This window comes from Dromiciops gliroides, chromosome 4, assembly GCF_019393635.1.
Source record: "Dromiciops gliroides isolate mDroGli1 chromosome 4, mDroGli1.pri, whole genome shotgun sequence".
NCBI lineage: Eukaryota > Metazoa > Chordata > Mammalia > Microbiotheria > Microbiotheriidae > Dromiciops > Dromiciops gliroides.
In genome coordinates, this window is record NC_057864.1 from 195,899,109 (window position 1) to 196,042,004 (window position 142,896).

At 40.9% G+C, this 142,896-nt stretch overlaps 5 protein-coding genes across 9 annotated transcripts; 2 read left to right on the top strand and 3 right to left on the bottom strand.

Moving 5' to 3' along the window:
• Positions 1–466: 466 nt before the first annotated feature.
• CCDC47 (coiled-coil domain containing 47) lies at positions 467–45,052 on the bottom strand. The gene is made up of 13 exons (XM_044001129.1): positions 44,858–45,052; positions 20,868–21,133; positions 20,344–20,451; positions 19,537–19,711; positions 15,337–15,458; positions 15,028–15,093; positions 13,513–13,614; positions 13,052–13,162; positions 11,230–11,315; positions 9,283–9,341; positions 8,560–8,669; positions 8,179–8,346; positions 467–997 (listed from the first exon to the last, which is right to left on the bottom strand). The coding sequence occupies exons 2-13, from the start codon at positions 21,126–21,128 to the stop codon at positions 917–919; spliced, it is 1,449 nt and encodes a 482-aa protein (XP_043857064.1). The 5' UTR covers positions 21,129–21,133; positions 44,858–45,052; the 3' UTR covers positions 467–916.
• Positions 45,053–45,205: 153 nt separating this feature from the next.
• On the top strand, positions 45,206–90,973 carry DDX42 (DEAD-box helicase 42). Its single transcript, XM_044001124.1, has 18 exons — positions 45,206–45,838; positions 58,798–59,034; positions 60,938–61,088; positions 67,811–67,872; positions 69,774–69,810; positions 70,689–70,838; positions 73,007–73,111; positions 73,986–74,105; positions 75,648–75,824; positions 77,062–77,190; positions 79,878–79,977; positions 80,772–80,819; positions 81,382–81,479; positions 83,000–83,276; positions 84,014–84,240; positions 85,145–85,255; positions 87,953–88,054; positions 89,333–90,973. Exons 2-18 carry the CDS (start codon positions 58,814–58,816, stop codon positions 90,047–90,049), a joined length of 2,832 nt encoding a protein of 943 aa, XP_043857059.1. The 5' UTR covers positions 45,206–45,838; positions 58,798–58,813; the 3' UTR covers positions 90,050–90,973.
• Positions 90,974–91,063: 90 nt separating this feature from the next.
• Positions 91,064–98,278, bottom strand: FTSJ3 (FtsJ RNA 2'-O-methyltransferase 3). Its single transcript, XM_044001125.1, has 20 exons — positions 97,929–98,278; positions 97,732–97,837; positions 97,297–97,343; positions 97,119–97,198; positions 96,209–96,308; positions 95,937–96,131; positions 95,707–95,822; positions 95,483–95,587; positions 95,288–95,388; positions 95,000–95,080; positions 94,755–94,895; positions 94,162–94,297; positions 93,271–93,458; positions 92,979–93,099; positions 92,607–92,854; positions 92,422–92,510; positions 92,232–92,331; positions 91,953–92,136; positions 91,777–91,871; positions 91,064–91,507 (listed from the first exon to the last, which is right to left on the bottom strand). The coding sequence occupies exons 1-20, from the start codon at positions 97,993–97,995 to the stop codon at positions 91,312–91,314; spliced, it is 2,496 nt and encodes an 831-aa protein (XP_043857060.1). The 5' UTR covers positions 97,996–98,278; the 3' UTR covers positions 91,064–91,311.
• A 152-nt stretch (positions 98,279–98,430) lies between these two features.
• Positions 98,431–102,560, top strand: PSMC5 (proteasome 26S subunit, ATPase 5). 4 transcript variants are annotated; one of them, XM_044001131.1, is made up of 12 exons: positions 98,431–98,646; positions 99,072–99,143; positions 99,803–99,916; positions 100,475–100,572; positions 100,767–100,823; positions 100,910–101,140; positions 101,326–101,452; positions 101,566–101,756; positions 101,858–101,956; positions 102,050–102,160; positions 102,260–102,346; positions 102,456–102,560. In XM_044001131.1, the coding sequence occupies exons 1-12, from the start codon at positions 98,475–98,477 to the stop codon at positions 102,507–102,509; spliced, it is 1,413 nt and encodes a 470-aa protein (XP_043857066.1). In that variant the 5' UTR covers positions 98,431–98,474; the 3' UTR covers positions 102,510–102,560. The 4 variants fall into 4 exon arrangements, with proteins under 4 accessions (XP_043857066.1, XP_043857065.1, XP_043857067.1 ...); XM_044001130.1 differs by having other exon boundaries at positions 98,432–98,646; positions 99,069–99,143; XM_044001132.1 differs by having other exon boundaries at positions 98,505–98,646; positions 99,069–99,143; positions 99,847–99,916.
• A 69-nt stretch (positions 102,561–102,629) lies between these two features.
• On the bottom strand, positions 102,630–113,995 carry SMARCD2 (SWI/SNF related, matrix associated, actin dependent regulator of chromatin, subfamily d, member 2). 2 transcript variants are annotated; one of them, XM_044001126.1, is made up of 13 exons: positions 113,454–113,995; positions 106,945–107,129; positions 106,688–106,730; positions 106,251–106,373; positions 105,821–105,988; positions 105,334–105,429; positions 105,065–105,166; positions 104,811–104,972; positions 104,474–104,571; positions 104,181–104,316; positions 103,918–104,040; positions 103,679–103,780; positions 102,630–103,552 (listed from the first exon to the last, which is right to left on the bottom strand). In XM_044001126.1, the coding sequence occupies exons 1-13, from the start codon at positions 113,667–113,669 to the stop codon at positions 103,499–103,501; spliced, it is 1,608 nt and encodes a 535-aa protein (XP_043857061.1). In that variant the 5' UTR covers positions 113,670–113,995; the 3' UTR covers positions 102,630–103,498. The 2 variants fall into 2 exon arrangements, with proteins under 2 accessions (XP_043857061.1, XP_043857062.1); XM_044001127.1 differs by lacking the exon at positions 113,454–113,995 and adding an exon at positions 113,081–113,095.
• Between the last annotated feature and the right edge of the window lie 28,901 nt (positions 113,996–142,896).

The window sequence follows — 142,896 nt, forward strand, 5'->3', positions numbered from 1 at the left end:
AGAATGAAAATCAAGGGTGCATAGCCGCCTTCTAGAAGAGAGTCTCAGTAAACATTTGACAGGCAGCAGCAACCAAGAAAGAGAACATTTTAAGAATTCATTTCTTCACAGAATTTGAGAGTCTGGTGAACTACCCGAGGTGAAGCTGTTCATTTATCATATCTTGTTCAAGAAAAAAAAAAGTACACACAATCATTTCAAATACAGCGTTCACTTTGTGATGAGCTCGGGGCACCAGGTGTACTACCTATCCCTGATATTTCATCTACTAAGAATTTTTTATCATACAAGTATCCTAAAAATGTATCATATATAATAGCATGATATTCCATAATACTGTCATCAGCACCTCCCAACTACAAATCAGAAATTAAAGTACATTAATTCTGAGTTCCTGAAAATTCAAGATCATATTTGTAGTGCTCTAAATTGTACTCCTTAACAAGCTTAATGGAGACACAGAAAGTGACACCAAGCAATGTTTATTGTGCAATTTCAATAGTCATTTGGGAAATCCTGGTTTTAGAGTTCTTCTTTAGCCATTTCAATTGCCCACAAGCAACAAAGATTTTGCTTATAGACATCAAATATCTTCAAAACAAGAAGCACTAAAATGTGACTGGCACTGATGATTCATTTTACAATTTCAAATTAAAAAAATAAATCAGAGATTTGAGCTATCATTTCTTTTAAAAATAGTCAAAATAATTTGATTACCTGGAAAAACAAATTATTGAAACAGAGCCCTTCAAATTCATACACATACGTTGTGAAACTCTAAACAAATAAATAGTGCTGATGATACAGTGAAGATTTCCCAGGTGGTGAGTGTTTGAAGTTAAAGATGAAAAATGGACTTTTTTTTGTACCCTGTGAATTCAGAGCCCACAAGTGGAGTCAGCCAGTTCTTTTCACTTTACATGGATTTCACTTTGATTTGCTTCATTTTTAGTTGTTTCTTCTCTAGCTTCTTTTGCTCACGTCTCAAGGCAGCTTCCTATTAAGAGAGAATCCAAAATTAAGCAAAAGGTAAGCACTAACTTCCAAACCTGACCAATAAAAGTGCCTTACATTACTGTTCAAAATTTCCCCCATGTACCAGGAGCCTTAACATTTCCGTTGGAGCTATCAAATTTCAGACATAGCTATCTATTACTACTGTTGGTGAGTTGACACTAATTTGGATTAATGAAGCAAAAAGATATGCAAACTCATTTAGTATTTTTTTGGGTGGGGGGGAGGGTGGGGTTGAAAGAGAGGCAGTAGGGGCAGCTAGGTGGCAAAGTGGATAGAGCACCAGCCCTGGATTCAGGAGTACCTGAGTTCAAATCCAGCCTCAGACCCTTGACACTTATTAGCTGTGTGACCCTAGGTAAGTCACTTAACCCCAATTGCCTCACCAAAAAAACAAACAAACAGAAAGAGAGGCAGTGTGCCTTAGCATAACAGTGGTAGCAAACTCAAAGAGAAAGAAATATTCCTGCTGCTGGGCTATTTACTGAGGAAATGACAAATTAACATTATCTACACTGTATTGCATTTTTATTTATTTTGTTAAACATTTCTCAATTACATTTTAATCTGGTTCAAACTGTACTCTGGAGTTTTGTGGGCCTTGAGTTTGACGTTTTTGCCTCAGTGGAGACACAGCTGGCTTTGGAGCCAGGTAAACTTGGTGCCGTGTAAATCTAACCTCAGTGCTCCAGGCAACTCTCTGAGGACCATAAATTACAGAGAAGGCACAGGCCTGTATTACAGAAGGAAGTTCCTCATAACAATGAAATCAAGGATCTAGTCTCTATTGTTCCCCTACTTTTATTATGAACTTAACAAACATAAATATTTCTTCATACAAAGAAGAGAAAAGGAGGATTGTATTTGAGACAATGAATCTGTATTATATATTCTTGGGATTTTAAAAGTAAACATTAAACATGGTAATACTGAGGCAAACCCAGAGGTTGGAAACCCAGATGATAAGAAGAATGATGGTGCCTTTGACAGTAAAAGGTAAATTCAGAAGAGTGGTAGGTTTTGAGGGAAAGATAATGAATTATTTTGAAATGTCTAGAGGATATCCAATTTGGAATGGGCAGTAGGCATTTTGTGAGGAAGAGGGAGGGAGAGGGGGAGGGAGATGGGGAGAGAGAAGAGGAAGGAGGGAGAGAGGGAAAGAGACAGACAGAGATGAAGGAATACAGCTACAAATCATCTGCAAAGAGATGATAATTAAAATCACGGAAGCTGATGAGATCACCAAGTGAGAGAGTAAACTGAGAGAAATTGGCCCAGGACAGATCCTTTGAATACACAGTGAAAGAGTATGATGATATGGTAAAACTTCAGCAAAGAAGACTGTGAATAAGGTAGGAGAAAGAATACTATCATGACCTAGAGAAGAGGAATATACAGGAGAAAAGAGTGGTTAACAATGTCAAATGCTGCAGAGAAGTCAAGAAAGAGGAGGATCAATAAAACATTTCTAGATTTGGCAATTTTAAGAAACCACTGTTGGCCGGAGCCAAGATGGCAGAGGAAAGACATTAAGCTCACAGGGCTCCTGATACAATTGCCCCCAAAATAGCAATAAAAGAACCCTTGGGGCAGAAAAACACAAAAATACAGGCTGAGAGTTTTCTCCAGCTATAGATAGATTTCATGGGGCCGTGCTGGGCCACGAATAAAACCTAACACCGCAGTTGGCCGACACACTAGACACCTGCCAGAGGAATTTGCCCCAGTGTCTCTGAATCGGCTGCAGCACCGGCGTCTTCTGGAACCGAGCATGCAGTTGGACTGAATGGCTGGCCTGGGGGGGGGGTGGTAAGTGCAGGGGTACCAGTGGATTGGGGGGGAAGGATTCGACTGTCCCACCCCAGTGGAGAACCAGGAAGAAATCCTGAGCAGCAGGAGACCCATGTGGGGGAGGAGAGCAGGGAAGCAGTCTCATCAGAAGCTGAGAACCACACCACAGAAAGCTTTGCTGGTTGGTTTCTTAGTAAATAGGCCTGAGGTTATCTCCGGACCTGAGAACAGGCCAGGTGAGATTAAAGCCTGCCCCCCCCCCAACCCAAAACACCTGGGACCCTCTGAAGCTGAGAACGGGAAGTGAGGCCAGGCAGACCGAGAAGAAGCCCAATCATCCCCCAGGCCACGCTGTAGCTTGAACAGTGTGTCCTGGAAGCAGCGCCACACTTAAAGAAGGAGTTAAAAGCCAAGAAACAGTAAGCCAGGATGAGCAGGCAGAGAAAGCAGAAGACCATCGAAAACTTCTCTGGGGGTAAGGTAGACCACAATACAACCTCAGAAGAAGATAATAACAGGGTCAAAGCTTCAACATCCAAAGCTTCCAAGAAAAATATGAACTGGTCTCAGGCCATGGAAGCTCTCAAAAGGGACTTTGAAGAGAAAGTAGGAGAAATAGAAAGAAGATGTAGAGAAAAGGAGGAAAGAATGGAAAGGGAAATGAGAGCGATGAAGGAGAGTCATGAGAAAAAAGTCAACAGTTTGAAAAGCCAAATGGAAAAGGAGATTAAAAAACTGTCTGATGAAAATAACTGCCTAAGAATTAGGATTGAACAAATGGAAGCTAGTGACTATGAGAAACCAAGACACAGTAAAGCAAACCCAATTGAATGAAAAAATAGAGGGCAGTGTGAAATACCTTCTTGGAAAAACAGCTGACCTAGAAAATAAATCTAGGAGAGAGAATTTGAAAATCATTGGACTACCCGAAAACCATGACCAAAACAAAAGTTTAGACACCATCCTCCAAGAGATTGTGAGGAAAATTGCCCTGATATTCTAGAAGCAGAAAGAAGCTAAAATAGAAATTGAAAGAATCCACCGATCACCTCCTGAAAGAGATCCCAAAAGGAAAACTTCCAGGAATATTATAGCCAAATTCCAGAACTCCCAGGTCAAGGAGAAAATACTGCAAGCAGCTAGAAAAAAGGAATTCAAATACTGTGGAGCTCCAATAAGGATAAAGCAAGATCTAGCAGCTTCTACATTTTATTTTAAAGGACCGAAGGGCATGGAATATGATATTCCAGAGGGCAAAGGAACTGGGACTTCAGTCAAAAATCACATACCCAGCAAAACTGCGTATAATTTTTCAGAGGCAAAAATGGGATTTCAATGAGAAAGAGGTCTTTCAAGCATTTGTGATGAAAAGACCTGAACTGAATAGAAAATTTGACTTTCAAATACAAGATCCTGGAGAAGCATAAAAAGGTAAACAGGAAAAAGACTTCATGAGGGATATCAACTGTTTACATTTCTACATGGGAAGATAATACTTTGAAATCATAAGAACTATCTCAATAAGAAATTCAGGGGCAGCTGGGTGGTATAGTAGATGGAGCACCGGCCCTGGACTCAGGAGAACCTGAGTTCAGGTGTGACCTCAGACACTTGACAATAGCTGTGTGACCCTGGGCAAGTTGCTTGGCTCCGGCTGCCTCACCAAAAAACAAAACAAAACAAAATAAAACAAAATAAAAATTCTTCACAAGAAATTCACAGAAGACGCAGGTCTGAACTGAATATGAAGGGATGATATCTGTAAAGCATTTATGTTTTGTTCTTTGTAGGGCAGACGGGGAGGGGTGTCTTATGTCTGGGGCTGGATTTGAGCTTGGGGGGCCTCCTGGGTCCAGGGCTGGTGCTTTGTCCACTGTGCCACCTAGCTAATCCATGATGACATCATTAAAATAGGGTTGAGGTGTAGGAGGAATAAACTGGGGGAGGGAGAAGGGGAGAGATGGTCTGGGGAGAGGTATTTCACATGAAGGAAACAAGAAGAAAGCTTATGGAGGAGAGTAGAAGAGGGGGAAGGAGTTGGGGAGTGAGTGAACCTTAATATCATCAGAATTGGCTCAAAGAAGGACTACAATACATACTCAAGTAGGTATAGTGATATACTTTTGCCCTGGACAGGGAGGAAGAAAAGGGGGAAGAGGGGGGAGAAGGAAAGGAGGAAAGGGCAGATTGGGGGAAAGAGCAGTAAAAAGCAAAACACTTTCAAGGAAGATGAAGATGTTCTTCATTACTGTACCAGTATGACATATTGAATTGCTTGATCTCATAGGGAGGGTTGAGGAGGGAGGGAGGAAGAAAAATTTAGAACACAGAATTAGCTCAGGGACCCTGATCTCATTGGAGTGGGCTCATGGAGGGAATAGATTTCATACCCAATTGGGAGGAGCAATCTTATTAACTCTGCAGGAAAATAGGAGGGGAAGAGGACAAGGAAGGAAGGGTGAAAGAAGGGAGTGCAGAGTGAGGGAGAGGATAGTCAGAAGTAAGGCACCTCCGAGGAGGAATAGGTAAAAAGAAGATAGAGTAAATGTCATGGGAAGGGAGTGGGATGGAGGGAAATAGTTATGATGATTGATTATAATGGCAAAATGTATGGTACCTACTTTGCTGGGCTTTTGTGAAGAAGAATCTCTGTCAAGCTAAAGGTACTATATAGAGGTTGTGATGAATAGGATGCTATTGGAAAACCTGGAGAGACCTACATGAGCTGAAGGAGAGTGAAATATACTGTATACAAAATAACAGCTATAGTGGGGGATGATCTGCTGGGAAGCATGTGGTTGTTTTCAGCAAGGCAATCATCCAATGTAACCCTGAGGGACTTATGAAGATTGCAGCCCATCTGCGGAGAAAGAACTGATAGTATCTGAAAACAGATGGAAACACATTAAAAAAAATTTTTTTTCATTTCCTCTTTGACAATTCCTTAATCTGAAATTTTGGTATTTTTGACTGTTTTATCTTACAACTAGCTAATATGGGAATTTTTCCATGACTATTCACATATAACTTATTTTGAACTGATTGAGTTCTTGTGGGTGGGGGGTAGGAACGGAGGGGGAAGAGAAGCTGGAACACAAAGTTTTTTAAAAATTGATGTTAAATTTTGTTTTTACATATATTTTGGAAAATAAAATTCTATTCAGAATAAAAAAAAGATTAAAAAAAAAGAAATCATTTTAAATTTTGAAGATATACATTTCAGAAGAGTGATATGTATGGTCACAAGCCAGATAACAAAGAGTTAGAAAGGAAGACACATAGCGTTTTTTAGGAATTTGGCTGAGAAAAGGAGGAGCAATAAGAACAACATCTTGAGAGCATAATAGTATTAAGTGCAAGGATTTTTTAAAGATAGGGGAGACTTAGGTATGTTGCAGTAGAGAAGAAACCAGTAGACAGGGAAAGACTGATAAGAGACAGAGAGGTGACAACTTAGGAGGTAAATCCTCTGAAGAATCTGTCTTCCCTTTCCAAGACAAAGAAAAGCGTGACAATCAGTCAACATGATGACCAGAAGGAGAAACTCATTTAGTTTTTTCATAAAAAAAAAACAACTGAAAACTCAGGCAAAATTGTGGCATAGGAAAATAATGTAATGTTACTATATTAGAAGGAATGATGACTATGAAGAATTCAAAGAGAACTGTGAAGAACTGTATGAGCTGATGAAATGAGCACAATGATGTAAAGGAAAGCAACTCTGAAAATACCTGAAACCCTGATCACGGCAATGGCTAATTATGAGGTCTGAATAGATTGATGAGTCTTGCCAGAGTTGATGGACTCAATATGTGGAATGAGACATACCTTTTCAGATGTGGCCAGTGTGTTGATTTGTTTGACAATACTAATATATGTCCAAAACAAAACTCATTGCCTTTTTCTCTATGCCTCTCTCACTTTCCAAACATCACTATTAGGGTACCATCTTTTTAGTCACCCAAGTTTGAAATTTCAGTGTCATCCTCATCTTCTCAAGTTACATATCCTACATATCAAATCAGTTGCCAGATCTTTTTGATTCTATCTCCATAATAACTCTCGATTATGTTCCCTCTTCTCCACTCACACAGCTACTGCCACAGTTCAAGCCTCTGTCACCCTTTGCCTGGACTACTTCAAAAAATTCCTAGTTAGTGTCTTTGCACTTCTCCTTACTCCAAATCCACCCTTCACTTAGCTGCCAAATAATGTTCCTACTTCATAGGTCTGACTGTGTCATACCTTCTCCCCAAAAAGTCATTTAACACTGATGTCTCTCTATTAGCCTCAGGATCAAATATAAACAGCTCGTAAAGCTTTTCATAGCCTGGTCTCTTTCTGCCTTTTCAATCTTCTCACACATTATTCCCCCTGCACATAGCTTACTATCCAGCATACTGGCCCGCTTAATGTTCCACCACACATGATGTTCCATCTCCTGTCCTTATGCCTTTGCACTGGTTGGCCCTCCATGCACGAAATTTAGCTCCTCTTTACCTCTACCTCTTGGAATCTGGTTTCTTTCAATATTCTATTCAAGCACCACTTTCTGAATGAAGCCTTTCTGATGCCTCTAATAATAATAAGGGCCCTTCCAAAACTACCCTGTATGAACAGAATGTTGTATACATTCTGCACATATAGAGGTACATGTTATCTCTCCCATTATAATATAAGCCTCTTGAGTGCAGGCATTAGTTTTGTTTTTTCCTCTGCATTTCACAGTAGGGCTTGCTGATTGATCTGTTACAAGGGAGAGTCTTCTATTAGAAAGATATAAAACTTAGAGCGATAGAAAAACAAAGGGGTCAATTAAACAAAAAACGAAAACTAAAAAGTTAAAAAGGAAGAGGACATAAATAGCGAAGTTTTGTTATTATCTAATTAAATTAATGTACACTTAGAAACAAATTGTAACAGACATTCATCATTCATAGTTTCATACCCCCTTTTTGTTCTTTGTGTGTGTGTGTGTATATATATACATATATATATACATATATATATATATATACACACATATATATATATATAGAGAGAGAGAGAGAGAGAGAGAGAGAGAGAGGAATATTTAAATTTGTGGATGATTTTAAAATTCATTTAAAAATTTTATTTTATTTTTCTTCTATTTTTAGTGGCTATTTCTGTCTATGAGTTAGCTCAGACATGATCTCAGACCTAGAACTGTTTTGTTTTTTTCCAGGGGGAATGGGAATAGAGACAATGTCCCTAGGAGACATTTTCTGTACCTCTCAAGTGGTACAGAATAAAAGGTAGGATTGAGAGGGGAGGGGATGCACAAAGTATCCCCATTCCCAAGGCATGATCCCAGTGATTTGTCACCTCAGTGACAGAAAAAGTCACTGTCACCTCTAGTCTGCGTTGTTTCTCAGGATCTTCCTCATTCATAATCCGCTCCTTTTCAGCTCTCTTTTTCTCCTCCCGGCGGGTCTGTGCAGCTTCCTGCCTCTGCACATGTGTCAGCTTCAGGAAATTCTCTTCTACTCGGGCTCGGTTCTTATCAGCTTTTTGTCTGCCCTTTCCCCAAAACAAAGAAGAATTTTGATCAATAGTCCATTGCTCAGAAGCAAAATTCCCATTTAATTTGATTGAAAAAGGGTTCCCATGTCATTTGCATCCTTAAACCCCCTGTTCTCTATTCCTTTATCTATCTACTGATCTACTGAATCAGACATAAATGCTGGCATAACATGTACCCATTTGAAAGCAAGATTGTAAAGTGGCACTTACTTCTCGGTTAAGGCGGAACTTTTTGGCTTTATCAATAGAGTAAATCACCATGTTCATCAGGGGCAGCAAAGCCTCCATATCCTTTGGGGAAGTATTACCTAAGCCAGGTACTGGAAAACAAACCCATTTCCTATTAATCAATGACCCTAAATTTCCTTTCTTTTTATATCATTAAAGGAAATGCTTTCCACATTTTTCTTAGTTTACATCCATCCACCCCTTTAGCAGGTTAGCTATAAAATGGGAATGACAAAAGAAACTAAGATACAGCAAAGAACTACGATTCTTTTCTTGATTAAAGATCACATTGGGTTAGACAATGTTGCTTGAACTCTCATCTAAAAGAAGCACAAGGGGCAGCTAGGTGGTGCAGTGGATAAAGCACCGGCCCTGAGTTCAGATCCAGCCTCAAACGCTTGACACCTACTAGCTGTGTGACCCTGGGCAAGTCACTTAACCCTCATTGCCCCACAAAAATATATAAAATAAAATAAGCACAACACTCCCCCTTTAAGGAGGCAATTTTACAGACCAGCAGCTAAAGACATGAAGAGGGGGCAGCTAGGTGGCACGGTGGATAGAACACCAGCCCTGGAGTCAGGAAGACCTGAGTTCAAATCTGGACTCAGACACTTGACACTTACTAGCTGTGTGACCCTGGGCAAATGACAACCCCGATTGCCTCACCAAAAAAAAGACACGAAGAGGTGCCATCATTCTTACCATTAAATGTAAACAATAGTGTCCTTCTGGTGTCAGGCAGCTTTAAAGGCTGACCTTCCCTGTTACAAGAAAAACGAAAAGGCCGTTTGGACAGAGAATAAGAGACATTCTTCTCCATTCATGGAAAACATGCTCATGCTCTGTGCTGGTCACCACAAACAGATGAACATACACTTGAAAACAGATGGGGTGTGATGTCAGTCACCATAGTGCTTTGTTTAAAATATCCATTTCAAGAGTCTAAACTAATTAAACAATTAGGGAGGTTCCTGAATTGATTGCTGCTTATATAATTTCCCTACATAAGTTTACAAGTGGTCAGCTTATCCCCCAATTACCCAATGAGGAGAGTATTTTTGTATGTGTTACTAGGATACTCAATAAATATAAGCCATATTTTAGTAGGTTTTTTGTCTTTTTAAAAAATTATTTTTCACCTCCTACTATCTGTGGTAATCTTCTGGGTAAAAGCGGCTTAGTCCTGGATCAGGCTCAGGCTCAAAAGCAAAGCAACATACAACAAATTGTAGGGCTGAAGACCTTAATCCTGGAACTGCCACAATTTGCTTTATCTATTCTAAGACAATTCCTTTCTCTCTCTTTGCCTTTAGTTATCAAGAAAGAGAGCTAATGAGGCCCAGATAATACCTGCTAGGAATTATAACCAAGAAATTAAGTGATAACTTTATAGTCCCAATGCTGCCGTTAACCTGATGGGTTATTTCTGGTTGCCTTGTTTATAGCAATAACATAGAGGCTAAGTAATCATAAGATTCTCCTCAAATGGAAACAGAAAACAAAACAGATGGATAATTATCTAATGTGACAGTAAACTAAAACTCAGGGGCGGCTAGGTGGCGCAGTGAATAAAGCACCGGCCCTGGATTTAGGAGGACCTGAGTTCAAATCCGGACTCAGACACTTGACACTTACTAGCTGTGTGACTCTGGGCAAGTCACTTAACCCCCATTGCCCCGCAAAAAAACCCAAACCAAACCAAAACAAAAAAACCAAAAATACCCCCTAAAACTCAGATAGATTCCTGACTTTAGCAAATCCACAGTCCACAGTCCACAGGAGAAAAACCTACTTCTAGAAACTATAAGTCAGAAGAGAATATGGTAATGCTGCCCCAAGAAATACTTTCATGTAAAAATTTTTTTTTTCTGAGAACTGGGAATTTAAAAGACAAATCCAAGCCCCAAAGGCAACTCTGTATTTTGTGCTGGTTACATCAGAACAATTTCCAATTAAAGTCCTATGGACTGTTGTTGCTTTTAGAAAACATTTTATATTAGAAAGCATATAATTACATGCTATGTAGGAAGCCAGAAGAGGTTATAAATCACAAAGCATGCAGGCTTGTAATCAAAAAGTGTAGCACTGGGGCAACTAGGTGGCACAGTGGATAGAGCCCCCCGCCCTGGATTCAGGAGGACCTGAGTTCAAATCCGACTTCAGACACTTAACACTTACTAGCTGTGTGACCCTGGGCAAGTCACTTAACCCCAATTGCCTCACCAAAAAAAAAAAAAAAAAGTGTAGCACTTAGCACAGTGCTTGGCACATAGTAGGTGCCTAATAAATGCTTCTTGACTCAAAGTATACAGGTTGAAATCAAGATGTGAAATTAGGAGTACAAAAGAAAAAATAAGTTTAATAACTCATTTTCTTAGCAGCTGACAGTCATTCTGTCAGACTTTCATTTGCCACACCCCATGAGATAAATGAATGACAATGAGATACAGGCAAAACCAGGGTAGGTTCATTTGTTTGATTCACACAGGTAGCCAAACACCTCTCAGCATGTACTTAAGTTCTGTAGCCTGCCACCAGTTTCCCTTACCCATTTTGCAAGGGAAATTTGCAGGTGGCACCTTGTTGACTTTCAAAAAACATCAAGTTAGTCAAGTAGATTTGTTTGGGAATTTCATCTCTTATACATACTCTTGCATGACTTTTGGACCGGAGAACTGGTCTGAAAAATGGACTGATTCAATCTTGTCAGCGTAGTGTGTGAGAAAGTGTACCATCTGAAAAAAAGAAGGTATGCTTAATTCTAACGTGTTTGAAATTGGGGGGCTTGCACCTCAATTTTTCCTAAACACATAATTATGTCATCTAAAGCAGGTAAATTCCTATAAATGGAATCCTTTTGGGAATTTTGGAAATTGAAAAGGCAAAGGTTTTCCTTTCAGATGTTACGTTTTATAGACAGGATCCCTGATTATAAGTCTATGAGAAAAGGTTGCCTCTTTTGTAGCTATAACACAGAGGCTAAATCACTCCTAAGTTTCTTCTCAAATGGAAGGAGAAAATAGAATAGATTGACCTTAGTCACCTCTTGCTCTTCTATGTTGCTCTCTCTCATCTTTATCCATTGCCAAGGCCACCTGAACCTACCTCTGGAATGTTTCTCTCATGTCCCTCTTTTCCAGTCCCAATGTCACCATGACCTCTCACCTGAACTGCAATAACCTAGTAACTAATCTCTTTAGCCCATCCTCCATCCTACACAACAGTGTAACACAAGCAAGCTTCCTAGTGTACTGCTCTGAGCTCATCTGTCATCTTCTTGACAACTTTCAGTGGTTCTTGACTTCCCAGTGAATAAAGTAAAGCTTATCTGGGCATTCAAAGATCACCACAATGACTTCAATCTACCTTTGCAGTTTTATCTTAAAACCCTCTCCTTTCCATATTAAATGTTCCAAACAAATTGGATTACCTACCCATCATTCCTAATTCTCCTTCTGCCTTTTTGCCTTTGTTTATTTCAGTGCCCTGAATGGATACTCCCAAATCAAATGCCCGATCTTTGCCTTGTTGAAATTCCTTCCTTGATGAACCAAACTTCTGGGATTATCTCTTTCATTAAGCCTTCCCTGATTTTTCTGGTTGAAAGTCACCTCTTGCTCCTCAAATATCTCAAAACATTTTGTCTGGGTCCTTCCTCTGAATGTAACACATTATGCTTTGCACCAAGGTTATTTGAATACATATTTCTTAAACTTTAAGCTACTGGAAAGGCCAAGATAATGCCTTACTTCATCTTTGTATCCCAGTGCCTGACAAAGTGTCTTACATATAATAAATGTTTAATAAATCTTTGCTGAACTGATGTGGATTTCCTAGTGGTTCTAAGACACAGAGCCTGAGATAATGGGATTTGTTCTTATTCCTATATAACCAGTATCTAGGTATTTATTTCTATACCCTTTTCTCCACACCCTAACAAAAACTTAAAGAGACACAGACTAATCACTAAGGTGATTCCTGATAGGAGTAATAATGGTAGTACTGTATTTTTTCTCCTTAAAAAAAAAAATGCTTGGGGCAGGTAGGTGGTGCCGTGGATAGAGCACCAGCCCTGGAGTCAGGAGGACCTGAGTTCAAATCCAGCCTCACTTACTAGCTATGTGACCCTGGGCAAGTCGCTTAACCCCAATTACCTCACTTTAAAAAAAAAAAGGTTTAAATATCCTTTAAAATGGCCTGGAAAACAGCACCCCCCTCACCCCCAACCCCTGCCAAAGGCTGTTAGCTATCCTATGCAAACTTTGTGCTTAATTGGAGAAGAAGCTTATTAACAAAACAGAATGTTATTCAATCAATTTCCTAGAAATAATTCCTTCTTGTGTTTTCATTTTAGTATCTGTGTGTGGACAAGGTACAAATTAGTTGCAAAAGTTTAGAAAATTTATAGCTTTAATGGTAAGTACCCTGTAAATGCCAAGTCCTGCAGGGACCTTTCTTCTCCTGCATTTACCTTTGTATCCATCATTCCCTCTGTGACTTCTCCCATTTCTGACAAGATGGCCAGGGAGTCTGGAAGTCCATACTTTGTTCCAGACTTGGGCTTGTCACTACAAAATTCACACTGTTGAAAATAGGAAGAGAAATGTAGGATTTTAATATCCATGGGGAAAAAAAAACACCAATTACCTAATGGAATAATTCTAATATTAATTTAGAAATCTTATTACCTACCCCTTTTCCATCATCCCCCCTAAAAGTTCTAGAATTGACCTATATGTATTTTTCCTTTATCTATTAGAAAGTAACCACATTATATACCTAAGTATGCATATGACAGTGAAGATGTTTCATTCACTAACTTATTTCTAAGTGATTTTAAACATAGTTTAAGTAATTGCCAATTATCAAGGAAATGTAAAATTTTAAATGGAGAAAATAAAAAGGATTTTTTAAAAATCAAAATATACATACCAGGTCTTGCATCTCCTTCTGTAAACGTACCAAGGCTCTTCGTGTGCCAACAGCAAAAACATACGTATCCATATCTTCATCATTCATTGTTACTTTTATTTGCTGAAAATAGGTGTCATACTGGGTTTAAGAACAAGCAGTAAAATCCACTTATAGGTTTAAGATTTCCTAAGTGGGTTGTTAAACATAGCATCAATATTGTATTTTTGAGGGGAAAATAAAGCTAAATATGCAATTTTAGCATTTCTATTGAGAATTATAAATAACTTGATTCTTTATATAAAGTAATTTCAAAATGCATTTGTATTAGGTTATTTTGAAGGGGGGGAAGGAAAAGTAATGGATTGGAGTGGGAATGGTGGAATGGGGAGGAGGTAATGTTCAAATATCCAAATTTTATCATCATATGGAATTCCTGGGTGTGAAACTCCCTCCACTCATGCAGATTGGCAAACTATCTGTAATAAGGATTAACTCACAAGGAATTGCTTGTGGCACTGAGAGGTTAATCCATTTCCTTATGTTCTAAGTCAAATACAAGAATTGAATCCCAGAGCTTTGTAAACTCTAGGCCTGGCCCTTATAGCCATTACATCTCGTTACTTTTCATGCAGAGAAGTAGATAGAGACTTTAATATTGTGAAAAAGAGTTTCAATCTAACAACTAGTTCAAAATACTTAATTTGTATCATTCTTTGTTTTTGTTTTTTTGCAGGGCAATGAGTGTTAAGTGACTTGCCCAGGGTCGCACAGATAGTAAGTGTCAAGTGTCTGAAGCTGGATTTGAACAGAGGTACTCCTGATTTCAGGGCCAGTGCTTTATCTACTGCTCCACCTAGCCGCCCCAATTTGTATCATTCTTTTTTTTTTTTTTTGCAGGGCAATGAGGGTTAAGTGATTTGCCCAGGGTCACACAGTTAGTAAGTGTCAAGTATCTGAAGCCACATTTGAACTCAGGTACTCCTGAGTCCAGGGCTGGTGCTTTACAATTTGTATCATTCTTAAGGCACTTATCACATGCTGCACTGAGTTTTAGACATTTGTTTAAGTGTTATTTTTCTTAGTAAATTGTAAGCTCCTGGATACTTAGAAGTATATTTTTTACAATTTGCATGGAACATGGCTCCAGAAGAGTGCCTTGAACATAGTAATCATCCTAAGTGAACAATAAATATTTATTTAATGAATGATTATTCAGCAGTCTGCCTATGGAAATGCCATACTCTTAATCAAGAGAAAATCATAATTTGATAGCAGAATAACTATAATTGAGAGAAAACCACTTGCTATTAAGGTCTCTAAGTACACAGACTACAACATAAAACCATACGAATAAAAATATAATATTCCCAGATCTATTTGACTTACTTTGATAAATAGTTTCGAGAAACAAAAATAGTTCAGGAAAAATTCAGGTTTTCTGTCCACAAATAATAATCAATTTAGGAAGGTAGTGATATTTCAGACTGAGAACTCAAATTGTACATAGAAAAACTAACTGGAAGGTATACATACCACTTGATCACAGGTTGGCCTCATCATTCGAGCCAGGACATTCAAGAGATCTTGTCTTTTGAGAAACTGAGAAAACAAGTAGAATACATCAGGCTGGGAACCCTTAAAATAGTTGGTACTTCTCTGTAGTCCAAAGTTTCATTAAACACTCTCTACAAAATTATTTCTTTCAGGTAGCAAGTAGATAATGTCTTGACCATCTAGGTTACATATGAGTAGCAAGCACCATACTTTAGGGAATTAACAGCTCTCAGGGAAGAATGAAGGCAAGATCAAGAACTTCTATAGTTCCAAAGTTCTCCTACTGACCTTCAGCTGTATAAGCATGCCCTCACAGCATACTCGGCCTGAACACCAGAGGTTATAGATGTGCTCATTCTCCTGGTTTAATTTCCCTGTGCTTGTAGCTTCCTTGCTGGTTCCATCATCCCCTAAGAAAAAGAAAACTTGCTTAATGATATTCATTAAACGAAATGTTTAGGGTTGACTACCCTACCACTAAGGATACACTACATTAAGATTAAAATAATTGGCTTTTCTTTTCATAATTCTAACTTCCCTGGCTAAGGTTTACCATCTGCATACAAAAGAAGCAGACTATACTGAAAAATACCTGTTAATTATATTGTGCTTTATAGTTTTAAAAGCATTTTACATACATTATCTCACTGATCTTTACAATCCCAATGTTCTTGCTACTTCAATGGAATTATTTCTTCTTTCCCTTAGGAGCTTAGTGCCCATCAGTAAGAACAAAATAATCAAAAATAGATATTGACATTGAAAGCTTTTACCAAATAGCCTAAAATTTACCGAGGGAAGGATTTCACACTTCCGATCCATTCAGCTATCACAGTATTTCTCTAGCAAAAGGCAACATCAATGAAACTGTAATACAAACTTGGTTTTCTGAAATTTTATTTTAATTTAATAAACAAGTTTATTTTTTAAAAAGAATGAGAGACTTGCAGCATGTTAGTTTTTTTCATTCTTAAAGAATGTTATACTTAATAGAAAACCAAAAAAAAAGCAAAAACTGTTTCATTCTGCATTTTTGTTTTCTACTGTACACTTGAAAAAATAATTTTAGTGTTTTTATTAATATTTTGTTTTTACATCACCTACAATTCCCAATGTATACCCTGTCCCAGAGTACCATCCTTTATAAAAAAGGGAAAAAGTTCAGCAAAACCAACACAGCAAATATGATGTGTGGTTTTTTTTTTTTGGGTGAGGCAATCGGGGTTAAGTGACTTGCCCAGGGTCACACAGCTACTAAGTATCAAGTGTCTGAGGCTGGTTTTGAACTCAGGTCCTTCTGACTCCAGGGCTGGTGCTCTATTCACTGCACCACCTAGCTGTCCCTAAGATTTTTCTTCATATATATTTTTAGCTTCTTTTGAAAACATTTGATATTTTTTTTTTACATCACCTCACGTTTCTAATATACCTCTCCTTAATTCCAGAGAGCTATTCCCATTCCTTATAATACAGATTAAGAGGGAAAACAGTTCAGTAAAACTAGCCAACACACCAGTTAAGTATCACAGCATCTCTTGTGTTCCACTGCCACAGTCTCTGCAAAGAAGGAGAGAAATTCCTTCTCATTTCTCTTCTTTGAGGCCAAGCTTGGTCAATAAAATTTCACAGTATTCAGTTTCAATTGATGTTATTTTCATTTAAATTGCTGTAATCTTCATCTCTTATTAGTTTTTCTAGTTCTGCTTCTCTTTGCTTTAGCTCATATGAATCATTCCATGCCTCTCTATATTCAATGTTTCTTACAGCACAATAATATTCTATTCTATTCACGTACCAGAATTTGTTTACTCTTCCCTAAGTGATAGGCATTACTTTGTTTCCCAGCTCTTAGCTACTACAAATATTTTAGTGTATATAGGGCCTTTTCATTACTGATCTTGGAGTATGTGCCAAGCAGAGGAATCTCTGGGTCTAAGGGTATGGAAATTTTAGTCCCTTTATTCACATTATTCCAAAATGCTTTTTAGAACAGTTGGGACCAATTCACAGCTCTACCTATAGAGTGCTTTACTATATTCTAATCTCTCTGACATTAACAATTCTCCCTTTTGTCATTGCCAATTTGCTGTATATAATGTGAAACCTCAGAGTACTTTTGATTTGCATTTCTCTTATGATTGTTGATTTGGACCTTTTTTTATATGGTTATTGTGTAATTTATAATGACCACGTTTGGCCCCATTCCTTAGAATCACTTCCTTCTCTTCACTGTGTGAAGAACACTGCATGTACTATCGGACCAGGTTGATGTGCTGGCTAGTTTTGCTGAACTAGTCTTTAAGGTTTTTAAAAAATTATTTGTTGTAAGCAATGGCTCTCTGGGAAGGAATTGGAAATGAAGGTAGTGATGTAAAAACAAGGTATTTATAAAAATTTCCCCCTAAAGCTTACATAGTTGGTGGATATTGGATATCTGATATTACTCTAAACACAAAGGTCAAAAGACTTGTTTTGAGAAAGTATGTTTAAAATGGAAACATTTATATTTTGGCTATAGGAGAATAAAGGATTCTTTTGTTTATCAAATAAAAATGATACAAAATTTGCTACCATTTATAGCATTTTGTTTGTCTGAAACAGGGTTTTCTGGTATAGCTGTTATAAAAACAAAATTTTAATCCCAATTAGTGATTAAAAAAGAATATGAGTGGCGGTATTATCAATGGCACCAGGTTTTCAGAAACAAAGTTCAACCATCATATCAATCTTATGGTTATGTAACATGTTGTAAATATAAAAGCTCTAAAGAAGCTCCTTAAAAAATTAGTATCTTCATGTTTAAGGTTTGTGTGCTATAAAATCTTAAGGAATTAATTATTCTGTGACCAAGATGTAAGTTATGAAAATAATTTTCACCAATTGGAATACCACTATATAAAGTTTAGCTCTCCATTTCATCAATGGTATGCAGGCCTGGATTTGAGAGACAGCTTCACCTTTTATAAACTTTAACGAAGTATATAACATGAAAAATTACTATCATTATGGCCTGAGTAAAAACAGAAATTCAATTTTTATCATCCCTTTGATGATGATTTAGCATAGAAAATAGTTTTCTATTTATAAAGTTTAATATTCCAAATGTTTGAGGGAGGAGGGGCTGCTTTTATTTATTTAACCTTTAAATACATTAAAGAATAGAAAAACAACCAACATTTGTTAAGTACCTGTTATGTGCTATCCTAGGCATGAGAGATAGAAAAAGTGAAAATTAAAGAGTTCCTGCACTCTTACATTCTAATTTATATAACATGTATGTATGTCAATATATATACAAAAACATACAAGTTATCCCAAAAGTCTTGGTGTTGGTTTTAAGCTTAAATACACACACAAAGAATTTCCTCCAATAGAATGTAAACTCCGATCAGGGATTTTTTTCTTTTTTTCTTTTGTATTTGTCTTCCCAGTGCCTAGCATAATCCCTGGCATCACATAAGTACTTAATAAATGTTTGTTCACTAATTGAAATTTAGAAAAGGGGTAAGGTTTGGGGGAAACAAAATGAGTCCTATTTTGGGTATGTTGAGCATGAAGTGCCTTTGGGGCTTCCAGTTCTAAAGACAGCTGCTGATATGTGACTGGAGCTCAGCAAAGAACAGTGGGTTGGATGGATATATCAGTCTGGGATTCATCTGTATAGGTATGATCATTAAATTCATGAGAGTAGAGAGAAAGATGGGACAGGTCAGAGTCCAATGTTGGGGACACTCACAGTTAGAGAGGGTGATCTGGATGAAACTCCAGCAAATGAAAGCGGGGCTCAGGGAGGTAGGAGGATAACCAGGAGAAGAGAGAATCACAAAAACCCAGAGAGCAAAGAGTATCCAGAAGGAGGAAGCCAAAAATGCCCAAGGCTGCAAAGAGATCAAGAAGGATGAGCAGTAAAAAAAAAAAAAGCCATCTGATCTGGCAACTATCATTTGTAACTTGGAAAGAGCACCTTCAGTTGCTCAGTGAGACTGGAAGTCAGAGTGCAACGGATTAAAAATTGAGAGGTGATGGAATAGACTTAGGATAGACAGCTTTTTAAGGAGATCTACAGGGGAGAAGATACATAGGATGACAGCTTGAGGGGACAGTAAGATCAAATGTTTTTTTAAGGATGGGGGAAATATGGGTTGTGTTTGTGGACAGTAAAGAAGGGACTACTAGATAGGGAGAAATTGATGAGCATAATTCTAAGGACCTAAAGGACATAGGACATATGTATGTTTATTATAAAATACAAATAAAGAGAAATGATTCCTTTCCACAAAGAGCTCACAGTCCTGAAGATGAACCAAGTTAAACCTACAACACTGTCTCATGATTCCCTACTCCACAAATGTAGCAAGCCTTAGGCACTACTTTAGCCTCTTCCCTACTATTATTAGTAGAATTACTAATATTGTTATTTAGGGCAGGAAACCATTCTCAGAAGATCATTTACGGGTCAGTAAATCAAACTGAACAGGCCTAACTTACCAACAAGGGTGAAGTTGCTTTCCAGAAGCTCTCTGTGGGTGTTAAACCAGGCCTGAGCCAGACGATTGTTTTTATTCTTTCCAATAATATAATTCATGATGTAGGCGAGCAGGCCTGTTACCATTAAAATCTCCATATAATAACTTTCCCAGCTATTTTGAAGGTGTGCAGGGACCTGGCAAAACCAGAGTTATTATAGTTAATAATGAAGAATGTGGCTTCTTATGGCATAGAAGAAAACTCCAGAAGACATAAATCATAGCTAAGTAGTAATGACAATTTTATTGAAACAAAATTATTTTCAGTGAAGATGGTCAATGAATGTTAAGAAAATATAATAAGCATTATAATGTCTTATATTAACCCTGTTAGAGAAACATCAAGAGAACATAATATAATGACAAAAAAGGGTTGAAAATATATTTGACAAGCTAATTTTTGTGTACCTCTTGCCCCTCTCTCACTCTTCTGTGTCTTGGTAATAGGGTATAGAAATGGGATAGGAAGGAAAAGGAATCTCTTCAGTACTTTGTTATATAAACACCAGTTAAATGTAAGTTATTGGGGCAGCTAGGGGGCACAGTGGATAGAGCACTGGCCCTGGATTCAGGGGGTCCTGAGTTTAAATCCAGCCTCAGACACTTGACATGTACTAGTTGTGTGACCCTGGGCAAGTCACTTAACCCCAATTGCCCCACCAAAAAAAAAAGGGGGGGGGGGAGAAAGTAAGTTATTATAACTTGAAGTCAATGGTAACAAAACATCCCACCGTGGGTTAATCTGGCATTCAGTGCCCTGTATACTTACATCAACAATTGTTATGGGGTCTTTGCTTTTGCTGGAAGACATATCTGGTTTCTCTTCAAAGCCTTCAAACTCCTCATCATCATATGGTTCATTCTCAGTATCCCCCTCCTAAAAAAAGGAAAAACATTTGTGATATTTCTAGAGAAAAACAGAGTATATAAACAACAAGCAGAGAACAAAAGGAACAGTAATCTCCTATGCTTTTGCATTAAGAATTTAAATTGACCAGACCCTTTCCCCCAAACAAATCATGAACCTTTCTCTTTCTATGGTTTTAATTTGGGTGTAGGGAGGAGGCAATTTCCATTTCATTACAAGATGGACTTTTAAGATGGAAATATTGCTACAGTAACAAATTTTACTTCATGTGGGAGAAGGGCTCCATCTACTGATCAAAAAGGGGAAGCTCCAGGGAATAAAAAGTCTCAGAAAAGGGTTTTTTGTTTATATGCTCAGCAAATTATTACTTTTTCCCAGACATCATTGATCTGATTGCTGTAGGAGACCTTAGAACAGAAGTTCACCTGGGGATCGGCATCTTCAAAGTCCTCTGGGTTGTCATCTGGCCCTTCCAGCTCCACAGTGGCTTCTTCTTCATCTTCCTCCGTGGTGATCACTCGCTGAGGGGGTTCTGTGACAACATCTTCCATCACATCCTCAAACTCAGCAAAGTCATTATCATCATACTCTACCATGTCATCTCCATCATCAAAATCATCAAACTTGGCTTCTAAGAAATCCCCCAGCATCAAAAGACACACACAGAGTAAGCAGATAATTCTCATTGTGACTGTAAAACGAGAACAAACAAAAACCATCATGCTATAAATTTACTTACTTCCACAATTAATCAGACTTTGTAAATACTTCAGTTTTTAAAAAATGTGCAAGGTCATAAGATTTCACCAATATTTTGTATAATGCAATGATTAGATGTAGTATAGTAGAAAGAGGATTTAAACCAGAAACTAAGTAACTGAGGGCCTGATCTTGGTTCTGATATAACTAGGTACATAACTTTGGGAAGTTTATTTCACTTCTAGGGGCCTTGGTTTTCTAATAGGCCATCTCTGGCCCTTCCTTTGTCCTAGCTGACCCTCATGCTTGGAATGTTCTTCACCTCCATCTCTTGGGATCCCTGGTTTTCTTTCAGACCTAGATCAGGAGCTACCTTCTAGTAGCTTTTCCTGGGTCTGCTACCCTGAACACTGCATTTGATTTATGTGTTTTATATATACCTATATAAGTGCATATTGTTTCTACCCTTCTAGAATATGAACTCCTCGAGGTCAGCAACTATTTCACTTTGATTTTGTATCTACAAAATGCTTAGCACAATGCCTGGCCCACTGTAGGTGTTTAATGTTTGTTGATTGACAAGCATGAATAACTAAAATACAAAATAGAGTATGCTAAGTTTATAGAAAAGGTACAAAGTACCTTGAAAATCAAAGGAAAAGACACTCTTGGTTAGAAGTCTTATTAAGTGACTAATATGGCAATGTTTTACATAATTGCACATGTATAACCTATACTGATTGCTTGCAACCTTGGGGAGGAGGTAAGGTAGGTAGGAATGAGAGAAAGATAGAAGGAATGAGAGAGGGATAGAATTTAGAACTCAAAACTTTAAATAAATAAAATAAAAGAAGTCTTATTAAGGGAAGTGGTGATTGAGTAGAATTACCCAATGGTACTATGATGAGAGCAGAAGCTAGAGTGTAAAAAGGACTTAGGAGTCATGGACAAGTGATGAGGAAATAGGAGCAGCAAACACAGGCTGCTTTTGAGAAAAGTGGACTTGAAGAGATGGGGAAGAAGCCAGATTAAGGGAGCAAGCAGCAGGGTCTGGGGAAGTTTAGAAGTCAAATATTTAAGTAAAATCTATTTGTAGCTTGGTGTGTGATAAGCCATCTTGTGGCATATACTATATATATATAGACTAACATTCAGTATAGCTATAGCATTCCTTGTTACTCCAAGGAATTATAACCCAAACCACCATAATAAAAGAATGACAGAACCATGTTAAAGTATATTCAGCCATTCTACTGCTGAAATATTTGCTTTAAGTGCCTCTATTTAGTAACAGGGCTATCCCAACCAGGTAGCTTTATGGGTTAAAAAAAAAAAAAACTAGGGTAAAGGTAATATGAATTCTATGTGCCAAGCTGTTGTTGCACTTAGATATTTCATTTTGTTGCCTAATGCTTCTGAAGGTAATTAATAGTCAATCAGATTTGATCTTATACTTCGAGCAGTATGATTCTCTTTTTTCTTTGTTTTTGTGGGGCATTGAGGGTTAAGTGATTTGCCCAGGGTCACACAGCTAGTAAGTGGCGAGTGTCTGAGGCCAGATTTGAACTCAGGTCCTTCCGAATCCAGGGCAGGTGCTTTATCTACTGTACTACCTAGCTGCCTCCTAGCAGTATGATTCTTAAAAGATCTTTGCTTTTGCTGGAAGACTTACTAATGTATCTTCATGGCCTTTAAGTTTTTTGTTTTCATCTACTTTAATCTCAAGATTCCCTTTCTAACAACATTCAAGGTGCCAAAACAATTTTAGTCTTTTCTTGGGGAGAGTAACTTTTAGCCAGATGCACTGGTCAGGAACACTTGGCTTTGTCTCCAACAACCACTAATGCCCAATGCAAGCCAATGCCCCTCCCCAATATACATACACACACATATACATATATGAAAAATCCCTTCATATCCCCCAACACCCATAGTCCAGCTCATCCTCTGGGGTGGGCATGAGGTCTCCCCATCTCAGCATTCTTTTTAGTAATGCAGCATTTAGGCTTTAGCTAGAAAAGAGAGAATATTAGCCTTTTCTTTAGAATGAGTCTTCAGAATCCATTTTGTTTTATAAAGAACAATTGTTTTCACAGTCTAAACAAACTTTTCTTGTTATTTATTAAAGTTCTAATCTGATTCGTTACTAGGCAGGCAGAGACCACTGCCAAATTGCTCTTCAAACACTAATGGCACATTCCAATAGGTTCAAAGTGGGTACTTTTAGTTCTATTGTTTATATTGTCTTTTTTAAAAAAAATTTTTTTTACTTATTTGTTCATGATCTTTGTGTAGAGAGTTCACTTCATAAGGTAGCTACTGTGGGTCATAACTCAAGAAGGGGTAGAATTATTGGCAATTTCTATATTAATGTCATGCTTGATAAATACAAATAGATTCTCATTAGTGGTAGTAGGTACTTTAACTGGAACACGTTATTTCAATAATTCACTACGCCCATATAAAAGGAACACCAAAGAACATAAATGACCAATGTTCAGGAACAGACTAGTTCTTACCAAGTTCCAGGAATAGAACTAGTTGACAACTTCTGCTTTTCTGAAACTCCCAATTCTTTCCCAAACCACCTAAAAACTTTGGATTTGTTTATGTAAAACTTGCTTTATACTTAGCAGATCAAAGGTAATGTTCATTATAAGTTTTCAAAGACAGGGAACATAAAAGGAAGGTTAACAGACAAAGGTAGATCTACTCAAACTATATTACAACAATGGACACAGAAAATTATTTGTAGCCAATGATAAATTCTATGAAGATGAATAAAAACAGGAAGTAAGGGAAATACATCTATTTAAGATTAACCTTAAATAGTGGTTGACCTACATTATATTATTAGCTAACTATTCCTCTGACCAACTTCAAACACTCCTCAAAAGTCTTTAAGTGAGGCAGTTTTGAGTTAAATTTTTGAATACTTAATTTGTATGCATAATTTGTAATCTATGCTATCCAACAGAAGGCATTAATATCTTGTTCCAAAATTTCACCTATGTGAAAAATCAAACTTTAAAACATCATCCAAATTAACAGGACATGTGTTAATTTAACAGACAAAATATAGTGAGGCAACTATAGAAACAGAATTGACCTTGCAGCCAGGAAAACAAGTTCACGTCTTGTCTTTGACACATACCAGCTTTGTGACCCTGAAGCACTCCCTCTAAGACTAAGTTGCATTTGAGGTGCTGATCTGAATTGATGAGAATTTTTTATACTGATGAAATCACAGGTCAGAATCCTCCCCTCCTCCAAAATTCCAATAGGGTTAGAGAATTTCTATTGGCTGATAAATTCTTCTCCCTCCTGGACCAAATAACTCAATTTTACATATTCAAAATCTGAATAAATCTTAAAATGGTTTTCTAATATTAACATAGATTCGCTTTCAAAATTTAGTAATTGTAACCAATTTTTTACAAGAGATGAATAGACATCTATAAGGGTAATTTCAACTTCTATACTTGGTTCGATGCTGATAGATCTGTTTAATAATCTCAGAAAGAATCTGTAAACCTTAACCACAAAGAGTTTTTCTAGTTGTGATCCAAAGTGTCTTAATGGGTACGGCACAGGCCTTTCATTTTCAATTTCTTTTCTTTGGTTTTTTAAATTAAGTCAGTATATGATTTGTGAGATTTGTGAGATTGATTCTCATCTGCTGAATGGTCAAGTCAGATTCCAAAGATGTCTTGCTGGTGGCTCTGAATGCCCTGGGTGCAGTTCAGCTTGACTGATAGGATTCCTTGAAGAGAGAACAGCTGTGAGTCAGGAGGAACAGCAACAGGCACTGACATCTGCACCTTACTTACAGAGTATTGGTACCTCCTCTATAAGGTTACATTTAGTTTTCAAAAGACTGCAGAAAGCAGGCAGCATCAGAAGCAATTTGGTAGCTGTCTTATGTCAGTGGTCTCCAAAGTGGGGGAAAAAGACAATCCACTGATTTGTGGGAATAAATCATATTATAACTTCTATTATTTTTATCTAAAAACCATAAGAAAGCAGTTAAGCTTTGCTATGTTTAATATACAGATCAGCACTAGCACTGTCGAGTGTTTATTACACGTCCCATGAGGTATGTGAGATAATATGACGATGGTGTGGGAGTTTCACAAAGCAGAGGGATTGATGGTGCCAAAGCTTCTTGTTCACTTTTAGCATACTGCAATATACTGCAGTTTATATGTGCCTAATTAAGTGGATTTAAAGATATTTTATTAAGAAGATTCCTGCAAAAAAACCACAGATTGAAAGTAATACTAAAGATTTTAACATAAACAAAGTCAGAATCAACATTTTTACCCTTATGACAAGGTTTCAGTCAGTCTCATGGGGGTTGACATTGACGATCCAATTACAGCTAACAAAAAGTCAACTAAAAAAGACTCAGAATTAGCAAGATTCCTTGAAATACAGATTTAAATCCTGTGATGAGGAACAATGTTTACTGCTAATCTAGTTAGGACCAATGACAATAAAGTCCTTTTGCAAAGCTAAAAATTCACTATAGGTCTAAGAAGACTGTGAAGACTATGTGAAGACCACATAGTCTCTTATTTTCCCCTTTTTTAAAAGCAAAGAAACTGGGGCAGCTAGGTGGCCAGTGGATAAAGCATAGGCCCTGGATTCTGGAGGACCTGAATTCAAATCCAGCCTCAGACACTTGACACTTACTAGCTGTGTGACCCTGGGTAAATCACTTAATCCCAACTGCCTCACCAAAACAAAAAACAAACACCCCCCCCAAAATGAACCCCAATCCAGCCTGACACTTACCCCTCATTGCCTTGCCAAAAAAAAAAAAAAGAAAGAAAGAAAAAAAGGAAAGAAACCATCCTCAAGATTTAATTGGTTTAGAGAACTTAGACTCAAATAATTTACAAAGCTTCGCAATATCAAGGGATTAAAAACTCAGCAAACAAGTAGTTGGTGATTCTCAGGCTTATTGGACTTTCTAATGCCATACAAGTCAATATACCTTTATTTTAGTTTAAAAACATTTTAAATGGTATTTTTTTCCAATTACATGTAAAAACAATTTTTAACATTCACTTTTTAAATTAAAATTTGAGTTCCAAATTTTCTCTTTCCTTCCCCCCAAAGATGGTAAGCAATCTGATATAGGTTGTGTATGAATGCATCTTTATTACTGGATCATCATTGTGGCAAATGTGGAGGCAAGGGAAGAGGTGCCTAACTCAACCAATATTATATCTTTGCTGAATAGCTTTTGTGCTATTGAGTAAACTTCCTTTTGTTAAATGGTGTATGGTCTATTAGTCTCATTTGATTCCAGGCCTGAGCCAGAACCACTGGACTGACTTAAGTAAGGCCTGGCCCAGAACATTTGGCATAGCTCATGGTTTGATTTGGAATGACCTTATAGCCAAGCTAGTGGACAAAGAAGAGAGGAAAATGTGGAGAGAAATGAGCTCCAGGTGACTGGATGGCTTTGTATGGGGCCACGGTACCCAGTGTACACTGTACTTCTGGATAAATAATGTGAGTCCTCTCAATGAGACAGGGAGGGGACCTTCACTGATCTGGTGAGAATCTATCTTTGGGTATTTAAAGAAGGTGACAGAATAAAGGTACTGCAGGGGAAGCACTTCCTGGCTGTTGCTGATGGCCCTAGAGAAGCTAGATTAACATAAGGAGAAGAAAGTAAACCGCATATCCAGCAACTGGAGAAAGAGGTGAATGTATGCTGTCAGTCTTAAAGGACCATGCGACAAAGGCAGACTAATAACTCATGGCCCAATAACATCATGAGTAAATGGAGCAATACTGATGCATGCTAGGACTGAATAGCTCCAGAGGGAAAGTATGCTCTCCAATTCAGAGGTATAACTTAAAAAAAAAAAAGTTTCACTGTAAGGGGGAGAAAAAAAATGGAAGTGCAAGTAAGGATGAGGACTGGGAACCTGCCCCTAGCAATAAGAGAGCTAAAACTTACTCTGTTACTGTATCATTGGAGTGACTTTCTCCAGGGGAGACTTTCTCTAACCAAGCAACTTGGGGGAGGGAGGAGTGCAAGACCAGTTTAGATAATGATAAGGACAATGATCTGTGCAATATGGGTCAATGGAGCCAATGCACAGCTCCTCTTGGCTAGAGTTCCACTAGCTTGGGGAACTCAAAAAACAACTTACTGAGTGTTTTATGGCAAAGTCAGTCAGGTTCTGGATGGGAACTGTTCTTTGTCCATTTTTAGATAGGAAGTTGTGAATACACAGCCTGAAAAATGAGTTCCTTTTGCAGTCAGTTCCTTGATGGGGTAAAGGAATGGAATTCCTAAAAGATGGGTTTCATATATACCTCTTCTTCTATCAGTTAATACAAGTCTTTCCAGTTTCTCTGAAACTGTCCCTTTTGTTGCTGTTTACTGCATAGTATTATTGCATTACATCCATATATCATAATTTGTTCATCTGTTCCCCAGTTAATGGGCATCCACTAGTTCTTTGCTGCCACAAAAAGTTGCTATAAATACTTTTGTAAGCATAAAGCAGTTTACAGTTTCTTTGATCTCTTTGGGGTTGAGGCCTAGTAGTGGAGTACAATGATTTAAAAATTCTCCTTGTCTTGTTTTCCAGGTCACCTGCTAACATCATAAATCTTCCATTTAAAAAAAAAGTCTTTTGGGTTTGTTCTAATATTTCTTGCTGTCTCAGGGAATAATTTCCTTCTTTCTTTCTTTCTTTTTTTTGGGGGGCAATGGGGGTTAAGTGACTTGCCCAGGGTCACACAGCTAGTGTCAAGTGTCTGAGGCCGGATTTGAACTCAGGTACTCCTGAATCCAGGGCCAGTGCTTTATCCACTGCTCCACCTAGCTGCCCCTGAATAATTTATTTCTATTTGGTCTATTCTAGTTTTTAGAGAGTCTATTTCTTGGGCAAGGTATACAACTTTCTCCTCTAAGTTACTTATCTTTGTTTAATTCTTTCTTCAAAAACTTTTATTTCATTTTTAGCTCTTAATGTCTCCTAGGTATTCATGCAGTTCAGCAAGTGGAACAGTAGATAATGTACTGGACCTAGAGTCAGAAATAACCGAGTTCAAATCTGGCTTAGATATTTATTAGCTGTATAACCCTGGATAAATCATTTAATTTTTATTTGCCTCAATCTCCTCACCTGTAAAATGGCGATAACAATACCTACTGTTCAGGATTGTCATAAAGACAAAATATGTGTAAACTGTTTTTGTAAACCTTAAAGTCCCACATAAATGGTAATTATTATTAGTATAATGTTACTTTGAATCTGTGCTTGAAATTGTTATAATTAGGGGCAGCTAAGTGGCACAGTGGATAAAGCACCAGCCCTGGATTCAGGAGGACCTGAGTTCAAATCCGATCTCAAACACTTGACACTTACTAGCTGTGTGACCCTGGCAAGTCACTTAACCCTCATTGCCCCCCCTCTCCCAAAGAAAAAGAAATGAGCCTTTGTACATGTATAACCTATATTTGATTGCTTACCACCTCAGGGAGGGGGGGGAAGGTAGGCAGGGAGGGAATGAGAGAGGGATAGAGTAAGGAACTCAAAACCTTAATGAATAAATAAATAGAAGTTATTATAATTACTTGCTCCTTTGGGGCAGCTTTCTAGCTTTGCACTATTTTTTGATACATGAGGGTGTTTTGATTTACTCATCTTTCCAGTTTTAGTCTCTGAAATGGGGCTTTCTGTAAGGTCCAAGTTTTGCCTCAAGATGTACATTTTGGCCCTATTTTTTCTCATCCTAGGTTCCTGCACTAATTTCCACCTCCAGGAATTAGGCCCTGTCTCAACCTTAGAGGTTCAAAGATGTTCAGGGCTTTCTCTAGCACCTCAAGATGGAGGGTTAGGGACTTTACATCCCCTGGGCCTCTCATTATTACACTGGTTGCTGCCTGCTGCTGTGCCCATTCTAGGGCTTTCTGACAATGATGGGGCTTTCTTGGATGTCTTTTCTTGCTGCCTCTAGAGACAGGGCCTAGCAGGCTACATATGTCCTAGGCCCGACTCTGGCTGCTGGGAAGCCACCCTGAACTAATACTTGCTTTACTCTAGAGGTCTACTTTTCTATTGCCTATGAGCTCTTCTGGCTAACTTCTGTGCAGTGCCAGCGTAGAATAAGTTACTTACCCCTTTTAGCAAAGTGTGATCAATTATGATCACATAATCCTGTAATTACAATGACTTCTTTCTCTACTCTAACACCAGGATGGCCATACCTTAGATATCATCATCTCTAAGAAGTGCATCTATTCCAGGATTTGGAGTGTTAAAAATTTCACTTTCTAAACAAAACCTCCTTTCAATTACCATTGTAGGAATCAAGTGAACCACATCGACTCCATCTTGAGAGTCAATTCTAGCTCTAGCTCAATCCCCTTTCTATTCAATTGCGGGTCTAGTCCAATTTCTGTCTTCTGAGAAAACTTTAACTATGGGAATTGTGAGATTGTCTTGAATTTGTATTGAAAATTGTTTGAATTTTACCCTGTGTGGCTGGGAAGCAGGAGCATCTCTACTTATTGCTTAGAGACCCTCAACTAAGGACCTAGGTTATACTCACCAGAAACCCAGTCAGATTCAAAGATCGATGCAAGGAGTTTTGTCATAACTATACATTGTTTGATTTAATACAGACATTTGGTGGGGAGTGGGACATTTCTGATTTCAGGGAACTGCACCTGTTCACTTCCCTTTCCCAATTTGGGAAGTCCCCAATCTTTCTTCCAATCAAAAATCAGATTACCTAATATTGTATCCTGGTTTATATCCTGCTGTTTCCTCTTAATGCATAAAAATCTATCTCACCTGTATTCAGGTGCCAAGCTGAGGAGGCCTGGCCCCAATTTGTTATGCAATTGGCATGCAATGCTTAATAAACTGATACACTTGGAAGCTTGAGCCTGTTTCCTCAGCTATTTCAGATTTTATCAAACCCTCTCACAATAAGCATCATTTTGACCTCTAGTCTCTTGACCCGTCCCTACTCTCTCAGTCTACTTTCCTCAGGCCAGCTTCATTTACTTCCAGACCTATCCTGAATTGCATGATAGAGCACCCTAATGTTTAATAAGCTACCTTAAAGTCCTTTCTCTCTTCTACCCTAACTTTCATTATTTCTGTTCTGTGACACCTTATTCTTTTGGAACCTCCAGAATGGTTGGATCAGTTCACAACTATACCAACAATGCATTAGTGTTCTAATTTTCCCACATTTTCTCCAACATTTATCATTTTCCTTTTTTGTCATATGAGCCAAACTGATACGTGTGGCATAGTACCTCAGAGTTGTTTTAATTTGCATTTCTTGAATCAATAGTGATTTAGAACATTTTTTCATATGGCTATAGATAGCTTTAATTTCTTCATCTGAAAACTGTTTGTTCATAGCCTCTGACCCCTTATTCTCTTTCTAACAATGCACAAGTTCCTTAAGGGACTCTTTTGGACCCTCTTCTTTTTCTCTATACCTACTCCCTTAGAAATCCCATTCAATACCATTTGCTTCAGCTACTACCTCTGTGAAGATGACTCCAGAATCTGCCTTAACCCCTCCCTTCTGGCACTAGTCAGAGACCTGGATTTAAATTCTGGCTCTGTCACTAGACCATTTTTATCTGTGTAACCTTAGGACTGGTTTCTGCATTTCTAAAATAATGGGGTTGGATTAAATGACCTCTAAGATCCCTTCCAGATCTAAATCTATGATCCTGTAATTCTGTGATTCTGAGTTCTAGATTCCACATGTCCAAATGTCTACAGGACATCTCCAAATTTGGATATTACATCATGAAGCTAACAAGACAAATTTTTCCACGATATTCTTATTGATAAGATTGAGTCCACTTGGATCGACAGTAGTTAGAAGGATGTTGGTGTCAACTTATAGGGAAGTCTTTAGTGGAACGCCTTAAAAATCTGTCCTTGGCCTTGTGACATGCATTTTTATCAATGACTTGGATAAAGGAATAACTATTATGTTTTATTAAGCATGCAGATGACACAAAGGGATATCAAATCTGTTGGATGAGAGAGTCAGGATCTAAAATGATCCTGAAATGTTAGAACACTGGGATAAATCTAATTAAATTACAATTTATTACATTTTAAGTGTCTTACAGTTGTATTAAAAATCAATTTAAACACAAAATAAGGAAGGCATGACTTGATAAACAGTTCTAAAAAAAATCTAGGGTTTTTGGTATTGTATGTGCTAAACTAATCAGGTGGATAAAAGGAATTGTAAAAATACAATTTAAGCTTGGGTTGCAACAAGAGAGGAATAGTATATGTAACAAGGATGATAGTTCCACTATATTTTGCTCTCATCAGAGGGGCAGCAAGGTGGCACAGTGGATAGAGCATTGGCCCTGGAGTCAGGAGGGCCTGAATTCAAATTTCACCCTAGACATTTACTAGCTATGTGATCCTGGGCAAGTCACTTAACCCCAATTGCCTTAAAACATCTGGGGCCATCTCCAGTTGTCCTGATATATAATATCTTGCCACTGAATCCAGATGGCTCTGGAGGAGAAAGCGAGGTTGGTGACCTTGCACAGCCCTCCCTCACTTAAATCCAATTCAGTGCAAGTCATGATAGCACCCTGACGTCATGGAACTCTTCAAAAAAGAAGGACAAATAACAACAATAGCTCTCATCAAATCATATTTGAAATATTGTGTTCAATTCTGGATTTTGGTTTTATTTTATTTATTTTTCACCTTTTTTTTCCAGGGCAATGAGGGTTAAGTGACTTGCCCAGGGTCATACAGCTGGTAAGTGTCAAGTGTCTGAGGCCACATTTGCACTCAGGTCCTCCTGAGTCCAGGGCCAGTCCTCTATCCACTGTGCTACCTAGCTGCCCCCTATTTTATTTATTTTTAGTAAGTTATTGTCTTGTATAGTATTCAAAGACAGTGATAAAAATGGTGAACAGCTTTGAGAGCATGTCAAATAAGAAACAGAGACACTCAGCCTTAAGACTTAGAAAGGACATGATGGTTGTCTTCAGATATCTAAAGGGCTGCTATATGGAATGGGAATTATATTTGTTCACTCTGACTGAAGAGGATAAAATTATAAGTACTGGATGGAAAATTCTGTTCAATGTAAACAAAAACATCCTAATGACTAAGGTTGTTAAGAAGTGCAGTGGGTTGTTATAGGAAGTAGTGGATGCTCCCTCTTCTTAAAGATTTTCAAGTAAAGTCTTAATGACTACTTGTTAAGGAAACCGTAGAAGACATTTTTGTATTAGATGGCTTCTAAGACCCCTTCCAACTCTAAGTTTCTTTGATTCTGTGTCTAAAAAGATAATGAATTGTCTTTCTCCTTAATCTTGCTTTTCCTTATTTCCAGTATTCACTATTTCTATCTGTGGCAAAAAAAAATTCATTTGTTCTTTCCCATTCTCAGCCTCATTGTTATCTTTGGATATGAGAGAGGAAGGAGTTAGAAGAGTCATGAATTAGGAAGTCCTGTCAATGCTACCTCAGCAATATGCTTCATATTTGTCACCACTGTTCCCCCTTAGTAAGGCTCTTATTACAACTCACCTAGACTATCATGACTTCTGTTTAGGTCTTTTTAACTCTATTTTCTTTCCCTTTCAAACCATCCTCTACTTTTGCCAAAATATTTTTGGCCAACAACTAGACAAGTCACTCTTCAGCTCAAGTATTCAGTGGTTTTCTACCACCTAATGAGTAAAATTCTAATTTCTGCCTAGCATTCAAATCTTTCTACAATTGTGGCACTACCTTGCCTTTCCAAATTTAACCAATATTACTTTCTCTCATGTACTCTATGTTCGGGCCAAAATGGATCATTCTCTGCTCTGGAAATTTGTACTCTTTTCTTATGCTGTTTCATACACCTGGAATTCCCCTTCTTCCCATCATCTACTTAATTCCTACCTTTCTTTAAAGACCAACTCAAATGCCACCTCCTCCATGAAGCCTTTTCTGATATCCCCTGTAGAAAATAATCTTTGCCCCAAGAGTACACTTTATTTTATAACTAACATACATTAAATATTGCATATTATAGCTATCTATGTCGATGTTTTATTTACTAAGCTTCATGAGGGCAGAGGCTGTATCTTATCAAAATTTTGTATCTCCCTGGGAATAGCAAAGAGTAGGTGCTTAAAAAGGTTTCTTTGTATTATTTTCCCAAAATTTCCAAAGCTCAAAATCTTGGATTCCTCTTTCCTTCAGCATTCACATAAAGTCACTAAGTTCTGTTATTTGGTTTTGAAATATTTCTTGCATTGCTCTCTTCTATTCCAATCCAACAAATAATTATTATGTGCTGAATTTCATTCCTATAGCACACACACAGTACATGGGGTTCTAATTTTAGGGATTACTTATCTCTCAATCAACTCATTCAACATCATACCATGCTACTGTTTGCCAGACAAGGCAAACTATAGCTAGTAAGATTTGACTAGCAGCATATTAAACTAATACCAGTAGACAAGAAACTAGAAAACTACCTGGGAGTTTTGTCTGTGGCACAAAGCTAGGTATGAAGTCTCTCCAACTGTAAATACCATATCTTCAACTTCTTTTCTATCAAATAGTTGGCACTGAATAGGTGCTTTAAAAAATGCTCAACGAAAGTGCATGTGATGTCCTTCATAAGAAAATAAAAGTGCTTATTCATAATTAGTAGTGAGAGAAAAGACTACATTTGAACTCTTCTCAGAGCCCTAAAGGCAGTGAGTCTGGTTTCAGGCCCTACAGCTTTGTTGCCCAAACCTCCCAATAGGGGGCCGCCAGGCATATGAGGCTCTGAGGAGCCCAGGCTCCTGGGCCTTGGTCCTGAGTAGGTCCTGAGTAGGGCCCAAGCAGGGCCCCGAGCGGGGCCTAGGTTTTATGGGAGTCAGGCTGGGCTGGGAGTTCACCTTGAGGCGCCCAAGGTGATCCCCACATGACCCTGATGTTCAAACCCCGACTTAAGTTTTGTTTCTTGACAAGTTATGTGTATGGTTATGTGTGTTCACAAAGCACTGTTCTAGTCAGGAATAGGGACATTCTTGCCTAGAATAAGGATAAGGCCTAGTGCCGCAATCTGATTGGTCAACTGGTATCACCTGATGGGTTCTTAGGCTGTTACTGTTATTCTGTATAAATAGCAACTGTAATAACAAATAACTGAAATGTAAATAGGGAGATAGTAAAATACCTTAATGTGATTGGTTGGAAGGGACCCCTTGAGGGGTATAAATAGAGGTGAAGAACCTCACTTCAGTGCACTCTCTGGCACATTCAGAAGAGTGCCCGTCTTTGAAGATGAATAAAGATGCCTTCAACCACACTCTGCTGCCTACTTGGATTCTCTGAGCTGTGTTTCTAACAGTAGGATAGTTAATTCCTCACCCCAACCCCCACCCCCATCTTCTTGCTTTATGCTGTAAGACAGCAGTTGGGTTAAGGACACCAAGGAATATTTCATTTTCTACATTAATTACATAACCTGTCTAAATTTAAGACTATGATCTTAATTTAATGATGATGATGACATTTACATAGTGCTTTAACTACAGATGGATAAAATACACACATCAAGACATACATAGGAATTATAAGCCTATAACTACAAATCAATCTTTGCAAAAATAAAAGAAGACTTGAATAATTGGAGAGAAATTAGTTACAAGTTTTCAGAGATATATATAAATGAATGCTTCAGCGGTGTCTATAAATTTGGGTATATTGTTTCATTGTTATTACTATATTTAACATGATTATTGTTTCCAAGATTTGTTCTTTCTTTTGTTTTGTTTTGCAGGGCAATGGGGGCCAAGTGACTTGCCCAGGGTCACACAGCCAGTAAGCGTCAAGTGTCTGAGGCCAGATTTGAACTCAGGTACTCCTGAATTCAGGGCCGGTGCTTTATCCACTGTGCCACCTAGCCACCCCCTTTCTTTCTTTTTAAAGTGAGGCAGTTGGGGTTAAGTGACTTGCCCAAGGTCACACAGCTAAAGATTTGTTCTTTGATTCAATCTTTTTTTTTCTTTTTGGTGAGGCAATTGAGGCAAGTCACTTAACCCCCACTGCCCCCCCCACACAAAAAAAGTCATTTCTTAATCTTCATTTGGGTTTGTATCTCTTGCTCATATTTCCTTTATACTTTACTAATTTATTATTTGAGGTCTTTAAGGAATACCCCCCCCCCCCCGGGCAATGAGGGTTAAGTGACTTGCCCAGGGTCACACAGCTAATAAGTGTCAAGTGGTTGAGGCCAGATTTGAACTCAGGTCCTCCTGAATCCAGGGCCAATGCTTTATCCACTGCGCCACCTAGCTGCCTCTATTTAGGGATACTTTTTATTAAATCTTTCTTATATATTTTTTTAATTTTTTAAAAAAATCTTCCTTTTCAAACATTTATGATTCCTTCACGTCCCAGAACATTATCAACTAATATAAAGTTACCACTAGATGCTGAGAAATGTATCTTTTTAATATTCCCATTCAGAAATTGCCAGGTCAGTCAAAACCAACTTATCTATCAATTCATTCAGCTTTATATTTTCCTGAGTATAGTCTCTCAACAGCCACCTATAAATATTGTTATGAAACAAAACAACCCCCCCCAAAATGTTGTATTGCAATGGTGATACAAAACAAATCTGATGTCCTACCTATCAAATTGACAAAAGATGACAACAAAGGAAAATAGCAATTATTGAAGGTGCAATGTGAAGAGATGTGTATTAATGTACTCCTCAATATCCTTTCTTAAAAAAATTATTTTTTGGTTTTTGGGGTTTTTTTTTTTGTTTGTTTTCAGGGCAATGAGGGTTAAGTGACTTGCCCGGGATCACACAGCTAGTAAGTTTCAAGTGTCTGAGGCCACATTTGAACTCAGGTCCTCCTGAATCTAGGGCCGGGGCTTTATCCACTGTGCCACCTAGCTGCCCCCTCAATATCCTTTTTTGTTTTGTTTTGTTTTATTTTTTGTGGGGCAATGGGGGGTTAAGTAACTTGTCCAGGGTCACACAGCTAGTAAGTGTCAAGTGTCTGAGGCTGGATTTGAACTCAGGTACTCCTGAATCCAGGGTGGTGCTTTATCCACTGCACCACCTAGCCGCGCCCCCTCAATATCCTTTTGCAATCTGTCTAGTTTTTCTTTTAAAAACCAGAAACTATGCCATTTGGTATATATACATGTGATATTTTTTCATGGCTTTGGCATTTTTAAGCATAATGTGGTTTCCCTGTTTGTCTCTATTGATTTCATCATTTATTATTGCCAACTATTTTTTATAGTCACCTAAACCAAGATTTTGCTCCATCATCTTATTTTCACTCTGTATGTCTTCCCATGGTTTAAATAAATGTGGGTTGTTTTTTATTATGCAATAAATCACTGGATTTTGTTTTCTTGTCCAGTCTTCTATTTTTTTTTAATTGGGGAACTTAATCCACCCACATTTAGGGCAGTAATTGTGTTTTCTTCCAATAACCAGCTATACACATATACTGTATCAAGATAATGAAATGTGATAGATGAGATTTAGCAGATACTCAGGAGCCCACCTGGAGATTAATTTAAACTGATTGAATTGGATAAGGCACTGACTTGACTGGATTACTGGCTAACTTCTAGTTAACTAGATTCTAAGCACACCTGGCTGGTACTTAAGAGTACTTAGGAAAGTAATTGTTCTCAGAAGCTAGTAACTTTGAACTTTGACCACCTTTGGGCCCAGACAACCAATCAGCTTGAAGAACCTCCCATTTCTGGGAGGGGAACAGGAAGGAGGAAGCGGAGGCTGTGCAGAGAACTCACTTTTTTTTGGACTGACTTCACAGGGGAGTTAGGATTGCCAGATTATAGGAATTCTGTTCTCAATCTTTTTCTTCTACTATCTTTCAATAAACCCTTAAAAACCTAAACTTGTTTATCAGTGATTTTAGTCGGTTCCCCCCAAAACTGGGGGGACAGATTAGAACCTACATTTAGAAATTTAAATTACAGTTTGGCTGACCACGAAGAGGAAAACCGAATGTTTGTCTTCTGATCTTCCAGCTGGGTAAGATTTTCCCCTCCCCTGTCCCCTTAAATTAGAAAGTACTGCCAAGTATCAGCTGTTTTAACTTTAAATTTTCAAATGGATCTTTTAAACTTCCTAAGTACCCCCTTTCTAGCTTTACCTTCACTAATCAGAGATGTTGGCCAGTTTGAATTTAATGAATATTTTTTATTCCTATTTTTGGTTTTGTGTGGCTTTGTTATGTGGTATGGAAAATTTGGCATGTCCTGGATGATATTAGGATAAAGATGATTCCCCATTAGGAAAGCTACTTATGGATTGGAATAAGGGAATATTTAGACTAGATACAACTATAACCAGAGGAGTGCTTATCAGACTGTGTTTTATGTGGCATGAGGAATTACAGGAAGAATGGCCCAAATATGGGTCATTTGATCCCCAAACATCAAGGCATTTGCAAAGAACCCTAGGTGAATGGTCACCTGAACATTCACTTTATTGGAAAATCTGGGCCAGAGCAAGTGAAAATCATCATACTGAAAATATAAGATGAAGCCCAGGCATATTAATAATATTCTTCTATGGTATTGCCATGTTTTGTTTGGTGGCCTTAGTGAGAGCCTCAATAACTGATCCAGGAAGACTCCCTGAAAATCCAAAGATTCCACATGGAGATGAAGATTCTGAAGTCCCCCAAATGATGGTTTTCAGAGGACTCTTTCAGGGAAGCTTCTCAAAGTAGGGATCTTTTTGGATTATGAGGTAGGAGACATAGTGTTTTATGATGAGAATAGCTGCCAGATCTATACATTCACCAGCTCCTTTTCATAGGACAGCACGGGTCAACCTCAGGGACCTCATATTTTGTTTAGAAAAAAGTAGGAAAGAGTTGTGCTTGGGATGTTGGTTTTTGTAATAACTATGCATGCCAAGTCAGAAGGAACTAACAGAGCTAGCTCTACAAAAAGAACTTAGAGGCACTTAGCATGGTGGAATTGAAGAAGTTATTTTATCTTGCAGAGGCCCTCCCTCTGCAAGACCAGTGTCAAAGCCTCTCATTCACGAGGGACTGCCCCTCTGGACAAAACTTTTCTCTCTCCTTTTTCTATATTGTTATTTACATATTGTTTGTTAGCATAGGGTGTGTTTCATCAAGGAACACCCTGTTCCTAGAAGAAACAAAGGGGGGAATGTGTCAAGATCATGAAATGTGATAGATGAGATTTAGTAGATACTAAGGAGCCCACCTGGAGATTAATTTAAACTGATTGAATTGGATAAGGCAACTGACTTGACTGGATTACTGGCTGACTTCTAGTTAACTAGATTCTAAGCACACCTGGCTGGTACTTAAGAGTACTTAAGGAAGTAATTGTTCTCAGAAGCTAGCAATTTTGAACTTTGACCACCTCGGCCCAGACAACCAATCAGCTTGAAGAACTTCCCATTTCTGGGAGGGGAACAGGAAGGAGGGGCTGTGCAGAGAACTCACTTTTTTTTGGACTGTGAGACATGGAGGTGGCAGCAGAGGTCTTCACAGAGGAGTTAGGAAAGTTAGAATTGCCAGATTATAGGAATTCTGTTGTTCTCAATCTTTCTCTTTCTTTTACTATCTTTCAATAAACCCTTAAAAACCTAAACTTGTTTATCAGTGATTTTAGTCAGTTTCTCCCCAAAACTGGAGGGACAGATTAGAACCTACATTTAGAAATTTAAATTACTATCTATCAAAAATTTTTTTTTTCCTGTTCATCTCTACAACACACTACCAGCACTCTAGACATCATTTTCATCCTCCTCCCATTGGAACCCTGGGCCTGTAAACTTCTTGATCTTTCCAGCTACTCTTCATAAACAGAATGTGCCAAAAATCTTAGTGAACTTTATTGGCTCTTAAAACTTTACTAAGACTTTTTAAACTTCTTGCATTATCTTGCCCCATTAGAATATGAGCTCCTCGAGCTTAGAAATTGTCTTGTTTGCTTGTATTTCTATTCCCAACTTAAGGATGCCTGGTAAGTAAGTGTTGAATGAATGTGTTCTCTCTCTCCCCCTCCTTTCCTTCTCCTCTCTCTCTCTACATAGATTTACTCTCTCTTTTTACTTTACCTCTGTTATCTGTTTTGCTCATTTCTTTTTTTTTTTTTAGTGAGGCAATTGGGGTTAAGTGACTTGCCCAGGGTCATACAGCTAGTAAGTGTTAAGTGTCTGAGGCCAGATTTGAACTCAGGTCCTCCTGACTCCAGGGCTGGTGCTCTATCCACTGCACCACCTAGCTGCCCCTCTTTTGCTCATTTCTACTCTGAAATCACTCTTTCCCCTCTGGTGGCATAATAGGTCAAATACTGGACTTGTTATCAAGAGCTGGTTTAAAATCACCTCAGATATTTTTTGTGACACTAGACAAGCAGTCTTTTAACCTTTCTAAACCTCAGTTTCCCCATCTGAAAAATTAGGATAATAGCATCTACCTCAGAAAGTTGCTGTGATGATCAAATAAAATAATATCTATAAAGTGTTATGCAAACCTTAAAGCTCTATATAAACATGAACTATTAGCAGCAACCTCCTCTATACTCCCTCCCCTATCCCAAATTTCTTGGGTTTACTTTTTTTGGGGGGCAGGGCAACGAGGATTAAGTGACTTGCCCAGGATCACACAGCTAGTTAAGTGTCAAGTATCTGAGGCTGGATTTTAACTCAGGCACTCCTGAATCGAGGGCCAGTGCTTTATCCACTATGCCACCTAGCTGCCCCTGGGTTTACTTTTTTTTTTTTTTTAATTTTTGCAGGGCAATGGGGGTTAAGTGACTTGCCCAGGGTCACACAGCTAGTAAGTGTCTGAGGCCGGATTTGAACTCAGGTACTCCTGAATCCAGGGCCGGTACTTTATCCACTGCGCCACCTAGCTGCCCCCCTGGGTTTACTTTTAATGTTATCCTTTCTCACTTGTGGCTTACCCACTTCTTCTTCTTTTTTTGGTTGGGGCAATGAGGATTAAGGGACTTGCCCAGGGTCACACAGCTAGTAAGCGTTAAGTGTCTGAGGCTGAATTTGAACTCAGGTCCTTCTGAATCCAGGTCTGGTGCTCTATCCACTGTGCTACCTAGCTACCCATTACTCACTTCTTTTTTAGCTCAGGAAAAAGAAGTGGGGCAGTTAATCCTTCCATGGATTCTTCTAGGTCAGTAATAATTTATAATGCTCCCTTTCCAAGGAATGTCTTTCTTCTACCCCATTTTTTTTCCTATTTATCTTTTCTAGGATTCTTCTATAACCTATTTTCAGAGATGCTACTTCTCAATAGAGGCATCAATATCCACTTCCTTCCCCAGTGGCATTTAAGTCTCAAACCCATGACTCTCTATATTGGGAAAAAGATTCCTGAAAGGGTTCAGACCCTCTCAGCTGGCTTTCTATTTAGACTCCTTTCCTGCCTTGATGGGGTTACTTCATGCTTCTGCAGGATAGTTCTCTTTCTGTTAGCCACACCCAACTTTCTATTCAACATGTCCCACAATGTTCTACCTTTATTCTCCCTATTAGCCCAAAGGGAAAGGTAGAAATTGAAAGTCTTCAGTGTAGGGGCAGCTAGGTGGTGCAGTGGATAGAGCACCTGCCCTGGAGTCAGGAGGACGTGAGTTCAAATCCAGCCTCAGACACTTAACCAACTGTGTGACCCTAGGTAAGTCACTTAACCCCAATTGCCTCACCAAAAAAAAAAAAATTAAAAAAAAAAAGTTAAGTTTTCAGTGTATTTCTATTTCTTCTTCCCTCCCCTTCTGAGAATTCTTGTATATCATCTGATGACCTATTATATTGATTTGAGGATTTAAAATTCTAAAATACTAATTTTCTTCCACATACTCTTCTTCTGGTTTTTCCCCCATTATCTTTTTTTATTCTTTAGATTTTTAAGCTCACTGATGTTCTCTTTGCCTCCTCAATGTGAAGTTTTGTGGTTTTTGTTTTGTTTTTTAAAGAAAATCAAAACAACAGAAACATTCTTCCATCCCACATTCATGACCTTGTCAAGCCCATGCCATATGGCTGCCTTTTTCTTATGCTGTTTATTTTAATCAGTGACATGCCTCCTCAATTTTATTGCTTCTCTCAAATGCCATGCTTCTCAGTAGCGATCCTCACTTTTCCTTCTCCTCTGGCCTTAGAGCTTATCTTAGTCAAGGGCCTCAACTTACAGTAGTAGTGGAAATCTGCCCCACTTATGTATTTGTGGGGTCAACCTGTGCCAGGACAAAGGAAACTGAGAACTGGGGCAGGCCAGTCTGGAATGATAAGATTCCCAATTACCCTGGGAGCACAAATACCTCTGGGCAACTGGAAAAGCTTAACCCCCAATGGCCCGATGTCTAAAGATGCAGCAGAAATGAAAGTTGTAGCCAAGGAAAGCATGTGACCTCCGATCTCCCATCTCCAATTGCCTATCTGACTTCTTGAACTGGATGTCCCATAGACAAGGTTAACACATGTCCAAAAATGAATTATCTTTCCTAAGGCCTTCCCTGTTTGTAATTTTCCTATTATCGTTGATCCTCCCATCACCCTCCCAGTCCTAACTGTGCACAATCTTGATGTCATCCTGGACTCCTCACTTTCATTGCCCTCCCCCCCCCCCATCAGCTGCAAAATGCTATTGATTCCATCTCTGAAATATCTTTCTCTCTTCTGACATCATCACCACCCTGGTTTGGGGTCTCATCACTTCACCTCTCCATTATTGCAATAGCAGACTGATTGGTTTCCTTGCCTCAAGTCTTTCCCTACCATAGTCCATCCTCCACTCAGTTATCAAATTGATCTTCCAAAACAAAATATCTGTCTGTCACCCAGCCTTCCCCCCAATAACTCAATAATATAATAAACCCAAGTGACTCCCTGTCACCTCCAGTACCAAATATAAAACCCTGTTGGTATTCAAATCCCTTCATACCTTTGTAGTCTTATTACACTTTACTCCCTTCCACATACTTTGTGATCCAGTAACACTGGTCTCCTTACTATTCCATCTTCAGAATCCAGGCATTTTCACTGGCTGCCCCCGCATACTGGACTGCTTTCCTGCCTCACTGATGTCTCCTAGCCTCCCTAGTTTCCTTCAAGTCCCAACTAAAATTCCAGCTTCTACAAGAAGTCTCTTCCAATTTTCCCATTTAATGCTTCCCCTCTGTTTATTAACTACAATTTATAATTTCCATACCTTATTTATACAAAGCTATACAAACTCCACTACAATATCTCCCTCATTAGACTTAGTTCCTTGACAGTAGGGACTGTTTTTTGCCTTTCTTTTTATCCCCAGTATTTTATCCCTAGAAATTGATTTCTTGTTGATTGACTGACATGAGCTGTAAGGGCACTTGGACTGACAAGGTGGTAAACTGGTATTCAATTATGTGTTGTTGTTGGGGTTGTTTGAGAACTTATAGTGGATTCTTTCATCTATCTTCTTGTCCCTGTTGAGTTTTCTGCATTATGCAGCTTTTTATTTGTATTATTTTGCATGGCGGGGGAAAGCTACCCCTAGGAAACTTGCGACCACCAATTCCCAAGGATTCCTCTCCTTATACCTTCCTTACAGATGAAGAAACAAAGGCTCAATGAAGTTACATTGCCCAGAATTACAAAGATAATGTCAGAAAAGGAATTTAAACACAGATCTTCTTGATGGGTACTCTACTACAGCACACTGCCAATATATGCAAAGCACTTTCTACTCATGAGGCAAGGATCATTAATACCCCCAATTTATAGATCAGGAAACTAAGGTCCAGGAGACAGGATATGAACCCAGGTCTTTTGACACAAAATTCATTATTTTTTCTTCTACACATACTACCCTGCTTCCCTCAAAAGTCCAGTGACATGCTTACATAGATGAGTAGTATCACTTCCTTTGAACCGAACTAACCCAAATTTAGATCCAAAAAAGGATACATATGAATGTTTTACATAATCATACATGTATAATCCATATATGACTGCTTATTACCTCAGGGAGGAGGAAGGAGAGGGAGGGACAAAAATCAGAACCCAAAACTATAAATAAAAATATTTATTACTTAAAAAAAAAGATACATATGAACATGTTTTACAGTGACACCAAGGAATATTTTATTGGAAATTGTAACTGTATTTGACATCAACCTGTTACCAAAATATTCCTAATCCCCCAGTATGAATCCATAAATTTATCTAATTCCTTAAACTTTTAGCGATTAGATTTTTTAAAATGCTTCTCTTTATTTGTTCCAAAACTCCCTCCAAACTTGAAGAAGTATTTGCTTAGGTCTCATATTCTGGGATTTGTTGAAATGTTTGCATTCATTCTACTCAAAACACTTATGAATGTAAACAGCTCAGCCAGACCCAACTTTTATCATTCTAAGAGGGAAGTCAATCTTCTTTTTAGTTATGTATGGCCTCAAAAGAAACACTTTGGAAGTCAATGCTATCACATACCCTGGAACTGGCTTTGAATATTTCTTGTTAATTTTTTTTCTCCAGTACTGTTTATTTTTTTTTTATTATTGTAGTATAAGACACAGGATATCAGCAAAGTTCTCTCAAAATTTTTTAGGTTAAAATTAGCCATGACATTTGAACCTTGCACTGTTTGGGTATTTAGTCCCCACACAACATCTCAGCAGCACCTGTCAACTCAACTCTCAAGCAGTAACCACTACCACATCCCTGACAAGCAAGCCACACAACAGACTGTCAGGATAGGCAAAAGAGGATAAAAGATAGGGAGAGAAGTAGTAGGTCAAGTGCATCAACAAGTTTGGATTATCTCCCTAAGCTCAAACAGCCTCTTCTTCTGGGATACTAAATCAGTACTTAGAAGCAATGAGCAGAGGAAGAAAAGAGCATGAGCTTTCAAATCCCATTCCTTGGCTCAGAAACCTAAAGCTCGAAGTGACCTTGGGAGAGTTTCTAGGATATTCCTTCTAGTACTACCGAAGCTAGATTATCGCTGGCAGGTAAGATCTGCTTCTCCCTTAACCTCCTTTGGCCTCAGTTTCCTCGTATGTAAAACAGTGGTGTTGTTCTGTGAGCACAGGATCATAAATCTAGAGCTGGAAGGGACCTCAGAAGCCATCTAAGTCCAATATCCTCTTTTTACAGATGAGGAAACTGGGGGCCAGATAGGTGAAGGACGAAGCTAGCCCAAGGTCACACACAAGTGGTGTCAAGAGATGGGATTTGAACCCAGGTGTCCTCGCTACTATCTGAGCCAGTGCCCTTTTCTGATCGTACCTCTCCGCCTCTCCTCCACTCCCTTCCACTTCTAAAGCTATGAACTGTGGCTAAGTGCTTTCCCAACCTCTTATCACCCACCAGGGAGACTTGAATGCACTTTGTCTTACTTTGTTCTCACGGGGCTTTGGAGAGAATTGGCTCAGCACCCCCTCTACGGAAAAGGGGGCCCGAAGACCGCTGAAATCTCGGGGAAGGAGACGGGACGGGGATGGGGGGAATGCCTGTACTGAGATCAGGGGCCACCAAGAAAAAATGGATAGGAGGGAAGAAAAGGAGGAGGTGGAGGAAAGGACGGGGGGGAGCCAAGACCACCAGCTTAGGCCCCGAGGCTTCCCACCCATATCCCTCGGCCAGGTCCGTGCGCACCAACCGTCAGGCGCTGCCCGCCTCCTCCCTTTCCTACCTGTACTCAAAGTTAAAGAAGGACAGGTGCTGCTGCCGCTATCGCTACGACCTTGTCCCGGTGACCTTTCCTGAGGTCTCGTCCACCACCGCAGGAACTGCCGCTCCCTCCTTCCCCGAAGCCCCTCGAAGAGGTAGTGCACGGAGGAAGGGCCCGCCGCTCCGTCACTGCCGGCCGGCCGGGTCTTACTCACACGCACGCACGCACCCACCTCGGCGCTCTCCTTTTACGCACGCTGCGTAACTGTGCGCCTGCGCGCACAAAGCGTGAGGCTGTGGGGTTACGGCCCTCGCCCCGGGCTCCGGGAGGGAGGGGCGAAGGTTAAAAATGTTCTTCCCTCGCTCTCCCTTAAGACTTGTAAAGTGTAGCGGCACCGACTTCATACCTAATGGGACCACGTGGCTGTGCGCAAGCGCGAGAAGTCAGGGAATGGGACATTCGGCCATGTACTTATGTATTAAGATGGGCTAGAAGTTTTCTTTTTATCGACGGGACTAGTAGGAACTTCGTCTTGTCTCCCGACCCGGATCTACCTGCTTGCCCTTTTAGGGCTTATACGGAAATTCCTTTATCGAGACTGGCCCTCACTCCTCCTAGACCCTCATTCTCCTCCCCCACGTTCGCAGACGGGTAATATAGTGGCCAGAGATACATTCAAACAGCTCCAGTCCCCAGCAGGGCAACGAGCAGCGAAGTGGAAGGTCGAGAGAGCACAACTTCTTCATCTTTTCTTCTCTCCTTCCTCGTAGAGAAAGCGGGACTTCAGGCTCCGCCCCTCTCCCAGCGTCCCCTTCACTGCGCATGTCACATTACGTACTGTCCTCCCCTCCCCCTCCCAGCAACCGGCTAAGCGGCTGCGGTGACTGAGGCGGTGCCTGTGATTGAAGGCGGAGAACGACGAGAACCCACCAGGACGGGGAAACGGAGACCGAGCGCACGTAATCCGGAGCAGCGGGACTCGTCTGTGGCATCGGCGGCTCGGTAGGCTTCTTCGGGCTGGATGAACGGGGGAGGGTTGGGGTGCTGGGCCGGCAGCTCCTAGGGTACCAGGAGATCGCCGTGTGGCCTACTGTGGGCCCGGGACCTCGGCCTCCCTTAACAAAGAGTTGGGCCAAGCCTTCTCGACTGAGGCGGAGGCTGAGAGAACCCCGAAGGCCCCGTTGGCGGGGCGGCCCGAGGGAGCGGGCCGAGCCCGGGAGTCGGGGGGAGGGGGCGGTCCAAGCTAGGGTCCCGCCCCTGGCGCTCTCCCCGCGATCGCGGCTTCTGCGCCGTCCCGGTCGGCGGCTCTTGGGAGGTAGGACAACCCTGTTTAATCGAACCGCGGCGCAGGGAAGGGGAGAGGGGTGGGCTTGATATCTGCTGGAGGGCGGCGGGGACTCGCCTGTGTTGGCAGCCACCCGGCCCTGCGGGGTGTGGGGAAGCTGCTGGCCCCCGAGCCTCCCGTGAGAGATCGAGGTTTGATGGAGCCTGGACACTTTTCGATACCACTGTGGCGTTCGTGACGGTGAATATTTATTTTCAGCCCCATTAAAAAAACAACAACATAAAAATTCCTTCTGAGATGTAACACCACTCGATTTTATTCAGATGGGAGAGAGGATTGATGACCAGTAATTTATAGGAAAATTACGTTATAATACTGGTGTAGAAAGACGAATATAATATCACCATTTGATCCCGCGTGTATATAGATCGTGGGAGGAGTAAACCTCTTTGTAACTTGATTTTATTGCGTATGGAATTCATTCGTTCGTGGGGACAGCTTTTTCTTGTTTACATCAGAGGTGTCACACACACACTTGGTCCAAACCAGATTAAATGTAATTGAGAAATATTTACCGAAATAAATAAAAATACAATAAAACATACTCTGTTAATTTGTGATTTTCTAAGTTAAATAAACGACCTGCAGGGAGCCTTATGTACATATTATTGACTCCCATTTCTATTTCAGTTTTGATACTAATGGAGAGGAAAAAGGAATATGTTTGTACTAAAAACAATGTATAGTATTGAGGTTCCTGTTCACTTGTCATCTAGGTGGTGCAGTGGTTAGAGTGCTGGACCTGGAAACGGTTAGACCTAACTTCAGATTTGTCCTCAAACATCATCTATTTGCTGTGTGACTCTGGGCAAGTTACTCAACTTCTGTCTGCCCCACTTTCTTCATCTATCCAGTATCTACCTCTCAGTGTTATTGTGAGGATAAAATTGAGAGTATCTGTAAAGTGCCTTGAAACCATAATGCACTATGTAAACGCTAGCTGTTATTTTTTTGTAGAAATGTGATTTGATTTCAGAGGAATTCCTTTGCTAAGAACTGAAGAAAGTAAATTCAGTGCAAGATGTTTATAATGACATTTATTACATTAGGTGATATAGTTATAAAAAGAACTTAGCAAGTAAAGTAGGGGCTGCTAGATGGCACAGTGGATAGAGCACTGGCCCTAGAGTCAAGAGTACCTGAGTTCAAATCCGGCCTCAGACACTTGACACTTACTGTGTGACTCTGGGTAAGTCACTTAACCCCCATTGCCCGGCAAACAAAACAAAACAAACAAAAATTTACATAAACACACAGGTTGATTCACCAAATATTTTTAAATGCTTGCTGTGTACAAAACACTGCAATCCTAAAGGAGGTACAAAGATAAATGAGAGGTTATCCCTATCCCAAAACAGTTTTCAGTCTATACTCTATTCCCCCCTATATCCCAACGCAAGCTTTTTAGCTTTGATTATTCTAATCTTCCCATTATTTACATTCACACACACCATGCCTAGTTTTGCCTTCCCTCCTTTGATTTTTATTATAACTTCCTGTGTATAGTCCACTCCCTTCCATACTTTCATCCATTCTGACTTTTAGAGCCATTAAACTAATAATTTATTTGGAGTTTTACCATCCAATTAAACAGTTGATTTCTAATTGTTCCCTTGTTTTTCTTGCTTTGTCCTCTAATTGTTTCATATGCTTTAGTCTCTACAACTAAGCTCTTTTAGGACAGAACTGTGGTTTATCTTTGTCTTCCACAGAACCAGGCACAAAGAAGAGGATATTTGTTGCCTGAAAGGTAGTGTGCTCAAACCCAAACTAGCCTGCTCTTTAGCAGGGGAATGTAACACTCAGAGTCTTGTTTATACTTGTTTAAGTCAGTGCTAATTTTTTTAAAAAGATACATTCTTCTTTCATTCAAGTCATCAAATTTTTACAAATGTGTTCAAATTACACTCACAGTATTAAAACAGACTCATGATGTACCCCTAGACACAAGACATATTTTTTCTTGTGCTAACAATACCTTTCCATGATGAAAGTGTAAACAGAATCTTGATTATGAATTTCTGATTATTCTTTGTGGTAGGTAGGTATATTTTGGTGGTGTAGGAAGCCATTTGAGTTCCATGCTCATAATGAAGCTAAGGTGTCATTTTTACTTCTCTTCTCTCATCTGTCTGGGAAAGCTTTCAGGAGGAGGAAGTAAGATTTCTAGATCTATTTGATGTAAGATAACCAGCTAGGTAAGGAGAATGTTCCTGGCATTTGTTACAACCTTAGAGGTGGGACAGTATAAGAGAAGGTTTACCAGAAGAAAGGAACTTTGAACAATTCTATAAATAGTGGAAAGTTTTGAATATCCATGACAGCTGCCCTATAGCCTTTCTTCCATTTGTTTTTCCCTCATCAGCCAACCACTGTGATTAGCGAAGGCAAATTAATTTTAATGTTAGCCTAAACAAAACATTCTTTTTTTTCCTTTTTAAAATTTTATTTTAATAATAAACATTTTTATTTAAAGTTTTGAGTTCCAAGTTCTATCCCTCCTTTCCTCCCTCCCTGAGGCAGTAAGCAATCAGATATAGGTTATGCATGTGCAGTTATGTTATTAGGTTATACACGTGCAGTTATCATATTAATCATTTTGTGTAAGAAAACTTGAATAAAAGAAAAAATGAAAATAAGAAGGTAAATATGTTTTTTATTATTAATTTTTTTAAAGTGAGGCAATTGGGGTTAAGTGACTTGCCCAGGGTCACACAGCTAGTAAGTGGTAAGTGTCTGAGGCCAGATTTGAACCCAAGTACTCCTGACTCCAGGGCTGGTGCTCCATCCACTGCGCCATCTAGCTGCCCCTAAATATGGTTTTTAAGCCAAAAACTTTTCAGAGGTGGCAATTATTTTTAGATTATCCATTTTTATTATCTGTACCAAATATATCTCTGTTAGCCTGAATGGCTCAAAATACAAAAAGATAGATAAATATATCCTGATAGTAGAGACAAGCAGGACAGCTTTGAAAGTTACTTATTGGGGGGAGCTAGGTGGCACAGTAGATGAAGCACCAGCCCTAGATTCAGGAGGACCTGAGTTCAAATCCTGCCTCAAAACACTTGACACTTACTAGCTGTGTGACCCTGGGCTAGTTACTTAACCCTCATCGCCCCACCAAAAAAGGGGGCAGCTAGGTAGCGCAGTGGATAAAGCACCAATCCTGGATTCAGGAGGACCTGAGTTCAAATCTGGCCTCAGACACTTGACACTTACTAGCTGTGTGACCCTGGCCAAGTCACTTAACCCCCATTGCCCTGTTTAAAAAAAAAGAAAGTTACCTATTGAATTTATTTTTTACACACATACACAAAACAGCAGTCTATATGTAACAGATTCACAGCTTCATGTACAGTTCTCATTTTCTATTCTAGGTATATGGAAATTTTATTTAGTGTTCTTTAATTCAGAATAAAAGCATTTTAAAACATAGTGGGGCGGGAAAGCTAGGTGGCACAATGGATAGAGCACCAGCCCTGGAGTCAGGAGTACCTGAGTTCAAATCTGGCCTCAGACACTTAACACTTACTAGCTGTGTGACCCTGGGCAAGTCACTTAACCTCAATTGCCTTACTTTAAAAACAAAACAAAACCATAGTGGGGGAAGTAGTAATATAAGGGAAAAAGGATTATTGGTATATTTGAATTACACTTAATTTTATTCAGACAAGCTTCAAATAAATTTTTTTTTTCCGGGTTTTTGTGTGTTTTGGTTTTGCAGGGCTATGAGGGTTAAGTGACTTGCCCAGGGTCATACAGCTAGTGTCAAGTGTCTGAGGATTTGAACTCGGGTCCTCCTGAGGCCCCTCCAGGGCCAGTGCTCCATCTACTGCGCCACCTAGCTGCCCTCTTCAAATAAATTTTAATGCGATTTTGAAGAATAGTATGTAGGTGATCTATGAGTGTGATGATGATCTTTCGGTCTGGAAGCAGAAAATGAATAAGCAGAGTAATGATTTGATTAACCTGTCAGTGGCAGGCAAGGAAATATTAGCTGGTGAATGCTATTAAATAAACAAGTTTTGTGAAGGTCTTATTAGCTTTAAACTACTTTTTGTCTTTAGCTTTTTTGGAAGGGGGATGGGGTAAAGGAGATTCTCCTTTTGCAGATTAAGGAAGCATAAAGCAGCAGTTACTTGTTCAGTATACATTGACAACCAATGTAAGAATTAACTTTGAAAACTAAAAGACTATTCTAAACTGCTGTTCTATTTAGTTCTCTGTCCAACCCACTCATAATTTGCTACTGATATTGTCTAGAAATTTCAAAATGAACCCAAAACAAATGTATAAGTACTGCCTCTTTTCTGCACTGGTCTGTAATTCAACAATCATGTATTAAGTGCTTACTGTATACTAGGGACTATGCTAAATGCTGGTGATACAAGCAAAAAACTGGCTGTCCTTACCCCCTGGGAGGTTTACAGTCTCCTGACTGCCATCTCTTGACTTTTGGAAGTCTTTTCCTAGCTTTGTCACAACTAACTACTATGAATGACCTTGGAGCCATTCACTTTGGGTCTCAATTTTCTTATCTGTAATAGGAAGGGTTTGGAGGAGAAGGTTTTAAAAGCCCTCTCCAGCTCCAAAATTCTGTAATTCTGAGTAGGTTTCATCTAAGTTCCTGTTTTTGGGTTGTGATTGATTGCAAAAGTTTCTGAGAGTATTTTAAAGCAAACAAATCTTGGTGATCAAGCTGGGTAAATACTCTGATTTGGTAAGAACAAAACAAGAACAAGGTATGGCTTTTTGGTGCTGCTGGTGAACTAGCTCCTCAGGCAAATTCTATCACTTCTTTTTTTGTTGCTTTCTTATCAGGAAGGTAGTCAATAAATGTTTTATGTGCATATCTAAAAGTACATTTAGGATCAATCATGGGAGGTGTACTTGGGGAACTAAGTTTTTACATCTTCAAAAATGTGATAGACATAAATAGGAAGTAGGGGTGGGACTTTGAGGTGAATTTTAGGCAGAAAGAATGGGATTGGTAACAATATTAATGTGTTCCTTTTAGTCTAGTACTTTGAGGAACCTATAGGATGTTTTTGCTCTCTAATTTGGAGGTGAGCAACTCACCATTTTAGCTTCCATTGGTGAGAGTGGTTACAATTGATAGAAGGGAGGGTAGAGATGTTTTAATGATTAGTATTTTGGATTCTGAGTAAATTGGACCCTAGCTGAGAGATTAACAGGCGATTGGGGGGTAGCATTGGTAAATTAAAGCAGACCCTATTGATGAAACTTACAGACCAGTTAATAGTCAGTTTTTTATATGTACTTGACTAAGATAAATACTGTTTCAGTATTTCAAATCTATGATTTTGTTATTAGTACTCAGTTCATTGACAGATGGCAGCCTCTATAACTTATTTATGATAAAATGATAATAGCTAACATAGTGATTTAAGGTATGCAAAGCCCTTTACAAATAGGATCTTAAGGAAACTGCTGTTATTATTCCCATTTTGCAGATAAGGAAATTGAGGAAGACTAATTAACTTTTCCAATGTGTCTAATTTTCATACAGCTAGTAGATATCTTAGTCTAGATTTGAACACAGGCATAACTGACTCCAGGTTCAGTGCTTTTTCCACTGGGCCACCTACCTGGTTTTGGGTAATTGTTACTGATTGATGAACCCTGACAATGGGCTTCCTCTAGTCCTTTTTATCTAAGTAGAATCTGCAAGAACTTGTGTTTGCATGATTTGGATAAAAATCTTCTTCATCCTTTAAGGGTCCAGCTCAACTGCTGGACCTTTTGTTTATATTTCTCTTATGGTATTTAACATAAACCTGGCTTACACTTATTTTCATACTCCTACCCTGCTAGAATGTAAAAACCTTGAGAGATAGGCTTTTTCATAACTCTGTATTCTAAAGTAGAACATGCAAAAAACTATCCATTAGAGTACTGAAAATAAATGTTAGAACTTCTATTTATGTTCTTTATCAAAAAGAAAAAGAAACTAAGCCTTGCCCATTTAATAATATATGTATTGTCACTGGTGCCTTCTCAGTCCCTGTGTCAGTCACATCATGATAATACATGAGGTTTACTGAGGGAAGAGTGGGAGTTCAAAAAGGAAGAGGTTGAGAATGGTAACCTCTCTCATTCCTTCACTCTCAAAATACTGCACATTGTCACAAAATATTGCAGGTTATGTGTGCCCAGTGAAAATGAGGGCAGATTTTTATCAAATTTAGCTAGCATCATAGGTATAAAGCTGGAAAAGACCTTTAAGAAGGTCATCTAATCCAACTCCACTGGATAAGATGACAATGCAACAAGTTATATTCAAGAAATGACCACTGGAAAAAAAGATTAAAATTAATTAGAGACTAAACTAATCCTAAAGGGCTGATGAGTCGGAGTTGGAGATGCCCATCAATTCAGGAATGGCTGAGCAAGTTGGTAGTATATGATTGTGATAGAAGATGTGATGTACTGTAAGAAATGATGAAAGGGTTGGTTTTAGAAAAACCTGTAAAGACCTGTATGAACCGATGCAAAGTGAAGTGAGCAGAACCAGGAGAATAATGTGCAACAGCAGTGTTGTAAAAATAATTAACTTTAGGGGCAGCTAGGTGGCACAGTGGATCAAGGACCAGCCCTGGATTAAGGAGGAGCTGAGTTCAAATTCAGCCTCAGACACTTGACATGTACCAGCTGTGTGACCCTGGGCAAGTCACTTAACCTCAATTGCCTCAAACCGCCCCCTCCCCCCAAAATAATTAACTTTGAAAGACTTAGTAACTATGATCAACAGGATGACCCAATACAATTCCTTTTTCTTTTCTTTTCTTTTTTTTTTTTAGTGAGGCAATTGGGGTTAAGTGACTTGCCCAGGGTCACACAGCTACTTAAGTGTTAAGGTGTCTGAGGCTGGATTTGAACTCAGGTACTCCTGACTCTAGGGCCGGTGCTCTATCTACTGCGCCATCTAGCTGCCCGACCCAATACAATTCCAACATACTTAGGGTGAAACATGCTATCTACCTCCAGATAGAGAAATGATGAACTGAAAGTGGAGATTGAAGCATATTTTTTTCTTGTCCGTTTTTTTTTTTTTTTTTTTGGGTGGGAGAGAAGGGGATATTTGTTTTGCGTGACCATGCATATGTATCTACATATATACATTTTTATATACACATACATATTGGCTTATGTTTTGTTTTTCTTGCCTTCTCATAGGTGTGGAAGAGGTAATATGGAGGGACAGAATTTGGAACTGGAAAAAAAAAGAATTAAAAAAAATCTTTGTGCTTAAATTTTTTTTTTCATTAAAGATAATGACATTGAGACAGCATACTAAATTTTGAGATATACAACCAAAGTAGTCTGTAGGAGGAAATTTATCTCTCAAAACACTTTAATCAATAAAAGAAACAACTAATGAATGGGTCATGCAACTGCAAAAAAACCTACAAAACCAACACATTCTAAAAACCTCAACTAAGTAACTAAATAGAAATCTTGAAAGTGAAAGAGATTTAAAAAATTGAAACTAAACAAACCATTGAATTAATAATAAAAATATGAACGATTAAAAAACAATAAAATAGATCATTAGCTAATTTAACTGAAAAGGAAGAGTAAAACCAAAATACCCAGATTAAGAGGACAAAAAGTGAATTTATATAACCCAATCTCTGGGTGAAAAAATTGGACACAACGTATATGAACTTCCGAGGAGGGGACGGGGAATTCAGGGTTAGATGGATGAATAAGCCGATTTTTGTTTATAAAGTAATTTTTTAAATTAACATTTTTATTTAAAGCTTTGCGTTTTGAATTCTATCCTTCCGTACTCTCCCTGAGGTAGTAACAATCAGATATAGGTTATACATGGATGATTATGTAAAACATTTCCATATTTGTCTTTTTGTATAAGAAGACTTGAATTTAAAAAATGAAAGAAAATTATAAACAGCATGCTTCAGTCTGTGTTCAGTCAATATCAGTTCTTTCTCTAGAGGTGAATAGTGTGCTTCATCAATAATTCTTTGGGGATTGTTATGGATCATTGTTTTGCTGAGAATAACTAAATCATTCATAGTTCTTCATCAAACAATATTGTTGTTAATGTGTACAGCCGTCTCCTGGTTCTGTTTATTTCACATACATCAGTTTATTTAAGCCTTTCCAGGTTTTTCTGAAATCATCCTACTTGTCATTTCTTATAGCACAATAATATTCCATCACCATCATATACCACAGCTTGTTCAGCCATTCCTTGAATGATAGGTAACCCTTTGATTTCCAATTCTTAGCCACCACAAAAAGAGCTGCTATAAATATTTTTGTACAAATAGGTACTTTTCTCTTTTTTCCCTTTTTCTTTTTGATGTCTTTGGGATATAAACCTAGCAGTGGTATTGCTGGATTAAACGGTATGCACAGTTTTATTGTCCTCCAGTGGATCAGTTCACAACTCCACCAACAATATATTAGTGTCTGTTTTCTCACATCTCCTCCAGTGTCTTCCTTTTTTGTCGTATTAGCCGCTCTTAAGTGTTTTCATTTGCATTTGCAGTTTTAATGTGCATTTCTCTGATCAATAGTTATTTAGAGCATTTTTTTTCACGACTATAGATAGCTTTGATTTCTTTGTCTGAAAACTTCATATCCTTTGACCATTTCTCAATTGGGGAATGTATTTTTATAAATTTGACTCAGTTCTCTATATATTTGAGAAATGAGGCCTTTGAGATACTTGTTACAAAAATTCTTTCCCAGTTTTCTGTGACAAGCTAATTTTATTAAAAAAAAAAAAAGGTCGAAGAACAATTCTAACATCACACAAACTGAAGAAAAATAGCAAAAGAAGGGGTCCTTCCAAATTCCTTCTATGATGCAAATATTGTCTTGATAACCTTTAAACAAGGGAGCTTAAAACAGATAAAAGAAACTTATAGACCATTATGTTTAATAATATCGATGTACAATTTAAAAATAAAATTTAGCAAAGAAGTTACAGCAACACATCACAAAGATTATATATACACTATGACCAAGTTGGATTTAGACTTAATTTTTATACCATAATATACCATATTAATAGCAAGACAACAAATGTCATGTGAATGTAAATGTAAATGCAGAAAAGGCTTTTGATATAATACAGCACCCCATTTCTGTTAAGAAAGCATGAAAATTGGGACAGCTAGATGACACAGTGGATAGAGCACCCACTCTAGAGTCAGGAGGACCCTCAAAAAGTGACCGTAGATAGTTACCAGCTGTATGATTCTGGGCACCCCCTCTCCCCCCAAAAAAAGAATATGAAAATTTTTTTAGAAAATATGGAAATAAATGTCTTTTTAAAAATATAAATAGCATCTATCTAAAACCAAGATATGGTACTGTATGTAATTGACAATCAAGTAGTGGCCTTTCTGATATTTGGATAAAGCCAGAATGTCCACTGTCACCTCTACTACTTAGTAGTGCTTAAAACTGTTAGCAATAAGACAAGAAAAAGAAATTGAGGGAGATAGGCAAAGGAAAAGAAGAAACAATTACTGCTTTTTTGCAGATGATAGAATGGTTTCCTTAGACAATCCATAATCTAAGAGTTAACTAAAAATTATTTCAAACAATAACTAGCAAAGTTGCAGGGCATAAAACAGATGCACCAAATCATTATTGTTTCCCTTTTACCAACAAAATCCAATAGGAAGAGATAGCAAAATTCTGTTTAAAATTAAATACATAGGGCGGCTAGGTGGCGCAGTGAATAAAGCGCTGGTCCTGGATTCTGGAGGACCTGAGTTCAAATTCGGCCTCAGACACTTGACACTTACTAGCTGTGTGACTCTGGGCAAGTCACAACCCTCATTGCCCTGCAAAAATTAAAAAAAAAATTAAATTAAATACATAGTATATGAAATAATTGGGAGCCTGCCTAACACAACAGACATACATAGGGACTATATGAATATAACCTCAGAACACTTCGCTTCTGTTAGGTTTCAAAGCATATGTTAAAAATGAAACACTTTTATTGGTTTGCAGTAATAATTAATTAGTGATTTAATATAGTGATTTAAGGTTTACATATATCTCATTTTATCCTCACAGCCCTAAGAGGTAGGTGTTATTATTATCTCCATTTCACAGGTAAAGAAACACAAACATATAGAAGTTAAGTAGCTACTAAGTGCCTGAAGATAAATTTGAATTTAGGTCTTCCTAACTTCAGGTCCAGCATTCTATCTACCCTGCTACCTACTTGAAAGAACAATTGATTGATATCAGAGAATATGGGAACTTAGTATCAAAATTTCAACAAAAATCTTTGCATAATTGATAGATGGGGTTGAAAAAAATGAGTATCAAGTTATAAACTTCTATTTCAATCTATGTATCTTTTTTTGTTTTGTTTTGTTTTGGTTTTTTTGTGGGGCAATGGGGGTTAAGTGACTTGCCCAGGGTCACACAGCTAGTAAGTGTCAAGTGTCTGAGGCAGAATTTGAACTCAGGTACTCCTGAATCTAGAGCCAGTGCTCTATCCACTGCGCCACCTAGCTGCCCCTTCACTTGAATTCTAAGTGGACCCTGTTATAGTTTTGACCAACTTCAAAGAACTATTTCGTATAAGTATTCTACAGCTTTTGTGGGGTGCAAATATGTATGTAAATAGCTAAATTATGTATAATATTGTAAAGGAGGAGAGGTTAGGAAGAATGGATAACATTTCCTTAAGAAGTTATGTAGAGGGGCAGCTAGGTGACGCAGTGGATAAAGCACCGGCCCTGGATTCAGGAGTTCCTGAGTTCAAATCTGGCCTTGGACACTTGACACTTACTAGCTGTGTGACCCTGGGCAAGTCACTTAACCTCATTGCCCCGTTTTAAAAAAAAAATTAATTTAAGAAGTTATGTAGAGTGCAGCTAGGTGGCGCAGTGGATAGAGCACTGGCCCTAGATTCAGGAGGACGTCAGTTCAAATCCGGCTTCAGATATTTTACACACTTACTAGCTGTGTGACCCTGGGCAAATCACTTAACCCCAATTGCCTCACCAAAAAAAAAAAAAAAAGAAGTTACGTAGAGGGGCAGCTAGGTGGCTCAGTGGATAGAGCACTGGCCCTGCAGGAGGACCTGAGTTCAAATTCGGCCCCAGACACTTGACACTTATTAGCTGTGTGACCCTGAGCAAGTCACTTAACCCCATTGTCTCACCAAAAAAAAAAAGAAGAAGAAATTATGTAGATGTTGTGATGGCTAAGAATTGGAAATAAAAGGAATGCCTATCAGTTGGGGAAGGGCTAAACAAGCTGTGGTATATGATGGTGATGGAATATTATTGTGCTATAAGGAATGAGAAGTAGGATGACTTCAGAAAGGCCTGGAAAGACATGTATGAACCGATGTATAGTGAAGTGAGCAGAGCCAAGAGAACCTTGTGCACAGAGACAGCAATATTGTTTCATGAAGAATTGTAAATGACTTAACTATTTTCAACAATACAGTGATCCAAGACAATCCCAAAGGACTATTGATGAAACATACTAACTATCTTCAAAGAAAGAACTGATATCGATGGAACATAGACTGGAACATGTTATTTTTCACTTTAATTTTTTTCTTTTATTCAAGTTTTCTTGTACAGAATGACTAGTATACTAATGTTTTACTTAGTTGTATGTGTATAAGTCATATCTGATTGCTTACCAACTCAGGGAGCAGAAAAGGGAGGGAGAGAAGGAGGGATAAAAATTGGAACTCAAAAGTATAAATAAAAATGTTTGTTACTTAAAAAAAAAAGAAGAAGAAGATGGGGCAGCTAGGTGGCGCAGTGGATAGAGAACCAGCCCTGGATTCAGGAGGACTTGTTCAAATCCGACCTCAGACACATGACACTTACTAGCTGTGTGACCCTGGGCAAGTCACTTAACCCTCATTGCCCTGCCCCGCCCCTGCCCCCCCAAAAAGAAGAAGAAGATGAGTGATAGGAAATATTACAGTGGGACAGAGAGGCATTTGAATTGAAGGGGAAAGCCTTATAGCTTCTACTACTTGAACAAGCCACTTCCAGTTTCCTAGCTACAAAAAGAATTTGGAATTAGAGTTAATGTCCACAAAAGGAAGGAAACAAAAGAAACAGTTCACTTAAAACCCCAACAGAATAAGAACACTTAAACTGTAATTTGCTTTCATGTTAATAAATTTCATTTTTAAAAGTAGACTTTTCAGCCTCTCATAAGAGGAAAATGTTGAAGGATGCCTTTTAATTGAACAGAAAATTATAAACTATACACCCAAATTCCAAAGGAAAGGTCAACCAAAATACTTCTCTCATTTAAAGGTTGTATAGTAAACTATAGACAGCACTTTGTACCTTCTCACCCTTTTGGGGGATGATCTAACATGCCATGCAATTGCTCAGATTCAAATTCCATTTAAATATGTGTCATACTTTATTTTTAGGAAAATGGTATGATTGAGGCTGGCATAATATAAATCTGAAGAAGTCTGTAGTTTATTGAGACACATGTCACTTTCAAGAATTGAAAAGTGGGCATTGATTTCCTAAATAAAGGTAGGGAAGTTTATTGTGAATTTGTAAACCTCTCTAAGTAACTGAATGTTTCATGATCCTGACAGGTAAATCATCTGCACCATGAATTGGAACAAAGGTGGCCCTGGCACCAAGAGGGGATTTGGGTTTGGTGGATTTGCCATCGCTGCTGGAAAAAAGGAAGAACCGAAGCTCCCACAACAGTCCCACAGTGCCTTTGGGGCAACCAGCTCTTCAGCAGGGTTTGGAAAGTCAGCTCCACCACAGCTCCCTTCTTTCTATAAAATTGGATCTAAGCGAGCAAATTTTGATGAAGAAAACGCGTAAGTTTCTTGCTTTGTAGTAAGTCATCTTGCAGAAGTTGTATGTACTGCTGCATCTTTTTTTCTTAGCTTCAATAGTAGAAATAGAAGCAGAGAAACTTTTTGTTTACCAAAGGAAATTTTAGCCTTTTAAGTTGTGTTGCCTTGCTAAAAAAAGAAATTTTAGGCTTTTTGGTTTTGTCTTTCACAGGGTGTTATAGATTCTGAGAATATAAGATCTGATCATTTATTATTGTTTTCCATTCTTTACTAGGATGATATGTATTGATAGTGTATAAATTATATTACTCCCACAGACCAAAATAATATAATTTGCTTCTACACCTAACACAACTGTTTTTAGAAACCAGACTCATGATTTGAGAGGTGAAGAGAAAATTCTTGCCCATAATTGTCCAGCAGTGTGTATGACTAATTATTTTTGCCATGTCTAGAATTCTGTTTTCCATAGTTCATAACCCCTATTAATTTTATGCTAGAGAAATGAAGTATTCTCATGCAATAGTGATTCCCAATTTTGGTATTGTAATACTAATTGTCTTAAAAGGTATTGTTCTCAGAAAATTCTCTGTCAAAATACATTTTAATTCACTTCAATTTTTTTAAAAAGTGTACCTCATCATTATTAGAGAGGTGATATCTATTAGAAAATTAGCAACACTTAACACTTACTAGCTATGTGACCCTGGGCAAGTCACTTAACCCCAATTGCCTCACTGAAAAAAAAAAGAAAGAAAATTAGTGTTAGGTTGTGACTTCAAAAAGATTGGCAATGATTGTCCTTTACAATTGTTTTCTGTATTATGGTGTATTACATAGACAAGAAATAATGATTAGAAATATGTAGAAAAGTAAATTCTGTTGGCAAAATTAAGCCAAAAACATACAATAAAGTCACATGAATATTTATGTTACAGAATGCATAACAACTCTTATGGTTTTCTAAATTCTAATGAATATATTTAACATTAAATGTTTATTTGCTAATATTTTTTAAAGATATACGCTCTGAAACCAACTAAACTCAACTCTTAAATTCTAAAATAGTGTTGTTTGTATAAGGTTTATAGAAATCTTTTTGGGGTAGCATTTGTTGGGGAGAGAAGATATTCTTTGTATTTTATACTAAATGTGCATGTGTAGTGATGAATGATGATGGATTAGACTTTATGTTATTAGAGGTTTTTAGCAGATTCTCTCTAAGGATATTTATGGGGCTAAATCCCTTCTCATAAAAATACCCCCCTGAATTTGGTAATGTTTACTCCCAAAATTGACTGAGTTTTTAATGATTTACTCAAAAGTCCTATTTCTTGTACAGCTTGCTATTTGATTAATATATGCTATAATTTCTGTATAAGAATGGGCCATGTTCAAGATTGGTACTCATAGCTTCAGTAGTTCTGAGCATTAGTTTCGCAGTCTTTAGAAGAGTAACTTATTCCAAAGTGATTTGAAAATTGTAAAGCACTATATAAATATGAGAGATTTTTAATTAGAAAACACAGATTTGAGCAGGTAGGTCCAGATGTGAAGATCAGTCTGCTGTTCTCAAGTATACTTTTATAAATCAAATATGGTTGTAAGGAACTCAGAAGAGAATGACTAAGTACAGGAATTTTGCATTTTGAATATTGCTTGAAATATCTAGATCCTTAGATAGGCCTTGGAAATTCTAGTTATGGAACATTTCAATGAAAATTTCTAAATTATACATTTCTAAATCTAATGGGATGGAACATTTATTTTCAAAATTCAGTAAAACAAAATTCCACTGTAAGAGAATATATTGACAGTCCTTTGGAGTATGTGACTTTAGGTCGTTGGGGTGGGAAATAGGTAAAGAATTTTAAAAATTATTTATCTGCCTATTGTTATTTTACCAATTGCTTTTAATTTTAAGTTATTTTGAAGATGAGGAAGAAGACTCTAGCAATGTCGATTTGCCTTACATTCCTGCTGAAAATTCACCTACCCGCCAGCAATTCCATTCCAAGTCAGCAGACTCTGACAGTGATGATGATCCCCTGGAAGCATTCATGGCTGAAGTAGAGGCAAGGCTCTTTAAATATCTGTCATTAGAATATGCTGTTATTGGAAACAAAACAATAATTGTGTTTACTGGCCACTGAATAGGAGCATGTTGTTCTCAGACCTTATAGATTCTTGGGCATATTTTTTTAGGGCTGATGTATAACAAGGGAATTGGAACCCCTTCAATAAAGTAACTTGAATAGATAACTATAAAATAGAAATAAATTTCATCTCAACCAAGAAACTCTTAGGGAAAAATATACAAAATTTTGAAATTATTCTGTTTGGAAGATACTTGGAACTTCATTAATCTCTCTTGGGTTTTTGATGTCTTTGTCTTATAAGTTTATGGTTTGACTAGATGATTTCTAAGGTACTACCCCACATTTAAGAAGGTAATGTAAATATTCTTCTAGGCTTCTACTTTGTTCTTGCACTGCAAACAAAATTTCTAACTACCCGTTATATGTTCTCATTTGTTCTCAAATTGAGCATGTCTAAAACTAAACTTGTCATGTTGTCTCTTGCATCCTTCCTCTCAATACCAAACTAATTCTTTTTCATTTCCTCAGTTTTGGTTTTGGTATATTTTCCATGTCCCCTACATTTGGAGTCATGTTTGATTTTTTTTCCCCCTTTTTCTTTCCTTCCATCAGTCACTATTTCCTGTTAATTTTTCATCAATATCTTTCACGCCCATCTCTTTTTAAAAAAATTTTGTATTGCTACTTACGCAAGTTGAGACCCAGATTACTTCCTTTAAAAAATAATTTTAGTTTTTTGATACCTTTTACTTTCTATTTGACCTTCCTTGAATATCCTTCCTTTCTTGTACCCAGTGAGCCCAATCTTATAACACAGATATAAAAGGAAAGAAAAGCATTTCAGCAAAACCTATTGACCACATCTGAAAGTGAATGCAGTATTCCACACCTCTAATCTGCCTCCTTGTTAACTGTATCAGTTCATATAAATCTTCCTATATTTCTCTAAATTCTTCATATTCATTATTTCTTATGATAATAGATATTTAGCCATTCCCCCATGAATGGACAACCACTTTGTTTTCAGTTCTTTGCAACCATAAAAAAGGGCTGCTATGAATATTTTGGTTTGTATGGAGCCTTTCATTCTGGCTCTGACATACTTGGCTATATGCCAAGCAGTAAGCCAAAGATCACTGGTTTAAAGGATATGAACTTTTTGCATAATTCCAAAATGGCTAGACCAATTCCTAGTTAAACCAATAAAGCTCCTCTAACATTGACCATATATATCTTTTGTCATTTGTAACACATTTCTGAATATGAGAATTTCATTTTGCTTTACATTTCTTTTCACATTAGTGAGTTATAGCTTTATATGGAACATATTTATAGTTTTCAGTACTTGTGAGAATTGTGTATTCATATTCTTTGACCTCTTATTAAGGGATGGCTCTCAGCCATTTTTTTATGTGGTTTTCCAATAAAAGGATTTCAGAACCTTATTAGAGATATTAGATGTAAATATTTTCATTTTCCCAAGGGTGCTATTCCTTTTCCTAGCTGCATTAGTTTTTGTGTTATTATAATCAAAATTTGTCTATTTTATCCTTTTTTTTAAAGTGAGGCATTTGGGGTTAAGTGACTTGCCCAGGGTCACACAGCTAGTAAGTGTTAAGTGTCTAAGGTCAAATTTGAACTCAGGTCCTCCTGACTCCAGGGCCAGTGCTCTATCCACTGCGCCATCTAGCTGCCCCTATTTTATCTTTTGAAAAAGATATGGCGGGGGTATCTAGGTGGTGTTGTGGATAAATCACCGGTCTTGGATTCAGGAGGACCTGAGTTCAAATCTGGCTTCAGACACTTGACATTTACTAGCTGTGTGACACTGGACAAGTCACTTAACCCTCATTGCCCCCCCCCCCAAAAAAAACCCAAACAAAAGATATGCCTCTATACCTTTTTCTGTTTAAGAATTCTCTCACTAGGCATAGTTGTGAAAGATGCCTCCATCGATTTTCCTCCACTTTTTAAAATGGGTGGGACCTTTTATATTTAAATTGAAAATGTGTTTGGAACTAATTGTGGCTCATGGTCTAATATGCTATTTGAAACCTTTTTTGTTTATTTTGCCAAATATTTCCAATTTTTAAATAATTTCTTATTGCATATAGGGAGCTTTTTCCCAAGTATTTTATGTAACCAGGTTTATTGGATAGCCTTATTTCTTCCTATCTTTCCAGTCTTTTTGTACTTTATTCCTTTCCTTTACTTTATGGTCCAGCAACTGGCTTTCTCACATGATACTTTTACCTCCTGACTCCATGCCTTTTCTCCTCCTTTTTTTCTTTCTTTCTTTCTTTCTTTTTTTTTTTATGAGGCAGTGAGGATTAAATGACTTTCCCAGGGTCACACAGCTAGTAAGTGTCAAGTGTCTGAGGACAGATTTGAACTCAGGTCCTCCTGAATCCAGGGCTGGTGTTTTATCCACTCTGCCACCTAGCTGCCCCCACTCCATGCCTTTTCATTGGATAGCCCCCATACCTGGAATTCTCTCCCTTTCTACCTTAATTTACTAGTTTTCCTTTTTCTTCAAGACAAAGCTCAGATCTCACCTTTTGTAGGAGGTCTTTTTAGGTTTTTTCTTTTCTCCCACACTCAGCTGCTTGTACCTTTTCTCTGAGATTACCTTCCATCTACTCTGCATAGATCATGTTTTTATATGGTTGTTTGCATGTTGTTGTCTCCTCCATTAGAATGTGAGTTTCTTGAGATCAGACCAGGCTTTCTAAGTTTAGCTCTTAGCACCTGGTAAGTTCTATCTTGTTGATAAACTGTTTTAGTTCAGTTTTTAATTTTTTAATCTAATTTCTTCCATTTAACTGTTTTTCTATTTTTTAATCAGTAACAAATAGTTTTAGTGATTATTGCTTTGTGATATAATATGAGATCTAACTGTGCTATTACCTCATGCCTGTACCATTTATCCACTGAAATGCTAGACTAGTTTTCTTCCAAATGAACTTTGCCTGGCTCTATTAGTTAGTTTAGCACTAAATCAGAAACTGTCAACCTTTTTCATTATATTGGTGTGGTCCAATAATAAGCATTGACTATCTTTGCAGATACTTAAATCATTTCGTTAACGAGTATTGTGTAATTGTGTTCATGTAATGTTTGTTTTGTTAGATTGGTTCCTAGGTATTTTGTGCATTTTGTAGATTTTGAAAATTTTTATTGAAATATTTTGTTTTTATATTACCTCAGTTTCTCCTGTATTAACAAAAAAATATTTTTGAAGCTGGTTTTTTTTGGGGGGTGAGGCAGTTGGGGTTAAGTGACTTGCCCAGGGTCACACAGTTAGTAACTGTCAAGTGTCTAAGGCCGGATTTGAACTCAGGTCCTCCTGAATCCAGGTCCAGTGCTCTATCCACTGTGCCACTTAGCTAGCTGCCCCTGAAGCTATTTTTAATGATGGTTCCCTTTCTCTCATTTCCTTCTTTTGGGGGGGGGGCAGTGAGGGTTAAGTGACTTGCCCAAGGTCACACAGCTAGTAAGTGTCAAGTGTCTGAGGCTGGATTTGAACTCAGGTCCTCCTGAATCCAAGGCCAGTGCTTTATCCACTGTGCCACCTAGCTGCCCCTCTCATTTCCTTCTAAATTGTTTTAAATGTGAACAATTTTTGTGGATTTATTTTGTATCTGGCTACTTTTTTGAAGATAGTAATTATCTCAGTTTGTTGATCATCTGGGTTTTTTCTAAGTAAATCTTCGTGTTCAAATTGTGTACTCATTGCCAATATTTATGCCTTTAATATTTTTCTCTTGGCTTATTGCAATCACTAGTATTCCTAGAACTGTCAGATAATAGGAGAGAAGGGAGTATTCTTGCTTTACCCCTATATTTACTGGGAATTTACTAATACTATCTTAGGGGGATTTCAAGTTTAGTTTATGCCTGGAAGATTCCCATTTTTTCTGAGCTTTTTAGGTTAGAGAGACTTTTAGAAAATAGTTCCATCATCTTGCTGATGACATAATCATTCATGTTGCTTTCTTGGACTATTAAAGTAATCTCCTAATCAGATTTCCACTTCTATTTGCACTTTCATTCAAATTCAGATTCTTCATAACCTAGACTAGACTATTCTTCCTAAAGCAAAGTATTGATTGTTACTTCTCTCTTTAGGAGCAGTTAATTTACTACTACTACATAAAGTCCAGACTCCTTAGCCTGTCATTTAATGCCCTTATGATCTGACTCCAACCTACATTTCCAGCTTAGTCTCCCTATATTCTTTTATTATATCCCATCTTCCCAGTAAATTAGAACCTTTACTATTCCCTGAAAATACCTTTTGTTTTATGTCCTCTGTGATTTTTAGTTTTGTCTGCCTGTACTTCCCTCCCCATTTCTGCTTACCAGTCTTGTACTTTCTTCGAGGCCCAGTTCACATCACTGCCTATATAAAGCCGTCCTCAATCCCCAAGCCTTAAGGGATCTCCTCTTGCCATTTGTAGCACTTTGGCTTTCTTTTTGGCCTTTATTACATATTGCCTTTTATTAGTATATGCTTTTAGCTAACTTACTAAATAGTAAGGCCCTTGTGGGAAGGGACCATATTTTACTTATCCTTTTATGTAGCATATACCTAATATAGAATTTATGAATGAATCATCCTTTAGAAATAAAAGCGGTATTCTCAGTCTCCCTTCTACCCCCACCACTACTCCTCAGTCTGCTTTGATTGGGTATTAGAAATTTTCCAGCAAAACATGCTTTAATTCTAGCTAACCATCATGAAGATAGGTGATCATTTTTTTAAAGTGAGAAAGTTGCTATGTCAGCACAAACCTCCCATGCTCTTTTTCTAATATCCATTCATCATTAATAAGTTTGGTTCTGCTGCACTAAGATAGAGCAGGATGTGTGATTGAGCTTGTGATATTTCCTGCTCTACCATATCAATCTCCTACTTCATTCATTACGTTTGTCTCTGACAGTTGCTAAGCAGTGGAGAAGGGGAAGGTGAATCCATCAATAAATGTTTATTAATAAGCACCTGCTATAAGCCAGACACTGCCAAGTGCATAGTAAAGCTCATGTATTTTATTACCTTTCAGTTTGGATTGTTTCTTTTAGTAAACCTTTTATCACAGTCCTACCCTGTCCCCAAGAGAAAAAAAATGTGGTGGATATATCTGAACAGTTGCTATTGTGTATCCCTTAGGAAAAAGTACTAAACATAAATTATCTCCAACTGAAGCTATTTCTCTTTTCACCTTGAAGGCATTTGGTTTGTTTTGGTTTTGGTTTTGGTGAGGTAATTGGGGTTGTGACTTTCCCAGGGTCACACAGCTAGTAAGTGTCAAGTGCCTGAAGCTGGATTTGAATCCAGGGCCAGTGCTCTATCCACTGTACCACCTAGCTGCCCCTGGGATTTGGTTTGGGTTTTGGTGGACTTTGGGGAGCAGAACTGAAAAAGGCAATGTAAATATGAGAAAACTATCCTCACTTTACCCATTTTATAATTCATCTTTTATGTAACTTGAGATATCAGTGATTTAAAAACAAACATTCCCCATGACAATTTTTAAAAATTGATTATTAGACAAAAGGGGGGGAAGTAAATAGGTTAGTATAAATCTTGCAATATTATCACTACTCTCCATTGCTAAACAGGGTAAAAGACAGGATAGACTCTGGTGCAGAGATAGAGGATTGTCATTAGGGGTCCTACAGCAGTGGTGGGTGGGGTAATATTTTTCTTTTCCTTCCAGAAATTGGAAGTGATGGTAGAGAAAAAAGGCTAAAATAAGAGGGTATGTCTGTGAGGTGGGGAGGGGGGGGGTGTCAAAATATAGAAAACCAACTATAGGCCAAATTTTTCTCTCCTTTTACCAGCTTCACAGGCACCATCCTATACATCCACAGGGGAAAGGGAAGTACAATTGTTTTGTCAAAAATAAAAGGTAGTTTTGCACTCTTTGGGCTACTCTTTCTTGTATAAGAGGCGCGTATAAATTAGATGTGTATAAGTTGGGAATTATGTATTCTCAAAAACTTGTAGCTTTTTAATTCAGTAGCTTTTCAATTCAGTAGCTGATTTTTTTGGTTTCGCATTAAGAAAGTAGGCAGTTGGGGGCAGCTAGGTGGCTCAGTGGATAAAGCACCGGCCCTGGATTCAGGAGGACCTGAGTTCAAATCTTGCCTCAGACACTTGACACTTACTAGCTGTGTGACCCTGGACAAGTCACTTAACCCTCATTGTCCCGACTCCCCCCCCCCCCCCCCAAAAAAAAAAAGTAGGCAGTGAATCCTTATAGAATTTTGGGTCAGGAACATTAGTTAATCCCCTAAGAGAATTATTTTTCAAAATGCAGTGTCTTCTACACTGAAGCATTACTATTAATTAGCTTTTATAAGTAGTTAAACTGTATTGGGAAAATAACTGAGGTACTTGTTCTATGCCTGAGTTTCACAAAATCAAATCAACAACAACAAAAAAACCCTCTTATTTTCAAAAGTTAGATGGGTACAGTTTGTAACCAGTGCCGGGGCAATACTTCCAGTGCCAAGAGTCTCACTTTTTGGGGGAGGAAATTTTATATCTATTCTGGATCTGTTTCATACTTTTAATGATGAAATGATTGAATTAAATGGGCTTAACGCCCTTCCAACTCTTACATTCTCTGCTTATAAGGTCCCTTGTTGCTGTGTTTTATATGCTGTAGTCTTTGTTGTTGTTCTTCCAATAGGATCAAGCAGCTCGAGACATGAAGAGACTTGAAGAAAAGGACAAGGAAAGAAAAAATGTGAAGTAAGTTGCTTTCCTCATTTCACAAAAGGTACATGAAATAAATACTGCAATATTGCAAAGCTCTTTTCCAAGCTCATTAACTACAACATCAGCAAAAAGGTTCTGGCTTGGCTTTAGTATCCTAAAGAGTGTCTTTATGTAGTGGAGGAGAGGCATTATGGTATAATAGAAAGAACATGAGCTTTGAAGTTAGAAGACTGGGGTTCAAACCCTGCCTCTTTCACAATCTTACTTTCCTTATCTGTAAAATGAGAGGATTGAACTAACTAACCTTTAGCATCCTTTTCTGCTCTAAATCTGTGATCCTATATCCAGAGCTTGGGTATCTGCAGAGTTTTTCAATTTTTCAGGGGCTAAAAATATTCAGTGGCAAAATAAAATAAAAAACATCGGGTAAGAAACAGTGGTCTTTCCACAATTACATGCTAGGTGACACAGTTGATAGCTCACCAGCCCTCAAGTCAGGAGGACCTGAGTTCAAATCCGGTCTCAGATGCTTACTAGCTATATGACCCTGGGCAAGTCACTTAACCTTATTTCCCTCAGTTACTCATCTGTAAAATGAACTGAAGAAGGAAATGGCAAACCACTGCAGTATCTTTGCCAAGAAAACCCCAAATGGGGTCACAAATAGTTAGACACTACTGAAACAACAGCAAAATGCTAGAAAAGTGTCATGTCCCAGATTTGGACTCAGAGCTCTTTTGTTTTAGCCCAGAATCTTTTTAAAAAATCATTCTTGCACTTCAGTACCATGTCAGTAGTTTATTTGCAGAATAATTAATGAATGATTATATTCACAAAATGCTGTATATTCTTCAGAACAAATGGCAGTTTTATTTTGACAGTGATATGTCTTAGCAGTCTTAGAACTTTAAATGCTTTCTTTTCTGGGAATTCTTACCATGTTTCATTCTGTACTTACACCTCCAAAAAGAGAGGGGAGTGGAGGGAAAGCCCCACATATATAGTCTTGCAAAGATTTTGGCCAGCAGGCATAACTGATACCCACCTGTAGTATTTCCTATCTTTTTGCCTAGTTTAGTTCTCAGTGCATCGGACCTTCATCAAAGCCATATGGAGATTTAGCCTTCTCTTGGCTGCTCTATGCTATTTGGTGTTGCTCCTTGTTAATATAGGAATTTGCCGATGATAAAGACAGGCAGGAAGAATGCCTAGAGAGGAAGGTGAGGAGCTGAGTAGTCATACTGTTTGTAGCTCCTGAGTGTTGGACTGAGATCATTAATACTTACCACCAAAGTGGAATGCTCCTTAGCATAATATGAATTGCTTCTTAGTGGTATCAAGCACTGAAATAATAAGGGAACTAAGAGAGTTTTAAACTTCTCTGTTCCCCATATTGACTAGTTTTGGCTGAAGACCTTTACTCAGCTTGACTTTAGTGGCTATTTAGCTTTACCAGGTTCTTTTCGTTTTACGAGCCAGAAATCTGGTGTATTAAGAAAGTTGTATTGTCATCAGAATATGCAAGGAAGTGTAAAAGCTTGATACCCTTGGAATTTACTAATGTCAGTAGGCTTTTATTTACATAAATTCTAGTTATATCTGCATGGGAAATCCTGATGACATTGCTGGGATGTGTTGCATGGGGCTGATAAAGCTAGATGCTTCCTCATGTTTCTCCAGAAAGTTTCGACTCTCCTTAAAACCTTGTCAGTAATATATGTTTCCAGGAATTCCAAGCCATCCTGTTAGAAAGAAGCGCATACTTTCTCAGTGAATATGCACGTAATAGTTTACAGTATTTTAATTGTTGCTTGTTACTGTTAGTGTCGAGTCTTCCAATACTGAATGGAACTCAACACTAAATCTGCTATAAGTTTGGAGCTGGGTATGTGGAACATTTGCAGGGAAGTTTGTTTCTCCGCTTGTTTTTCCAGGGGTATTCGAGATGACATTGAAGAGGAAGATGACCAAGTGAGTTCCTATGCAGTATTTTTATCTTTTATTTTTACCCCCCCAAAAGTCTAGACTAGGGATAAACCAGAGCTTAACTTCATTGAAATAAAGACTCAGCCATTCCTGACAGCAGAAAATAGTTTCACCTAACTTGCTACATTTCCTAATGTATAGCAAAGGAGTAATATAAAAATGTACATGACTTTCCACCATGTTGAATATGGAAACTGATGTAACATTTTTAAAGAAATAGTTTTTATGGTTTGAATATTTAAATCCAAAATTAGTCTCCATTTTGGTAAATCAAGATGTTAGATTTAACAGTGTAGTGTGGAATATATGTATGCTGCTACCAGTTTCTCACTAATGCCTTTTCTAGAGGGTCTGTTGTTTTCTTGTCTATCAAAATGGGTTGCTAACTATACATTGACTGTGCAGTGCTAGTTTTTCACTCCTCAGTTTTGGGATGGTGTGGAGGGAAGAGAAATGAGCAGTAACCTTTCCAGGTTTGTAGCATTTTTATTTTGGGACGGCTTCCAAACTTGGTATTGGTGGGATGGCAAAGCGTGTTTTACAACCTCAAGGACAATAGGTGTAGAACACATCTTAGGAAGCCATTTCTGAGTCATTATCTTCTTTCAGAAACCATGTTATTTTGTGGTACTAACTGAACATCATAGCTATTTTGCTCATTTCCCTTGATTGTCCTTCCTTTGGACTTTCAGACTATTGATATTAGAAGAATCATCACTAGTGAACATCTTGTCCTACATGATAAGTGTGTAAAGTGAGCGTCCATCTGATATACTTACTGTGTGCACAAATTACTGGAGCAAGAAAGTTTTCTTGTTCTCTCCTGTATTGGGGTGTGATTTTACTTTTGTGTTTTCCTGCAGGAAGCTTATTTTCGATACATGGCAGAAAACCCTACTGCTGGTATGGTTCAGGAAGAGGAAGAAGATAACCTGGAGTATGACAGTGATGGAAATCCCATTGCACCCTCCAAAAAAGTCATTGATCCCCTTCCTCCCATTGATCATTCAGAGGTATGACAGTGTTGCTTTTGAAGGTTTACTTTTCTTTAGGTAGATGCCTGGGCTTTTCTTATAATGGTGGCAGATCTGGGTCTCTCTCTATGTAGTCTGATAGCTGCAAAATTCCAGCGAGTATTTTTATTACACTTTCTCCATTAAGTTGCTGGGTCAGAAATTCCAGACTCTAGAATTTGTATTAATTAAGGTATTTGCTATTGATGATTTTTAGAGCAAATCTTTGTAAGCAAATTGTACTTGTCTGACAGAGTTAACAGTCGCTCTCAACTGAATAGGTGAAATATTGGTTCTCATATTGCTCCAGGTCCCTATATTAGTATTTCATAAAAGAGCTGGGGAAATAAGAAAATGTGCATTCACATCCACTTTGTAACTGTGAGCAAGTCATTTACCTTGGAGCTTAAGCATCTTCAGCTGTAAAATCTGGATCCTATACGAATGCCTTCTGCTAATGCTTCATTGTGACATGGGTGTGAACCCAGAGTTCTCAGAATCACATAATATACAATCTGGAAGCGATCTCGAGACCATCTAGTCCAGTGTGTACTTGATCAGTGACCCACCTTTAGGAGATCCTTACTAATTCTATCCTGGGGGTAGCTAGGTAGCGCAGTGGATAGAGCGCTGGCCCTGGAGTCAGGAGGACCTGAGTTCAAATCCGGCCTCAGACACTTAACACTTACTAGCTGTGTGACCCTAGGCAAGTCACTTAATCCCAATTGCCTCACACAAAAAAAAGAAAAAAGAAAAAAAAGAAAACAAACAAACAAAACTAATTCTATCCTGCTTGAAGATGTCTGATGAGGGGGAAATCCATTACTTCCCAAAGCAGCCCATTCCATTCTGGGATAGTTCTAATTGTTAAGAATATTTGCTTTATATTAAGCCTCAATCTGCTTCTTTTTGCTTCTACCAGTTGCCAAGTGGAACAACTTATGTACATGGCTATCATTCATCTGTTTAAGTCTATTCTTAAGACTAAACATTGCTTAGTTCCTTCACGTTTTATAGCATGTTCTCCATTCATTCCTCTTGCCTTTCTGGTTGCTTCCTTTGAGTTTAGCAGTGTATTTTGTTAAAAATATGGTATTCAAAATTGAACATAATATAATATTATTCTAAATGTGTCCTGTCAGGCAGAGTATATCAGAACCATTACCTCTCCCAAACTGGACATTTCTTCTTCTTCTTCTTCTTCTTCTCCTTCTCCTTCTCCTTCTCCTTCCTTCTCTTTCCTTCTTCTTCTTTCTTCTTCTTCCTTTCTTTTTTTTTTGACATATCTTTTAAAACTTTTTCTTAATTAAATTTTTTTCCCTCTCTTCTTCCATTGGAAAATAAAGAAAGACAAAAAATCATTGTAACAATATACAGTCAAAGGGGGTAGCTAGGTTGGTGCAGTGGATAGAGTACCAGCCCTGGAGTCAGGAATACCTGACTTCAGATCTGGCCTCAGACACTTAACACTTACTAGCTGTGTGACCCTGGGCAAGTCACTTAACCCCAATTGCCTCACTTTAAAAAAACAAAACAAAACAAAAAAACAATATACATGGGGGCAGCTAGGTGACGCAGTGGATAAAGCACCAGCCCTGGATTCAGGAGTTCCTGAGTTCAAATCCGGCCTCAGACACTTGACACTTACTGGCTGTGTGACCCTGGGCAAGTCACTTAACCCCCATTGCCCCGCAAAACAAAAAACAAAAAACAAAAAAACAATATACAGTCAAGTAAAACAAATTCCCACATTATCCCTGTCTAAAAATGTCTTGGGTTAGGAGGCAGTGAATTTTTAGCTACCAAAAGTCATGTAACCCAAGGGAAATAATATACTATCTGGAAGGTCTCACTAAACTGGAAAGGATTCAGATACAGGCTCAATAGGATGGTTCATTTTAGTAATAATTTTTTTGAGAAGACCATATCAGCTTATGAATATAAACTGGTCTCCTGAGATATATAGTTCTCTTAAGGTAAATGGCTTGCAGTTTATCGAAGAGATCCCCTACACTGATACAATCATAGATATGTTGAAGTAGCAAAGCATCAAGATTCTATTGTGACTTTTTCAGAAACCACACAGCTTTGTGTTGAAAATGTATTAAAAATTGCAAGATTATCTTGATTCTTGGATTCTAAGCTAACTTTGATAATTGGACCTGCAGATTGACTATCCACCATTTGAGAAAAATTTCTACAATGAGCATGAAGAGATAACCAGCCTCACTCCACAGCAGGTGATAGATCTCCGACATAAGCTCAATCTTCGGGTAAGAGAACCATTAAGTCTGCTGCTTGTGAATTGATGCTAATTAGGCAAAAATTTGACTAACCAAACAGAAAATAGTTGGAAATGAATTTTCTTATGCTTGCTCTTCTCATTTAGAATACTAATTTAATTCCTGAGGTGTCATGCATCTTGGTTTTACCGTCCATGAACATTAGTGCATAAGTAACTGAGTGAGAATGAACAAATTATTCAGCTTGTCTCCCTTATCCTATTTGACCAAACAAAGCACTGGCAATTTGAATCGGTCAAGTATAGAATTGCTTATTTCTGTACTGTGTGGTTTAGAAGCTATAATAGAAAAATAAGATGGGATCAATATTCTTGAAGAGTTTGCGCTCCATTTGGGGGGAATAAGCTTAATATTAGGATGACAGGTGTGTTAATTGATGCAAAAAAAAATTATGATTTTACTATAATTTCTTCTGTCTGCAAATGTACTGTTAATAATTATAAGCAGATATTACAATTTTACTTTAAAATAATTTTTAAAAAACCCAACAATTTTCATTCTACTTTTTTTTTCCTTATGGATTAAACAAATGTATACAGTGTATTAATTAGTGCAACTTAGTCCTTCAAGGTATTTTAGAATTAAGTTATATCATCACAGTGATAGTTTTTTAAAAGATGGGGAGAAAGGGGCTTAAAACCTTTGCAAAAATAATATATTGAATTATAAATGTGCATATATATATGATGTAACAATTTGAATAAATTTAAATTTTTCAGTTTTTCATACAAATAGAACAGATTTGGCTATGATTGAGACTGCATGATAACTACCGATGAAAGTCTATTGAATTGTAAATTAGTTGTCTTTAAGGTGTCAGTAAACTTGTCATTCTAATTTCTAGGTCTCTGGTGCTGCTCCACCCAGACCAGGAAGTAGTTTTGCTCACTTTGGATTTGATGAGCAACTTATGCATCAGATTCGGAAATCTGAGTACACACAGCCTACTCCCATTCAGTGTCAGGTGAGTAGTTAAAACATGAAAGAAAAGTAGATTGAGTGGAATGTCCATCTTAAAGCAAATATAAGCAATAAATAATGCTGTTTAGATCAGTTCAGAACAGTATAGTCCAGAATAGAAACTATATTAGCATGTCTTCGATGAGGTTCTATAGCTTTACCAACATAGAAACTAAAGCCAAAGAGTTGAGCCGTAATACCTTATATCTAGTGAACAACTTAGACAAAACTCCTACTAGTATAAAGGAAGCAGCATGGAGCGTACATACTATGTGGAATTTTTGGGAGATTGCTTAGATAATGCCACAGGTGCTGGATTTCACCATCTGTTTTACTTCATCACTGAAAAACAATTTCTTTTTCTCAGAGCTTTTTATATGTGAATCAGATAGTATTATCTATTAAAATTAAAAAGTTTCTCTATGACTTTATTTTCTGGTTATGGCAAGAAGAGAGATATGCTGGGAATAACCAGAGAGTTAATGAATCCTTATGACAAAGAATAAAAAAGGAGGCAGCTATGTGGCGCAGTGGATTCAGGAGTACCTGCGTTTAAATCCGGCCTCAGACACTTGACACTTGCTAGCTGTGTGACCCTGAGCAAGTCACTTAACCCTCATTTCCCCACCAAAAAAAAAAAAGAATAAAAAAGAAAGCTGGGGGGAAAGCAGTTAAGCAAGACTAACCAACATTCAGATCCATCAGTGTGTGTAAAGAAGGGAAGGAGGTGCACCCTTATGTCTCTTCTTTGGGGTCAAGCTTCAGCTTTACTAATACACAGTTTAGTTCCTATTTTTTGTTCTTTCCATTTAAATTCTTGTCATGATATACACTTTTTTCCTGGTTCTCTTTAGTTCACTTTTTTGTTTGTTTGTTTGTTTGTTTTTGCGGGGCAGTGGGGGTTAAGTGACTTGCCCAGGGTCACATAGCTAGTAAGTATCAAGTGTCTGAGGTCGGATTTGAACTCAGGTATACTCCTGAATCCAGGGCCGGTGCTTTATCTACTGCGCCACCTAGCTGCCCCTTTAGTTCATTTTAAATCAACTTGTTTAAAACTGCTTATGCTTCCTGTATTCCTCATAGTTACTGTTTCTTAAGGCAAAATATTATTCCATTCCATTGATTTACCATTATCTGTTCATCCATTTCTCCATCATTAGGCATCTACCATGTTGACAGGTTTTTGCCACTAGAAAAAGCGCCATTCTAAATGTGTCTTTTGGACTGTTGTCTTTGACCCTGGGGTAAATGTTGTCATTGGTATTTGTAGATTAAAGGGTTTGGATATTTCGGTCACTTGGGAGTCACATTAAGTATTTTTTTCATTCCTGCAAAATGAATCTGTTTATATTCTGGTAAGTATCTTAGTGACAAATAGGCATAAAGAAAATCTTCCTCTTTATTAATCTAAGGAGGAGGAGGATAAAGGAATTTTAGCCTATAGTTTGTCCCAGACTGTTCTCTTTTGATTCATCATGGAGGTATGACAACTGATCCATTACTAGGTCTCCTTAAACAGAGCTATGGAATTGATGTGTCTTTTCAGGGTGTTCCAGTGGCGCTCAGTGGGAGAGACATGATTGGCATTGCCAAAACAGGCAGTGGTAAAACTGCAGCCTTTATCTGGCCCATGCTGATTCACATCATGGATCAGAAGGAATTGGATCCAGGGGATGGGCCCATCGCAGTGATTGTGTGCCCTACCAGGGAGCTGTGTCAGCAGGTAAGGAAGGTGCATTGTAGAAGACTAGCCTCTGATATAGAGGGGCCTGAAAGATTTAGAAGAGTTAATTTCCACCGATGGCCTAAGATTATCGTCCGTTTTCGTTTTAATTTTATCAGACTCTTCCTAAGAAACATCATTGTGAGAATTGGTTGCAATTTTTTTCTTTCATTCATTTCTTCAAAATCAAATTTTATAATCAATAAAAATTTAGTGTCATGGTCAAGATAAATGAGAAAGCTTCACTTGTGTGTGTGTGTGTGCTGCACGCGCGTGCGTGCGAAAGCTTCACTTTTTTTTTTAAGGGAGGAAATTGGGGTTAAGTGACTTGCCCAGGGTCACACAGCTAGTAATTGCCAAGTGTTTGAGGCTGGATTTGAACTCAGGTCCTCCTGAATCCAAGGCCAGTGCTTTATCTACTGTGCCACCTAGCTGCCCCGAAAGCTTCACTTGTAACATGAAATTTTAGATAACCTGTCAAGTAATGTGCTTTTTTTTTTTTTAAGTGAGGCAATTGAGGTTAAGTGACTTGCCCAGGGTCACACAGCTAGTAAGTGTTACGTGTCTGAAGCCGGATTTGAACTCAGGTACTCCTGACTCTAGGGCTGGTGCTCTATCCACTGTACCACCTAGCTGCCCCAAGTAATATGCTTTTTTTTTTTTTTTTTTTGGGCGGGGCAATGGGGGTTAAGTGACTTGCCCAGGGTCACACAGCTAGTAAGTGTCAAGTGTCCGAGGCTGGATTTGAACTCAGGTACTCCTGAATCCAGGGCTGGTGCTTTATCCACTGTGCTATCTAGCCGCCCCCCAAGTAATATGCTTTTAATCCAAGGCTGGTTGTCAGTTTACATTTCAGGTAAATTCACATTAAGTTGCAAATTTTAAATAAATGCCATCACAAGTGGCAAGGAAAGAGTACTGAACTTGGAGTCAGTAGAGACCTGAGTTTCTGACAGTTGCTAATTATGTGACCACAGGCACATCTTTATCTTCCTGAGCTTCAGTCTCCTCATTTGTACAATGAGGATGATACGTGTTGTGCTACCTGATGAAGTTGTGTATCAAACAAGGAAATGTATATAAACTTTAAAATGCTGTGTAATTGTCAGCTCTTATTTTCACACTAAAAATTTATTTTAAAATACTTTTTTGTATTTTTCTGACTTTCTGAATAAGAGTTTTTTCTTTATGGTGAGAAGTACTAATTTCTGAGTTTTTACCAATATGTCATTAACAGATCCATGCAGAATGCAAGCGGTTTGGGAAAGCGTACAACCTTCGATCTGTGGCCGTGTATGGAGGTGGTAGCATGTGGGAGCAGGCCAAAGCCCTTCAAGAAGGGGCTGAGATTGTTGTCTGTACCCCAGTGAGTATGGCTCAACTTCTTGGTTGTTAGACATTGTTCCATCTCAGTCAATGTGCCAGTGTACTAAGTGCTAGGAATATAAAGAAAGGCAAAAACAGAGCCCCCAGGAGTGTATTCTAATGTGGAAGTAAACATGTAAATACCTCGATACACACAAAATAGAGACAGAGTATGTAATGGTTATCTGAATGGAGAAAGCATCCGTAACGTGGAGGACACTTCAAGGAAGCCAGGGGATAAAGGTGAGGAGGAAGAACATTCCAGGCATGAGGGACAGCCAAAGGCACAGAGACCAGAGATGGAATGTCATATGTTTAGGTAAAAGTAAGCTAGAATAACTGAATCCTAGAGTTGGTAAAGGAGAGGAAGGTGTAAGAAGGTAGGAAAGGGCTAGGTTTTGTAAGACTTTAAATCAAGACAGGAATTTGTATTTGGTCCTGGGGGTAATAGGGAGCTACTAGAGTTCCTTGAACAGGAGGGTGACATGATCAGATCTAAGCTTTAGAAAAAAAAAATAACCTTATTAGCTGATGGTTGGAATGGTGAGAGACCTAATGTGGGACAATCAGTTAGAAAGCTTTTGCAGTTATCCAGACATGAGATGATGAAGTTCTGTACCAGGAGTGGTGTGTGCCAGATGTGTCATGAGGATAAATGGTGAGTGAAAGTGAGGAAGCAGAGGACAGCACCAGGGTTTGTGAGTCTGGGTGACTTGGGGGGGGTGAGAATCAGAGCCACCACCCTGAGGAAAAAGCGTGTGATTAGCATCTGAACAGTTACATCTCTTCTTGGAAACACCCATAAGTCATGTCAATCACTGTTACCAGCCAGTTAGCTTGGAGCTGTGTATGAGAACAGCCCTATTTCCCATTTCACAGGGGGCTTCTGGGAGAAGCCGCTGAGGATCTTCCTTTTGGTTCGGGAACTAACTGGCTGGTGGTGGCAGACACTCTCTTAGATAGCTAGGTGAAGGTGGCTTTTCCTCTCTCTCTCTTTGCTAACCCCTAATATTCTTTAATAAATACTTAATGCCCAAAGACTGGTTGGTGCTAAAGCTTCTAATTTAAGGTAACCACACCTTAGATTTTAAGCTTGGGAAGGAACTGAGAGGTGGAGTGAGTGGAAGTCATGATGAAGACAGAACAAGCTGAGAGGTGGTAAGGCAGAAGGAGAGATGGAATTCATGAACGTGGAAGTGAGAATGATGGCAAGGTTAAGGATTTGACTATCTGTGAAACTTGAGGTGGAGTAGATTGTGAAGCTGGAATATTGGAGTGAACATAAGTGCACATCAAAGTCCCCTTAATATGAGAGCAGTAGAAGGGAAGGAGAAACTATAAACTGGGCCTGAACTCATTTAAGAAGGAAGGAAGGAATAAGAATGTCCTAGAGTTAAGATATATGATGACCACCAGCATATAGATTTGGTGGTAAATTGGATTAGTAAACTCAGAGGAAGGACAGGTTGTTTAGTTAAGGTGCTCACGGGTAGGTGTGGATTTGGAAATGTAAAGAATTAATTGTTATTTGAGGTTTTTATGCCTTGGGTGTGCACTGGCCTGGGGCTCAGCAAACCGCACCCACTGGTTGTAGCCATTGCCATGCTGCTGGCACCTCATATCATCACCACTCCCTACATGGGCCTGGCAAAATTATGATTGGAAGCCTGGTGAGGGCAGTCATGTGACTGTCAGAGTGGCCATCCAATTGGCTGGGAGCTGTGGGGTTTCTGGGATTGGGGGAGGAGATTTAGCCATTCTAGCTGGAAGCTGGAAGGCGACAGGAGCTCTGCTGTGTATTCTCAGCTAATTCCTGGGCAGTGGTATTTCTTCAGGTTGTATAATTTCCCTTTCCCCATTTTATTTTCTTTCCCTTGATCCTACTGATCCTGTGTGTGTGTGTGTATGTGTGTTTTAAGTTCTTTCTTGTTAAAATAAATCCTATTCTGCTTTGAGGGAGGCTGCCGGTCACCTTCCTTGCCCCAATATTGTGGCAAGCCGCTTAGCTAACACTCCTCAATTAAAAATTGGTCCCCACAGAAATGGGGAGCAAAGAGTATTCCAGTCTCTTCTCAGTGAGTTGTGGGGGTGGGATATGAGAGAAAAGTGTAGCCAGTCTTGGAAAGGATGGCAAAGAAATTGGTATTGTCGGGAAGATGAAAGGAGTGAGAGAGAGAGAGAGAAGGCTTCTTAGAGCATAGTCTGTTGCAAAATCAGGGTTGGAAATCTCTAAAATAAACTCTGCATTAAATAAAGCTATAGCAGAAGTCACTGTTCTTTCTAGCTATTTCCAGGAGGCTTTCCTTTGCTGTGTTAGGAAATTGGGCATTGGTAACTGAAAGAGTCATGACCTGAAAGATGAATCAGAACTGGCTGGGAGAATGGTCTCTAAAATTTGGAACCCCTAAAAAAAGGGGGGGGCCTTTGAATTGCAGCATTTCACACCTTTTGGTGAAAATAGGTTTGGTTATCTTTGCAGAGAAATTAAAGTTAATGGAAGGAAATGACCTAACTGAGTCTCCACAAGTTTTTAAATTGTTCTTTGTCTGGAACAAGAGTCATTGTTATGATTTGAGCATCATTGCCTTGGAACTATACTTTGTGAATGTTGATGCTATCACATTGCTAATTAGATAACATCCTAAAGCAGATCTTTGTAAGTCCACAACCTTTCTGTGTGTCTCAAAGGGTCGGCTAATTGATCACGTGAAGAAGAAAGCTACAAATCTCCAAAGAGTCTCTTACCTTGTGTTTGATGAAGCTGATCGAATGTTCGACATGGGTTTTGGTATGTGTTGAACACTAGTTCTTCCTCTCTCTACCCTTAAGAGATTCACCTTTTTCTGTCTCACCAGTGTTTCTTAATAAGTCTACTTGAAAATGGACAAATCCTTTGTTTGTGTGTGTGTGGGGGGGGGGGGGGTGTCTGTGCCTGTGTGTCATGCTCACTTGCTTTTTACATGAGCATGCACTGCATACATGGAAAGTGGTAGTTGGTCTCTGCAGACTTGTGTATGGCATTAGCTATTTGCAGTAGTTTACTATCAAGAAACATTTTTTTGGAGGAGTATGCCTTGTTGAAGTCATGGGAGATTGAAAATAGCCTATCATATGTAGAAGATTATTCTCTTTTCTCCCATTGGGCTTTATTTATACTGGGACATCTTTTTGGACTGTGATCAGAACATTACTGTGCAATATTTCACTCCAGCCATTTCAAGTCCTTTCTTTTGCTGTTCTCCTTGACATAGCCACTTGGCTGGGGACCCTTGTAGCTGACTTAAGCTAAAGCTATGTCCTTTCTAACTAGGTAGAGGGAGATTGCTGAATTTGGCACCCCCCGCTAAGTAGTGAAGCTACAGGACTACAAAATGTAATCTTTGAGGGCAGAAAATTTCTCTTTTGTGACTTCCGTGTCTAGTATTTTGCTTGACATTTAGTGGATACTTAATAAATCCTTGTTAATTATCTTCCTTGATTCATTCTCCATGAGCGAAGCTTTTATTAGACTGACTGTTTTACTCTCCAGATGTTAAACTTTTGTATCAGATAAATGTTCTGACTTGTTTTTTTTTCTTCCAGAGTATCAGGTGCGATCCATAGCCAGTCATGTCCGTCCTGATAGACAGAGTATGTATAAAACTGTTTTAAGCAACTTGTTTAGATGCCATCTTAATGTCCTATGATGAAGGCACATTTTATTTTTTGACACAAAGCACCTACTGTCCATAAGCTACGGTATTTGAGGAAAATGCATTTGCGAGGTAATATGAAATCTCTAGGAAAAATATGAAGAATATACAAATGGAAGAAGCAATTACTTTCTTGAAGCTGTTTCTAAATTTTGATACCCATGCCATTTCTAGGTCAAGTTAAGTTGATTTGAATGAATGCCTAAGACATGTCGATTTTGATTGGCTTAATCAAATTATTGGAAAGATACTATATAAGGACAGCCTCAGTGCCTTCTGTAGAATTTTATGACAATGTAAAGACAGAAGAAACACATGAACATTTTTCTTAGGATGTGTGCTGATTTTATTTGTAATAGATTGAAACCAGGGTGAGAGGAGCAGAGAACTGTATTTGAGAGGAGTTAGAAGCAAGTCTTTCCTCTTAACTTTTAATAGGCACTTGGTTGTAAACAGAAGAGATGCTCTCTCCAGTCTAATAGAATCCACTTCTCTTTTAGCTCTTTTATTTAGTGCAACTTTCCGGAAAAAGATTGAAAAACTGGCCCGAGACATCCTGATTGACCCTATCCGAGTGGTGCAGGGCGACATTGGAGAGGTAATTTTGGAACAGGGCTGGAGAAAGCAGAAATGTATTTTTTTTCTGGAAGTGAAGTTTAAAATCTGGACTTGCTCTGTCTGACTGCCTGGGACTGAAACAATAATGAGCCGATACTTAGAGGAGGAACTTTACATTTCTTGCCTACAGTTGTGCCATGTATTGGGAATATAGAACCATTTAATCTAAAGAGATGGTGGATAAGCTTTTTGAGGTTCCTGGGAATACTTAACTGTTTGTATTATCCAGAAATGGTTGTGTCTGGTCAGCCCATGAAATCATATGTACCAATGTTAGAAGGTATGAAGAGGGGCAGCTAGGTGGCGCAGTGGATAAAGCACTGGCCCTGGATTCAGGAGGACCTGAGTTCAAAGCCGGCCTCAGACACTTGACACTTACTAGCTGTGTGATCCTGGGCAAGTCACTTAACCCCTCATTGCCCCACCAAGAAAAATAAATAAAACTAAAAAAAAAAAAAAAGAGGTGGAGATGTGGAGGGGAAAAATTCTGGGCATCAGGAACAGGGCAAAGGGAACTAACAGCATCATCTGTGAGAAACTCTGCATATGTCAGCATCACTGGATCACATTGTGTTTTGGGTTTGGGGGTGTGTAAGAAGACTTGGAGAGATCGGAAGGGGCCAAGTCCTGAGTTAATTAAAATGTCATTTATATTTGATTCTAGAGGTAATAGGCATTGAACTTTATTGAGCAGATGGTGTGACATAGTCAGACCTGCTGTTTAGGAAAATCATTTCAGCAGCTATGTAGAGGAAGGATTGGATGGACAGAGGCGAGGGGTGGGGGACAGGGAATCAGAGTCTAAGTGACTTGCCCATAGTCACACTAGTAAATATCAGAGGCCAAATGTGAACCACAGGCTTAGTTTTAGGTCTGGTACTCTAACCACTATGCCTTTCAGATTTTCATGTAATCTAATTAGGTTACCAAAAAGAAAGAAGATAATCGTCCAACAAGTTTTTAGAATCTAATAAGGGATACCCTACATACATGTATGAAAAATATGTTTGTGCAAATCAAGTACATGTAAATTAGTGTAGTGTAGTCCTGGCACAGGAACTCTGCAGGGACAAAGAACAAAACCTTTTCTCAGGGGAGAGAACTTCCTGGAAAGGGTGAATTCCTGGAAAGAGTGAAAGCACCTTAAAAATTTGGGAAAGGGAGGGACAGCTAGGTGGTGCAGTGGATAAAGCACCGGCCCTGGATTCATGAGGACCTGAGTTCAAATCAGCCTCAGACTCTTGACACTTGCTAGCTGTGTGACCCTGGGCAAGTCACTTAACCCTCATTGCCCCACCAAAAAAAAAAAACCAAAAACCAAAACAAAAATTTGGGAAAGGTACACAGTGGGGGGAAAGACAGTTGAGATTGTCTGTAGCTTTGCAATTAATGAGAATGTTGAAACTCCCAGGCTTCATTTTGAAAATGTAATATTCAATCTACTTTTAATCCATTTTGACTTCAGTGTTACAGCTTTTTCTGTTTTGTTCCTTTCCTTAGGCAAATGAAGATGTAACCCAGATTGTAGAAATTCTTCACTCTGGACCCAGTAAATGGAACTGGCTCACTCGGCGTCTGGTAGAATTCACTTCTTCAGGAAGTGTCCTCTTGTTTGTAACTAAGAAAGCCAATGCTGATGAACTAGCTAACAACCTCAGGCAGGAAGGACACAATCTGGGGCTGCTCCATGGGGATATGGATCAGAGTGAAAGGAACAAGGTCATTTCTGATTTTAAGAAAAAGGGCATTCCAGTTCTTGTGGCTACAGATGTTGCAGGTATGGTAAAGTAATGATTTCCCCCATAAATTTGGAAACTTAGATGCCGTAAGGAAATTCTGTCCTATTTAGCTAAAACTAACACTTGAGGAGCATGACAGATGGATTATGGGTTGAGCCCTGTTAGCCCTTGTCCCCTGGAGTCTTGAGCTCCACATTATAATGTACTGTTTGCTTCTGACTTCTAAAATAGAGGCCCTAATGGCTGGAAGGTACTTTGAGAAACACTTAGTGAAACGCTGTGTCTGTACAAAGTGCCCTTGTTGAGTCTCTAGTGATACTATTAGATAGGTTTTTATCTTTGCCTTTTGAAGCCTGAAAGTTTTTTTTAACACATTTACTTTAAAATAGATCTATAAAAAACCTCTTTAATCTTGTATTTTCTCTCTTGAGAGGAGAAGAGCTTCACAAACCTCTGCATTTATCTGCACATATTAAGTCTCTCTTGCATACGGTGGACATAAATGTTTAGTGCACTCTATCCATGTGGTCCAGGCATCCTTTGTCAAGATAAAAGTTGAGCAAGAGTCCTTGTATCACAGACATTGAGTGGGGGTAGTGAGGAGGTGGAACCCTATGTCTCCAAAATAAAAATGTCTATATTAGTATGCCTGTCTCCTCCAAATTATATAGAAGTTGGCAAGAGAGGGTTTTTGTGAAATGAAATCATTGTAGCCAAATTTCTGGTCTTTGACTCCAAATTAAAACTAGGAGACTTGGGGGTTTGTGTATTTCAGCCCGTGGTTTGGACATTCCTTCAATTAAGACTGTTATCAACTATGACGTGGCTCGAGACATCGACACCCATACACACAGAATAGGTCGGACCGGTCGAGCAGGCGAAAAGGGTGTGGCTTATACACTCTTGACTCCCAAGGACAGCAATTTTGCTGGTGACCTTGTCAGGAACATGGAAGGGGCCAATCAACACGTTACTAAGGAGCTTCTGGATCTAGCAATGCAGGTGAAGAACTACACCCACTTCAGAGCTCTTCTGCTTCACTGATATTAATCTTAATGGAGTTTAATAGAGCAAAGTTCAGTCATGGTCTGTCTCCATTTAACCTGATGCAAATGCATTAGTTGAGCAGAAAACCTAACGAGAAAGAAATTGACTCCTGAGGAAAATGCTTATGAAATTAGAATGTTTTACAGGTTATGGTGGACCTTGGCTATAATCTGATCCAGCTTCTCTTAATTTACTATAAGAAATCGCCCTTTTGTTCTGAAGGCAGGAATAAATTCTAATACTAGGCTTGCCTATACCATTTTTTTTTAATACATGGAGTTGTTGGAAGATGCTTCCTGTCTGGGGACTCTGTCTTTAAGGTCAACTCTTTCAAGCTGTCCCTAAGCAGCTTTTCTTCTTCTACTGTAGAACCGACAGGTTCTCTAAAAATTCCCAGATTTTTCCACTGTGGTTCCCAGGGGAGAGGTGGAAAGAGATGGTGGATAGAATGGGCACTTGCTTGAATTAATATTTTATTTAAAACAAAATATCGAATAAATCCACGCGCCCTGGGAAGGGTGTGGTAGCCAGGCAGGCCATGCCTAGGTGCCTGCAGGCCTTCCTTTTCTCGGCCTTTTTTTCCCTCTAAGGCAGAATGGAATGTAAGAACATCAAAGAAGGCTCTGTAGAGGGACCCTGGCCCATCAGACTCCATTGACCTTAGAATAGTTTGAGCTAAAACAGATTTTAGAATCAAGAGATAGAATCTTATCATAGCTGTCTTTGGCTGAAGTTAGGCAGAGCAAAAAGCTTTACTGTGATCATGCATCTTTCTTCTTTACCTTTTCCTGTGTCATACACAGAATAAGCTTCAGCTGCCTTCCAACCATAACTGTATGAGTTGTTGTGTTTCATGTAGAATGCCTGGTTTCGGAAATCTCGATTCAAAGGCGGGAAAGGAAAAAAGCTGAACATTGGTGGTGGAGGCCTCGGCTACAGGGAACGACCTGGTCTGGGCTCCGAGAACACAGTAAGTCATAAAGGCAAGAGGTTCTTGAACTGAGTCTGTTTTGGATGAGGTTAAAGATTATTTCTGGTTCATTAAGTGCCTACTTTTTGCAGAGCACTTCACTAGGAAGCTTGATTAAACATTTAGGTAAATCATACTCTGTCCTCATAAAGCTTTCAGTCTAGCAGGGGAAGAAAACTAAGCAAAATAAAGTGCCATATGATGTTCACATGGGGAAGATGCTATCAGTAAAGGGAGTCTTGGGGACTAGAGGAAGTAGTAGGTGTGTTGAAAAGAGTTGGACTTGAAATTGGGAAATTAGTCTTTAAAAGATGGTTAAAGAATCAGTAGAAAATGAAGGAGGGACATTCTGGCAGAGGAATAGTACGAGGGAGGGGCCTGTTCTGAATACAGAAAGGACAGTTTGGCTAGAACTTAAAAATTAGATTGGAAATAATAACATCTTAACATTTACATGGTACTTTTAAGATTTACAAGGTGTGCAGCAGCTAGTTGGCACAGTTGGTAGAGCACCGGCTCTGGAGTCAGGGGGACCTGGATTCAAATCCAGCCTCAGACACTTGACACTTAGTAGCTGTGTGACCCTGGGCAATTCACTCAACCCTCGTTGCCCTGCCAAAAAAAAAAATTTTACACGGTGCTTGATAGATATTACCTCATTTAATCCACACAACAATCGTTAGGTTGAGGTAGGTGCTATTATGTCAGTTTTACAGTCGAAGAAACTAAGTCTGAGAAAGGGATTGTGGGTTTAGCTTGTGGAGGGTCTTAAATGCTAGGAGTTTCAACTTTGCTCAAGAGGCAGTAGAGAGCCATTCATTGCTAAGCAGAGAGCAACATGATAAGATCTATGCATAAAGATTTTGAGTATGGAAGTAGTTTCAAGACTGTATTGTTGGGCCAGCTAGGTGACGCAGTGGATAGAGCACCGACCCTGGAGTCGGGAAGACCCAAATTCAAATCCTGCCTCAGACACTTAACACTTACTAGCTGTGTGACCCTAGGCAAAGTCACTTAACCCAAAGACTATTGTCAGGAAGACCAAAGTAAAAATATGAAGACCTATTCAAGTAGGTTCTTTTAAGAATCCTAGTGGGTGGTAATGAGAGCCTGGACTAGTATACTAAGGTGATGGCAATGGGGTTTGAGACAGGAGCTATATGTAAAAGCTGTTTCACCAGTGAATCAGCAGGCCTTGATAGCTGAGGGCAAAAGAGGGTCATTAGGGCTGTGGATCTGGAGCTTCCAACAAAGGTCAGATCTGGGAATACTTTAGGGAGTCTTCTATATAAAGGCAGATTAAGCTCTGAGGGTGAATAAGATCGCAAAACAGTATAAAGAAGAAAACCAAAGGCAAAACTCAGTGAAGTAGGAGAACTAGGTTATAGTGTCTCTGAACTGAAGGAAGAAACAAGTATCCAGTAGTCAGAAATATTTGATGCTAAAAAAAGTCAAGGATGATGACTTGTTGATCAGCAGTGAGGGCACAACTCAGGTTAAATACTATGAATTTTTAATGAGTAAAATCAACTCAGTTTAACACCACACATTTACTAAGCCTGGCTATACTAGCTTTGGGGACACAAAGAAAGAAATGCCACAGTCCCCCCCCCCCAACCTAAAAGTTCTAAGGGAATGGAAAGTTGAAGCAGGGGGCACCTAGGTGGCGCAGTGGATAAAGCACCGGCCCTGGATTCAGGAGGACCTGGGTTCAAATGCGGCTTCAGACACTTGACATTTACTAGCTGTGTGACTTTGGCCAAGTCACTTAACCCTCATTGCCCCGCAAAAAAAGAAAAAAAGAAAGTGAAGTAAAGAAACTCTAGGGTATAAACTATAGAAATATTAAAATAGTAACTGGTGTATAAAACAGGTTGTGGAAGCGTCTGAAACAGGAAAGCTATCCAGAGTTGGAAAGCTGGGTTAAGAGAAAGGGAATGAGTCAGAGGGGCAAGAGTCATGGTAAGAATGAGAGGCAGGTTGATTTAATGTGAATGGAAACTGTCTAAAGGTGATGATTAGAGAGGATAATTTCAAATTCTGAATCCGTTCCATGAGAGGTTGAAGAAATGTGACCATTTTGCTAGGTTTGTAAGCATAGATATCTCGGTCCTCAAAGATGAACCAAGCCCAAAAGTCATTGAGAAAGTTGTATACATCTATCTTGCTTCCTAGGGAGCTGGTTAGGTTTGGCTCAGGAACTTGTTTTGGAGCTTGTTATTAAAAACATGTCTAAGTGGCTCTGGCTTCTATTTTTTTCTTAAGGCATGGGGTATGGGGAACAGTCACTGCCAAGTTCCAGCCTTACCGTGTAACGGAACCTGTATTCTGCATTTTCTAGTACCTTGAGGTATCAGAGAATGAATGGAAACTGTTTTGTTACTTAGCTTGAAGCCTAGAGATTATTACCTCCTACTGACAGTTCTATTGCTTAATTGTCACTCCTGTACCTCAGGCAGCAGTAAATGCTGCGTATATGTATAGTCATCTCTCCCAGTTATAGCCTCTGAAAAATGGTTCCCCTTTTAGCCTTAGGAAAGAAAGATGCCTGTTGTTGGTTTGCTGCCTCTTTTCTCTAAAGGGAGAAGGAAACTTCCCCAAAGCATTGCTTAGCAATCCCAATACTGATTCCCCATTGGGATGAGGTCTAGGTTTTTCAGCAGTTCTTCCATCATCTTAGGTGTCTTTACTCCCTAGGACCGAGGAAACAACAGCAACGTGATGAGTAACTATGAAGCCTACAAGCCCTCCACAGGGGCCATGGGAGACCGCCTGACTGCAATGAAAGCAGCGTTCCAGGTCTGACATTCAGCTTTGGCACTCAGGGGAGACCTCCCTATTATATCAATAAAAAGAACAAAAGGCATGGGATGGTGGAAGGTGAGGTTGACCCTAACTGGGTAGACTTCATAGTCTGGATTTAATGATGGCACAAGTAAGGTCATAGATGCATGGGGCGGCAGTTTCTAGGAACAGGGTTTCAGGATTAAAACTAGAAAGTGATTTCCTGTGTGTCTCAGTTGAGATAACACAGCTAGTCTTTATGAACATTATCAAAATTGTACTCCCACTGCAGTCTTAACTCTTGATCTTAACAGCCCCATGAGCTATTTCCAAAGCAGCAACTATTGTGTTTCTTTAGTTGAGAGGCCAGTTTGCTACACTGATGTGGTTTTGAATCCATTTTTTCCTAAATTAATTGGGCACTTAGGTACCTGTGTCCAGGCTGGGGGTTCTTAACTTTTTGTGTCAGAACCCATTAGCAATCTTGGTGAAGCCTATGGATCGTTTCTCAGAAAATGTTTTTAAAACTTAAAACATATAGGATCACAAAGGAAATTGATTATATTAAAAGAAAGTTAAAGGGCACCCAGGTTAGGAGCCCTTGCTCCAGACTATTCTAGTTTATTTCTTGGTTTTGCTAAATCCCAAGTATATTGTATAAGAATAGAAATATACTTTGATATATAACAGATTTTGTTCTGAAGATAATACCTGTAAAGTGAATTTGCACACATTAAGAATGGTTTCCTCAGGGGCAGCTAGGTGGTGCAGTGGATAGAGCACCGGCCCTGGATTCAGGAGTACCTGAGTTCAAATCCAGCCTCAGACACTTAACACTTACTAGCTGTGTGACCCTGGGCAAGTCACTTAACCCCAATTGCCTCACTAAAAAATAATAATAATAATTTTTTTTTAAAAATGGTTTCCTCAGTGATTCCCATTTAAAATGGCAATGAGAAGGGGGCAGCTAGGTGGTGCAGTGGATAAAGCACCAGCCCTGGATTCAGGAGGACCTGAGTCCAAATCCGGCCTCAGACACTTGACACATACTAGCTGTGTGACCCTGGGTCACTCTTTGCCCTGAAAAAAAAAAAAAGGGAATGAGAAAATAGAGATGAATATTGGGCTTAATATCTTTTCCCATCACTCAAATAATGGGAAGAGCAGAATAGAATATTTTTATGGATGACAGCCCTAGGGCGCTGCACATGTAGAATTGTTATACGGTATCCCTTTACTTGTTTTCTTTGAATTTTGCCTCACTCATACAGGCACTCTTTCTCTCTCTTCTAGTCGCAGTACAAGAGCCATTTTGTTGCCGCCAGTTTAAGCAACCAGAAGGCTGGGAGCTCTGCTGCTGGGGCAAGTGGCTGGACCAGTGCAGGGAGCTTGAATTCCGTCCCGAGTAATTCAGCCCAACAGGGCCATGCCAATTCTGACAGCTCTATTGCCACAGCCGCCAAGAGCATCCCGGGCTTTGCCAGCGCTGGGAACCTTAGCAGTGTTCCAGGAGGGTACTCACCTACTGGAACCCAGGGTCTCAACAACACAGCCTCTGGGAGCAACAGCCGAGAAGGAATTGGTGGTGGTGGTGGTAATGGGAATAGAGAGCGCTACCCAGAGAACCGAGGTAGTAGTCGCCATAGCCACGGAGACAGTGGCAATCGCCACGGTGATGGTCCACGTCATGGAGATAGTCGTCATGGTGATGGATACCGCCATCCAGAAAGCAGTGGCCGGCATGGAGATGGTCACCGGCATGGAGAGAACAGACATGGGAGTGGTGGTCGACATGGGGAAAGCCGGGTTGGGAGTGATGGTCGGAATGGAGAGAGCAGGAAAGAGGCTTGTGGCCGTGAGAGCAAGACAGATGGCAGGACAGACAACAGGATGGACAGCAGGATGGACAACAGGATGGACAGCAAGACAGACTTGAAGACAGACAAGACAGCAGATGGCTTTGCTGTGCCTGAGCCACCCAAACGCAAGAAAAGCCGATGGGACAGTTAGAGGGTGTGTGCAAAAGCATGAAACGGAATGGGTGGAGTGTATTTTTTTTTTTTAAGGATTTCTTCATAAATGGCTGTGTCCTGGGGGATAAGTTCGGGCCCATAAATCTGAGCTGTAAAGATCCTCGGCTCCTAAAGGACATCAGTAGCCAAGGCCTAGAAATAAGACTCCTTCTTTAGAATCATTTTTCTTAAGCTTCCTTTGAAGCTGCTTTGGTCCTCATTGTGTGTTGAACCCTCATGTTTCAGCAGGGCTCTAGCAGCAGGGAGAGCTAGAGCTCTGGCTAGGTTGGAGCTTCTGGTATGTTCTGAGAGATTTAAGAGCGGTTAGGCAGCCATAAATCTGTTCCTGAAATCCTGTTTAGGTGTTGAGGGGCCAGTTCAGGTTGTCCTGAAAGCTAACTGTGGAGTACAGGTCAGTGCTCTGTAGTTTTTTTTTTTCCCCATCTCTTTTCTGGTGGCCAGGTAAGGGTTAAGTGTTGAGGTGGGCAGGCTCTCTGCACTCTGAGTTTTGGATTCCACAAATGGCACCAGGCAGGTACAACCTTGTTAAGTTTCTGCTGTGTGGTGCAGGTGCACCAGGTCATTTGAGAAAACTTTCAGATATATATGGGAGAGAGCAGGAAGCTGCCCCTGACAAGCTGTGCCCAGAGCTACTGTGATTAGGAAGCATTCTGGAAATTGTTCCCTAGGCCTAAGATGTTTCTTAATTAAAAATAAACCTCAACAATTTAAAAAATCCGATTTCATTGTATATTACCTTTTTTTTTTTTTACTTTTGCCACAATAAGTTTTTGCTCAAATGATTTGTTTTCACCTTGTTTATAAAAGTATCCAGAACTACCAGATTTTGTGACACTTGTGAAGGTTTCTTTCAGATGTGCATTCCTTTTTGCTTGCTCTAGTAAATGTTTTATTACTGAGAGTATGCCTGGTTTGTGTGTCATTATCTCAGATTCAGACTTACTATTAGTGGGTTCCCAGAGTCCCTGACTGTTATGACTTTATCATTAAGTCCCCTTGACAGATCAGAGATGCAGTTAGACTTCTGAATGTTTCCCTTTAATTTTTTGCTCTACCTTTCCCAGAGTTTTTATTTCCCACAGTTCCTTTCATGAGGGAACAGACGTTGGTCAAACAATGACCATTACCAGAAAATCATTAGCCACAGAGGGCAATGGTCTAAACAATTTTCTCCTACAGAAAAATGAGCCTAAGGAGAGGAAATGGCTTAGTAGTTCTCAGTGGTCGTTCTGGGGCCTTTCACTTCCTCTTCCGGCCTTTGCGCCGCTGCTCCTTCCGTTGCTGTGCCCTCAGGTCCTTCTTCATACGTGTGTCCACCACTTTAAAGTGACCTTTGACTCCAGCTGGTCGACGAACCTTTCGGCCCACACCTTTTTTAGCCACAACATAGGTAACCTGGCGCTTCTCCTTGCCAAACCCAGCCTTCTTGTAGAGACTGCAAAGGGAAGATGCAAATTTGAAAACCTAACTTTAAATTTCTAATATGGAAAGAGCAATAGTCAATATACTTTTGTAAGTCTGAGGCCAGATTTGAACTCAGGTCCTCCTGAATCCAGTGGGGCCGGTGCTCTATCCACTCCACCACCTAGCTGCCCCCCCATTATACTTTTAGGAGTGTAAAGGGATCCCAAGACCAAATTGTGTTCTGGGACCAATAACCCAACTGTATCTTACTCCACACCCCACCCTTTAGTTCCACTTCACCTCCGCAGCTGGGCCATCTTCTCCCGTTCAGAGATATCCACTGTATTTACCACAGCCTCTGCCTTCTTCTTAGTCTGCTCCATTTTCTTTAACATCTGTGGATAGAATCCTTGGTTATGCGACTGCCTTCCAAGGAAGACCTTCAGGCTGCCTCAGGAAGCACTTCTGTTACTCACTCTGCGCTTCTTTCGGGCCTTGGCCTCAGCCACTTTTTTGATGGGCCGAGCATTGATCTCACGCCAGCGTTTCCGGTATTCCTCCACTGTCTTCTTATCCAGGGGCAGTGGCCGAATTCGGTGCTGCTTTTCCTCTTGCACAAACCACTCAGGGAGGTCGCCTTCGTCCTCATTATACGTGTATCTGATGGAAAAGAGTACCCGTTTACCCAATGCTTTCTGAAATACCTGTCCATTCACCTAGAGTCCATGCTTCTCCATAATTCCTACTCTTCCTACCTGCTGAAGGAGTCATCCACAAGGTCCCGCCGTGCCTTCCGGGAAGTGGCAATCATTGCACCCAGAGCCAGACCTTCTGGGTCCAATATCTGGCGTTTGACTAAGAACAGATTTTTTGAGCTCAGTACCCAACACAGCATCCTAGAATGCCCCTTACCCGCCCTACCAAGCAGAACCCTGGCCCTCTTACCTGGGTCCTCAATAGGCACTACCACAAACCCATCATCAGGCTCCACTGAACGTCCCCGCTTCTTACCTCGGGGTCCTTTACTTAATTTTCTATTAAAAAAGAAAGAAAGCATGAGCCTGGCTTCTCCCCACTAATCAAATCCCCTTCCCTGACAAAAGAACTGTTTGAGAAATGAGGCCTGTCACCTCTCATCTTCACTGCTACTGCTATCACTGTCTGAACTGCTGTCATCTTCATCTTCTTTGGCAGAAGTGGCTACCTTTGCCTCCACAGTGAGTTGGGCCTGAGGTTGGGAAGGTAGTTCCTCCTGCCTTGAACTTGTAGCCTTCCGCGGGGGTTTCTGTTTTTCTTTACAGCGACTCTCATACAAGAGTTGAGCCTGGCTTATCTCCAGGGCCTGATCTTCATCATCATCAATCCCAGCAAAACCACCCTGCAACAAGGAAGGGCTTCAGGGAGGTGGGAACAAGCAGTCCTGTCTGTCCTCTGCCTCACACCACCAGACTTTCAGATCCCCTTCTCACAGTTCCAATACCCCCACCTGGTATTATCCTTACTTTGGAAAACCACAGGTTGGTTTGCTCTTCCTGAAGGACAGCCTTCTCCTCTAGTGGTACCAAAAGAGGGTTATCTTGTTCTTCCTCCTCTTCTTGATGCTGCTGCTCTGCAAACTTCACACTGCGGGCACAGAAATGGATTACAGGGGAACTTAAGCCGGCAGGCTCTTGTGGATTCCCACACTAATTCTTAAAATTAGACACTGCCATGGAACATATTTCCTCTTCCATGTCACAGGATCACGGGTTTTGGAGCTGAAAGAAACGTCAAACACCCTAAAACTGGGCTCACCGTTTTCGAGATGGAGGATCTCCATATCCCTTAACTCCAGCTAGATCTTCAGGGTCCAGGTCACTGGCCAGAGATTCATCATCAGCATCCTCATTCTCTTCATCAGATAAATAGATATCATTCTCTGGTTCCTCCAACAGGAATCTGTCTGCAGCCCCCATATTTCCTTGGGACACTTCCTGCAGTAGCTGTGGTTTTAATATAAAAAGGCCAGGGCTTATGCCTTCAATTTACGTCCATAATTCCACTTAAGAGTTCTTAGTCTTGCCCTCTGTGGCTGAGCAGAACACGTCTAACAACTCTTCAAATACTTGAAAACAGAGATGACGTATCCCCTAAATCCTCTCATCTATCCAATCCACGTCCCCCCACCGTCCTGGCTGCACTAGTGAGATACTCCAGATAGGGTCTGCACATCTCTGCATGCACCAGGAAGATTGATCACGCTTCTCTTCTTCTGGAAGCACAATAAAATGAAACCGAAAGTTCATCCAAATCACTGCTAAGAATGCAGAACTGCACAGGATCAAAGGCAGGATGGATCCCTGAGGGCACTCCAATGGAGGCCTTCCAAGTTGGGAGACTGTCTGTGTTCAGTACCCTAATGAAAGTCAGCTTTATATCCCCTTCCCAGCCCTCATCCTTCCAGACTTAAGTAGCATCATTCCTTCAGTCTAGCCTCACATAGAATATTATGCCAATTAGATGCATGGTAAACCCACCATGAGAGTCTATATTTCCTAACTCCTATCCTTGGGCTTTTCCACAATCTATAATCACAGATTACAAAGTTGCTTTAGTTAAATGGCACTAGGGGAATCTAGTCCGTGGTGCTCCATGGATATTGAATAGTCCTAACACACCCCTCCCCATGTCTCTCCTCCAGCCCACCTGGTGGCCACGGATTGTCCGTAGGGAAAACATCCCAGTTTCACCATCGTCAGCAATGGACACTCCAGGCAGATCCATCTTCAGCTCCACACGCTCCCGTTGCTTCCTCTGCTCCTGAAGTAGCTTTTTTTTCTTTCTGAATAGTCAATGTGGGATCAATTCTGGTGAACCCCAGGAAGATATATATTGAGAGTCCTTAGGCCTCCCCATATCAGCCAATCCTCCTAGGCAGCTTTTTCCAAACCCTACAACCCTCCCACATCTGCTGACTCAAAAGTCAAGAACTTGGAGACAGGATATTATAAACATGACACAAGCCACATGTGAAAAGTACTGAAGTACATTTGAAAATTGAACCTGTGTCTTACAATGAAGACTCAAAGCCTCCAGCAGATAACAACATGCAAATTGATGCCACAAAGCATATGCTGCTTAGCATTTACTTCATTGCAATTGTCTGGCTTTTCTATACCTTTGTACAAAGTGCTATTTTCTTTTTTTAAAAAAGGCATCTTGCAGTCTTCTCCCATCTACCCACTCCCATACTTTGTGCCCCACTTGAAAGGGCCTGGCCCTTGTCACTGGTCTCTTACCTCTTCAGCTCTGCTACCTCCTGGGCCTTCATTTCTGCAAGAGCTCTGTCCAAATCCTCCTCCTCATCCTCAGCAGCAACTGTTGTCTTTTTCCCTCCTCCTTCCTCTTGTTCCTCCTCCTCCTCCTCTCCAGAGCTAAGGCTGGGATGGAGGTAAAACAGATGGATGAAGCCACATTCAGTGTCATTAGCCCTCTCCCAGTCTTCCTCTGATCTCGTACCCTCCTCCCTCGATCCTCATCTTACCTGATGTCCAGTGCCTTGGCCTGCTCTTTTAGCTTCTTGGCCACAAATCGACGGAGCTTTGTCCTCCAATTCAGCAGGGACCTGTTCCAAAAAGCCCCGTTGCTGACCACCCTACCCTATCATCATCAAATGCTTCACCGAAGGCATCAGATGTACATTCAGATACCAAGATCACAAAAGGAAAAAACAATACAATACGTTGTACCTAACCCCAGTTTATTTCTTACGCACTCAGGCTTGCCCCCAGGTCCTTCCTAGTTTCATAATTTGAGGTGTCTGCCCTTGTACCTGAGTTCCTTTCGCCCTAGCACTTTGATGTCCTGGCAGTACACTTTCACATCTTCACTAGTGGCTGGATGCTGCTCCAATTCCTTATCGTCCAGTATGATCTGCTCAACAATGAAGAAGAGGAATCAGAAGACTGAACTTCCTAGTGGGGTCAGGGCAACTTTTCCACATGACTCTTTAACCCTCAACACTCACCTCACTAGCTTTGGAGAGGAAGTCAACGGGGTTGGCAGCTCGGAGAAAGTCAGTGATGGAGACCCGGTGATAGAGGGTGAGGTCACCCTCAGCATAACCCTCAGCCTAGGGGGACAGGAAAGAAACAGGACAGGGGAGTCCCCTTTCAGATAATCTCACAGATTCACATTCCTTTTCCTTCTCAGAAATGTCAGGATATGTCTACTTCTCTTCCACATACAAACCTTGGGCTTCTTCTTGGTTACCAATTCACTCACAGTCTTGGCCTGAACTTCAACCTCTTTAAAGGCAAATTTGGGGTCAAAGAATTTACTGTCAATCTTATCAGGAGCCAAGAAACCTGGAAGAGAAGTATACAGAGAGAAAGGAAAAAGATGAAAAGAACAGACTTTGAGGGGGGGAAAAAGAGGGCTCGGGAGAGTCGAACAACAAATAGAAATATAAGAGAACTCACCCTGGCAGACCACAAAGATCTCTGCAGACTCCTGGCGGGAAGCCTGGGGCTTAGTGGCCTGGACATGGCGAAACAGCTGCTGGAAAATCCAGAGAAGGGGCTGGTAGTCACGGGAACGAAAGACCTTAGTGATAAAACAGCCACCACGTGCCAGGAAGTCACAAGCCAGACGGAGTGCCATCAAGGTCAGGTGGGCTGAGGGGAAGCAAGACTTGTCAGCTAGGGGGCTCGGCAGCCATGAATCATCCCAGCCCCAATTTTTCTTTAGGTACCTTGTGAGTAGGCATCATGAACCCAGCTAGCCCCTACATTAGGGGCCCCATCATTGAGCACAACATCAACCTTCCAAGTCTTCAGCTCCTTCCTGAGAGCCTGCAAAAAGGAAACAGAAAGTCACATCTCCTTTCTAAAATTTGGGTCTTCCCTATGGCCTGGCCCATTTCAAGGGCTTACTACTAAATTGCTTTTACTTGAACCAAGTAAGTGGCACGAAGGACACAAGAATGGGGACTGACAGAAATCCAGAATAAGACATAACTAGTCTTGTGTAAATAGCACAAGGACACTGGGCATTATGTTATGGGTAACACAGGGTCCCAATCCTCTCCCACTTATGTATTTGCATTTCTCACAACCGAAGAAATTCATGATGACAAATCCAATCACATACACTGAAAACACAGACCTGGCTCCAGTCACTATTCACATTACCTCGCCCTACCCCAACTATCTCCACATACACCCCCCATTTCACCATACCCCTACCAGAAACCATTTCATCCTCAGAACATCCCCACACATGCAAACCTCCCCCCCTCACCCCCCATGGTTGCTTTCAGTCACCTATTATAACTAGACCTGGCTCCAGTCATGCTTCACATTTTACTCTCTCCACTATCCTCCCCAAGAACCCAAACCACAGAATGAGTCTCCTCTGTGCTACTACAGAGATCAGCTTCAATTTATATTTGTATCCCTGGTGCTTGGCACAAAGTAATTGCTTAACATATGCTTTTTCTTTCATTTGGTCAAAGTTCTCACTCCTATATGGGAAAGGTTCCCAAAAGTGGAATCAAGGAGTGGAAGTGAAGATAGTGGCTTAGTATCCCCAAATAAACCACTGAAAGAGAGTGATGACAAGGTATAAAGGCATGGGTAGGAGGGTGAGGAGCAAGGGCTTACTTGTCGACATTTTTCAGTTGTGATATCCTCTTGAAGGGTAACCACATTGGGGATGGGCTTGATTGGAACCAGATCCACTCCTAGAAAAAACACAGTGAGACCCCAGCTACTACAGGGGAGATACAGTCAGAATCCAACCCCACCCCCAAGAATTCAGGAACGACACCTTAACACTCACCCACAATAAGGCTAGACACTGGCATGAACTTGGAAGCCACCTGAAGCCTGGAAAATTAAAGAGAGTAATTAAGTAAGACTCGGAAGTTGTCTTTTCTCCTTCCCTTATAAATTAACAAACTTGTTGCTGTCACCTCTACGGAAAAATGAGATTTGGGGAGGGGGGTGGTAAAGAGGGAAAATGAAACAGTTTGCAATTTGTTAGGTGAAATCCCTTTATGTCGGTCCCATTTCCAGCCCTATGACGGATGCTGGGGGGTGGGGTGGGGGATGAGCGGGGGAGAAGAACCAAACGCCGGGAGACCATCCGAACCCCTAGGAAATGTGTCGCCTAAGCGCGGGCGTAGGGGGGTGGGCAGTCAAAGAGTAGGTAAGGAGGGGAAGGCTTCCCGGAGGCGGGGACGAGATGCCCAAGGAATCGGCCGAGGTCACCCACCATCCCCCGGGCGCCGCACACAGGTCCAGCAAGGCCCGGGCTTTCTGCAAGAACTGGAAGCGGCGGTTCAGCTGGATCAGCTTGAAGGCGGAGCGGGAACGAAAGCCTGGGGAAGGAGAGGGACCGAATAAGCGGGGACGGAGGCGGGGACGAGGGAGGTCCAGAAGACCCGCGGCTTCGGGCGCCTCCAAACTCACCGGTCTCCTTCGCTAGGTGGTAGAACTTGTCCCGCCGGCTCTTCCCGACTTTGCCCTTCTTCCCCATGGCGCTGGATGGGGGTGTCCACTCAGCCTGGACGGGGAGAAGTTCCGGTGTACTCCCTCCTAGAGCTCACCACTTTCCGAGATCCAACAAGCAAGCCCACCCAAACTTTTGGGGGCACGTGTAAGCTAGGGACGCACTTCCTCCCTTTTCCGTCGCCGTCGCTCTTACGTGATGACTCCGCCCCTTCAGCCATCTTGATTTTTTTTTTAATTGTGGCGGTTTTGGTTTGTTGTTGTTTTTGATAGGACTTTACAATAGGGCGGGACTTTCAAGGTCATCTAATCCAATCCCCTTATTGCTATGGAAGTCAGATACTGGAAGTGACGTCTCTAAGCTCTCTGGAGTCACATAACGCAGAGAATGGCCCACGGAGCCGTAAGAAACCAATTATCCAGGAAGTGTTTGGGAGGAGCATTTTCAGCTCACCTCATCCATTTACTCTCCGAAATGGCCAGACGGGGGTTTCCGACCTTCCCAACATGGCCTCTAGTCGCAGTCATTCTTGCAGGAAGAGCGACGCGTTTCTTGACCCGGAAGCTTTATTTTGCGGGCTGCGGTCGCTCCCGCCCTTTTGCGCTTGCGCCCGGAACCCTCTTGGATGCCGGCATCCGGCTCTGAGAAGGGAAGATGGCGCTGGACGGACCGGAGCAAGTAAGGATCCTGCGGCGGGGCCAGAGCAGGGAGTTGTGGGGACTGATGGGGTTTGGAATTAAAGTCTGGGCCAGGTACAAACGGAATCCAGGTTTGGGCCCGATGGAGACGGGGGCCGAGCCCAAACAGGGACCGGTGCTACCCCATAGGCCGACGTGCTTTGTCAGCGCAGCCCCGGCCGGATCAGGCCCGGGGACGGGGCTGGGGATGCGGCCCAGATCCCGGATCTCATGGGGCGCGGGCATCCTCGTCCCCCGCCGCCTGATTGGTATTCGTGTGTGTGTGCTTGTGTTGTGTTGTGTGTGTTTTGCTTCCCCGCCCAGATTGATGTTAAACTCTGACCCCGGACAGTGAGTGCCTGCCTCACAGGTCTCTGTGCCGTAGGCACCCCCACAAAATGTAATTTGATAACATTTCTTCAGCAGATGGAGTTGGAGGAGGGCAAGGCCGGCAGTGGGCTGCGACAGTATTACCTGTCCAAAATCGAGGAGCTGCAGGTGAGGCCGGACACTAGAGAAGAGGTGGGGCAGGGGATGAGGAGGGACTGAAGGGACCTGTCGTTCCAGGAGTGATCATCGTTCACGTCACTCTGGGAGGGAATGGAATGGATGGGGAGGGACATATACTAGGTATTATGGGAATCGGAGTCAAATTTGGGGGAGGGGGAAGAGACTAATTACAAGGACCTTCCCACTTAGGGAGCGATCCTCTGAAACGAGCAGGGTTGTTGAGCCCAGAAGGAAGTGAGGAAAGTATGGGAAGTTGGGCTTGCCCGATGTGGAGAGGGGGTTCAGTTTAAAAAAAAAAAGTGAGGTACTGAGAAGATACTACTGTGGACTTGAGCTCAAGGAAGACAGAAAACTCAGTATTCTAATTTTTAGGAGGGGCTCAGACTAGAAACTAGGTGGAATGAAGACATATTAAAGGGGTATATTCCTACATCAGTGGGGGCTTTGATGCTTTTATAGGGAAAATAAGGTATACAGTTAGTGGAGGAAGGGTTGGGGGCTACGTGGTCCTTATTAGAGACTTCTTTGTTTTAGTGAACAACTGACCTGGCTTAAAAAAAAAAAGTCCTGCTAAGACCAAGTACATTAGTCCTTAGTCTTCCTTATATATTTAGGGAATTTGGCTAGGATCCTTTTTTTTTTAAAAGCTACTCGCCTAGAGATTATACTGGTTGTCTTCTGTCCCCTACAGCTGATTGTTAATGACAAAAGCCAAAATCTCCGTCGTCTGCAAGCACAAAGAAATGAGCTTAATGCAAAAGGTAAGAGCCCAGTGTCTGGACTGGGATTCATAGATTCTGGGTTCTGTCTTGACTTTCTGGGTGATATCCTTGCTACACTTCAAATATTAACAATGTAGCCTATATTTGAACAGCTGTGTGGTGCAGTGGATAGAATGCCAGGCCTGGAGTCAAGAAAACTGATCTTCCTGACTTCAAATCTGGCCTTAGACACATACTAGCTGTGTGACCCTGGTCAAGTCACTTAATCCTGTTTGCCCCACTTTCCCCAGCTGTAGAAGAAAATGGCAAACAACTATGGTGCCTGCCAAGAAAACCCCAAATGGGGTCACCAGAAGTTGGACATGACCAAAACAACAGGACAAAAACATAATTAACATTAGGATTGTCATTACTTCCTATTCCAAATATATTGGAGACTTCTTAAGGACCAGTGAAGATACCTTATGCTCCACAACAGTGCTTGAATTAATTGAATTGCTGTGCTAGAATGGGAATCAGGTTATATGTTGAACTATTTAGCAAAACATTAGCAAGATTTAAAAAAATAAAACTGCTTATAATTTGCTTCCCATACAGTGCGCCTGCTTCGGGAGGAGCTGCAGCTGTTGCAGGAGCAGGGGTCCTATGTAGGGGAAGTGGTCCGAGCTATGGATAAAAAGAAAGTTTTGGTCAAGGTAAAGAGTTTGACCCCAGGGGCTTTAACAGGTGTGTTTGCTGTATTCTTTAACCCTTAGATGGACCCTTGTAGGGGGACAGCATCACATCTTACTGACTGATATTATATTCTTTTAATATTTCTTGGCTTATGACTTGGTACCTGAGATGGAGGCTGGTACTACTTGGAAAGCTAACAAGCTCCTCTCTCTAGGTACATCCTGAGGGGAAGTTTGTGGTGGATGTAGATAAGAACATTGACATCAATGACGTAAGTATGGCAACTCCAGAAATAAAGGGGGTGAGGGGCTGGGGCCTGTCAGCTTATACTATGGTGATATCAACTATCACAACCAGGTGACACCCAATTGCCGTGTGGCCCTTCGAAATGACAGCTACACTCTGCACAAAATTCTGCCCAACAAAGTAGATCCATTGGTATCTTTGATGATGGTGGAAAAAGTGCCTGATTCAACCTATGAGATGATTGGTGGCCTGGACAAGCAGATAAAGGAGATCAAAGAAGTGATTGAACTGCCTGTTAAGCATCCTGAGCTCTTTGAGGCACTAGGCATTGCACAGCCCAAGGTGAGGGGCAGGATTTACTTTGGGAGCCAAATTGGGTGTTTCAATCCATACCCTGTGCCAGATACCAGTATTGTCACAAAGAAGGCTGGGTTCAAGGCAGTTGTGCCTGAAAGACACTAATTGGGATTTGGGACAGATGGGATAGATTTTACTATGAGGACTAAGTTTCACCTACCCTACCCTAGGGTGTATTGCTGTACGGACCTCCAGGTACTGGCAAAACTCTCTTGGCTCGGGCTGTGGCTCATCACACTGACTGCACCTTTATTCGTGTCTCAGGCTCAGAATTGGTACAGAAATTCATTGGGGAAGGTAAGCATGGTAGGGGAAGATAAAGTCATGAGGTAACCTCAGTTTTTAAGGGAAAGCCAGAATCCTTCCCCCGCTTTGGCACTCAGTTTTTGACACACGTTTATGTTTATCAGGGGCACGAATGGTACGGGAGTTGTTTGTTATGGCCCGAGAACATGCCCCCTCCATCATCTTCATGGATGAGATCGACTCCATTGGTTCCTCACGGCTAGAAGGTGGCTCTGGTGGGGACAGTGAAGTACAGCGAACAATGCTCGAGCTGCTCAACCAACTGGACGGCTTTGAAGCCACTAAGAACATCAAGGTGGGAAGGATTCTGGTTGGAGCAAGTGGAGAACAAAGGGGTAAAACCTAGCCCTAGGAAAGAGAATAAAGACAGCTGATGACCTCTCTTCCCTTCTACAGGTTATCATGGCCACCAACAGAATTGATATCCTAGATTCTGCTCTACTTCGCCCTGGTAGAATTGACAGGAAGATTGAGTTCCCACCCCCTAATGAGGAGGTTGGTGGTAGAGAGCACCCAGGGGAAGGTGTAGCTGCCTAAGAGGGGGGGAGTGTAATGCTCAAGGCTTCCCTCTCCTCTCTACCACTACAGGCACGATTGGATATTTTGAAAATCCATTCTCGGAAAATGAACCTGACTCGGGGTATCAACCTACGGAAAATTGCTGAGCTCATGCCTGGGGCATCAGGGGCTGAAGTAAAGGTAAGCTAGAGTGCACATGAAGGAAAGGATGGCTTAAGAGCTCACAATCCTGTTAAAAGACTGGCACAGCATTTTCTTCATCTTTCTTTCTGTGTATAGGGTGTGTGCACAGAAGCTGGAATGTACGCCCTTCGAGAAAGGCGTGTCCATGTCACCCAGGAAGACTTTGAGATGGCAGTAGCCAAGGTAACAAAGCAGTGACTGGGGGAGGTGGGGAGCCACAATACCCTCTAACCTGTAACTTTGCAAAGAGGGATAGGACCCCTATTGCAATAGTTATAATTTCTTCCTTCAGGTCATGCAGAAAGATAGTGAGAAGAACATGTCCATCAAGAAACTGTGGAAATGAAGTGGTCAGCTTTACATCTCCCAAATAAAGCTCTCTGGGCCCGTTCTCCTATGATTCTAGTCTTTGCTGCTCTTCATTGCAACCTAGAGATGTTTAGTGATCAGACTCAGAAGGCACCAATAAACAAAAAGTATTTATTTGGAAATTTCCAAACTAACCCAAAATGGTACTTGCTGCCCTGTCCACTCCCCTTCCCCCAACCCGCCACCGTGCAGACATCCACACTTCCCTTACCCGTTTCCCTCTAGCCTTTCTGAGGCCACAGAAGTTAAGTCTTCCTACAGGAGACTTCACTTTATCCCACTGCCCGACACCCAAGGAGATGATGGCGGCTGGAGCCCTTGAGCCGCTTGCATAGATTAAGAAAATGAGGGGGGGGGCACCAAGTAGAGCTCCTAGGAAAACCCCCAACCCATCCCTGTACAAAAAGATGTTTCCCACTTAGAAAACCTGTTCCCCAAATAGTGCAAATACCTGAAGGAAAGGAAGAGACCAGCAGTGACACTGGGCTTGTGGGAATGGCAAAGAACTTTGGTATAGAAAGGCCAGGGAGAGCCTGGGATGTGCCCTCTTACCCCTGCTGGCTCCCTGGAGCCAGCTCTGACCTCCATGAGGTCAACACCTGTAAACATAAAAACCCAGGGGCATTTGGTTCTGAAATTTTGCAATTACAATGTCAAAGCCCAACCCCCTAGGGCTGCCACAGCCCCCAGAGGTCCTGTTCAGGTCTGCCCACAAGGACAGAGGAGGCATCTGCTGAACCCAATTAAAGCCAACGCAAAAGTGAATAATAAGGCTGTGGGGCCCAAGCGACTATGAATCCTATGACTACATTTATGCAACTAAAGCCGGGGAGATGGGGTGGCAGAGGCTTGTCCATCCCATCCTATCCCACCTCCCTCTAACCCCAGCTGGGGCACAGACGGTGGCACCATTCCAGTCGGAGGAGGAGGGAGTGGCTGCAGGAATAAAGAAGGCTCCCTGAGCTGCTAGGTCAGGCGGATTCCCAGCACCTGTTCCAGTTCCTGCCTGCGCTGCTGCACCTGAGGGATGGGAAACAGAAAGGACAGGTGAGCTGGAGACCTGCAAATTCATAAAAGGAAGGAAAAAGAAGACAGGCCTTTTTCATCTGGAGCTATTGGGACCAGGAAATCTTAACTAGGCCTCACCTTGGCAAAAATGTGCCTGCCTACAGCTTCCTGGGCCCAGGGCTGATGGTAGAAAGCAGCTCGCCTTTCTTCCTCCGGGTTACCTATCACATCTGTGATGATCTATTAGAAGAGAGCAGAACGCATGAAAGCACCTCTAACAATCCATCAAAGGAATAAGGGAGGAAGGATGGTTTGGTATCCCTGCCGGGTCTTAGCTCCCAAGTCAAACCCTCCCTCCCTAACCCATCCTCTCATACCTTGAGATCTCGTCGCTGAGAACGCAACCATTCCTGAATGAAGTCCTGTGGGTCAGTGCTGAAACTGAGCATGAAATCCCTCTGAGTCTTCAGCTGGTTGATGGACTCAATGGTTTCATGGATCTGAGGAGAGTTGTGTCAGGCAGACCCATTCTCCCTGGGGTTCTGCTCAAAGCATAAGAACAGAAACCCCATCCCAAGGGTCTAGGGCTTGGGGATAAGGAGGAACTATCAGAGCTTACCCCAAGAGGGCAAAAGCCTACCTTAATATCCAGGGATGCAATCTCCTGTTGGTTGGTTGTGGAAGCTAGAAAGTTGCTCATCTGTGCCTTGAGTGGATCATCTACCTCAACATCAATATCGTAACAAGCTGTCTTCTTCTGGTCATTGGGGTCCACACTAGGCCAGACCAGAAGGGGAAAGGATGGGGATGAAATACACACCACAGATCCTGGGGGACCATTTAATTTCTGTACAGCAAATGCAAAAGGGTTCACTATTTTCCTAAAGAACCAAAATAAGGGTGGTCCTTCTAAGCCTCCAAACACTTGCTTACCTGATTACATGATTGATGACGATAGGGTCCGGATGCTGCAGCAGCCCCGCCAGTTTCATGGGGATCTCAGAGAAACGAAGACGCCCACAGCTAAAGATCTAGGGAGGAAGCAAAGGGTAAGACAGGGCTAGGCTGTAAGCAGGGCTGAGGGGTAGCTGGCTAAAGACTAGGAAGTGTACACAGGGCATCCCAGGGGCTACAGGACCAGCAGGGCCCCCCCCCCCCCCCCGAGTAATGTGAAGCAGAAGCTATTTCAAAAAGGACTCAGAGGCTAGCATGGAAGAAGTGAGCAGAGAGCATGAGGGAGGGCACAGCAGGAAGGTAGTGGAGTGCTAACCTGACGAAAGTAGCGGTTACAGTTGATGTATTCATGCTCGTGCCCATCTTGCAGCTGGTTGTGTTTAATGTACAGCCACAGTGCCTGCATGATGGCAGCCCGGGTCTGGGTGTGCACACCGAGGAGCCGGGCCAACCGAGGGTCCAGTTTGTATTGGGGCGGCTGTGGAGAGAGCAGGGTGCAAAGTCAGAGCAGAAGCCCAGCTGCCGCACAGGCAACTATGTATTCACCACAGAGCAGCTCTCTGAAATCACCTGATGGTCCAGCATAAGCAGGAGGGTACACTTGACATTAAGGTCCCCGGGGCGTTTCACTTGGAAGCCATCTGTCTCTTGGGTTGTAGGCAAACGGTGCCACTGGTGGGGAGAAGGGTCCGTTGTATGGAACAGCACACACGTTTTCCCCACATGTGGGACTAGAGCCAATTCTGTGTCCCCCAAACACATCAAAGGGTGGTTCCCAAGGCTGTGGCCCAAAGTTCATTGTATCACCTTACTCTCCCCTTGGCTTAGGCTGGTCTCACCTCCACCAGATGGTTATCAGGTCCATAAAGCTCCTTATCCAGCTCAATGACCAGACTCTTAAAAAATGAAGAAAACTTCCTCTTCTGTTTGCTGGGCTAAGAAAGGGGAAGGAGAGGCTCATTAGCTACCTAACCCCCTCCCTCTCCCCATCCTACCCCCAACACAAAAGGGAGGCCTATTCCAGTCCTGGTACTGAGCAGGAGTTGGGCCTTTCATAAGACAACAGGACTCTGGGGAATGGTGGGGTAGGACTGGAGGAGTTCCCAATAGTAACATCTCTTATCTCCCTTCTGTGTTCTCCCCACAAACCCCTTTCATTTTCTTTTTTTTTTTCTTTTTGGGGTTAAGTGACTTGCCCGGGGTCACACAGCTAGTAAGCATTAAGTGTCTGAGGTCGGATTTGAACTCAGGTCCTCCTGAATCCAGGGCCAGTGCTCTATCTACTGTGCCACCTAGCTGCCCCAACCCCTTTCATTTTCAACTCACATCATCCAGTAGTTTCCCCTCCACTCGAAGTTCCCAGGAAGCCACTTTATCCCCTGCTGGAACGGACCCCGGGGCTCCTACTGCAGCCCCTGAAGCTCCTGCCCCTTCACCTTCAGCCTTGCTGGGACTGAACGTGTTAGAAATGTAGATTCGAAGCTTTCGTTTTTGCTACATAGAAAGAGACAGGGCATCTCTTGGGGTGAGGCTTGGTTCATGTTAAAAGACTACCACCCACCCATCTCAAAAGGACTGTCTTAGAGCAGACCCAGATCCCAATTCTAGATGGAATCCAAGAGAACAACCACACCTCTTAAGCTGGGAAAACCCCCAGAATCCTGCCCCAATGCCACCCCAGTGTCTGCTCAGGATCACTGATGCTAGAGGAAAGGCAAGAGCATTTGGGGAGGAAGGGAACAGGGAATATACACACCGTCAACGGTTTCTTGATGGCCTCCTGGATCTCCATTCGTTTACGGGCAATTGTTTGGTCCAGTTTCCGCTCGAAGGCCAAGAGGTCCATATATGCCTGAGACTCTGGGACTAGCTCCCGGATCTTGTAGATAAACATCAAACATCCGACACTTAGTTACCTCCCCAACCCTGTATCAGCTGAATATGCATTTATGGATCAAAGATCTGGGACTATAAGGGACCTTAGAGGTCATCTAGTCTACCCCCTTCATTTTACAGATAAGGAAACCCTGACCAAGAAAGGTTAAGTGACTTGTCCACAATCACACAGGTGGTAAGACTCAGGTCCCGTGACTCCAAGTTTCATTCTCTTTCCACTGCACCACGTACAGTGTAAGAGAATTCCCTGTCCCTGCCAGTTACCCACAGGGCTTTCCTCCCAAGCCTACTACTTACTCGCTGAGGTAGAACCTTATCTGCCATCTTTCTTCTCTTCAGCCTGGGAAGGAGAGAGATCAGACATTCACCCGGGGGCTTGATGAGACCACAGACCATCTCTCCCCATCACCTCTTTACCCCAGGTCCTAGATTCTCAACCTTCTAGGAGAGGCCTGTCAGAAGACAAGCCTCCATCATTTTGCTCTCAGGCCAGGAAGAAACCTTTCTGTCAGGAAGGGTAGTGGTAGGGAGGGCAGGGAATACACAGGACTTACCCTCGGCGCTGGGTGGGCATTGGAGGCTGGGGCTGCGGCACAAGTAGACGTTTCCGGAAGGGGTCCATCATGGTAGGTGGCATCCCAGGTCGAAGTGGAGAAGCTGCGCCAAAGGGAGTGCCAGCCGGGGGTCCCACCTGGAGGCCACCCATGGGCATCCTGCTTCCTGGAGACATGCCAGGACGCTGTAGGGAAAGTGGAACAGTTGAGACATAGGCTACTGGGTATGCTCGCCAAGGCCTTCCACCCACCCCCTCCATCCTGGTCCTCTTGGTCACTAACGGCACATTTCCCACCCTGGGCTACATAGAGCTCTAACTAGTCCACCGTGAGATGACTCAGTGGAAGACAAAGGGGAGCAGGCGTCTGGATGCAAAAATACAAGCCACACCTGCCCCACCCCCACCAACCGCCCAGGCAGTTGTGCCAGCGAATAGGATGGGAGCAGCCTTAGCAGCACAAAGAACAAGGGGAAAATCTTTCCTCTAGAGTGAACTGGTGGGAGGCACCCAACCTCTTTAGGTTCTATCTCCCAGCATGCTGTGCTACCTTTCCTGAAGGCTCAGAGGGACCTGTCAAGGGCCCTTCACCTGGTACCGCTGAGCCCCTCCCTTTTGCCCCAGCTTACAGCACAAGCAAGGGAAAGCATTCTGGTTGGGCCGTACAAACCGCCACCTGTTATGTTAGGCAGAAGCCAGGCTAATACTGATAATGTGGCTGTACTAAGGAAGACGGCTCAGAGACAGATGGTGGGTCAAAGCCACAAGCAGCCCCTCCTACCTACCCCCACCCCCTCCCAGTCCTACTATGATTCAGAAGACAATCCACCTGTGCCACCAACACCACCAAGCAGTGAGAGGGAAGACTCACAATTGGGGCTGTCTATGGAAGGGCTAAGAAGGGTTCCCACACACCACCCGCTCAGTGCAAAGAGATCTAGGAAGCAAAGCAGGGGCACTGGGCCTTTTAAATACCCCAAATACCTAACCCAAATTGGGCCTTTCCCTCAAAACATAGGTACCTAAGTAACCTGTGAGACAGAAGATGCCTCTGCTTCTGTCCTTGACCCTATCCCTTCCTCTAGTATATTTATTGTTCCCACAATCATCTCATGCACTTACCTTTAGTTTCTCTATCTAGTGGCCCATTCCCTAGTGCCTATAAACATGGCCAGGTCTCTACAATCTTAAAAAACCCTCACTTGACCTGGCAATCCCTCCAGCTGTTGTCCTCTATCTTCCTTCCCTTTTACAACCAAATTCCTAGAAAAAACATTTATTGCCTCTACTTCCTCTCCTCTCAATTTGACTTCCAATCTTATCCACTTCACTAAAGTTACAGATGATCTCTTTTAGTTTTTATTTATTTTTTTTTGGGGGGGGGGGTAGGGCAATGAGGGTTAAGTGACTTGCCCAGGGTCACACAACTAGTAAGTGTCAAGTGTCTGAGGCTGGATTTTAACTCAGGTCCTCCTGAATCCAGGGTGGGTGCTTTATCCACTGCACCACCTAGCTGGCCCCTACGGAGGATCTCTTAATTGCCACACCCCACAGATTCTTCTTAATCCTTATCCTTTTTTTTTTAAGTGAGGCAATTGGGGTTAAGTGACTTGCCCAGGGTCACACAGCTAGTAAGTGTTAAGTGTCTGAGGCCGGATTTGAACTCAGGTACTCCTGACTCCAGGGCCGGTGCTCTATCCACTGCGCCACCTAGCTTCCCCAATCCTTATCCTTTTTGACATCTCAAAAGCATTTGACAGTGACACTCCTATATACTCTCTCTACCCAGTCTTCATGACATGCTCTCTCTTGGCTGGCTTCCCGCCTATCTGACTGCTCCTTCTCAAAAGTCTCCTTTGCAGGAAATAGATCTTGTTCTGTTACCAAGGCTCTGTCCTAGGCCCTCTTCTCTTTCTTATATTTTCCTCCCTTGGTTATCCCATTCAAGTCCCAAGGGTTCAATTATTATCTCTATGCAGATGACTCCTAGATCTAAACAAAGCCTTACTTTCTCTCTCCTATGCTCCAGTCCTGCATCAGCAAATACCTAGTAGATGTTTCCAACTTATTATCTTAGAGGCATCTCAAATTCAACATGTCCCAACACAGAATTCATTATTTTCCCCTTAAAAATCTACCTTTCTACAGGCAGCTAGGTGGCACAGTGGATGAAGCACTGGCCCTAGAGTCAAGAGGACCTGAGTTTAAATCCGGCCTCAGACACTTAACACTTACTAGCTGTGTGACCCTGGGCAAGTCACTTAACCCCAATTGCCTCACACTCACACACAATATCAAAAATCTACCTTTCTTCCACACTACCCTATCAAACTTCTGTCAAGGGCACCAGCATCATTCTGATCACTTAGCTTTGCAACCTCAACATCACCCTCAACTCTTCCCTCATCCCACATAGCTAATCATTTCCCAAGTCTTGTTTTTGTCTCCACATCCCTCACATTCATGGCCTTCCTTCCACGCATATGGCCACAACTTTAGTTTACCGACTTTGTTGTCCCTAGACTAGACGAATGCAATAAACTCCTAACTGACTCCCTGCCTCAGGTCTGCCCAATCCAATCCCTTCTTCATATAGCTGCCCAAGTTATAATCCCAAAGCACAGTTCTGCATGTCTCCATTGCTCAATAAAGTTCCGTGGCTCACCATTACTTCCAGAATATAAACCTTTCTGTCTGGCATTTGAAGTCCTTCACCACATGTGGCCTTCTTACTGTTCCTGACTTATGAAAAACCTTCTATCCCCTATGTCTGTGCCTCTGTATCTCCTCCTCACCTCTGACTCGTAAAATCTGTAGCCTCCTTCAGTGCTCTGGCCCCTCCTAATTCCCCAGATGCTAGTTACCACCCCTCCCCCAATGATCTTGTATTTCTTTTGTATATGCACATACATGATGTTTCTCTCTGTGGAATCTAAGTTCTTTGAGGACAGGGCCTATCTCATTCTTGTCCTTGTTTCCCCAGCACTAGTACAGTACCTGGGACATAGATGCTTGTTGATGGCTTGACCCCAATTGTTTCCAATTACCTGGTCAAACCATTGTCACCTCAACTCTCCTCCCCAAGGTCTATATATCTGAGTCCTGCTAACCCAGTGTTTGGCACTCATGGGAGAGAAAAGTGCTCAGAGTCCTTGAAGCACCAACTACACCAACTACCATTCTTGGTAGGTGCTCTTAACATAGGAAATGCCTAGCTGAGAAGGCAAAAATTAGGTCTGGGTGTAGGTTCTAGGCCAAACACCTGCTCCAGACCTCGTCTCAAGGCCCCCATAGGCTAAGGCCTTTCCCATATGGCAGATGGGTTATAAGCACATACCTTCATGGAAGAGATCACCCTACAGTATTTTGTCCCAGCTTGCCTCAATCCCTCCCCCAAATTCTTCCTGGATTATGTCTTGGTTTAAGAAAGCTAGCTGGGCAACTAGGTGGCGCAGTGGATAGAGCACTGGCCCTGGAGTCAGGAGAACCTGAATTCAAATTCGGCCTCAGACACTTAACTAGCTGTGTGACCCTGGGCAAGTCACTTAACCCCAACTGCCTCACGAAAGAAAGAAAGAAAGAAAGAAAGAAAGAAAGAAAGAAAGAAAGAAAGAAAGAAAGAAAGAAAGAAAGAAAGAAAGAAAGAAAGAAAGAAAACTAGGGAATCAACCTAGTTTTCCCTGGTCTATCTGGGGCAGTTCTGGGGACACTCTTCCCTATATTTAACTCCCACCCCATCTCCTGACTCTCTGAACTACGAGAGGTGTATCATCTTCCTTGAACTAAATATGAGCCAGAATCAAGAACTGCTTTGGCCCTTATCACTGAGACAAGATTGGCTGGTCAGGGGTAGAGAATGAAGCCCAGTGACAGTGCACCCCTACAACGGTGCTCCAAACAGCAACTTTGCAAGAGCCAAAACACACCGCATTTTGACTAGAAGGGTCTCAGCAGAAAGGGGAACAGACTATTCCTACATACCTATAAAGGTTTCAAGGAAACAAAGCATGTCACTGTTTTTAGGACACTACTGCTGAGCTGTCCAAATATCAACAGCTGCTGAGTTGTTCCTCTTTCTTCAGCAAGCCCCTACTACCCCCTACTCTCTTCCTCATTTTTCCCTACAGCCTCTTAGAGTCCTTGTTCCCCAGCTCATCCTACATTCCTAGTAGTACTGATACCCCATCACGAAGTCCTCTACTTGTAGACATTCTACTAGCTGGTCTAGGAGAGAGCACAAAGAGGGCCCACTGGCTCCTCAGCTCAGCCAGTTGGCCAGAGCCCAGAAAGATCTTCCCACCCATCCCCGCCAAATTCCCCTAGATTCAGATCTGCCCTTCCCTACCAGAGCAAGGAAGCACTGATTCCCTAAAGTCTCATGATTTAAATAGCCTGGCCGATTTTAAATTTGCCATGTTCAAGGCTATTCCCATGAATTCCATGTTGGAATAAATTCTACCTAGGGCTCCTGTGAGAGAATGGGAGGGGGGGGGAGGGGAGGAGATAAAGTTGAGAGGGAATATAATTCAATCCCATTCAATCATCTCAAAGCTGGAAGGGTTTTTGTTAAAACTGTGAGTCAGTTCTAGGCTTGAAGTTGCCTAGGTATTGGCAATTCATGTCAAAGTTGACAGGCCCAGGGAAGTGATTTGTTTTGGGACCTCCCTGGTACCATCTTGGCTCTAAGAGTCCTCAAGGAACTTGGGGGAGGAGAGATGAACCACTGGGCTTTGGGACCAGGGTCAATATGGCTAGTCATATCCAATCAGCTGGAAAAGGTAAGAGGGAAAATGCTATCAACAGTTATCATCTGAAAGCCCTGGCAGAATGCACAGGTGTGCATCCCCTACCCTCTGTAAGCTGCTTTCCTTCTGCCTGGAGACTTAAACCCAGCAACCAAAGACTTTGCGTGGATCAGCAAAGAAAATCTAACACTAAGGTAGGTAGCTTAGTCTTCAGTCCAGCCAAAAGTGGACAGAAATGAAACAGGTGTGTAGGGAATGAGGGTAGGAGGGGATGCAACTCATAAGTATTCACAAACAATCTAAAACAGAGAGATTGGGGAACTGGGCTAACCGAGTGTGAGGTCCCAACTAACTAGACCCTAAAACAATCCCTGTGTGATATTGCCTTCTAGAGGCAGGGCTAACTAACCTTTGACCTCCAGGAATGTCCATCTAGTTAGCTTTATGAATAAACTCTAAGACATCTGGGATAGTAGAGAGTGGGGCAGAAAGAGTTACATGGCTAACTCCTATCCTTCAGAACTCCCTCCTTTTCCTGGACTCCTGTAGGCCCAGACCTGGACTCAGTGGAATCTCTCTGAACCCTCTGGCTCCAATTAGCTCCCAGACACAATGAAGCAAAGCGCTGAGAAGAATGTCTGCCTTTGCCTGGGCTGGAGCTGGGCTGTCGTGGGCTGGGCCTCTTTTCCCTCGAGGACTTAACCAGGTTACCTACCTGGCTTAATTAACTCAATTATATCCCATTTCTTGAAAACCCGATGGAGGAAACCAAATGGACCTCCTCGGTTCTTAGTGCACAAGGAAAAGCTCTATTCAACTTAATTCTAAGCTTCCTAGCAGTGGGGTAGCCATTTCTCCCTCCAAAAAAACCTGCCACTTAAAAGTTACATAAAACTAACAGGCCACAAGATAAAATACTACCAGCTCATGACTCTATGAAACGGAAAAGGCCTGAAGCAAAGACTTCCTAGGAAATCCAGTCCTGCAATAGCACTACCTTCATAAGCACCCTACCCCTAAGTAATCCTAATCTCCTATAGTTTGTTCATTTCCCTCTGGAAACCCAGGATTCCTCTCTTCCCGTGGAAAGCCTTAGACCCTTTCTGCCAACAATCCCTGAACTCCTGAGGTGCCTCCTTCTGTTCCTGAGCACCTCACACTTGTAGCCCTGATTTGCACCAACATCCCCACTGCCTCCCATTTCCATTTCCACCTCCTCACATACCCATTTATTACCCCTCTTCCTTCAACAGCCAGTGTGGCATTTACTCTCATGTTCCCAAGCTGGATGTCCCAGGTCTGGCCTTAGCGCACATATACCCCAACTCTCCCCCGACCCCCATCCCCACCTGCTCTTCAATCAGAGGGCTTGGGTTCAAAGTCGACACTTACTATCTATGTGACCTCGGCCAAGTGACTTAACCTCTCAGGCCTCAGTTTCCTCATCTGTAAAATGGGGGATAAGGGGAATGTAGGCCTGGGTGACCTCCGAGTTCCCTTCCAAAGTCTACGCTCCTATGATGGTGCCCTTATCTTGGGAAGCCACGGGCCTGGGGAAGTCCCGGACTTAGTGTTCTGTGTTCTAGGTCCGCCCCACAACCCTAACTGTAGTTGGCCTTGACCCCGGGCTGGAGGGTGACCCTTGAACTTGGCACCGAGAGCCCCGCTTCCTCTGCCGGCGGGTGTTCGGCCAGGCCCCTGCACCCGAGCCCCGGCTAACTCCATGCCGTTCCCCGCCCCTGCCTCCCGGCCCCCGACCCCGCACCTGATACTGCGCCGCGGGCCCCGCGGGCCCCATGGGGCGGAAGGCGGCGGCCCCGGGCCCCCCAGCGCCACCAGCAGGCCCTGGGCCCCTCAACGCCGCTCCGGGCAGCATCCCGGGCCCCGCGGGGGGCGGGGGGGCCCCCAGGGCCGCCGCCACCGCCCCCCCGCCGGGGCTCAGAGGGGGCAGCGGGAACCCGCCCGCGCCGCGGCCCGACATCGTTCCGTCCCGTCTGGCCTCAGCCGCGATCCAGGTTCCGGGCTCGGCGCCCAGGGAACCCGCTCCGGGATCCGAGCTCCGGGACTTCCGGGTCCAAGCTCCGGTCTTTACTGATCCAGGTTCCGGGACTTCCCGGTCTGGGACCCGAGATTTCCTGATCCGGGTTCCAAAATCTGCACTGATCCGGTATGGATCGGGTAGGTCCTAGCTCCGCTCCTGGGCTGAGGGGCGTGGGGGCAGGGAGGGGAAATCCAGATCTGGGCTCAGTACCGCGCCCGCTCGCTGTAAGTTCAGCCCTCTGTGGGGAGTTAGAGGGGCGGCCCTACTTCCCGCTGACAGCAACAAACTACTGACTCCGCCCAGCCCCAGGCTAGGCCCCGCCTATATCTCCTGCCTCACCCAATCCCAGGGCCATCTCCCTCAAATCCCGCCCCTCGCGAGAACCGCCTCTAACTGCCGGCTCCTCTCCCTCTTTTCGCCAGAACCCCGCCTCCTTCCTTCCAACCACCTCGCCCGCCAGCGGCCTCTTCCGCCTTCCTGCTCTGTTCCCGCCCCCTGCAGGAAAGGAGAGCAAGACGGGGAGGAGGTTAGGGATTCGTGGGTTGGACGGGAACCCCGGTCGGCCCGAAGCTGTCTGGCACTCTCACACGCTTCTAACTAACCCCTAGTAAATTTCACTGTGTTGAGTTTAAGACTCAAGGCCCGTGGGGGATTCCCGCAGTGGCTCAGTTGAGTGCCCGAGGGCAGGTTCCCTATTCATTCCCAAAGGAAGAGAAAGCAAGCAAAGGGACAGAGATGCAAGCAAAACCAGCCCCTCCAGTCTTTGCAGGGCTGCAGAGGTGGGTGGGGGGACCTGGGCGCCCCGCGATCCCGCCCCCATTCACCCACTTCCGCGTGGCTGGGCATGGGAATGTGCGCCCACTTGGAAGAAACTGATTCCTTGCCTAGCTCTGCATGATTGACTGATTGGTTATTCACATTAGATTAAACATTTAATAGTCCACGGGTTGTCAGTGGGCATTTATGAAGCCCTTATTGTGTGCCACACATTGTGCTAAGCCCTGGGGACACAAATACAAGCAAAAGTATGGTTCCTGCCCTCAATGAACTTACACTCTAATTAATAATAGTAGCTGGGGGCAGCTTGGTGGCACAGTGGATGGAGGACCTGAATTCAAAACCGGCCTCAGATACTTGACACTAACTGTGTGACCCTAGGCAAGTCACAACCCTAATTGCCTCACCAAAAAATAAATAAATAACTAAATAAATAACATTTAGTACTTGCCATGTGTCGGGCGTTGTACTACACTAGTTCATTTGATCCTTCCAAACACCTTGCCGGGCAGCTAAGTGGCACAGTGGATAAAGCACTGGTCCCAGATTCAGGAGGAACTGAGTTCAAATCTAGCCTCAGACACTTGACACTAGCTGTGTGACCCTGGGCAAGTCACTTAATCCTCATTGCCCCACAACCAGAAAAAGGAAAAAAAAGAATGAACACCTTGGGAGGTAAGTGCTATTAATATCATCCCCATTTTACAAATGAGGCAAACTGGTGAAGTGATTTGATTTGCCCAGGGTCACACAGCTAGTATGTGTCTGAGGTTGGATTTGAATTTAGGTCTCCATGACTCCAGGTCCAACACTCTATCACTAAGTCTCCTAGCTGCGCTGTTTTTATTTTTCTAATAGGGAAAAGTAACAGATAAAAAGGAGTTGAAGGGATTGGGAGTGTGCAGGGGCCTGGAGTGGGGTTGGAGAAAGTCAGAGAATAAAAGTTGGTTGATTTGAGCCTTTCTTCCAAATGGAGGTTCAAGAAGGAACTAATGGGATAAGGGGGCCACTGGGAGAAGAGGTGGAGGGAGAGGGCAGCTGAAACATGGTGGCAAAATCCAGAGGCGACTTTCTGGTCAGGGCCATTCCACAAAATAGAGATTCCAGGAGGAACTCACCAGTTATTATATTGTTTTGTTCTAATCCCGACTCTGACCTTGCTTGGCAAAGAGTATTATTTGTAGCATGAATTGCTTCACTGCAGGATTCCTTCATTCATTCCTTCATCTTCTGACATGCATTGCAAAGGGTGCTGATGGAGGGAGCATCTCATCAATCTCCTGTTATAGCATTTAAAGTAGCTTGATTTTCATGGGGTAGCAAAGAACTGGAAACAAAGTTTTGATTGGGGAATGGCTTAACAAATTGTAGTGCATGAACATAATGCAATCCTACTGTGCTGTAGGAAACCTATAACTCTGATGAATACATAGAATCATGGGAAGACTTCCATGAATTGATGCAAAGTGAAGTAAGCAGAGGTTGGAAAACAAAATACACGATGACTAAAACCATGCAAATAGAAAAAGCAACAAACAATGCAGCTTCCTTTTGTGGGGTCTTCCTCCATTAGACTGTATGTAAACTCTTAGAGAGCAGGGACTGACTTTCTTACTTGTATCCCCAGTGCTTAGAACATGTCTGCTGCAATAGATACCTAATGAATGCTTATTGATTGATTCTGGTTCAGTCTCTCCATATCTGCTCTATTTTGCTACTTAATCCTTGGCGCACATGCCAGCTCTGTCACTTACTATCTGTGTGACTTTGGCAAGTCATTTAACCTCTGTAAAACTCAGTTTTCCTCATCTGTATAATAAGGGGCTGGACTAGATAATTTTTTTTAGTCATATAAAACATTTCTGTGTTAGCCATGTGGGGCAGGGGAGTAGGAGAAGCAAGAAAAATAGAAAAAAATTATGCTTCCATCTGCACTCAGTCCATCAGTTCTCTATCTGAAGGTGGAAAGAATTTTTCACTAGATAACTTTAAAAGTCTAAATGGCTTGCAGCTCTAAATCGATGCTCTTCTGATCTCCCATTGGAGTGATTCTTGTTCCTCACTATTACCCTCGTCCTATTTCTTTGGCACTTTTCACAAACTGCTTGGCTGAACACTCATGGTTTCCCTTCTAAGAGGCAACTCATCTTAGTCCTTTTTTTCTTTTCTTTTTCTTAGATTCCCCTTGATAAATTGCTGATCAGTCTTGTGCATTCTGAGATGTCAAAGGCCTTCTTCACCCTCACTCTTTACCCCAAATGCATATTTCTACTTGAGAAAGGGGTTAATGTGACCACAAGATACAAGTAAAAATAATTTAACTTTTCGGTTTGTTCCTCATTTTACACTTGTAGAAAAAGGGAAATGGCAACTTTTACCCCAACATCCTACGGTTTAAGAATTTAAAAAATAAGGCCATAGATTAAATTTCTTATGTCAGATGCCATTTCTGTTCTTGAAGTATGACTTAAAGTATCCCCACCTCCATAAACTGCTGTTTCTGAGCTCTTTTTTGAATTCTGAATGAATTTATCAGAATGATTTGTGACCTCATGGATTCAAATGTTCCTTCAATAGTGCAGATTGCAACCCATCCATCCCACCTTGTGAGAATTTTGCTGTCCTCACATGTTTCCCAAAATGTATTTTTTTATTTACGATGTATATTTGTCCCAAGAACTTTGTTTTTCTTTTCTTTATTTTCCCCAGGACATGAGGGGAAGAAGGGAAGGCAAGAGAAGATAGAATGGCCAAAAAAGGAGGGGGGGGGGTGCCACTGAGACTTTTTTTTTTTTTTACAAAAATGGAGAGAAGGCTAGAAAGACCAGACAAGTAAGATAGCTTTGAAAGGTACAAGGTAAAGTTATACACTTTTTTTGGGGGGGGGGTGGGGGGGAGTTATATACTTTATGTTTTATGGGTTTTTTTGGGGGGCAGGGGAACAATGAGGGTTAAGTGACTTGCCCAGGGTCACACAGCTAGTTAAGTGTCAAGTGTTTGAAGCTGGATTTGAACTCAGGTCCTCCTGAATCCAGGGCTGGTACTTTATTGAAGTTATACACTTTAAAAAGAGAGAGAGAACAGTATATAAGAGAGAGTTGCAGTTTCAGGTACAGCCTGAGCTGAATTTGACCAGTTTTAACTTGGAATGTGGCCTTTGAGCATGCCAGATTTTAACAAACATGGAACTAGATGGCCCCTTAACATGTGGGTGGAATAATCTCCTTGATTGGCTGCCTGGCTCTTTAAAATGGTGCAAGGAGCTGAACAGGGTCTCTTTTACCATTTTTCTGCAGTTCCCTTTTCATAAAGTAAGCTCATGACCCAGCTCTGAGAAGTGGGCCTGGGGTGGGGGGGGGGGGGTGTCTGTTTCTGTTTTATACTGTTTGTCCTCAGTTTCAGGTGTCTGTCAGAGATGATCCCCATTGGGCTCCTGAATTCTAGCCATTGTGACTTGGGAGCCAAGATTGTGGTGGGATGATGCAGCCTGACATGGAAATCCTGAGAGCTGAGATGCCAGGGATTCAGAGCCCCAGAAGGGTTTTGGACTTGGAACTTCGACTGTCCTTTATGGGAAATGAGCTAAACTGTGAACCTAATCCACTTTACCTCCCTATGGGGTATTCCAGGGACTATGTTTTGGATGATATCTTCTGAAGTGAATATCCCTTTGTAGAAGTTCCACATGTATAATCCTCTCTTTTCTGCTATGTAAGTGGGAAATGCCCACTTTGTTTGATGTTTGTTCAGTTCAGAATAAAAATTTTAATTAAAAAAATGTTTCCCACAGGGGATTCACCCAATATTTAGGTGGCACAATGGATAGAGTATTGGGCCTGGAATCAGGAAGACCCGAGTTCAAAAGAGGCCTTAGATACTGTGTGACCCAGGGCAAGTCACTTATCTCTGCTTCAGTTTCCTAGGCTGCAAAATGGGAATAATAACAGTATAGACCCTAAGGGTTTTGTTTTGTTTTGTGGGGTTTTTTTAGCTTCTTTTTTGTTTGTTTGTTTGTTTAGTGAGGCAATTGGGGTTAAGTGACTTGCCCAGGGTCACACAGCTAGTAAGTGTTAAGTGTCTGAGGCTGGATTTGAACTCAGGTACTCCTGACTCCAGGGCTGGTACTTTATCCGCTGCGCCACCTAGCTGCCCCAACTCTAAGGTTTTTGTGAAGCTCAAAAGAGATATTTGCGTAGCACAGTGCCTGGCACATAGTAGGCACTTAATAAATGCTTATTTACCTTCTCTTTCCTTCCCTTCCTCAGGCCTTCTTTGCTTTCTCTTGACAATGGAAAGGTACCAGTAGAGAACTCTGGGTGTTCACCTGTCTGTCTTCTCTTGCCCTACTACACAGTGTAACCAGTTCCTTTTCTCTTCTTGTATAATTTTTTACTAATATCTTTACTCGTGTTCTTCTTTGGAGTTCCTCATTGGTTATATGTCATAGCCTACTCAACCCATCATGCAATACTCAATTATATTCCATGTGTCAGTGTCATATATTGTTGGTTCTTAACCAGGGGTCTGTGAGCTTGTTTTTAACAAGTTTTGATATCTGTATTTCAATATAACTGGTTTCCTATGTGATTCTATGTATTTTAATTTGTGCATTTAAAAAACATTATTCTGGGGGCAGCTAGGTGGTACAGTGGGTAAAGCACTGGCCTTGAATTCAAGAGGACCTGAGTTCAAATCCAGCCTCAGACACTTGACACTAGCTGTGTGACCCTGAGCAAGTCACTTAACCCTCATTGCCCTGCAAAAAACCAACCAACCAACCAACCAAAAAAAACCCCATTATTCTGACAAGGGGCCCATGAGCTTCACCAGACTGTGACTGGTCTATGACTTAAAAAGAAAGTCAAGAACCGTTGGTATTTAACAACACTTTTATGGTGTTAGCTCTGTGTGGGCACTGGCATGTGCATAGGGTTTATCAGAACACTCAGCTGATGAAACATTCCCAATTCTCTCCATCCCTCCCTCCCTCCAATTTCTCCCCACCCATTGAGAAGGCAAGCAATGTGATATTAATTATACATGTGAAGTCATGCAAAACATACTTCAGAAGGGAAATTCTTAACAGTTTTGAATCTTGGATTCACTGAATCTTTCTGCATTTCCACCAGCCAAATAACTCTTTGCTTAGCTCCAGAGTTGAAAGCCACGCCTCGATGAGATAGTGTGGACTGGATGTACTGAGCTGGAACTTTGTGAAGGGAATTTATAATGCCACATATCTAACATTTGTTGTTGTTCGGGCATGTCTGACTCTTCCTGAACCCTTTTTGGATTTTCTTGGCAGAGATACTGGAGTGGTTTGCCATATCCTTCTCTAGCTCATTTGACAGATAAGGAAACTGAAGCAAACAGGGTTAAGTGACTTGCCCAGGGTCATATAGCTAGTAAGTATCTGAGGCCAGATTTGAACTCATGAGGATGAGTCTTCCTGACTTCCGACCCCAGGGCTCTCTATATACTGTGCCACCTAGCTGCACATAGTCATTTGCTAATAAGTTTCTATGGGTTAATTGTGTTTTCCATTACTTAGCTGTAAGCCGCTTGAGGGCAGAAGCCATATTTTAAGTGTCTTGGGGTATCCCCATCACACCTAGAAGCAACCATTAGTGGATGCTCAAAAATTACTTGTTAATTGCCTACCTCTTCACCAAATAGATGTTATATGCAGACTTCTATACTGATAACATCCCTACTAATACCAAAGATATAAAAGATAGCCTTGTCCTTGCAGGGCTTATATGGAAACAAGGCATAAACAGATATGTTGCCTGGTGTCTTGAATCTCTTAAAGAATGAAAATGTATAGAGATCAAGGTGAATTATAAATATTAAAGGAATAAAATCAAAAGAAGGTAAATCAGTAGGAGAAAATGAATTATGGAATGTTTCTTGAGGGTTGGTTTTGAGCTTTAAGGGGGTAGAAATTGATGCCTCTTTCTAGAGACTTAGATTCTGGATCCATGTTCCTATTTTAATAGGAGACCAAACAATGGGTACAGCCCTTGAGAGCATATGAAGAAAGTGCTTGGCTAATAAAATCTCCATGAAGACTTTGGAACATCTACAGATAGGTCCTAGTCCTCTAACCATGTGGTAATAAGGAACTTTTTTGATTGGCTATGGAGCTGGAACGAGACATAGCTTTCTCCTTCTTCTCCTTCTCCTTCTCCTTCTCCTTCTCCTTCTCCTTCTCCTTCTCCTTCTCCTTCTCCTTCTCCTTCTCCTTCTCCTTCTCCTTCTCCTTCTCCTTCTCCTTCTCCTTCTCCTTCTCCTTCTCCTTCTCCTTCTCCTTCTCCTTTTCCTCCTCCTTCTCCTTCTCCTTCTCCTTCTCCTTCTCCTTCTCCTTCTCCTTCTCCTTCTCCTTCTCCTCCTCCTCCTCCTCCTTCTCCTCCTCCTCCTCCTCCTCTTCCTCCTCCTCCTCCTCCTCCTCAATGAGGGTTAAGTGACTTGCCCAGGGTCACACAGCTATTAAGTGTCAAGTATTTAAGGCCAGATTTGAATTCAGGTCCTCCTGAATCCAGGGCTGGTGCTTTATCCACTCTGCCACCTAGCTACCCCCTAGACATAGCTTTCTAGTCACTTAAGTACAAAATGTAGCAAATGAGGCATCTTGACTTAATGCTTCTTACTAGCACACCCCTATGGCAATGTAGAAGAGGAAACTGGGCCCAGTTGAATCAATGCTGAATATCCTTTCTGTGTTCTTGTTAAGTATAGCTCCTTTTGTTAACTGCTAGATCATTAGCAGGGCTTAAACTTTTTCCACTCACAACCCCTTTTTGCCTGAGAAATTTTTACACCACCCTGGGTATATAGATATATAAAATAGATATACAAGTCAAACATTTACAGCCAAATTTTTGGTTAACCCCACAGTCATTTTACATGACTCCATATGGTGTCACAACCCACAGCTGAAGAAGCTTTGATCTATATATAGGTATCTCATTTTCTTTCAATCCCAGACCTGAACCATTGGACCAACCTAAGTCAGGCCTTTTCCACAACAACTGCTATGAATATTTTGTTATATTGTAGGAACTGTTTTTGGAATATATCTTGAATATCAGATCCTTATTAAAAATATTTGATGCCAAGATTTTTTTTCTCCAATCAAGTATTTTTCTTCATATCCTGGCTACATTGATTTTGTTCATGTAAAAGGTTTTCAGTTTCATTTAATGGAAATGATACTTTATTTTTCAGGACCTCTAATTCTTATTTGGTTTTTAATTCTTCTCATAGCCAAAACTGTGAGAGATATCTCAGTGGAAATCAAATTAAAGCTACTCTCAGGTACCACATCACACCTATCCAATTGGCTAAAATGACAAAAAAGGAAAATGATAAATGTTGGAGAAACTGTGGGAAAACTGGAATACCAATGCATTGGTGGTGAAGTTATGAACTAATCCAACCATTCTGGAGAGCAATGTAAAACCATATCCAAAAGGCTATAAAACTGTGCATACCCTTTGACCCAGCAATACCACTACTAAGTTTATATCCCAATGAGATCATAAAAAAGGGAAATGGACCCACATGTATAAAAATGTTTATAGTTGCTCTTTTTTTGATGGCAAAGAATTGGAAATTTTGAGAGGATGACCATCAATTGGGGAATGGCTGAACAAGTTGTGGTATATGAATTGTGGTAAAAATTATTTGTGGTAAATATGAATACTCCCATTTTTAGCTAACTCATTTGGGAGGGGGCACACCTGGCCCACCCCGAGGTTATGAAGCCAGCTTTTTGAAGGACCTGCCCTTTTGGGAGAGGGGAAATTGAATGCTCCTGGGAGGGAGGCCGTGTGTGTTCCTTGCTCTGTCTCGGGCAACTGCTGTCTCTGCTCGAACAACCTTAGACTGGTGGACTGTTCAGTTGCTCTGTGAGTTTAATTATGGAAAACCCTAAATTCCTTTGAATTAGCTTAATTGGGAACAGTCTGGGATTGCATAGGCTAAATTTAGAGTTAAGAATATCTATCTGTATTTCTATTTTCCTATTTCCTTATCTTTGATTTTTATTAGTTTCACCTTTGTTGTTTAATTAATTCCCAAGTAATAAAATCTAATCCTTTTGTGAACTAAAGCTTAGAGGCTCCTTTCTTACTACATTATTTGTTTGTTTGTTTGTTTTGCAGGCAATGGGGGTTAAGTGACTTGCCCAGGGTCACACAGCTAGTAAGTGTCAAGTGTTCGAGGTCGGATTTGAACTCAGGTACTCCTGAATCCAGGGCCGGTACTTTAACCACTGCGCCATCTAGCTGCCCCCAGAGGCTCCTTTCTTATTGGCCTAGGAGAAATATTTTAAAAGGGCAGTTCAGAGGGGAGGGTTAAACCTATAAGGTCCCTCATATTTCCAGGACCCGAATATTAAGGCGAGTCACCCAAATAACGCTCTGTATATCAAATTTTGGCCCTCACAGAATGTAATGGAATACTATTATATTATAAGAAATGATAAGCAGGCAGATTTCAGAAAAACTTGGAAAGACTTACATGAATTGATGCTGAATGAAATGAGCAGAACCTAGAGAACATTGTACACAGTAAAAACAACATTGTGTGATAATCAACTGTGATGGAATTAGCTCTTCTCATCAAAACAATTTTATCCAAAACAATGCCAAAAGATTCACGATGGAAAACACACTCCACATCCAGAGAAAGAACCTTGGAATCTGAATGCCGACTGAAGCATACTATTTTCACTTTTGTTGTATTTTTTGTTTGTTTCGTCTCACTTGTGATTTTTCCCTTTTGTTCTCTATTTTTGCATATGAAACTGAAAGTCTCTATTATGTGTGTAGATAAATTCAACAGTAGTTCCAAAACTGATCTTATGAGTGTCTTGTTCTGAACTTCCCTCTGCTCTCCAATAAAGATATTATTTTTTTTGTTTTTATTTTTGTTTTTTTTTGTAGGGCAATGGGGGTTAAGTGACTTGCCCAGCGTCACACAGCTGGTAAGTGTCAAGTGTCTGAGGCCGGATTTGAACTCAGGTCCTCCTGAATCCAGGGCTGTTCTTTATCCACTGTGCCACCCAGCTGCCCCCCAAGATATTAATTTTTTAAAATGATATTCTTGGGGGCAGCTGGGTGGCGCAGTGGATAGAGCACTGGCCCTGGATTCAGGAGGACCTGAGTTCAAATCCAGCCTCAGACACTTAACAATTACCAGCTGTCCGACGGTGGGCAAGTCACTTAACCCCAATTACCTCACCAAAAAAATAAAAAAACAAAAACAAAACAAACAAAAAAAGGTATTCTTTTCTCCTTTTTGGAATTACTATCTTACACTCCAAAAGAAACAAAAGAAAAATGTAACATCATTAGTATAGCAAAACAATGGTCTGAATCTCTACCCCCCCAAAAAAAAAGACCCGCCCAAAACAAAACAAAGCAAAAATGCATTCTGGTTTCCCCAGCAGTTCTTGTCAAAGAACTTCCTTGGTGAGGCAAGCAGTGACTAAAGAGCTGGACTTGAATTTAGGAAGATCTGGGTTCAAATCACACTTTAGACACTTATTATTCTAAGCACATCATTTAATTTATTATTAAATTATTTAAATAATTTGAATGTAACTTTATGGTTGTGGTCCTGCTCTGATAATATTGACCCACCTTTATGAAAGTAGGTAAAAGTGAATTAGCCTATATATAGATATCTGTAAAGATATATGCATATGTGAACTGATCCAACCATTCTGCAGAGCAATTTGGAATTATGCCCAAAGGGCGATAAAGCTGTGCATACCCTTTGACCCAGCAATACCACTTTTAGGTCTTTTTCCCAAAGAAATCATGGAAAGGGGAAAGGGACCCACATGTACAAAAATATTTATAGCTGCTCTTTACGTGGTAGCAAGGAATTGGAAGTTGAGGGGGTGCCCATCAATTGGGGAATGGCTGGACAAGTTGTGGTATATGAATACAATGGAATACTATTGTGCTGTAAGAAATGATGAGCAGGAGGAGTTCAGAGAAACCTCGAGGGTCTTGCGTGGGCTGATGATGAGTGAGATGAGCAGAACCAGAAGAACATTGTACACAGTATCATCAACATTGAGTGTTGATCTACTGTGATGGACTATATTCTTCTCACCAATGCAATGGTACAGAAGAGTTCCAGGGAACTCATGATAGAAGAGGATCTCCAAATCCAAGAAAAAAAAAAAGAAACTGTGGAGTATAGATGCTGATTGAACCATACTATTTCTTTTGTTTTTGGTGCTGTTGTTTTTTTTTCTATTTTGAGGTTTTTCATCATTGCTCTGATTTTTTCTCTTATAACAGGACTAATGCAGAAATAGGATTAATGTTATTATGTGTGTATATATATATGTGTGTATAGATATATGTATATGTATATAGATATAGATATGTATATAGATATATAGATATAACCTATATCAGATTACCTGCTGTTTAGGGGAGGGGGGAGGGAGGGGAGGGACGGAGAAAAATCTGAAATTGTAAAGCTTGTATAAACAAAAGTTGAGAACTATCTTTACATGTAACGGAAAAAATAAAATACCTTATATGTAAAATAAAACATAAAAAATTAAAATAAAAAAATAAATTTAAAAATGAATTAAAAAAGATATATGCATAGGTATCTATATATGAATCATAACTATATATCTGTAGCTATAGATACATAGATATTTATGGACATTTCCTCCCTATTTTCTCCCTTTTATTTTTTCCTTTATTCCTTCATTCCTTTCTCTGTTCCTTTCTTTCTTTTTTTTTTAAAATGAGGCAATTGGGGTTAAGTGACTTGCCCAGGGTCACACAGCTAGTAAGTATTAAGTGTCTGAGGCTGGATTTGAACTCAGGTACTCCTGACTCCAGGGCTGGTGCACTATCCACTGTGCCACCTACCTGCCTCCTTTCTCTGTTCCTTTGTGCTTCCTTCCTTCCTTTCTCTCATAATCATCTGCATAGAGATGATAATTAAATTATTTAAAGCTGATACAATCAAGTGAAATAGTATATAGAGAGAAGATAAGAGGGCCAAGGATAGACCCTTTGGGGGACACACATGGTTAGTGGCATGACCTGGATAAAGTTGTAGCAAAGGAGACTTAGAAGGAGCAGTTCGGACAGGTAGGGGAAGAGCTAAGAGAGAACAATGTCACAAACACTTAGAGAGGAGAGAATATTCAGGAATGACAATGTCAAAGGCTGCAGAGAGGTCAAGGATGAGGATGGAGAAGAAATAATTAGATTTGGTAGCTAGGCATTGCAACAGACAGAACATTGGCATTGGAGTCAGGAAGAGGAGTCCAAATCCTGCTTTGGATTCTTGCTGGTTGTGTGAACTTGAGCAAGCCACCACCCCTCTCAGTCCCAGTTTGCTCATCTGTAAAATGGGGATAATAGTAGTACCTACCTCAAAGGGCTGTTGTTAGATTCAATTTACATATATATATATATATATATATATAAACACACACACACACACACGTATGTATTTGTATAAAGTGCTTTGCAAATCTAAAAGTGCTATGTTTGGGGCAGCTAGGTGGTGCAGTGGATAAATCCCCAGGCAAACCAGTCAAAGACCCAAGTTCAAATTCAGTCTCAGGCACTTACTAGATGTGACCCTGGACAAGTTATTTAACCGTATTTGTCTCAGTTTCCTCATCTGTAAAATGAGCTGGAGAAGGTAATGGCAAACCACACTAGTATCTCTGCCAAGAAAACTGCAAAAGGGGTCATGAAGAGTCAAGACACAACTGAAAACAATTCAACAACATTAAAAGTTGTAGAGGGGCAGCTAGGTGGTGCAGTGGATAGAGCACTGGCCTTGGAGTCAGGAGTACCTGAGTTCAAATCCGGCCTCAGACACTTAACACTTACTAGCTGTGTGACCCTGGGCAAGTCACTTAACCCCAATTGCCTCACTAAAAATTAAAAAAAAAAAAGTTGTAGAGACAGTGCTGACTTGCCTTGTTTTAGGTAGTTTGCTCACCTTAAAATTCTGTACACCAATTAAATCACAGGTTCAGTCCACATCCTGAAGTTTTGCCTAACAACATGTCACATAGAGTAGCTCAAATTTAATATTAATTTTTAATTTAGTACTTATATTGTTTCTGGCTTTTTAAAAGTACCTATTTTGTTATACATATTACTTAATACAACTTCAATTTAAAAGTGTGTAATGGAAACTGTTATGGGGAAAATAGGTGGGGGTTTGGGGTAGGGGTTCTTAGGAATTCCTCTTTAAAGAATTATACCCTCTTGCACACAAACCCAATTAGAATAAAATAATAGTTTATTTAGGCACTAGGGAAAGGAAACCAAGAGAGAAGTCCTTGGGCTTCTCATGGGCGTAGCTCTCTGATATCCCTTTCTCCTAGAGCAGGAGACCGGCAGATACTTTTATAGAGGACCAAGGGTGGGTCCCATGAGGTGATCATCTGACTGTGGAAAATTCATTTATGGGACAGGACCATCCCCCACTGGTGGTGGCTGTGGGGAGTTGGGTATGGGGCAGCTCTGGATCTCTCAAGTCATCTCTCTCCCCCTCAGCCACAAAGGCAGCAGCCACACCTAATCTTTTCTCCCAGAGGGGTTGGGGAGACTAGAATGAAGGGTGGTGGTCCTGGAGCTAACTCAGTCCCAATCTGGTGCTACTTATCTCTTTAGGTGTGTCTGCCCTTAGGTTTAGTTTCTCAAGGAGAAGGTTCCTTGATTTACTCCAGAAAACTTCTGAGGTTCCCATGGGCCCATAACAGAAACTTTTCACTAATGGTTAACATCTGACCTCCAAATGAGTATGTGTGAGGGAAAAATTCATCCTCTTCTCAATAATTCTCGGGAACTTAGCAGCGAAGTGACAAAGGCTCTTTATTTCCTTCTCATGAGAAGGAGGCACCCTAGTGTGCAGCTAGTGGGTGCCCAGAAAGGGGGCTCACAGGTCCTGTTTTATACCCTAGTCCCTAATGCGAATGGACCCTCCCCTTTTTCATCACTGGTCTGATTACTCAAGGGTTACAATCTATGCACAAAAACTGGCTAATTAGAACACAGTATTCCCACCCCTCTACCTTGTATGGGCATAACTCTGGAGTGGACCTTATTGAGACCAGGGCTCCTTGAACCATGTGATTTTGTTAACCTGAGGGGGAGGAGGGGATCTGAGACCTTTGTCCTACAAACAGGTCAGGAGGGGTATGACTGTTATATCCACATTGAGAGGAGACAAGCGCCCATTTTCTCACTGTATGGTTTTACAATGTTTACATTGTTTTTGTTGTTATTCAGTCATTCCAGTTATAGCTGACTTTTTATGACCCTTTTTGAGATTATTTTGGTAGAGATACTGGAGTGGTTTGCCATTTCCTTCTCCTGCTCATTTTACAGATGAGAAAATTGAGGAAAACAGGGCTAAGTCACTTGCCCTGGGCCACACAGCTAATAAGTGTCTAAGGCCATATTTGAACTCATGAAAAGGAGTCTTCCTGACTCCAGGTCCAGTGTTCTATCCACTGTTCAGTTCAATCAATCAAAAGCATAGAGTAAGCACTATGTGCCAGGCAGTGTGCTAGGCCCTTGGAATACAGACAAAAATGGAAACTCCTTGCTCTCAAGGAGCTTGTCATATATAGTTCTATTTCTACCAGGGAGACAACATGTATAAGTGTTACGGGAGGATTATGGGCCCCAGTTACCCCAGAAGTTGTCTGGGGAGGTCAAGGAACTTCTTCCTTGAAACCCCAGGAGTTTTCCCCAGTGATCAAGGAGGCCTCTCCTTGAGCTCAACCAAAAGACAGACACACCCAAAAGAGATAAGTAGCACCAGATCAAACTGAGCAAGTTCCAGGACCACCACCCTAAATTCCAGTCCTCTTTACCTCCTGGATTAGGTAATCCTGTTAGGTTTGGCTACACCAGTAGAGGACACAGAAACCGCCCACCAGTAGACTGCTCAGACCGCCAGGATGGAGCTCTCTGTTAGAGAATATCTCCTAGATTTAGTCAAAGGATTAAAGGACTTTTGCCAAAAAAATTAGATATGTTTTCACTTTCCCAGGACTAGATGCCTTTTTGCATTGTTTATGGTCACCATTGTCTAATTGCCTGCAGGAAGACCTATTGAAAAAGAAAGCCCTCCTAACTGTAAAGGAGTCATATTTGTATGTGAATGGAGAAAGAACTGTTTGGTTTTCAATGGCTTTTAAATTGGGGGGGGGGGTGGAGCAATGAGGGTTAAGTGACTTGCCCAGGGTCACACAGCTAGTAAGTGTCAAGTGTCTGAGTCTGCATTTGAACTCAGGTCCTGAATCCAGGGCTGGTGCTTTATCCACTATACCACCTAGCTGCCCTTTCAATGGCTTTTAAAAAATGACAATATGGCCATACTTGTATCTCAGATCCCTGTTGAATATATAGAATCTCCTCTCCATTCCTTCAAAGTGACACGGCCTATGGAGAGTTAGGCAGAGGAGAAGGAAACCCTTTCCTTCCCTCCAAGAATGATTCCCCCTGAAGAACATGGTTCTTCCTACATTTCTGTCACCCGGCCTAGAATTCATGAACTTCTTCCATGGCTTAGTTTTCTTTTCTTTCTTTCTTTTTTTTTTGATGAGGCAATTGGGGTTAAGTGACTTGCCCAGGGTCACACAGCTAGTAAGTGTCAAGTGTCTGAGGCCGGATTTGAACTCAGGTCCTCCTGAATCCAGGGCCGGTGCTCTATCCACTGAGCTACCTACCTGCCCTGGCTTAGTTTTCTAAAGCCTTGCAAAAGCCATCCAAATTTTGTACCCTTTCAATTAGAAAAAGGGGTTCAGACTTCAAAGAAGGATCACCAGTTGTGGGGGGCAATTTTATAGTTCGTTTAACACCTTGTTATCATTTTACCACATTAAATCATCTGTGACTTAATTCTATGATTATCAGCTGAGATGGGAGAGAATCATATATTCCCTCCCTTACAGGGGCAAAATCCTCTTCCTTTCTCCCACTCTTTTCCAAGCTACCATCAGTAATCATTCCAGTTAGGATTTTGGTGGCCACCAGTTTTTTTTTTTAATATCAATAGAAATATATGTGTGAGAAAATGACATAATTAGTAATTAATAATAATAGTTAACATTAATATCATGCCTACTATGTGCTAGGCACAGGCTAAGAGCTTTATAATTATTATACAGTTTGATCCTCATGATAATTCTGGGAGGTAGGTGCTATTATTATCATCCTTATATTACAGATGAGGAAACTGAAGCAAATAGAGGTTACATGACTTGTCCAGAGTCACACAGCTAGTAAGCATCTAAGGCTAGATTTGAACACAGGTCCTCCTGACCAGGCTCAGGCCTCTCCACTGCTTGAGCTAGCTGTCTGGCAAGAGTAAACAGTTTTAGAATAGTATGTTTGGAATATTTGCTGCCTCTGCTACTGTAGTAAGGAGCGAAATGGGAATTTCTCCATCAACTCCTCCCTTAAGGGGGAGAGAAGGTTGGACAGGAGAAAAGGAAAAAGGAAAAGGGCTTGGAGTGTGTGGTGTGTGTGTGTGTGTGTGTGTGTGTGTGTGTGTGTGTGTGTGGTATGTGTGTTGGCAGCTTCCACTGGTGCCACTTGTAATTCCTGATCACTATTGTTGGCATCAGCAACCCACAGGAGTCCCAGAACCAGGGTGGATTCTCCGGACCTTGTTCTTCACAGGGGACTCTTCTTATGCCAAAGTCAAAGTCACCAGTCCTATGAACTCTGAGTAAAAGTCGAGGTGGTTGCTATGTTTATTTTTGGTACCTCCCATTTCTATGGCAATGCTCCCTAAAATAAAATGGCAGTCTGTGAGAGCCTACAGAAAAAACGATGAATTCTGCAAGAACATCACAAACAACAAATAGGCTCTACAGAAGTGATGATGACACCAAATTAAAGGCCAGTAATCATAGAGATAGTTGGAATTCCTGTTTTCTCTACTCTTTGGAATTTGCCAAGACTGTTTCCCTCTCTTCACCATAACTCATAAGAATAGGAATATTAGAACATAAGAGGGAAGTTGTTGTTGAGTTGTGTCTGACTCTCTGTGACCCCATTTGGGGTTTTATTGGCAAAGATACTGCAGTGGTTTGCCATTTCTTTTTCCAGTTCATTTAACAGATGAGGCAACCAAGGCAAATGGGGTTAAGGGACTTGCCTTAGGGTCACATAACTAGTAAGTGTTTTCTTTTTCTTTCTTTCTTTTTTTTTTTCAGGGCAATGAAGGTTAAGTGACTTGCCCAGGGTCACACAGCTAGTAAGTGTCAAGTGTCAAGTGTCTGAGGCCGGATTTGAACTCAGGTCCTGAATCCAGGACCAGTGCTTTATCCACTGAGCCACCTAGCTGCCCCCTACTAGTAAGTGTTTGAGGCTGGATTTAAACTCAGATCTTTTTCTTACTCCAGGCCCAGTGCTTTATCCACAGCACTACCTAGCTGCCCCAATAGAGAAGTAGTCAAGAATAAAAGAGATGATTTTCGAAATGAAGTGGCATCAAACTGTTATGGGAGATCAGTGAGTAAGATTTATTTGGTACCCATTATATGCCCACTATTTTACTATGTGTTAAAATGCTTTAAAAAAGAGTAATTAGGGGCAGCTAGGTGGCACAGTGGATAAAGCACTGGCCCTGGATTCAGGAGGACCTGAGTTCAAATTTGACCTCAGATTCTTGACACTTACTAGCTGTGTGACCCTGGGCAAGTCACTTAACCCTCATTGCCCTAACCCCCCCCCCCCCAATAAATAAGTAAAAATTTTAAAACAGAGTAATTGTCTCCTTTGTTCTCAAAGAACTTGCAATCTAGTTGGAAATCCATGAGGGGAGAGAGGGAATAAGAATTTTTGTTTGTTTGTTTTGGGAATAAGCATTTATTAAGCACCTGGTATGTGCCAAACACTTTACAAATATTATCTCATTTGATCTTTGCAACTCTGAAAGGTAAGTGAGATTATGATCCACATTTTACAGATAAGGAAACTGAGGCAAACAGAGGTTAAATTCCTGGCCCAGGCTCACATTGCCATAGCAAGTGTCTGAGGCTGAATTTGAACTTAGATTTTCCTGACTACTGGTCCTATGTTCTATCCATTGCACAACTTATGTACTTCTAGACACAAAAAATGTGAGAATAACTAGATCTAAGTAATTTAAAAAATAATGTAATGTTTCATACAACCAAATGAATATCATCTCCTTCAGAATTATCATCTTAGGAAACTTCAGTCATTACAATAATGCTACCAATACTTGAAAAATTTTACAATACTATGGCACATTCTTTTGACTATATTCAATGATACCAAATCTTCATTCTGTGAGGTTAATTTTTTGAACTAAAAGTCATTTGAAGCCAAGACTCCTTAATCTGAGCAATATTATTTTTGGTTCAAAATTTGATGAGGAGACCAGTTCAGTGTTAGACAAACCCCAAACCTAATTTGCTAGGGGAAGGATTTCCTATTTGACAAGAAGGACTGGGAAAATTGGAAAGCAGGTTTTAGATCAGTAGCTTACACCATATGTCAAAAATCAACTGTAAATGTATAATTGATCTTTATTAAATAAGTCACACCAGTGATAAAAAAAAACAAGTAGAGAATGAAATGAAATACTTTCAGATCTATGGTTATGGGGGAAATTAATAACTAAATAAAAGAGAAAATCACAAGTGCCAAAAAAGATAATTTGGATTATGTAAAATTTAAAGGCCTTTGCACAGATGGAAACAATGCAACTAGAATAAGAAGGAAATATTCTTTTATAATCAAGATCATAAGAAATTGACACAGATATTTACAATGGAGTCATTCTGCCAATAGATAGCTAACCAAAGGATATAAGCATTTTTTCCTCCCTTTAAAAAAATCTTACTAATCTTTTTTTTTTTTTTTAGTGAGGCAATTGGGGTTAAGTGACTTGCCCAGGGTCACACAGCTAGTAAGTGTTAAGTGTCTGAGACTGGATTTGAACTCAGGTACTCCTGACTCCAGGGCTAGTGCTCTATCCACTGTGCCACCTAGCTGGGCAAGTCACTTAACTCTCATTGCCCCCCACAAAAAAAATGTAAGCTATCAACAACCAGATAAAAATGCTTCAAATCACTAATAAGAGAAACAGAATTTAAAACAACTGAGATTTTACCTTACAACCACATAATTGGCAAAGATGATGAAAGAGAAAATCAGTCAATTTTAGAATAATTATAGGAAGGAAGGCGCACATATATTGGTCTGAATTGGTTCAACTCTTGTGGAAGACAATTTGGAATACTGTGAGAAAAGTCACTTAACTATTCCTACACTTTGATCCAGTCAAACCATTATTGGGCATATATACCACCTCTGTTCCCCTGCTCCCCAAGTCAATTACAAGAAGAAAAGTTCCATATATAACAAAATGTTCTTGGTATCATTTTTTGTGGAAGCAAAAAAAAAAAAAAAGGAAACAAAGTGGACACTCACTGATTGGGGAATGAATGGCTGAACAAATTGTCTTATATGAATTTAATGAAATATTATTGATCTATAAATCCTCCAAAATGGAGAATTCAGAGAACTGTGGGAAGACTTGGAAGAACCAATGCAGAATAAAGAAAGCAGAACCAGGAAAACAGTATATACAATAGTTATAATAATATAAAGTAAGAGGATACTAAACTGTTGCTTAACTCAGATTAACTGGAGTGGCTAATATTGGGCCCAGAAAAATGATGATGAACCCATTTCCTTTATCTTGGGAAAGAGGTGAGACTATGGGTGCAGAATGTTGTATATATTAGTAAGATGTAGCTTTTTCGTTGTTGAGTTTTGCTTAACTTTATCTTTTTCATAAAAGATCTGGAGAGAGCAGGGGAATGGTTTACATTGAGAAATGATTGTAAAAAAACCCACAAGGTTTTGTTTTTTTTATAACTGAAGAGACTGATTTTATCATGTAGATTGTAAACTGTTCCTGAAGGCAATTCATAAAGGGGAGTTCCAAAACTGTATTTGAGCAATGGCAGTATAACAGAATAAATGTATAGCTTTTCAAGGTGACCCTTCTAAAGAATAAAACACATATGTGTTATGACATTTGTTTAAAAAAATCAAATTTCGGAGCAGCTAGGTGGCACACTGGCCTTGGATTCAGGAGGACCTGAGTTCAAATCCAGCCTCACACACTTGACACTTAACTAGCTGTGTGACCCTGGGCAAGTCACTTAACCCTCATTGCCCTGCCCCCCCAAATAAAATTTCATTTATGATTGTCACACCCCCTCCAAGTGAAAAATATTAAAGAAAGGTTCAGAGCATAGCCCCTCATATAGAATATGTGCTCAATAGATGCTGAACTTACTCAAATTTAATGTGCAAGTATATATAAGTGCATGTAATCGAATACAAATTTACTTTGGATTAAGTAGCTCCCCACCCCCCGTAAAAACCCAGATATCTCTCCAGTCCTACATTACCAACAACAGACTGGACAGCTCTACCTGGGTGTCTTGTCAGCATCTCTAATTCCACCTGTTCAAAATAAGAATGCATCATCTTTTCTCCTAAACCTATCCCTCCTATAGACTTTACCATCCTCATAATCGCTCAATTTCCTAACTTTTGAATAAGCCTTAATTCTTGCCTCTTCCTTAATATTCACATCCAATCAGCTAGGAGATTTTAGTAATTTGCCCTCTGTAATTTTCTTACACCCATCCCCTCTTAGCTAGCAGGGGTTAGAGATAGAGGCCTGGGGTCAGAAAGATCTGAATTAATATTAATATCCAGTTTTAGATACCTACTAGCTCTATGTATAACTGGACAAATTTACTTAACCTCTGTTTGCCTCAGTTTCTTCATCTATAAAATGGGAATGATAATAGCATCTACCTCCAAGAGTTGTTGTGTGGATCAAATGAAATAATATTTGTGAAGCTTAGCCTGGCATGTCCCTTCTCCTTTATCACCCAAATCATTATGATAATTTCCTAATTGATATTCCTGCTTCCCATATTGCTTCTTTCCAATCCATCTTCCCTACGGTTGTCAAATTTGACCTGTTTGATGTTCCCCAAACTTGGTGTTACTTCTCACATCCTGCCTTTGTAAGAACTATCAATTCCCATGACTATGGGGGGAAAGGGGGGGCAGGGGGAATGAGGATTATTGTATTGGTTTAGGGTGCTTTTGTGGTGTAAATCAACCACCAGATGGCGCTCTAATCTTGAATTGTCCCAGCCCTACTTTCCTATGTAGAATTTAGCAATCCCCTTCCCCCCTCATTCTTTCCCACTTTGTGCCTTCCTAGATTTCATGTTTAAAGTCTAGAAATAAGCATACTTCTTCCAGTCATTACTCATAAATCAGTTCTTTGATCTTGCTTTACCTTGTCAGCATAGCTAAAGAATACACTCAATTAGAATTTTAATTAAATTGTTTATGTTGAAGCAAACTTCAAAAGCAATAATAATAATAAATAAAACTTAAAACTACAGAACAATGAAACCCAGCTGTTCCTAATAGAGTTTGAATTTTCACCTACTTTGGTCGTATTTTCTACATCTGTTTTTACAGATGGATCCAAAGGTCATTTTTATTTTTACCAAGTGTTTCTACCCCAGAGGAGATAGGGAAAATACCTAAATGATGATGATGATAGCAGCTAACATTTAACAATAACACTGGAAAGTAGGTGATATTATCACCCCCATTTTGCAGATGGGAAAACTGAGGTAAAGTGACTTGCCCAGGGTCACACAGTAAGTGACTGAGGCTATATTTGAACTCAGGGCCTCCAGGTCTGGCACTCTGTCTACCTTTTTGTTGTTGTTTAGTCATTTCACATTCTTCATGACCCCATTTGGGATTTTCTTTGCAAAGATACTGGAGTGCTTTGCCATTTCCTTCTCCAGATCATCTTACAGATGAGGAAACTGAGGCAACCAGGGTGAAGTGACTTGCCCAGGGTCACACAGTGTCTGAGGCCAGATATGAACTCAGGAAGATGAAGTCTTCCTGCATCCACACCCTTCACTCTATTCACTTCACCACCTAGCTGTTTTTTATTAAGTGCTTATCCTTTGCAAGCACCCTCTTGTACTGCAAGCTTGAATTCTCAGGAGAGATTTTAGGTGCCCCTGCCCCAGACTCTTGGATTGATTTTTCTTTTTTTTTTCTTTCCAGTTTTTGCGCTAGGCTTAAACCATAGCATAGTTATTACTTTTTTTAAATTTCAGTTGATATCTTTTGTTTTTTATATCACCTTCATTTCCCTCCAAATCCTTCTTCTTCACTGAGACATAGGACAAAGAATAATTTTTTAAAAGTTTTGGTTTTTTAAAGGAATTCAGCAAAACTAAGAGATATATAAACTAAGTCTGATAATCAATCAATCAATAAACATTTATTAAGAGCCTACTATGTGCCAGGCACTGCTCTAAGCACTGGGGATAGAAGAAGAGGCAAAAGACAGTCCCTGCCCTCAAGGAGCTCACAATCTAAATGTGTGCGTGTGTGTGGGGGGGGAGAGCAACATGTAAACAAATATACACAAAGCAAGCTACATGCAGGATAAATAGGAGATAATTAAGAGAGGGAAAAGGCTTCCTGTAGAAGGTGGAATTTTAGTTGGGACTTAAAGGAAGCAAAGGAGGTCAGCAGTCGAAGCAGAAGAGGGGAGAGTGTTCTAGGCACGGACTATAGCCAGAGAAAAGCCCCAGGATTGAGAGACAGAGTATCTTATTTGTGGAACAGCCAGAACTCGTTTCACTAGATCAAAGCATACAAGAAGACTGGAAAGCTAGGAGGGGGCTTTGAATGCCAAACAGCATTTTGTATTTGCTCCTAGGAAATGGGGAGCCACTGGGGTTTATTTGTATTTTTTGTTTTTTGGGGGTTTTTTTTGCGGGGCAATGAGGGTTAAGTGACTTACCCAGGGTCACACAGCCAGTGTCAAGTGTCTGAGACTGGATTTGAACTCAGGTCCTCCGGAATCCAGGGCTGGTGCTTTATCCACTGCATCACCTAGCTGCCCCCTTGTATTTTTTTGTTTTTGTTTTTTCCACTGGGGTTTATTGAATAGGGGTGTGACATGATCGGACCTGCGTTTTAATAAAATCACTGCGTTTTAATAAAATCACTTTAGTGGCTGAATGGTAGATGGATTGTAGTGGGGAGAGACTTGAGGCAAGTAGACCCACCAGCCAGATAATGTGATAATCCAGGTGTGAGGTGATGAGAGCCTTCACCAGAGTGGTGACAATGTCCAAGGAGAGAAGGGGACATAAGTGAGAAATGGTGCAAAGGTGCATCTCTGTGTTAGTAGAAATTTGGGGTGTCTAGAGGGAATTTCTAGAGGAAGCAGGAATTTTTTTTTTTTTGGTGAGGCAATTGGGGTTAGGTGACTTGCCCAGGGTCACACAGCTAGTAAGTATCAAGTGTCTGAGGTCAGATTTGAACTCAGGTCCTCCTGATTCCAGGGCTGCTGCTTTATCCACTGCACCACCTAGCTGCCCCTGGAAGCAGAGATTTTGTTTTTGTTCTTTTTAAAAATTGTATTTATTTATTTTAGTTTTCAACATTTGTTTAGATAAGATTTTCAATTTCAAATTTTTCTCCCTCCCTTCCCTCCCTCCCCCCTCCCCTGGATAGTAGGTAATCTGATATAGGTTTTATATATATATATAATATATATAATAGCATTAAACATATTTCTGCATTAGTCATGTTATATGAGAAGAATCAGAGCAAAAAGGAAAAACCTCAAAAAAATAAAAACAACAGCACCAAAACCAAAAGAAATAGTATGGTCCAATCATTGTCCATATTCTACAGTTCCTTTTTTTTTTTTTCTGGATTTGGAGAGCCTTTTCCATCATGAGTCCTTTGGAACTTTCTTGTACTGTTGGATTGGTGAAAAGAATCTAGTCTGTCACAGTTGATCAACACACAATGTTGATGAAACCTCATTGAGAAGCAGAGATTTTTAAGGAGGCCATGCTTTTTGCCTGTGGTTTAGCAATGACCCTGTGCTGGAGGTTCTACAGCATCCAATGCCTGCTTTTTCCCCTATAGACACAGCTCTTGAGCATCCTGGACTTGTTATTAAAATCTCTGGATTCAGGTCCAGGCTCTGCCACTTACTAAGTTGTGTGACCTGAGCAAATTACTGAACTCAAGCTTTGTTTTTTTCATCTCTGTTGTTGTTTGTCCTTCCTTCTCCAAAAGGACCGTGACATCAGGATGATGTCATGACTTGCAGTATATTGGATTTAAGTGAAGGAGGGCTGTGCAAAGTCACCAGCCTCACTCTCTCCTCCAGAGCCATATAGGTCCAGTGGCAAGATATACATCAGGACGACTGGAGATGGCCCTGGCATGTTTAAGGCAATTGGGGTTAAGTGACTTGCCCAGGGTCACACAGCTAGTAAGTGTTAAGTGTCTGAGGTGAGGTTTGAACTCAGGACCTCTTGACTCCAGGACACTAGTGCTCTATCTACTTTGACACCTAGCTGCTCATCTTCATCTCTAAAACAGGGATATAATACTTGTATATACCTCTTATGGTTGTTGTAGAGAAGTGTTTGTAAACCTCAAAATGAAAATAGTATTCATTAATTGATATTTTGAGTGATTCCATAGTTTTGTACATCATTCACCATTTGGGAACCTCACATGCAAGGGAAGGTGTCCTGGGGCTACACATCTTATTGAGAAGTTGCTAATAATGTCTATAAATTATTAATCTGGTAGTGAGTTGTTGCGGGTAGGATGTTTTTATGTCAACAGCTTTTCATGTTTGTTCTAAGCACCTGCATTCCCCCCTCAAATAGATCTTTTTATTCCTATTATACTTTTTTTTTTTTGCTGGGCAATGGGGGTTAAATGACTTGCCCAGGGTCACACAGCTAGTAAGTATCAAGTGTCTGAGGCAGGATTTGAACTCAGGTACTCCTGAATCCAGGGCCGGTGCTTTATCCACTGAGCCACCTAGCTGTGCCCCCTAATATACTTTTTTTTTTTTAAGTGAGGCAATTGGGGTTAAGTGACTTGCCCAGGGTCACACAGCTAGTAAGTGTTAAGTGTCTGAGGCCGGATTTGAACTCAGGTACTCCTGAATCCAGGGCCGGTGCTCTATCCACTGAGCCACCTAGCTGTGCCCCCTAATATACTTTTGAGGCTGTGGATACTTGTGGACAATAAGAAAGAGCATTGTGTGGGGGTGGGGTTGGGTCCTATATGTGTTAAAGTTCAGAACCTACCTCTAGCTTCTTTATATTACTAGGGGTTGTATTTGGCCTCTATACTTCCTAAAAACTCGATTATGGGATCACTAAATTATACTTATCTTGATTGGAATCACTAATGGGCAGCCAGACTCATCTTCCTGAGTTGAAATCTGGCCTCAGACACTTTCTAGCAATGTGACCCTGGGCACCACACCTAACCCTATCTGCCTCAGTTTCCTTATTTGTCAAATGAGCTAGAGAGGGAAATGGCGAACCACTCCGGTATCTTTGCCAAGAAAACCAGGTCACGAAGAGTCAGACATGGCTGAAACAGTTCAACAACATCAACAACTATTGGTGAGTGGACAGAACACCAGACCTGGAGTCAATAAGTTCGATCCTAGACAAGTTCACTTAACCACTGTCAGTCTTAGTTCTTCATCTATAAAAGGTTGTTGAGAGGACAAAATTTGATGTTTGTAAAGTGCTTCGTAAACCTTCAAGTTTGATTGAAATGGTAGCTTTTATATTGTTGCTTTGAATTTCTGCTTACAGCTGTCACAATTATATAAAGTATTGGCTAGTTATTATTATTATTGATATTTAATATATTCTTTTAATTAATTAAAAAATATTCATGATTACTATGATGATGACGACTACTGCTACTACTATCTCAAGGTGGAGATAATCCTAGAAAAGGCAAATTATCCTTTGCAACAAAGCACATCCATGCCTTGAAACCAAAAGGCTTTTTGCTACTAGAATAAACTTGCTTAACTTAACCTTCAGTGGCAAACTGGGAAACTGGGAACACCTTTCAAATTTTGTGTTTAATAGCCTACATTGTACTTGGTGGTGGTGGGGGACTGTGATCTTTATTTATTTACTTTTTTGACATTCATTTTTAAAATTTTCAGTTCCAAATTCTTCCCCTTCCTCCTTGCTTTCCCTCACCCATTGAGAAGATAAACAATACAATACCTATTATATATGTGAAGTCATGTAAAAAATATTTCCATATTAACCAGGTACATTGAACTTAAGAGAGAGATAAGGACACTCTATATTCAGAGCTATTCTATGGCCTAGGGTAAGAAAATGAGAGCTATATTTGGGCTTGTAGGAGTAAATGGCACTGTACAATGTCATATAAGATATAGGCCTTCTGTATCTTTGTTGTTAAGGTATGATTAGTCTATATGCCTGACCAACACAAAATATATAGAATTTTACAAAGCATGTTGGAAAGGAGGTAACATCTTTATGGGGTTGGTTTTTTTTTTTTTTTAGTGAGGCAATTGGGGTTAAGTGACTTGCCCAGGGTCACACAGCTAGTAAGTGTTAAGTGTCTGAGGTCGGATTTGAACTCAGGTTCTCCTGACTCCAGGGCCAGTGCTCTATCCACTGCGCCATCTAGCTGCCCCCTTTATGGGGTTGTTGAAAGGAATTCTTTTTTCTCTTCCTAACTTCCCTATTGCTGTTGAGGAATCACCATCATCCCACTGGCCCAGGCTCCCAAGCTAGGTGTCATTCTGGACTCTGTCTCTCTATTCTCTCTGTCTCTCTGTTCCTCTCTCTCTGTCTCTGTTCCTCTCTCCTCTCTCTCTCTCTCTCCCTCCTTCTCTCTCTGTTTCTCTTTCTCCTTCTTTCTCTCTGTCTCTTTCTCTCTGTTTCTTTCTCCTTCTTTCTCTCTGTCTCTCTCTCTGTGTCTCTATTTCTCTGTTTCCTCTCTCTTTCTTTCTCCTATTTTTCTCTCCTCTCTCTTTGTCACTCTGTCTCTCTTTCTGTCTCTGTTTCTCTCTGTCTCTCTTACTCTTTCCTCTCCCTCCTTCTCCCTCTGTTTTTTTGTTGTTTTTTTGGCCGGGCAATGAGGGTTAAGTGACTTGCCTAGGGTCACACAGCTAGTAAGTGTCAAGTGTCTGAGGCTGGATTTGAACTCAGGTCCTCCTGAATCCAGGGCCAGCGCCACCTAGCTGCCCCCTCCTCTCTGTTATTATGTCTCTCTGTCTCCCTCTGTCTGTCTCTCTCCTTTTCTTCTGTATCTAATCTGTTGCCAAAACCTGTAGATTCTGCCCTTGCAGAATGTCTTATATGTCCCCTTCTCTCCTCTGATGCTGTCACCACCCTAGCACAGATCCTCATCACCTCACTCCTGGCCCATTACAGAAGCATGTGGTGGGCTGGCCTCAAATCTCTTTCTTCTCCAGTCCATCCTTCATTCAAGTGGTCTTGCTGAAGCACAGGTCTGACTGTGTTACGGCTCCCCCCGCCCCCCACATACATATACACTTCAATAATCTTCAGAGGCTCCCTATTACCTCTAGAATTAAATATAAAATGCTTGGTTTGGCTTTTAAAGTCCTTCATACCATGGCCCCCTCCTGCCTTTCCAATCTCCTTAAACCTTACTCATCTCCGCATTCTCTGTAACTCAGCAACACTGTCCTCTGTGCTGTTCCTTGAACAAGATGTTCCATGTCCTGCCTCTGTATTTTCACTGCTTGTCCCTCATGCCTGCACTGACCCTCCTTGTCTCTGCCTGTAGTAGCCTCCCTTCTGTGAGTTGTGTTTACTCTTTGCCTGGATAAAAGTATTTACTAGCTATCCAAGGTTGTTTTTTGGGTGACACCCCTTTTCTTGAAGGTAGCAAAGCTGGCTGAGAATCTCAGCTAATGCCACACCTTTGGTAAGAAGCCTCACCTTCTCCTTTTCAGTGTTAGTGACTTCTCTCTGGGATTAGCTCCAGTTTATCCTGTATACCCCTTGTTTGCATGTTGTTTTCTCCATTAAACTAGGAGTTCCTTGAGAGCTGGGACCATCTTTTTGCTTTTCTTTGTTTCTCCATCACTTATCACACAGTACTTAATACATAGTAAATGCTTAGATAAATGCTTGATGTCTTGACATTTCTGTAGTAAGGTCATTTGATTCTATCTGGGATCTGTGGTTTCTCTATTGTATGTAGAATACCTGTATTTGTTTGTCCTTCCTTCAAAATTTGTATGTTGCTGATAATTTTGCAGGCAACTAGGTGATGCAGTGGATAAAGCTCCAAGCCCTGGTTAAGTCACTTAACTCTGTTTGCCTCAGTTTTCTCAGCTATAAAATGAGGTGGAGAAGGAATTGGCAAAACCACTTCAGAATCTTTGCCAAGAAAATCCTAAAGGCAGTCATGAAGAGTTGGACATGACTGGAAAAAAAAAGACTGAAAAACTGAATAACATTTGTACAGAAATCCTAGGTGACTGCCTGAGAAATTCAGATAGCACCTTAAAATTGATATACTAAAGGGCAATATTTTATTGAATCTTTGGATAATTAGATAAAATACACTATTATTAATGCCTTTGTATATATGTAACTTCACTCCTGTCAAGGCTTTGGGCATTTCCAAGGACAACTGTGTGAGGCTGCAATTATATACATGGAGGGAGGTATGACTCCCAATTGAGTGAGAGACTGTTAGCACTGATGATGGATATATGTATAGAGCCAGAGGGGAAAGAAATGGAGAGGGAGTTTGAGAAAATTGAGCAGAGAGCAGGAATAAACTTTTTTTTTTGTGAGGCAGTTGGGGTTAAGTGACTTGCCCAGGGTCACACAGGTAGTAAGTGTCAAGTGTCTGAGGCCGGATTTGAACTCAGGTACTCCTGAATCCAGGGCCGGTGCTCTATCCTCTGTGCCACTTAGCTGCCCCAAATAAACATTTGAATGGCTAAAAGGAGCCCCAGAAGCTTCAGAAATGTGGGAGAGCTAGCCACTCCCCTGCCCCCAACAAGTCCCTTGATTCTAAGCACTACAACCCCCAAAGACTGACAAAAGTGGACTTGACTTCCTAGTGAGGCTGTTCTCATCATTAAAGGACTGAGATATTATCTTGCTCTCAATTCGAAAGGATCACTTACCTTGGTGTTTTCTAGTGCCTACTCTAAGCTGGACAGCTTCCCTGAGTTTTTTTTACTATTTGCTTTTTACTTATTTTACTATTTGCTCACTATCCAGGATTGGTAGGGTTGGGGGATTTTTTGGTAGTGTTTTTGTAGGAGGCCAGAGAGTAAGCTAAGTATTACCTTTTTGAGAAAACAATTATTAATAATGGATTTCTTGGGGGACCCAGAGATTAGTCCTTTCTCCCCAAATCCCAAAATGAAA

Coding starts and splice junctions, on each gene's coding strand:
- CCDC47 (XM_044001129.1), bottom strand. CDS start 21,128: ATGAGAATTATCTGCTTACTCTGTGTGTGTCTTTTGATGCTGGGGGAT. Junction 19,712..20,343: donor ACCCCATAACAATTGTTGAT/GTAAGTATACAG, acceptor TGGTTTTGCCAG/GTCCCTGCACACCTTCAAAA. Junction 15,459..19,536: donor AAGCAACTTCACCCTTGTTG/GTAAGTTAGGCC, acceptor TCTTTTTCTTAG/GGGATGATGGAACCAGCAAG.
- DDX42 (XM_044001124.1), top strand. CDS start 58,814: ATGAATTGGAACAAAGGTGGCCCTGGCACCAAGAGGGGATTTGGGTTT. Junction 74,106..75,647: donor CTACTCCCATTCAGTGTCAG/GTGAGTAGTTAA, acceptor GTGTCTTTTCAG/GGTGTTCCAGTGGCGCTCAG. Junction 75,825..77,061: donor CCAGGGAGCTGTGTCAGCAG/GTAAGGAAGGTG, acceptor TGTCATTAACAG/ATCCATGCAGAATGCAAGCG.
- FTSJ3 (XM_044001125.1), bottom strand. CDS start 97,995: ATGGGGAAGAAGGGCAAAGTCGGGAAGAGCCGGCGGGACAAGTTCTAC. Junction 96,309..97,118: donor CAACTGAAAAATGTCGACAA/GTAAGCCCTTGC, acceptor TCCTTTTTGCAG/GCTCTCAGGAAGGAGCTGAA. Junction 91,872..91,952: donor AGGCCCGAAAGAAGCGCAGA/GTGAGTAACAGA, acceptor TTCTATCCACAG/ATGTTAAAGAAAATGGAGCA.
- PSMC5 (XM_044001130.1), top strand. CDS start 98,475: ATGGCCTCTAGTCGCAGTCATTCTTGCAGGAAGAGCGACGCGTTTCTT. Junction 99,144..99,802: donor CCAAAATCGAGGAGCTGCAG/GTGAGGCCGGAC, acceptor TTTTTTTAAAAG/CTACTCGCCTAGAGATTATA. Junction 101,453..101,565: donor ACAGAAATTCATTGGGGAAG/GTAAGCATGGTA, acceptor TATGTTTATCAG/GGGCACGAATGGTACGGGAG.
- SMARCD2 (XM_044001126.1), bottom strand. CDS start 113,669: ATGTCGGGCCGCGGCGCGGGCGGGTTCCCGCTGCCCCCTCTGAGCCCC. Junction 106,731..106,944: donor ATGCCCACCCAGCGCCGAGG/GTAAGTCCTGTG, acceptor TCTCCTTCCCAG/GCTGAAGAGAAGAAAGATGG. Junction 103,781..103,917: donor CTCAGCGACGAGATCTCAAG/GTATGAGAGGAT, acceptor CTCTTCTAATAG/ATCATCACAGATGTGATAGG.